At 35.4% G+C, this 130,511-nt stretch overlaps 9 protein-coding genes, 1 long non-coding RNA gene and 1 pseudogene across 12 annotated transcripts; 8 read left to right on the top strand and 3 right to left on the bottom strand.

Annotated features, from left to right (window-relative positions):
* The first annotated feature begins 2,012 nt into the window (after positions 1-2,012).
* Positions 2,013-16,384, top strand: LOC113494293. Of its 3 annotated transcripts, none has more exons than XM_026872572.1 (2): positions 2,013-3,725; positions 7,898-16,384. In XM_026872572.1, exon 2 carries the CDS (start codon positions 10,168-10,170, stop codon positions 12,001-12,003), a length of 1,836 nt encoding a protein of 611 aa, XP_026728373.1. In that variant the 5' UTR covers positions 2,013-3,725; positions 7,898-10,167; the 3' UTR covers positions 12,004-16,384. The 3 variants fall into 3 exon arrangements, 2 of the variants coding, with proteins under 2 accessions (XP_026728373.1, XP_026728374.1); XM_026872573.1 differs by lacking the exon at positions 2,013-3,725 and having other exon boundaries at positions 9,800-9,885; positions 10,142-16,384; XR_003400643.1 differs by lacking the exon at positions 2,013-3,725 and having other exon boundaries at positions 10,148-15,936; positions 16,235-16,384.
* Positions 16,385-27,965: 11,581 nt separating this feature from the next.
* Positions 27,966-29,312, top strand: LOC113493894 (the record flags this gene model as incomplete). Its single annotated transcript, XM_026871926.1, has 2 exons — positions 27,966-28,171; positions 29,140-29,312. Coding segments are annotated over exons 1-2 (360 nt in total), but the record flags the coding sequence as incomplete, so codon positions are not given.
* Positions 29,313-35,032: 5,720 nt separating this feature from the next.
* LOC113494300 lies at positions 35,033-39,112 on the top strand. The gene is made up of 2 exons (XR_003400644.1): positions 35,033-37,769; positions 37,873-39,112. It is a non-coding gene; the product is annotated as an uncharacterized LOC113494300 (long non-coding RNA).
* A 5,315-nt stretch (positions 39,113-44,427) lies between these two features.
* LOC113494299 lies at positions 44,428-54,870 on the top strand (annotated as a pseudogene).
* Positions 52,050-65,037, top strand: LOC113494297. Its single transcript, XM_026872581.1, has 2 exons — positions 52,050-53,756; positions 61,392-65,037. The coding sequence occupies exon 2, from the start codon at positions 63,511-63,513 to the stop codon at positions 64,879-64,881; it is 1,371 nt and encodes a 456-aa protein (XP_026728382.1). The 5' UTR covers positions 52,050-53,756; positions 61,392-63,510; the 3' UTR covers positions 64,882-65,037.
* On the bottom strand, positions 55,295-57,648 carry LOC113494298 (protein ANTAGONIST OF LIKE HETEROCHROMATIN PROTEIN 1-like). The gene is made up of 2 exons (XM_026872582.1): positions 57,246-57,648; positions 55,295-56,187 (listed from the first exon to the last, which is right to left on the bottom strand). The coding sequence occupies exons 1-2, from the start codon at positions 57,359-57,361 to the stop codon at positions 55,329-55,331; spliced, it is 975 nt and encodes a 324-aa protein (XP_026728383.1). The 5' UTR covers positions 57,362-57,648; the 3' UTR covers positions 55,295-55,328.
* A 789-nt stretch (positions 65,038-65,826) lies between the features above and the next one.
* LOC113494301 lies at positions 65,827-71,652 on the top strand. The gene is made up of 2 exons (XM_026872584.1): positions 65,827-68,214; positions 68,812-71,652. The coding sequence occupies exon 2, from the start codon at positions 68,813-68,815 to the stop codon at positions 71,393-71,395; it is 2,583 nt and encodes an 860-aa protein (XP_026728385.1). The 5' UTR covers positions 65,827-68,214; position 68,812; the 3' UTR covers positions 71,396-71,652.
* A 4,612-nt stretch (positions 71,653-76,264) lies between these two features.
* On the bottom strand, positions 76,265-77,441 carry LOC113494303. The gene is made up of 2 exons (XM_026872586.1): positions 77,378-77,441; positions 76,265-77,206 (listed from the first exon to the last, which is right to left on the bottom strand). The coding sequence occupies exons 1-2, from the start codon at positions 77,409-77,411 to the stop codon at positions 76,281-76,283; spliced, it is 960 nt and encodes a 319-aa protein (XP_026728387.1). The 5' UTR covers positions 77,412-77,441; the 3' UTR covers positions 76,265-76,280.
* A 6,969-nt stretch (positions 77,442-84,410) lies between these two features.
* Positions 84,411-87,181, top strand: LOC113493895. Its single transcript, XM_026871927.1, has 3 exons — positions 84,411-85,866; positions 86,466-86,583; positions 86,707-87,181. Exons 1-3 carry the CDS (start codon positions 85,801-85,803, stop codon positions 87,060-87,062), a joined length of 540 nt encoding a protein of 179 aa, XP_026727728.1. The 5' UTR covers positions 84,411-85,800; the 3' UTR covers positions 87,063-87,181.
* A 10,319-nt stretch (positions 87,182-97,500) lies between these two features.
* On the top strand, positions 97,501-99,444 carry LOC113494302 (putative nuclease HARBI1). The gene is made up of 3 exons (XM_026872585.1): positions 97,501-98,285; positions 98,386-98,663; positions 98,829-99,444. Exons 1-3 carry the CDS (start codon positions 98,077-98,079, stop codon positions 99,398-99,400), a joined length of 1,059 nt encoding a protein of 352 aa, XP_026728386.1. The 5' UTR covers positions 97,501-98,076; the 3' UTR covers positions 99,401-99,444.
* Positions 99,404-100,999, bottom strand: LOC113494304. The gene is made up of 3 exons (XM_026872587.1): positions 99,959-100,999; positions 99,748-99,873; positions 99,404-99,639 (listed from the first exon to the last, which is right to left on the bottom strand). Exons 1-3 carry the CDS (start codon positions 100,008-100,010, stop codon positions 99,437-99,439), a joined length of 381 nt encoding a protein of 126 aa, XP_026728388.1. The 5' UTR covers positions 100,011-100,999; the 3' UTR covers positions 99,404-99,436.
* Between the last annotated feature and the right edge of the window lie 29,512 nt (positions 101,000-130,511).

The raw sequence follows: 130,511 nt of genomic DNA on the forward strand, positions 1-130,511 counted from the left end.
GGTCATTTTGAATTCGATTTGACAAACCCGTAAATGAGATTGTGCTATTTTGTAAGTGATTTTCCAAAAACGTCATAAGCCGCGAGCAAGTTGACCATCTCTAAATAATTTCCTTGATTCGACGACGAAGCCGATTCATCATGTCCGCGAAACGCAAGTTCTTCTTGTTTACCTAAAAAGCAAACAATGTCTATAAGTCGCCGAAAAATATTTTCGATTCCGATCAACTTTTGCATTATGCCTATCGATATCGATTTTAATTTGTGAATCTAAACACGTCTCTATACGATTTTTACCAAAGCGTGATATTTCATACAAGATTCTAAATGGTTTTCCGAGAGCTCGTGTTTTTAGCCGCGCTGAGAAATTATGAATGTCCGAGTAACCGGTGTTATTCCAGACGGTTTTGTTATTTGAAAATAATAAACAAGGAAAACAGAACAATCGGTTACTATGAATACAACCGTTAGCCAAATAAATGAATTATATTGTTTTATATTAAATTACGATTAACTGTACCTTTCGTTTGTATCAAATTCAAAAAAGGCGTACTGCGGCCTTTCGCGATCACTTGTTTTTTGTCACCGAAAGATAGTTTTAAAAACGCACCAGTTTTTATTTTCTGTACACAACACCCACTAGAACACTTTCACAGTTAAAAACTTCCATTATTTATAATAATTATACAATTATCAACGATAAAATCTCAAAGAGATGCGTTTACGAAACGAATCAAACAAACAATAATAATGGCGTCCAGGGTTTACCCAATTTGAAAAAATACCCATATATTTTACTTAATATACCCATTTACCCCAAAAAGTTGAAAAAGAAAAACCCGAATAATCGCAAGGTTTACTTGTTCATTTGATAAAAGTAAAGTATTTAGAATAAAACAAAGAAACTTTATTATTTTGGTTAAAATCAATGAATAAAAAATCTGACGTCGTTGAAAAATGACAAAAGAATATTTTTTAAATGAATAACAATGAAACACATTGGAGTAAAACTATAGTCGTAATTTTTAAATGCTAAAAATATAATGTAAAAATTCCATACTCCTTCTTAATTACCCACCTTAGAGGGTAAATCTTTTCAGTTGGGTGGTAACACTGATTTACGACAAAATTTCGCGGTTGTAATAAAAAGTCACTGCCTACAGTTGTGTTAGTGTGCGTAGTGTTGACGTAGTGTGTACAAATGATTACATCAACACACACAACAGTGTTTTTGTATGACTACGAGACTTTCACACGCACACATAAACACTCCACTGAATCAGTTAGACATTTAGTTTAAGTGTCTATACGCTTGGTGGCGCTAGCGCAGCGTTGTTAAGAATGCAAAAATGTTCGTAGTAGTGTACTAGTATAAATGACAGATGGCGTTGTTTTAAGTTTTAAACACTTCACTTATTTAATTGTTCTATAATTAGATTAATATATGTTATGTAAAAATAATTATTAATATTTTAAATAAAATATTATTGTGAATGTCTGTCTTAGATTCTCAGGGTAGGCAGTGTCTTTTTGTCTTTATGGACTCGCCAGTGACCAGCGTTGCCAGAATGTTACTTTTGTAACATTTTACGTTACTTTTGGCCCTCCAATGTTACTTCCATGTTACACCACACTCAATGTTACTTTTATGTTACTTTTGAGAATTTATACATTCACAAATCTACTTATACATTCACTCGTGTGTATTTATTTCTCAATCTTTCATCCCGCGATCCCGCTTACGTGTGCGAGCGTCGGATGTTTGTTTGTGGATGTGAGAGAGACGACCGGACGGCCGCTCTGCGCTCTCGACGCTCGCTCGCTCGGTCGGTTCGGCGCTTGATTTTCTTCAAATTTCGAAGTTTGTTTATTTATTAAGTATTGTGTTGTTTTGTTTGTGACTTTTATTATAAGTAGTGATTCGGTAAATAGGTAATTATTATGTTTATTATTGTTGTTTTAATCATATATATTATTTCAGTAGTGAAGATCCCTTTTCCGCGCAAATATTGCATCAATCTTATTGTCAGATTTAATGTAAGTAAGATTTATTTATTTTTTTCTTCGCCGCTCCGCGTCACTCACTCACTGCTATTGCCATGCCATTTATGGGGTTGCCAGATACCAAAAAAAAACACAATTTGTACTAAATTGTAGAAATATGAATGTAAAACTTTTCTAAATTTTATTATAGCAATATGTCGTTAACTCGTAATTGTTATTAAAAACATAGTCGTTATAACTTAAAATAGGATTAGTTTTAATGGAACATGAAACTTTTAATTACGCTTAGGAGATATAAGTACTTACAATTTTTCAGGGATGCGTGTTTTTTTTTTACTTGTTTTTAATGCACTAACTTTGTCTATCTCTCTTTTTTACGTATGGTGTGATGATAAATGGAATGATGCATGTTGTGCTGTTGCTTTTACTGTGTTAACAAAATGAACATGTATCTAAAGAAGATGAAGAGGTTTTTAATTGCTAAACCCTCCACATCAAAAACAAGAGAAAACACAGAAAATGTAGAAGAGGTGACTCCTGATGAGGCTTCTCCTGATGAGGCACCGCCGCGAAAAAAAAAACAAGCAAATTTATAATTTTAACGAAAAATGGCTTGAAGACACGGCTTTCAAAAATTGGATCTCGAAACGGGAGCAACAAGCTGGCTCAGTTTCTGCATTTTGTAAAATTTGTAATTGTCACATACTCAACCATAGGCCTGCTCTCGTAAACATTTGAATACCATTAAACATAAACAACATGCTACCGCTATCAGCAAAACAACATCCATACAAGAAGTGCTTAGACCAAAAAAGGAAGAAGAGCTCCAGAAAAGAGCTGAACTCAAACTATGTGCTTTTCTCGCTGAGCATAATTTACCTTTAATGTTGTCCGATCATTTAATTCCGTTCCTAGCTACAACATTTCCTGATTCACCTATAATAAAATCTGTTAAGTTAGGAAGAACGAAAGCAGGAAATATCGTCAAAACAGTACTTGCCCCAATACTGACAGACGAACTTGTATCAAAACTCAAAAGAACAACATTCAGTATAATAATGGACGAAACCACAGACATAAGTGTCAAAAAACAATGCGCACTTGCGGTTATATTTTTTGATGGGGATGAATTAGTCGTTCACACTCAGTTTCTAGACATGTATGAAGTTACCTCGGGAAAAGGGAAAGATCTAACGGATGCTCTATTAAATTGGCTTGATAATAAAAAAATCCCAATAAAAAACTTCGTAGGCTTTGCGTCTGATACCACAAACAGTATGGTCGGAGAACACAATTCAGTGTTTAGTCATTTGAAGGAACGCGTACCACACATTGCATGTGTGAAGTGCAGCTGCCACATGATACATCTTGTGGCTTCCAAGGCATGTCTTAAGCTGCCAAGATTCGTTGAAGACTTTCTTAGAAATGTCGGTGCGCACTTTAACCGCAGCACACTCCGACACGAAAAACTAAAAGAGTTGCAGTTATTTTTCAATGTGGAAGTCCATAAAATATTGAGCCCATCGGTCACAAGATGGTTATCATTAGAGGCTTGTGTAAACAGGGTACTCGAACAGTACGATGTTCTGTCCGCATATTTTAGACTTGAATTGTTAGAAGACCCTAGCAAAATCACGGAAGATATAATTGGGGTACTCGACAATAAATTAACAAAAATTTACTTAGAGTTCATGTCGTTTACATTGGAACAATTTGTAGGAGGTTTTGGAAAAAAGCACTGATATTAGTACTTAAGTTACTGTATTGAAAAATAATAATTGTACAAGAAGTTAATTACAAAACATCTTAGTGGTTAGTCATTACACACGAGAAGCAGAAGTGGCGCCGTGAAGCGGCAAGAATTGGAACTACTCCGATTGCGTTCCAATTCTACCTATAATTCTTACATCCTCCCTGGAACGCAATCCCATATTAGTGACACAATACATATGCTTTTCTACAGTAGTTCCCTTGGTTAAGATATCTGATACATTTTCACAACCCTTAACATAACAAAACTTTAAGTTATTATTAATTACATGATCTTTAATAAAGTGGTAACGAATATCTATATGCTTTGAGCGAGGTAAGTAACAATCATTCGCCGATAACTTGATGGCGCTCTGGTTGTCGCAGTATATGAGCAGAGTATCGGAGCCGCGACCAACTTCAGCCTGCAGCTGCCGTAGCCAGAGAGCTTCCTGCGCCGCGCTCCCCATGGCCATGTATTCCGCTTCTGCTGTGGACAAGGCGATAGTCTGCTGTTTGCGGGAACACCACGATATAGCGCTTCCCTGAAACAGAAAAATATAACCGGTGCACGATTTCCGGTCTCGAGCATCACTTGCCCAGTCTGCGTCACAGTAGCCCGTGATTTTTCTGTTACCACTCTTGGTATATGTAAGTTTGTAGTCTTTAGTCCCTTGCAGGTACCTCATGACTCTTTTTATTGCACTCCAGTGCTCAGACCTCGGTTCTTTATTGAATCTGCTTAGAGCATTGACAACATATGATATGTCAGGTCTGGTTCCTTGAGCAACGTAAAGAAGACTTCCAATAGCCTGTTGGTACGGGCAGTCCATTTCAACTTCAGTATTTTCATTAAATTTTTGTCCAACTTCTACAGGTGTCTTGATAGATTTGCATTCAGACATATTAAATTTTATTAATATTTCTTTGATATATTTTTCTTGATCCAGCATTATGGAATCCTTTGATCGGGTAATATTGAGACCCAAACATTGGCTCACCTCTCCTAGATCCTTCATATTTAATTTCTGCTGTAGTTTTTCCTTTATATTATTAATCGTACTTCTTTGTGAACAGAATAATAATATATCATCAACCCAGATGGCAATGTAAACTCCAATGTTGATGTTAAAGTAAATACAAGGGTCAGTTTTAGATTGTTGAATGCCCATTTCCTTTAAGACTGTGCTTAACTTTGTATTCCACAATCTACTCGCCTGTTTCAAACCATATATTGATTTATTTAAATGACATACCTCATCACCCTTTTTATACATTTCGGGCTGTACCATGTAAATATCTGTGTCTATAGATCCTTGTAGGAATGCAGAAACTGCGTCCATCTGGTATATATACAGGTCTTGCTGTGCAGCTAGAGCAAACAAATATCTAATGGATGTCCATCTTACCACAGGAGAGTATACCTCTTGGAAGTCCACACCCTTCTTTTGTGCATAACCCTTTATGACTAATCTAGCTTTATACTGCATAACTTCACCTTGTTGGTTGGTTTTCCTTTTGAACACCCACTTGTTGGGTAAAGCAATTTTCCCAGGGGGCAGTTTCACCAGATTCCAGGTCTCATTTTCCATTAAAGAATTCATCTCAGCATCCATGGCTTGTTTCCATTCTTTAACTTCTGTGGAAGACAATGCCTCTTTTACTGTCTGAGGATCAGATAAACCAGTATATAAACAGAGCATGCCTTTCTTATCTTTGTTACGTGGTCTCAATGTGATGTTACGAGTTCCTTGTTCCTGAACTGTAATATGCTTCGGTGGGTAACATGTCTCATCAGCATTAGGATCATCAGCTGTGTCAGTCTCATATTCACTACTACTGTCGTTCTCAGCTTCTTCTAAGCTATGCTTATAGTCCACAGGTTGAGAGGAAGAAGCAGCTTCTAACTCCTTTGACTGGTCATCAGGCTTTGACCCCTCTGACGATCCCAACCTGTCTTCTTCAGTTGAACGAGCTGAAATCAGAAATTCATCACACAGACCAGGTTTTTCAAAAAATATAACATCTCTACTCTTCATTATCTGATGTGTTTTAGGATGCATGACACGGTATCCCTTTGTTCTCTCACAATAACCTACAAATATCATTTTTTCCGATTTCTTGTCCCACTTTTGTCTTCTCTCCTTAGGTACATGCACCATTGTTTCGGAACCAAATATTCTCATATGAGATAATTCTGGCTTGCGACCTGTCCACATTTGGTACGGAGTGGTATTGTCAAGTGCCTTGGTGGGGGACCGATTTATGATATATGCAGCTGTGGCAACGGCTTCAGCCCAAACAGGTTTCTCTAAATTTGCGTTAGATATCATACATCTAGCCTTTTCCACAAGTGTCCTGTTCATTCTTTCTGACAATCCATTCTGCTGCGGGGTATATGGTGCTGATGTCTGATGTGTAATTCCACAATCAGCTAAGTATCTCTCGAAATTGCCGTTGCAGTATTCTTTTCCATTGTCTGTCCTTAACATTTTAATTTTTGAATCAAGCTGGTTCTCTACATATCTTTTATAATCTTTAAATATTTCTAAAATACTTAGCTTATCCTTTGTGAAATATACATGCACCATCCTGGTATAATCATCTATGAAATTAATAAAGTATCGCATACCTCCATACGATGCATTCTCCATTGGTCCACACAGGTCCGAGTGTATTAATTCCAATGGTTTTGTTGCTCTGGTGCCAACTTGCTTAAAAGGCAACCTTGCCTGCTTTCCCTCACAGCAGCTTGAACATTGCAACCTTACTTGTTTATTTTGATCTAGCACCACCCCGTCAGCATAATTTGGTAACTTTTGTAGATCTGTAACATTTAAATGTGCCATCCGAAGATGCCACAGTCTTATATTATTAGAACTTACAAGACTGGAAGCCAAATGAACAGTTTCCTCCTTTGACTGCATATCCAAAACATAAAGTTTATTATTCAGTGTAGCTGAGCATATGAACTTTCCATTTGCATCATTGACATTGCAACCCTTTTCATTGAAGATCACTCTGTACCCACTCTTTGTAATAGTGCTCACTGACATCAAATTGGCTGCAAGTCCAGGTACATATAACACATTTTTCAGCTGTATTGTACCTCCTTGTAAAATGTTCAGATTTATTTCACCGGTACCTTCTACGGACAGCGGCTCACTGTTAGCAACTGTTATACTCTTGACAGATGGCGCTCTTAGATTGTACATCCATTCTTTATTGCCACACATATGCATGGATGCTCCGGAATCTACATACCATTGTTTCTTAATTTCGCCGGCAGTTGCTGAAAATGCCGCAGCAAAACTGGAATTCTCTTGCTTATGTGACTCTCTTTTTCCTTTTCCTGTACAGTATTTTGCTAAATGCCCATAGCCATTGCAGTTGTAACACCGGGGACCCTTGGTTGGCTTCGACTTATGTGCATTAAACTTTCCCTTCTTAGTATGTGAGTAAAGTGCATTATTTGTATCTGAAGAAACTATCTCTTGTAAAAGCTTGGTCTTAATAAGGTCTGCGCTGATTGTGACTCCTGAATTTTCGAGTCCCATGATCATAGGTTTGTACCGATCAGGTAGACCGGCCAACATTAAAGTACCCAGCCACTCGTCATTAACGTCAAAATCTATGTTGCGTAATTTATGTGCTGCGTTCATAATTTTACTCACATATTCCTCGATGCCACTGCTAGACTCTAGCGATGTGTTAATAAGTTCTTTGAGTAAACCCACTTTTCTGGTGAGTCCGTTATCATCGAATGCTTTGTGTAGATTGGTCCATACCTCTGTCGCGGTCTTACAATCCTGTATGTGTACGTAATTTTGAGAATTTACTAATAGGATCAGTTTGGACTTGGCCAAGATATCCTTTGCCGGCTCAACTACTTGTCCTTTCTTGGGTTCTACACAATTCCATAAGCCCTCGTGTTCGAGATACGTTCTTGCGGTGAACTTCCAGGTGGCAAAATTGTCGCGGCCGTTCAATTTTTCCAGATTGAACATGTGCGAATGTGAATTCATCATGACCACGTTTTTCTGTTCAACTTAACCTCACAATATTTAACACGTTTTCTACCGGAGAAACTTCGTACTTTCTGATATTACTTTATTTCCGAACCACGCTCTGCTACCATGTAGGAGGTTTTGGAAAAAAGCACTGATATTAGTACTTAAGTTACTGTATTGAAAAATAATAATTGTACAAGAAGTTAATTACAAAACATCTTAGTGGTTAGTCATTACACACGAGAAGCAGAAGTGGCGCCGTGAAGCGGCAAGAATTGGAACTACTCCGATTGCGTTCCAATTCTACCTATAATTCTTACACAATTTAATGACTTTAACAGATTGTTTCAAACAGAAAAACCGTTGCTCCACCGACTAAAACCAGAGACACATAAACTTATAAAAACCATAGCCAACAATTACATGAACTTCAGTTATTGCAAAACAACCGATGCATATAAAATAGAATACGCCAACCCAAGATTTTTTGTGCCCCTTGAAAAAATATATTTAGGTATAGCTGCACAGTCGTCCATTGATGAACTTTCAAAAGAAATACCAGAACCAAAAACGGTAATAACGGATTTCAAGAGAACTTGTCTCAATTTTTATATTGAAACCATAAAACAGATAGTAAGTACAACGTTTCGATTTTTCTGACCCGTTATACGGTATTTTAGATGTGGTTGAACCAAGCGTTGCTCAAAAATTTGAAGTAAAGGATTTGTCAAATGTTTTGAAGAGATTCCCAAGTGTTAAAGAGGATGTAAATGAAATGGAGCTTCTAAAAGAATGGAAAAAACATGCTTTCCTGGACCGCAACGATTTAGGTTTGAGTCAAAATCTGGAAGTGGAAGGAAGGAAGTGGAAGTGGAATATTGGAAACAAATTTTAAAGCTAAAGGATATAGCCGGTACTGAAATGTTCCCAAATTTAAAAAAGATTGTAGGGCTCTTGCTTGTTTTGCCTTTTTCCAATGTTTGCGTGGAAAGAATTTTCAGCCAGCTTAAATTAATAAAATGCGAAAACCGGAATAGACTGAGCACTGAAACTATTTCTTCTTTGATGGCAACAAAAGCCAACATACAAAACGCCTTAAAATTTGAGCCTTCTAAAAGAATGATGCATGCAAAAGTAGCATATAGCAAGACTGGTGAAGGTATTAACTGTTATTTAACTAATTTACACAAAATTTAATATCAAAAAGTTATAAGCAACATTTTTTTATTTCTGCAATACTAAAATAAACGCTTTTTTCAGGTTCCACCAGTTCCAATTAGCTTTCTTTGGAATATTTAGTCATTTTAAGCTAAAATGAATTATTATCTCTCTATTGTTGTGTATGTGAATCACAGGCACGACGAAGATTTAAATCAGGTTAGTATTGAAAGGCATTCTTAAAATGGTTGGTTGATATATTTAATTTAATTAATTAAATACACGTTTTTGATTTTATTTATTTTTCTAGCATCACCAGTCGATTATTAGATCAAAAAACAATTATTAGCCACGAGATTAGCTACACTTATGACTGAAAATACAAGTCATGTATTCATTGATGACAAAGCAGGTTGGTATTGAACGACATTCCTAAACTATGAATAACTAATATATTATGTAGATACAAATATCTGACTGTTACATTTTTATTTTCAGCATCGCCAGTCGATTGTTCGATCAACAATAATTACGAATTGTTAAGTTTAATAAAGGGGCGGAAACTTTTTATAGTTTTTTTATATTCATTGATGACAAAGCAGGTTGGTATTGAACGACATTCATAAATTGATCGGTACTTTACATAGATATAAATACCTAACTGACTGTTACCTTTTTTCTTTTCAGCGTCAACAGTCGATTATGCGATCAACAACACAATTATTACAAATTTTTACTTTTTAAGTAATTTTTACGCGATAATTCTCTCAGTGTACGTATTTTGCCAGTTTCCACAAAAAAAAAAGACAATGTTACTTTTTCTGACAAAATGTTACTTTTTGATCTGTCTCGTGTAACTTTTGACTATCGGCCACTGGCAACACTGCCAGTGACGTACACGGCCACGGCGGGAGCGGCCGCTTGCTTGTTTTGGCGCGAAATCACGTCGTCACCTAAATATCAATGTAAGTAATTCTAGTATATTTATGCATTTACATTTGAATGGTATTCAACGATAAAAGTAGTACTTGATTGTTATTCGTAAAATAGTAGAATATTATTAAATATTTTAAATAATTTTAGTAGGTATCACGTAATGAACGCAAATGTCTGTCCCTTAGCACCGGACACTAAGTAGTCCCTTAGCGCCGGACAGTAAACATATTAATATTTCTTGTCAGAATTTACGTCATTTATTCTAATTATTTAATTTTATTTTAGAGTATAGAAGAAAGAAGATTATAAAAATGGAAGAGAAGAAAAAGAAAGGATCTTGGGAGTCACAGAGCTTACAAACTGCTATTGATAAGGTTTTGTCAAAAAAACTGAGTGTGAGACAAGCTGCAATGCAATATAATATTCCTAAAAGCACTATACATGATAAAATAAAGGCCATAAATCGAGGAGAAGAAGTAACAATGAAACCAAAGTTAGGTAGGTTCACTAGCACCTTCTCAGCAGAGTATGAACAAGTCTTGGTGGACCATATTAAAGATTTATCGAATAGATGCATGCCTCTCATGAAAAAGGAGTTTCTAAAATTAGCGTACGACTTAGCTGAAACCATGAAGATTCCTCATCGATTTAATAAAGAAAAAGGCAGTGCTGGTAAACATTTTTACTACGACTTCATGAAAAAGCATTCTGACATTTCGTTGAGAGCACCGGAATCGACAAGCATGATGCGCGCCGTAGGATTTAACAAACCACAAGTGGATATTTTCTACGACAACCTTGAGAAGCTGATGCAACAGTACAAATTCACACCCTCAAGAATTTATAACTGTGATGAAACTGGTGTCAGTTGCGTGCACAAACATCAAAAAGTTCTCGCTCCGAAAGCAATCCGTCAAGTAGGTAAGCTCACGTCTGCTGAGAGAGGCAAAAACATCACAGTTTTGTTCTGTATGAGTGCTAACGGTCACTACATACCCCCATTTTTCGTATTTCCTAGGCAACGAATGAATGAAAGGCTAATGATGAATGCTCCAGGAGAGAGCATCGGTGTGGCCCAGCCAAAAGGGTGGATGAATAGTGACTTTTTTTTACAATACCTAAGAATATTCATGAAACACACGCAACCAACCAAAGAGAACCCTGTGCTGCTTCTACTGGATGGCCATTGTAGCCACAAGACATTGGCGGTAATCAATTTTTGCAGAGAGAATCATATTCACTTGATGAGTTCACCACCACACACTACGCACAAGCTCCAGCCTCTGGACAGGACATTTATGAAGCCTTTTAAAGATGCATACAGTCAACGATGCGACTTGTGGATGAGAACAAATGCTGGACGTCGGATAACGGATTACGACATTGCTGGTTTGGTCAAAGATGCATTTATAAAAGTAGCTCGACTGGATATTGCAGTATCTGGATTCAAATGCACTGGAATCCATCCATTTGACAGACATTTATTTTCTGACATAGACTATTTGGCTGCAGATATGACCAATATACCACTAGAACAAACAGAAACTTCATCGAACGCACTAAACAACGAACAAGCTGTCGTGATATCAAACTCAATCGTAGAAGAGCAAATGAAAGAATCTGAACAATCTATTAGTGAGCCTATAAACACAAGTCCCAAACCGTCGACAAGTTCTGCTCCCGATCTTGTTCAGATAATCCATAACTTATCACCATTGCCTGACGCAGCAAAAAAACGAACAGCAGCTCGAAAAAGAAAGAGTGAACGAAGTGAAATTTTAACTTCATCGCCATATAAAAAATTGGCAGAAGAAAAAGAAAATGAAAAGAACACGAAAGATAAAAAGAAGGAAATAAAATCTAAGATTGAAGTAGCATTGGGAGGTAAAGGAAAGCAAACCAAAGGAAAGAGCGTAGACAAAAGAAAAGAAGCGACAAAGGTGAAACCTAATGAAAAGAAAAGAAGGGAAGTAGAACCATTGACTGAAATATCTAACACAAACAAAACAATTTGCGTAGTTTGCTTAGAAACCTCTGAGGAAGACTGGATCCAGTGCTCATCCTGTCTTGGGTGGGTACATGAAGCATGTGCAGACATTCCAGAGTCTGGAGATGGCTACATATGTGATCGATGCAGGTTGTTTTGAAATGTCCGGTGCTACGGGTATGGCACAAATATACGTCCGGTACTAGGTGCCACTTTTAAAAATTATATTTTTTGTTACCAAAGTTTGATTGATGGTATTAATTATATTTAAGCAGAGGTTGCATTTTTGTTAATTTAATTTGATTTCTAACTTTGTTATCTAATATAAGTCGTATTTGAATAAACATTTTTTTAAATATTCTTTGTTTTATTTATAAATAACCTTAGGTGTCCGCCACTGGGGGACTTCCCCCTAAGCTTCGCTGGAGATCAACACCAGACAGATGTCGATTTCGATACTTTCCAAAAAACCTTTGGTAAACTCGCCGTACACGTTGACTTAGCCCTTGTTGCAGCAAAGCTACAACTTGGGCCGACTCAGCTTCAGTAGTGTCCATTATTTTTTGTCAAAGTAATCAAACTACAGCTAACTCAACGTTATTTAAAAGAAATCCCTACAAAAATCAGTTTCGAACTGAAATAACGGATTGAATTTGTTCTGACGTAAAACCACTAAATCAGCACTTAACAGTATTTCTTCTAAGAAATTGTTAAGTACCTTCAGGTGTAACAAGGTTTACGACAAACAAGATGTCAAACATCATTATCCGACCCTTAAAACAAAAAACAAACGCGTGAAACAGCTTATCAGTGAAACAATCGAAAAATATTAAACAAAAAGTGGATGGGTCGATTTTTTTGATGACCAGTGTATCTATAGTCGAGGGGGCATTACATACGTGCGATATTGTGTCTTAGGGTGAAGCGATGTAATTTTATGAGTTGTGAGTCGCGTATTTCCGGTCACTTATTTTACGTGCAACTGAATTTCTGTTGAGCTGCCAGACGAACGTAATTTATTCAGGTACTATCGAGCGTTGATACGGGGTGTTTGTGTCATCAAGTGCGATGGATCCACTGAAATTATTGTGCATTTATGAAGCATATTCAGAAGATACTATTCAAAAGATGATACCAGAAGAAGAAGCTGGGTAAACCCACTCAATAGTGAGAGGCTGATATGTGGACAGTTCCATACATTATATGAACGTGTATGTGCAAATCCAGATATGTTTAAAAACTACTACCATGTGCCATTACATATTTTTCAAGAATTATTAACCTTACATAAAACCTTTCATTACCAAATCGGACACAAATATGAGACTAGCCATCGCCCAGAGGAAAGATTAATAATAACACTCAATTTAATTTAATTATTGAAATAAATGGAGGCCAAATTGATAATTTACCTGTTGATTTGTTAAGTGATAACCAGAGTTCACAGAAATTAGCATGTAATCCTTTATTTAATAGACGAACAAAAGATATAGATGATCGGTATCATCGGAGACAATACAACCCTATGAAACCTAATAAATGGGGATTCAAGAACGTAGTACGCACTGGTGCGTCTGGAATTGTCTATGATATATTCGCACAAGTATGAAATTTGTTAATCCGTCGTCAACTTGAAATCTTTTGTGTAGGCCATTATTAACTCCTGTCATTACAGAGGAGTTGTCGGTACCTATACCGATTAAGTTTTGAATATTTAATTGATGGTCCTTTAATGTGAGAACAATTGCGTCAGCTAAACCTTTGGCATCGGCTTTTTCAATCGATGTCAGAGACAAAAATGTTGACACGATTTCTTTTTGTGTTCCGCTAAAGTATCGTATTGCTATTCCCAAATATTTTGAGAAGCTGACATCAGTAGACTCGTCTAGCAGAAGACTGAATTTTTGCTCATCAATGTCAGATTTCAAAACTTCCTTGAAATGTGGCCCCAGTACTTCACTTACATTTTGAACATTTTGTTCGGTGTATTTGCATGTCCTGGGTGGATTTCGAATCAGATTTTTGTTTTTACATGGTTTACTTAGATGGTCCACTGTTAGAACTGAACAATGTTCAACAATAGTGATGGGTAACTCATCATTTTTATAAGAGGTTCAGGGAGTACCTCATTTTACGGCGCGAGGTCTATAAATAAAGACACTAGTGTTGCTACACCTCTTTCACCTGCGACTCCATCTACGTCTCAAGCTCAAGGTGAGTCGTCTTCCGCCTGCACCGATGGTTCCACTCAATTTATACCAGCAATTCCTGTTCCGAATAGTCGTCCTTTAGATTTTAATAAAAATAAATCAATCAATATTTTGCAAAACCGCTGTCCTTGAAGAAATCTGAAACCCTTAATAAGTTGCTCCTACTAATGATTGTCAAAAATTATTTGCCTTTTACAATCTTCGAAAACGATTCATTTAGAGCATTTATAAAAGAGTTATGCCCTTCGTATGTTGTTCCATCTAGAAAAACGCTAGCAAAAGCGTTATTACAAAATTTTTATAAAATCGTAAAAGAAGATGTGACGAAATTACTAGGACAAGCGGAATATATTGCCCTAACCAGGATGCTTTCACTTCTGCTTCTCATAATCAGTATGTTGCCGTAACAGCACATTTTGTTGAAAACAACAATATTAAGGCGGTAATGTTAGAATGCATTCCAGACGCACAACGCCATACCGCACAGAACTTAGCTGATTTAATAAAAAAAATGCACTGAATGGAATGTTATGGAAAAAGTAGTGTCAGTTACTGCTGACAATGCTAATAACATACAAGCTGCCATTTCTCTATTAAAATTGAAGCAAGTACCGTGTTTTGCTCACACATTAAATTTAATCGTTCAAACAGGTTTATCGGAAATTAAGGTAACTCAAATGAAGGTTAAAACCATAATAGAACTTTTCCAAAGAAGTGTTTTGGCTAGTGAGCGCCTAACTGCCATGCAAAAGCAGCTGGGGGATAAACAGCTGACGGTAAAACAAGACGTCATAACACGGTGTAACTCGACCTTCTATAAGTTCGAGAGGATTTTAGATAAAAGAAGTGTGATTTCCACCATTGCCACCGATTATCCCAACACGCCAAATTTGACCCCCGACGACATAGAAATTTTGTCGAAATGTTGTGATTTTTTAAGACCCTTTAAATCCGTAACTGAAATTATGAGCGCAGAAAAGCATGTTACTGTATCACAAATTATAGTTTTAGCAAATTTGCTCAAAAAAAAGTGTGAGGCGTTTACTCAAGACTTAAATTCCCCCAAACAGTAATGCAAATGGCCATGCGATTCGCTACTGATATTTCGACACGCTTTAGAAATGTAGAAGATAATAAATTATTTGCCGTAAGTACATTTCTAGACCCACGATTTAAGGCATATGGTTTTCCTGATGAGAAAAAAAGTAGTGTCGATAATGCAAAAAAATATTTAACTAACATAGCATCGCTTTCTGAAAATATTTCAGAAAGCGATAACAATATACAAAAGCCTTCAATATGGGATGAATTTGATTTAAAAGTTGTAGATGCTATTAACCCTTTGACCGCCAAGGACGCTTTAAAGCGTCATTCAATAACTTGATCGAGACGCCAATGACGTCTTAAAGCGTCCATCGCATTTCAACTTTTAATGACGAATAATCCTTAGCTAATGTAATTTTTTTTAATCAGGAACATTTAAAACTCTTCTTATTGACTTCGACTACTATAATTATGCATTAAAACATTGAGCTATAGTATAATTGGACACATAATACTAAAAAATAAACTCATCAAAAAATTTACTTATAAAGTTACACCCACGGCGCCAACGACGCCTTAAAGCGTCGACTAGTGTTGTGACTACCTCCGAATGGAAAATAAAAAATATAATAGGTAGGTAGTTTCAAAAATGGTGCCAGTCAAGCTTTTTACGTTATATATATATATATATTTACACTAACCGTCGAAAGCGAGGCGTGTAAACGGCTCTGTGTATTTTTGGTTCCGCTGTACAGACGTAATAGTGACAACCATATTATTATTACTGTTTCCGCATAAATTTGAAGCTGCGCTTTGAACCGTAATGGAGAAGAAGACTGGTAAGTTTACGTTCTTTTTCTTTGATTTAAATTGATTTAATAAAAATATAATCAGCACAGTATGTACCGCCTTTGCTTGAAAAATTATTATTTTTCGAGTCAAAATATTTCATAATTTTGTAATAGGGTAGTGTCCCACCATTCGAATGTCAATACATCAAAAGAGAGATAATGTTATAAATAAAATTCCTAACCCTTAGACTACTTAAGTACAACCGACATGTGTAACGTATTAATTAAACATGATTTTACGTAAAAAAATATATTATTATTTATATCGCCTATTGATTTTACACAGATTTAAAGCGCCCAAGAGAGCACATGCCTGCATATTTACCGGATACGAAAAAAATATGTAGTAATTTGAAACGCAAAAGGCGAGATACGAGATTTTGGTGCGAAATTTGTAAAGTGCCTCTTTGTGTTACATGTTCCCGTGAGTACCATGTTACCAAGAAAAAAAAATACTGCACTAACGCATATAAATATCGACAACTATCAATAAATCTATCATCACCTCACTGTTTATTTTACGTTTTAATCACAAAATTACCCCTCTCCTTCGCCATTGACGCTTTAAAGCGTCCACTAGTTACGGGAAAATAAGGTAATGAGTTAACTTTTTCTTGTTGCTAATTCAATATTTATAGAGGCATATATACTTAATAATGATAAACCAAATGTTTATTAGTTCATCACAAGTAAAAATTCAGTTGAATAAGCATTATTTGTATTTGTAAGACCATGCATAAGCAAAATGTATCGATATTTTGTCGATTTACGTTTCCCATCACTATTTTTTTGTAGGTATAATACAACGAATTTATTGCTTGGCGTAGGGAGCACAGTTTTTTATTAAGAGCGTGGCGGTCAAAGGGTTAAAAAGCAAAACCCGACCTCAGCTGCTATCATAGAAGTTGATAAATATTTCGATGAGCCTCTTATTAACAGGAAGAATCACACTCTATAATGTGGTGGTACACGAAAAGGCACACATCCACGTCTTTATGATGTAGTGAATAAAACATTTATGTACTCCAGCTTCTTCAACTCCTTTCGAAAGAGTTTTTTCGAAAGCAGGACATGTCGTTACTGACAGGCGCAACCGATTACATGGGAAAAAAGTGCGCATCATTTTATTTTTGCACGCAAATATGTGATTGTTATATACCATACGATTTTTTTAAAACTTTTTATCCTTTGATCTCAATTAATACACTCATTTTTTTATTTGCTTTGTGTGTTTTATTTTACCCTGCAACGCATTTCATACAATTTTCTCTTCATGATCTAAATAATATCCTACCAAACATCAGTGTCACACACCAAAACATCATTATTAACGTTGTACATTAACAAAATCATAAATACGTAATCGAGAGTTCGAGACCTCACCTCACTCATTCTTTACATTCTGTACAAGTGAAATAAGTCGGTTCATTCGCTCACTCACTATGGTCACTCGATCACTCAATACCTAACTGCTCAATCAATAACTCTATACTCACTCGGGAGTACTCGCGTCAATAATGTGAGTGTCATATTTTTAGTAAGGACGCGTGAAAGAGTGAGGTGATGAGTCGATTCAATGTTGGGATTCGAGTAACTTTCAATTTGCGATCACGAGTACCTCAAACGAGGCACCTCGTGAGTGAGGGACACATCTCTATTCAACAATAAAAAGTGCAAGTGATGCTTCTGCTTTACTTGAATGTTTACTAATATATTTTTTTTGCACTGGCAAGAGCTGCTGCGTAAATTTTATTTTGATTTTTTCTTTATGTTTTTTTGTTTCAGAGTGTTTTTTTATGTCGCTTATTTTGGCATAAAATTCGGTGTGGCAGTAAAGACACATACCCTTTATTTCCTATCCATGTAGCCTAGCGCCTATCCATTTACGGCCGATTCCAATAACTTATCTATCACCAGTTTTGGCCTACTAAAGATAGAAAATTCTATCTATCATCAGTTTGATGTTCCAATATAATACTGATGGGTATGACAACTAACCGCCATACGCTATCTATCGTTGGGAGGGTCTATCTCTTAACGCAGATAGATATTTCTATGAAATTGCAACATTATGCGTCCCAATATCCTTTTGATAGCTATCTGTCAGTGATGTCAATACAAGAGATAACCAAATTTGTCAATCCGTCGAATTGCAGGGATATGCAAATATATCGTAAACTATCTTTCAAATACATTCGTAGAAGTGCAGTGTTTCTAGTATGTCCGAGTCTAGTGAAAGTGATTTATCCATGTTAATGGAATTATCTGATTGGGACAGTGATTTTGAAGAAGAATCCCATAAAAATAACAAGACCCGCGTAAACCATATGAACGAATTAAACAGTAGCGAATTCACGTATAGATTTCGCTTAAACAAAACTGCTGTTAGTAATTTATTTTTTCAGAAATATATCCTTTGTTAATATGGTGTTACATGAACCTAGTGACAATAATATTGATGAGCGACAAGACTTGATAAACAATTACTTTGGAGAGTAAGTTATTTGTGATCCCATGTCTTTCATTTCAATAACTGCATGCATGATGACACATACATGATTAATGTTAGGTATATTTTATTTGTTCCTGGTTCTTGTACCGGATCGTAACTATGAACGCTCCAATATCGGCACTTTATCGGGCTTTGTGTTTCCATGTAATTTTATGTTTGTTTTATACTCAACCCCTCTTGACCTCATGGTGAGGGAGTCTTAAATACGAAAGGACATAGTTGTGAATATGTCCTTGGTGGGCGGAATGTCCAAGTTGTATTAAGAAAAAGTTCACACAGCGCCTCAATAGATGGCGTTGTTCGTTTGCAGGTGAATCCTGAATCGCGCTATGGTTTGGTTACATGAGAAATTATAAATATCACCTAACTATATTTTTTATTGTACCCTTTGTTTTCTTGTACTGTGTTTAGTTAATAATAAACATTCAGTTGAGTGATTTGGTTGTTTCACTATTCACTTGAAGACCGGGTATCTGAACATTTCTGTTCAGTGCTATTGACCAGTCTTCAAATATTATGCTCTAAAAATATTTTGCAGTAGTACAATAAAGCTTGAGCTTCTGCCATAAACCTAAAGATTTTGTTTTGTTGATCAAAGTAAAACATTCTAACAATAACGAGATTCTTAAAAGTTTTACCTTAAAAATATTAACTAATGGAACAATAAACTTAACCCTTAACCAGGCTATGGATTGAGCATTTCCCACGTATTTTTAATATTTTTAACAGGTTTTGGTAAAAAATCTACCCACAATCTGTCAAAAACGCAAACAGAAATATTACCAATAATAACACAAAAAAAAAGTGGAACGAAACGCAAATGTCACTTTTGCAGCCATTTCATCTGTGGTCAGTCTCTGAACGAACATTTTTGTGACAAGTGCACCGTATTTTTAAACATTATGGCGAATCGGAGAAAGGTAAGTCGTACAATTTTTTGATATGTTGTAGAATTTGAGTTTTGCTAGTGATTTGTCCATAAATTATAGGTAAAAACTTCTAAAATATCATAATATAACGAAATAAAATATGTGGGGAACCATATGACCTAAGCCTGTGAATGCCTAATTTTTGTGGGAGTTATTATGTCCATTGCCCGGTGAATTGAAAACTTTATACTAGGTTTTTACCGCGGGTTTTATTTAGGATTTACTGACGGTCATTTATCAAAATATAAAATGTGGGTAGTGGTAAACTTTGTTCGTCATTATTTGTCAGTCTATTTTAGTTATTCTATTCTTATTTTTTGTTATTCAGATAATGAACGATCAACAGCTAGAAAGCATACTAAGCGAAATGTTTTCATCGGAGGAAGAAGAAGATGAAGACCCATATTTAGATTATGTCCCAAAACCATTCAACGAAAGACTGAACGAAATTCAGGGTATGTCAAACCGACAGTTATTACAAATGTTAGACGAAAATGCACATCAAGCACCATCCCGTGACTTGGCTGAAATGCTTACTCCTTCTGTTGACGAACTAAGGGTAGCTTGTGTTTCGTTTGCACCATTGCCTGACTTACCTGCTCACCCTGAAATGCTTACTCCTTCTGTTGGCGAAGAAAGAGCAGCTTGTGTTCCGTTTGCACCATTGCCTGAATTACCTGCTTACCCTGAAATGCTTACTCCTTCTATTGGCGAAGAAAGAGCAGCTTGTGTTCCGTTTGCACCATTGCCTGACTTAACTGCTCACCCTGAAATGCTTACTTCTTCTGTTGTCGAAGAAAGGGCAGCTTGTGTTTCGTTTGTACCATTGCCTGACTTACCTGATCACCCTGAAATGATTACTCCTTCTGTTGACGAACAAATGCCACCTTGTGTTCGATTGCCTGCACCATCCTCTAGCTCACCCGCTAACGTGCCAACTTATACTGATTTGCAAGTACGAAATAGAACATGGACTACACATGTTGAAAATTTTAACGAGTTCAAATTTGACAAATTACTAGAACCTACTAAACCATATAGCCTGCAGAGTCTCCCCATTGAATATTTCAGTAACTTATTTCCAGGTGAGATTATTCAAATGATCGTCGAATACACAAATAAATACGCGCGCATGAAACAAAGCAAATTCTGGCGTGACACCAATGTAAAGGAACTAAAAGCATTCCTAGCTATAATCATTCTAATGGGAATAAATCCTCAGTCTGATATAGAGCTTTATTGGAGCGCAGATCCTTTTTACAATAACATAGAGATTAGTGGTACAATGACATGCAAGAGATTTAAAAAATTTTTAGAAAATCTACATGTTTGCGACAATTCAACTCATTTGCCCCAGAATCACAAAGATCACGACAAATTGCAAAAAATAAGACCACTATTAGATTGTCTCAACAGGACTTTTCAAGAAAATGCTACCAATTCGGAATCCCAATCAGTGGATGAAAGTATGATCAAATTTAAAGGGCGCGACAGTAAGAAACAGTACATGCCGGCCAAGCCCATAAAGAGAGGGTTCAAGGCGTGGTGCCGTTGCGATTCCAAGACTGGATATTTATATCAGTTTGATATTTACACAGGCAAAGACCAAGAAGCCAATGAGGAGGGATTAGGTTACAGAGTTGTAATGAAACTTGGAGGGAATTTACCACGAAACACACATTTGGTTTTCGACAACTTTTTCTCCTCTTTGGCTCTCATGGAAGCTCTTTATCATAGAGGTATTTTGGCAACTGGAACAGTGCGAATGAATCGAAGAGGCCTACCTAAAGATCTGCGTCCATCACGACCTAAAACACCTGAAGAACGAAGACAGGTCAAAGAAAACAAATTGGATCCTGGGGAGTTTACATACCGCTTTTGCCACCCCTGTGCTGTAATCAAATGGCAAGACACTAAAGAAGTTTATGTCTTAACAACCGCAGTTAACCCAACTAAAGTGGAAGTGATCCAGAGAACACAAAAGAACGGGCAAAAGAAAGACATGTTTTGTCCTACTGCGATCGCGGAGTACACAAGGAGTATGGGTGGTGTGGATCACTTTGATCACTATCGAAGTTCCTACTCAATTGGCCGCAGATCAAAAAAATCCTGGTTCCGGATGTTTTGGTTCTTGTTTGAGAGTGCCATTATTAACGCGTATATTTTATATAAACACAATAATCCAAATCGGAAAAACATACATCGCGATTTCCGTTTACGGTTAGCTAGAAGTTTAAAATCGGACCACATCTCAAACAAAAAACAAGATCCGGTGGTATACAAAAACAAAAAAGGGGGTGTTTTTGGAGTCCCGGATGAAATAAGGTTGGGGCAAAGAGGAAGTCATTTTTTAGCATTGTCCACATACAAACGGTGCCGCTTTTGTAGCACAAGGAAACAAGAAAAGCGGTCAAAGTATGAATGTGAAATTTGTAAGGTAGCATTATGCATCACACCTTGCATGAAATTGTACCACCAAAATCAGAATCCAGAAATTCTCCATTAATTATTTTAGAATTTTTTGGTTTTTGGTTTTTGTGGTTTTCTTTCTTTCCTTTCTTTTTTCAATTTTTTTTTTAATAAAGAATACGTGCTTATTACATTTTTCATTTGAACTTGTAACAAAAATAAAAATTGCTATCAAAATGACAATCGTTTTTTATTTTATATATAGATATAAAAGCCGTTGTCTAGACAGGCAATGGGAATATGTTTTCCCACATGTTTTTTTTTAAGATATTCAGCAAATTTTCTAAATATAATTGATAAAATCTCATATCAAACGTTATAACTCAACTAAATCTACAAAAAAAACATTATTTCTGCACGATTTGTCCGAGGCCTGGTAAAGGGTTAAACTAACTGTCATAAATCTGTAGCTTTTGTTTTGTTGTATAGCAATAACCCATCTGCAACAGCGCAAGTAATAATTTCTAATTTCATGATGAATTAGACACAATATAAGCCGATAACTCGAGTTGGAGTACAATAATATCTTCGGATCTGTCGGCCGTAAAGATCTATTGTTTTCGGGCAGAATTTAGAACAAAGAAAAATACTTGTTTCTCACGCACTGGCTAATTAACTTCCCACAATGAATTATTGTTTTTATTTTACAGCCAGCAACTGTTGCCCATCAAGAAAATGATACACCTTCGACGTCTCGAGATGGCCACCATCGAGGTCATGAGCCGGAACCGTCCTTCCAATGGACCTCGGAACGACGTACACCCGAAGTAGCTGACTTCAATGATTTTCAATCTGGAATCCATTTAGAGCCGTCGGAAATTGCTTCTGAATGCGACATATTTCAATATTTTATGGACACAGATTTTGTGTCGATGATTGTCAATATGACCAATAAATTTCATCGATACTTTGTGCTGAATGTAGACTTGCGTATGCATTCTCGTTTACATGCTTGGTACGACGTAACAGTCCCAGAGATGTACATGTTTTTTGCAGTCAAAAAAATTATATCTCAAAAGCCCTTTATTATTTTACGCTGATATTTTTTACTCAAATGTATTATCATATTGCACAAATTTTCTATCAAAAAGAAAATGCGGTAATTAAGAAGGGGACCGATTAAAAATATTTTATATTTTTTGCTAAAAACTTGTTTTACGCCTTAATTATAAGTATATCATATATGTTTCTTGGCGTTATTATAGTTATTCATTTTCTTAATTAGACGATATTTAATTTATTCGTAACTGAGGTATCTGAAGGAAGTTATTCAATTTTTATGGTTTCTATGGGTTTTTCTCGATAACTGCAATATAACCAAAACTAATAAAAAAAAAATCATCGGTGTCTTTGTTAAGCCTCTAAAATAGTAAAAGCTATCGTATAAACACATAAACTATACTTGGCCACAACTAAGCCTATATTACATACTGTGCAACCCTATGAAAGTCAGCCATCTTTATTGCCCGATTTATTGTAGGTATGCACGTTAATTCCGTAGGTATGGCAAGTCCATATTGTGTTTCTAAGTCAATGGTTTTATGTAATAAAAGAAAAATAAAGACTTTTTAGATTGATTGATTGTACGTCTGTTAAGTGACAACGTCGAAGCCCGGGAAACTTTCAAACTTGGCGGAACTTACTAAAAAAATCATGTTTTATTATTTGAATCATTAGTAGTAGTAAGTTTGTACATATTTTTTTCTTCTTATTGTAAATATAGTTTTCTTCCATTGGTAAGTCTTTTTTAACAATTTTCTTTAGTTTAAAATGAACGACTCGCCTGAATAAAATTTCCATGGCTTTTTCCAACCATACAGACGCTAATGATTTTCTTACCAATAAGAGCGCCTCTAAGGCGCAGAATTTAAAACCCGAAAGTTATTCCGACATTTAATGTTACAAGAATGGTCTTAGTCCTTAGAGGGCCTTAGAGGGGTCCCTGCAGAATGTTCTCCAGAGGAAGTTAGTGATAATATTTCTGTACCTATAGGTTGTGGTCCTATAATTAAAGTTAGGCGTATAAATTTCAAAACATTCATAGATGCTATTACCTGAAAACCCACACAATCCGTAGTTGTCACATTTGATGGACAAATTCTCCCAAAATGCATTTTTATTTGTTACAATAGTTTACCTGTGGACTTATATATTTTTCCCACAATACAATGTTACAACTGTTGCCGGTACGGTCATACAAAACCGCGGTGCAGGTCAAAGCCCAGGTGCTTTAAACGTGGCCAGGGCCATACAGGGGAAGGCGTATCATGTTGTATGTGTTCAGAACATCATTTTGCATCCAATAAATCTTGCCCTGAATTTGATAGGCAAAAAAAAATAAAAACATACATGGCCCAAAATTCCGTTTCATATCCATAGCCATAAAAGTCCATCCACCAGTTGGTAGATCTTATGCAGAAACACTTTTATCCTCTCCATCGATTTCGCAAACAAGCCTGTAGTAATTAAGCTATAAAAAAGCATTTTTTATGAAATCCCGATCACCACCCAATACCACCCAAGGTTATGACATTGAGGAACACAAAAATATTATTAAAGATTTCCAAGAACCACAGCCATCAAATGGGTGTGCCTTAAGAATAAATGAAAATATGTTGATGTCACCATCACCCACCCATGACGAGAACCTCGTGAAAGCGGAAAAAGAAAAACAAAATTAAATATTTGGATTTAGCTCACGAGGTCGTCGACTTGTTTGCGACGTTGCGACGGTTTTTACTAGTTCGCGGGTTATGTGTGAGGGCTTTCTGCTGTTAGTTAACATTGGGAGGGACGCGTGCGTGCGATGTTTATGTTTGTTATTTATTGCTTATAGTTATTGAGTGTTTTTGTAGGTACATGTTCTTTTGTAATTCGTTGACTTTGTATATAAAAAATGTAAATACGACGAGTAGTGTGATTGTAAATAGCGTTTTTTATAAAATGTATGGCATCACTTTGAAAGGATGTTTCAAGTGGTAATACAATGTAATTTTTCCAAGGACAATCTTGCATATAAATCAATAAATAACTGCAAATTTAAAAAGAAAAAATGTTTCTGTTTTAATTTAGATAATTTAATATTTTTAAGTTAATTTAATAATTTTTAACTTATTTTTAAACATATTTAAGTACATAGTTATTAAGATTTCAGTTACTGTTTGGTTTAGTCCACGTTCGACCCCCACAATTTCAACCCCCGGCCATGTTCAACCCCTAAACGTTGTCCACGTTCAAGGGGGCCAGGGGTAGAACGTGGATTTCAATACATTGGTCATTTTTTCATTGTCCATATTCAACCCCAAGATATTAGGTATCTAATATTAAAAATAAAGTATTAGTGACAACAGAAGTATATTTATTTTTGTAACAATTTATATTTTAAAGCTATTCATAAGACACATGACTTTTTGGTAAACGACAAAGGCGATTCGTTGACATACCACTATGCGTGTGAAGAGTTTAAAAAATAAATGGACACAACTTCTCCAGACAAAGATCAACCATTATTTCACCACTTGTAAAACGATTTACAATGTTATTTATCCGCTTATCATATTCTATTTGTTCTGGTCTTCTTTGATTAGTTTTTGTGCTTAAAATTTTTTGATAAATAGAATCATCCTCCAAAGTTTTTAAAAATTGAACCAGGTTAGAGGATTTACCTAATGTCCTATTTAACATAGCGTGCCAACCTTCTAACTTGTTTGTTGTGCGATGTCTTTCACCATAACAACACCATTTGTCTTTCATTAGGTTGTTCTCGAACCACTGTTTTACGAAATAATCATTAAATTTAGTTACAGCTTCATCAGTAGGACTATCCTCCATAATATAAAGATATCCATCGGTTACAGCTTCCGGTGGTAAATGAGCCAATACTGTCAATAAAGCTACATGTTTTCGTGTGATTTTATTTTTGCTTAGATTAAGTTGTTCTGCTTTCTTCCATATAGCTCTATTGAAATGATAAAAGCATCCTTTTATTGAAGCTTCAGGAAATTTCTCTTCTAATGTTGACATAACAGCGGCTTCAAAATCAACTGTGAATTTCATTGGATCCCAGTTTGGGATACTTTTTTTTATTAAAGTAAAAAGCGTATCAGACGCGAAAGCTATTATTCTATTGTTTTTATACTTATAGTCAAAGAGGAGAAACTTTTGAAAAATGTCGGGTACTTCGACATCCGTCGCTATAGCATATCTGGTTTTTTTAACACCTACCGCCATATTTCTTTTCTTATATAGGTTAGATTTAACATTTTTATACGACGGAAATTCTTTTATAGTGTCGTCACTTGCGTCTTTTAAAGAAATCACAGCTTCACGATATACAGTTGGGATAGTCTTCTTAAAATCTTCGCTAACTTTTGTTTTGCAAATCGAAATTGCCTTCCTGACTTCATTTTTCGCAATACTTTTTTGGCATTTATGTACTGTTGACTTCATAATTTTATTTTCAGTTAGCATAATAGTAGTAGTTCCATGACATTTAGGCCAGTTAACACACCGCCAGTAAGAAGAACCATTCTTATATTCTTTTTTCTGGTAATATTGATGACCTTCTAAGAGTAACACGCGTCCGCCGCGCTTCGAAGTCACAAAATCAAAATGAATTAAACCACTACTCGTAGACGGAATATCGGCCATTGTGATAAGAAATGACAAACAAAAGTAATGCACTTGATAACGATCGAACAACTACTGACGGGATAGAATTTCACTAATTGATATTGCAAAGTAATAGTAGAAATTTGGTACAAATAGAGGGTACTTAAGGTAAAACTTAAGATAGCAGAAATAAAATGAGGGTAGATGAGAAAAAACCCCGGGGGGTTGAACGTGGACAACATTTAGGGGTCGAATATGGCTGGGGGTAGAGATTGTGGGGGTTGAACGTGGACTAAACCTACTGTTTGAACTTGAAATTATAGTATTAAAAAATGTCCCTAGAAATAAAACTAGACGGTGCGCGTACAAACAAGGAGCTATAAAACAAATTAATAACAATTTTATTGTAAAGACGCGGACGGACACGGAAGGCGGGAAGACAGATGTCAATGTCATGCGATACGGGGTTCGCATTGTGGTGTCACGCGTTTTGTTAACCCCTTGCATACGTAACATCAAACTTGCTATACTAAGAATGTAAACTTATTTTAAGCTTAGATGTCAAGGTAAATCAAATTATTATTGTAATTGTAAAGTAAAGAGTTTTCTAGGATTAATAGGATACTATAGGAAATTCATTAGACTTTTCGAAGATAACGCAACCTCTGATCTCTGACTAACACAACCATCTAAAAGAATTTGTCGACGCATTTGAAAAATGCAAGGAATTGCTTACAAGTTGTACCTTTATTACAGTACCCCGATTTCGAGAAACCTTTCTTATTAACGACAGACGCGTCAAACTTTGATTTTGGTGTATTGCTTTTTGGGAGATAAGACTGAAGAAACTTATATGATGATGTTCAAAGAACTTTTGGCTTATGCTGAAGAATAGGCAGTTTTTGAGTGTTTAATGAAATCCCACTCGGGACAATCATCCAAACTTGTTGGTTTGGATCGTTTCTATAGGAGCAGTCCTATCACAGGGACCTATAGGCAGCGATAGGCTAATATAGCATTTGCAAGTAGGACGTTAAACGACGCAAAGATACGATACCGGTATCGAAAAAGAATTTCTAGCGGTAGTCTGGGCGTGCAAGCACTTTAGACCATATTTATATGGAAAGAAATTTACAATCATTAGTGATCATAGACCATTAGTATGGTTAAACTCAATTAAAGAGCCAGGTAGTAGACTCATTAGGTGGAGACTCCGATTATATGAGTACGACTACGATATAAAATATAAACCTGGCAAACAAAACTGTAAGGCTCCGCGCAAACGGGCCACCGACACTGGTGTCCAGCGACAGCCACATAACATACTTTTTCATATATTTTGTATAGACGCGCCGCACACGTGTAGCCGGTGGCGGCCACTCGCTACAGCAGTGTCCGCGACGCGCCACAAGTGGTCGCTACGGGCCACACAAAACGCTCACAGCCGCCACTGTCGCACTGCTCCACCCCCCGCGCAGTTAACCGTTAGACGTTCTACGTATCGCACGCGTCACCATGGAGCACGACGCCTCAATGGATGTTGATACATTTATTTCGGTAATCCATGCACGTCCCGCTATTTGGGATCTACATTCTGATCTGTACAGTAATAGAAATGAGAAAATAAAAGCCTGGGAAGAGATTTGTTATTTATTTATTAACAATTTCAAGGACAAAAATAGAAAAGAAAAAAGCACCGCAGGTTAGTTAACATTTGAAATATTTTGTATCGTATTTATTCACATTCTGTTTTCTTGCCATGGTATTGATCCTTCATTCATAAAGTAATCTTTTAATATGTCTCGTGTAGTACATGATCGTAAAGTTGGTATACCTGTATCTTCTACATTTTCGAATCCGACTACATTCAGCGTGTGTTTGAAATTGTAACCATCTCTTTTACGAACAAAGTTGTGCAAAATGCAACACGTTTTTACGATATCTTCCGAGAATTTAATAGATGTATTTAATGGGCGATGAAGTATTCTCCATTTGTTGGAAAGTAAACCAAATGCACATTCTATGCAGCGCCTAGCACGACTCAGCCTATAATTAAATATTTTTTTATCTGAAGACAAATGTCTTCCCGCATAAGGTCTCAACATGTGATCGGATAAACCAAATGCTTCATCACCAACAAATGAATAATTTAGTGCTGGACAGTTACCAACTGGTCTTTCTGGGGGTATATTAATAGATTTGTCTTCAATTCTTTTAAACAATTCACTCTCTTTAAATATAGTTGAATCCGATGCTTTGCCGTAGCAACCAATATCTAAGAATGTGAAAAGGTAATTAGAGTCACAAACAGCCAAAAGTACCATCGAAAAATAATTCTTATAGTTGTAGTATAAGGATCCGCTGTCAAATGGATGAATAATTCTAATATGTTTTCCATCGATAGCACCTAAGCAATTGGGGAAATCAGTGTTTTGTAGAAACCCACTAGCTATTTCGTTCCACATATCTCTCGTTGGTTCTGGTATACATTATTGCTTTCAACCTATTCCAAATTAGTTGGCATGTTTCTTTGACTATCATTCTCGCTGTAGATGCACCACGATAGTACGTCGTTTCAAAATCTCCAAATGAACATCCGGTGGCAAGGTACCTGAAACAAATAGCAAGTTCTATGTTAAATACAGTATTGTTGAATAATAATACGATTTTTTATAGCTGCCACATTACAACGAAAGTGGAAGAGTCTCCGCGATAGTTTCAACAGAGAAATTGGGAAGCAAAACAAAAGCGGATCTGGAGCATCAGGCAGAAAAGAATATATATATTTTAAACAATTGTCTTTTTTGAAACGTCTTAAGGTCCAGTTTCACCATACTCTGTTAAATATTTAACGGTCTGTTAAGACAGATAACGGACTGTTAAAGTTATCGAGTGTCCCACCACGACTAAACGTCTGTTAACTTCGCTTAACAAGGCATTAAATCTAATCACCGGTCAAGACGTCTGTTAGACACTAACAGATTGTCAAAGTCACGTCAAAATGGACGCTGCATATAATTTTATTTTTGCAAATAACATTTTAGAAAATTTAGATTGCTTAGATGGAATTGTACGACGTCCCAGAATTTTTAAAGATCGTCATTGCTATTTCGAAGAATACGATGATGTCGATTTTTGTACCAGGTTTCGTTTATCAAAAGATATGACCCTTGATATTCTCCAGTTGATCGAAGATAAATTAGAATATCCATCAGATCGGTAAGTCGTCTATTAATTAATTAAGACCATCATGTACGTTATGAAATGCAAGAAATCATTGAGTAGTATTTTTATGCACTTATACAATCCATCTTATCATGTGTGATATTTTGATTATATCCACCTACAACCTTATAACTTTACGAACACAGATTTACATAATACAGGTAAGATTTATAAGGCTTATTCAATACATGAATGTTTTATAAAATTAATCATTTATTTTGTTTCAGAAACGAATCAGTTTCACCCATAAATCAGCTTCTTTTGACTTTGAGATACTATGCGACTGGCTCCCAACAAATATCAGTTGGTGATTATTGCGGTATAAGTAAATCGTCATCTCACAGAATCATACACAGAGTCACTGCTGCAATAGCCTCATTAAGCCGCAATTGTATCAAGTTCCCAGACACAGTGGAAGAGATAAGGAAAACTCAGTTGAATTTTTATAATATTGCAAAATTTCCAAAAGCTTTGGGTGCTCTAGATTGAACACATGTACGGATTCGTTCCCCTGGTGGGGTAAATGCAGAATATTTTAGAAACCGGAAAGGCTACATGTCCATAAATGTGCAAGCGATTTGCAGTGCAAATTTAGAAATTTTAGATTTGGTGGCAAGATGGCCTGGCAGTAGCCAAGACCAAACTATTTGGATCGCTTCCTACAGGAATGCTTTGTTCGAAAGCGGCAAGTATAGGGATGCTGTATTATTGGCTGATAGTGGGTACATGAATCGGCCTTATATCATGATGCCACTGGACAATCCACAAACCCCAGAGGATATACTATATAATGAGGCTCAAATCAGAAGCAGAAATCCTGTTGAACGCATGTTTGGGGTGTGGAAACGAAGATTCCCTGTACTTGCCTTGGGGATGCAGATACAAGTGAAAAAATGTTTTGCTGTTATTGTTGCAACGGGAATACTGCACAATATTGCAATAAAGGGAAAGGAAGAGTTACCACCAGATGATCCTGAACTTGAGTTAATTATGCCATGGGAAGATTTGTTCCGTCAGGGCCATATCAGGGAACAAAGAAATAATGGAGTTATGAGAGATATAAATCCTAAGCGAAGAGAGCTAATAAATAATTATTTTAAAAGTTTACATTTAAATGCATCTCATAATTGATTTATAATTATTAGTTGTTATGATGTCTTTATTTTAACTGCAATAAATTTTATAGACCGAAAACAGTTAGTACCTTAAGTACAAATGAAAAAATCTTAAGTACAAATAAAAACATGATTCATAAATGTAACTAAAGAATAAAAACATAATGTGGTGTATTAGTTTAATTAAATTCGTTTGTAAAATAAAATAAAAAGTCGAAAATCATATATTTTTTTTTAACATTTCAAGTTCCATTTCCAATTTCTCCGTTCTAATTTTTTCTTGTTTTAACTGTTCTCGTAAAATTTCTTCCTTTAGGGCAGCTTCTTTTTGGGTATTTTTCAACATGTTCTCAATAAGTAATAATTTGCTTTGCAGGACTTTGTCCTGCAAAGAAGTCTTTGGCCTTCTTCGGTGCAGCCATGTTGATGTCGAAAGTTCTTTATTGCCGGAAAGTGTAGTCGACACTTTAGTTTTCAAATCTCTTGGAGTCCAACTGCTCCACTTTTTATTTTCCACTTTCTAAAAAAAAATAGAAAAATTATTGTAATTAATTATTTCATAATTATAATGGCCATAAAAGCCACTTGTCTGCCAGTACCTACATAAATATTTTTACCCACCTCAGTTGGAATAATGCCTTTGTTTTTCTGAGACATACTGAAATCTTTAAATATTGGTGAAGAAGGCGCATTGGCATTGAGTACTGTCTCTGATCCCAGAACGACCCCAGACTCGATATCATCCTGGTAAATAAATAAAAAAATTACCTCGTATAATATTATGTTAATTAAAGTTACTACAAAAATATAACACATAAATATACTTTTTTATTAAGAACTTCAATTTCAGTATTTGAATTACGAAGTTCCTGATCTGAGAAATGTATATCAGAGTCATAAGGATTATCAAGTCCATCCAAAGTTGGGCCAAGTAACATTTCCACTTGTCCTTGAAGTGGTCCTGGTGGTGGAATGTCAGGCTTGCCTCCTCCTGCAAAGAAACACAATACTTAGCACGACTTCTCGGAATAAATCTATACACTTTTCTTTTTAAAAACGACTATTGCTCTAAGGAATTTAATCCCTGTGTCGTTGGGTTTCACAAAAATACAATTCACATGCAAAAAGACACCCAGACTCAGAACAAGCATTTGTGAATCACTCAAAATAATGCTTGTACTACGCGGGAATCGAACCCACGACACGCGGCGCACAGTGGGTTTGGCGTGATGACCTTAACCACTCGGCTATACCGTACAAGCATTGGATGTGCCTAGCTGTAGCATATTGTGTTCTTCTTGTTTTCAGGCCTAGCTAGTTCATGTGATGAACTTCTTGAATTTAAAAATTGATTAAAAGGCCGAATTGTTACAGTTAATTAAGAATTACAATATGTATAAGTTTTCCGAAATTACGAATCTTATTCATCATAATAAATATTAAAATATTAAATGTGTTTTACTTACTTACCTTAATGTGATTGCGAGTCTTTCTGCAGGGGCGATGCTTTCTCGCATACTGGTATTTTGCCGTATTAATCCATCTTGTAACACTAACAATAGTTCTTGAAATGTAGTCAAACTCATTCGATAATGTCTAAAAAACTTTTTTGGATATCTTTGTAGATTATCGAAGTGCAAGTTATGTTTTACTGTAGGACCAGTTAAAATTGGATGAACCCAATACAGGCGGCGACGGCGTTGTCTACGTCGTCTGCGTATTAACAATAATAGCGCGAGCAAAGTTTCCGTGTCGGAGTCCATCATTAGACTGCGCAGCGAAAGCGGGCGGGTTATAAAATGTGGCGACTTCCAAACACCGGTGGCGGTCGCTCGCCTCTGATACTGTTACAAATGAGGCGGTAGCGCGCGACAGCCACCGGTGGCTGTGGTCGGTGGCCCGTTTGCGCGGAGCCTAATGCAGACGCACTATCCAGAGTTGGAGTTAACGCGTTGGACGACATATCCATGATAGTTAATATCGATAGACAAGTTAGTCCAAAGCCGATTATCATCTCGTCAGACGAGGAAGACAGTAATTATTAGTAGGCCCAAGTCGCCATACTCTATTCCATCAATAGGAAGTGAAACGATCACAGCTTCCGAAGGAGCCGACTCTTCCTCTATAGTGACCGTACATTCAGAGATAAACACAGATACCTCAGGTATACCCATCCTTAATGAAGCTATAGATACAAAACCTAACCGAATACTTGTCTATACGTGGCACAAAAACGAGTATAGCGTCAAGAATTTGTCTAGGAATAAGCAAAAGATTACAGAATTACATATCCCAGTAAATAATCCGGAACTAATTTAAAGTTACTTAAAAGAGTATATTCGCCCCAAATTATATATTTTATTTACTTTGAAGATAACAGGCATAGCCAACAGTTTTCTAGTATTATTACAACATTATTTAAAAAGGACACTGTTAGATTTTACGAATGTACGCAAAGAGTAGTTTATGCCGACGACGAAAACGAACAAAGAGATATTGTCTTAAAATATCACACCGGAAAAACATGGGACCGTGGTATTCAAGAAACCGTGTCTCATATGAAACGTGCGTACTATTGAAACAATTTAGATCAAACCGTAGCTAGTATTATAAATTCATGTGAAGTTTGCAAATGAATGAAGTACGATAGAAGACCCTTGAAGCCAGAGTTACAATTAACGCAGACTCAGACCAAACCCTTTCAAGAGATATTCATAGATATATTCTCAATAGAAGGAACTTATTTCCTCACTATAATAGCCGCCTTCAGTAAGTTAGGACAAGCGCTAAAGATATAGTGCGTTTCATCAAATAGTTCCTATGCCGTAATGTTGGCACCCTTGTCCGTCAAGATACGATATAAAATATATACTAACGTAAACGTACTTGCATATTTTATCGTTTTTCTAAAGATTTTTGTTTAAGAATAATGCCCAAAACGTTGAGAAGTGGTGAAGAATGATGGTTTTAAAGGTTAAGGACTTTTGTGAACGTGAAAGATGTATTGAAGCGCCATTAATTCCTTTCAGATGTGTTCAAGCTCGAATTGCCGCCATTACAGGTAGTAAAATAGGGTGGCCAGTGGCGAGAAAATTTTTGATCCCTCTCCCTCATCGGCAAATGTTATATTCATAAAAAAAATAATTACTAAGACCAAAGCCAATATAATGCGCCACATTGTTTATTGTATGCAGGGCTCGGAAACCGGTTGAAACTCTTAACCGGTTTCGGTCATTGACCCCAAACCGAAATTGATTTAGGTTAAAGGTTGTACTTTACCGGTTTTACCGGTTTTTACGGAATACCGGTTTTTCATTAATTTTGGTTTTGGTTGTGAAAATTAACCGGTTAAAACCAAGTTCGATAAGAGCCCTCGGCCCCCGCTACCCTCGCTCGACAGGCCTGGACGATGCGAGGTCATTTAGTTACAAAACTATTAATCGCACTCAAGTTCGCAACGTCGCCGCCTGTCTTCTCTAAAATTCGTACTGCAGGACTACAAGGTTTGAAATTTGGCAACGAAGGATGAATAACAGAGGTGAGTCTTATTTGAATTAAATATGTTGACGCAATTTTAACTAGCTTTCGTCTTTACTTTATTTAGTTATTCCTTTCAGGATTAAAGCGAAGCAAATCTCCGTATCCTTTAGATTTAGAAGATTACGATTGGAAGCGCCCTGCATCTCCATGTTTGTTAATACCAAATATGTGTACTTCGGAGAAAAACAAAGTCAAAGTAGAAGTCGTGTCCAAACAAGAAAATAAAATATGTTTGCCTTGTTCAGAACATTCTAAAGTAGTAATAGACCAAAGGAATGAACATTTTACGGATCTCATTAAACAGCAATTAAAGCATGTCTTACCATGTATGCGTACAAGATGTTATGTAAAAATATTAAACTTTTGAACACCGTAAAAGGTTTTCATACTGACCAAATTGAAGTAAGTGATACTGAAATAAATTAATAAAACATGAAAAAATCCATACACTATGTATAGGTTTAATTAAATCCATTTGTATCAAAAGCAGAAGATTTGTGTAAAGTCATTAATGTTCTTTTTTTAAATAAAATACATAATTGATAAGATTGTTTTATTTCTAAACTGAATCAGTAAACAATGCAACTTACAATGAACATCAAAGGGTTTTTAACTTGAAAAATGTTTTTATGGAGATTTAAATAACATGTTACAAAAATAATGATTACACTTTACTCCAACGAAAATAAATGATTATTTCGGACCATCAAAACATCATCAATTATCAAGTCATTTAATAAAATACGTAGATTATAAAGGACAAATTTCAAGGACGAAAAGAGCCTTTCAACACTAACACTAGTCGGTGGTGTCGCCAAAACTATTTTTGCCAGGTTATATAAATATGGATCAGTCATCTTTCTCTGCTCCCAATACTCTAAAATACTGCGTTTAGATAGTAATACTGGTTCTTGAAAAAAAGCAACTACCTTAAAATTGATTTCTCTTTCTAATGATTGTAAATTCTGTTCATCTACATTTATATGTCTGTTAGTAACAAAATGTTGTCGAAGGTAGCTGTCAAAATTTGATGAATCAAGTTCTGCTGAAGTTCCTGGAACAACGCTATTGTTAACACCCGGATTGAAAGGTTCTGAAGTAGCTTCTGCAGTCGTTCTTCTTTTTTAAATTAGTCAACCTTTTATATGTTTCAACTAAGACAGCCCTTGCACTGTTTTGTTGTGCTGTCGTAAGTGTAGCATTTACTCTCGGGTCCAGATAAAGAGCTGCAAGAAAGTGTTCATTGCTAAAAAGTACGTCTTGACGACTTCTTAAACAGGACAGCAAACGCCGGGCAAAAGGGCTATGTAGTTGTTCGACTTCAAGGCGACACTTCATCCAAGCAATGTAAAAATCGCCAAAAGTCAGTTGTTCCATTTGTAAGAAAAGAGTATCCCCTTCTAGAATATTTTTGATTGGCTTTGTTATGTCCCTAGGTCCCTACGTTTTAGTTTCCGTCTATACCTATTAATAGATAAATATTATAAATGCGAAAGTAACTCTCTCTGTCGGTCTCATACTTCTTGCTATTTTTTTCCATTATTTCAAATATTAAAATAAATATTTTTTATGCGCATTATCTACATTGTATTTTTGTTTTCAGGGCAACCATGGCGCAAACTTGTTACGTCATTTTTATTCTCATCATAGAGCAAAATACGAAGAAATCCACCATACAAATTTGGCTGCTAAAGAAAATATACCGCCGCAAACGTCGAACGTCACCAAAAGTGTAATGCAAGGCTGCACGAAACTTGTAACAGATCATGGTCGTCCTTTTAGCCTAATTGAAGACAAAGCTTTCAGAGACCTTATAAAGCTAATACCAGGGGTTACACAAAACCAGCATCAAGCAATTAATATCAAAAATGTACGTTCCAGTATACAGGATATGGCTCATGAAATTCGCGGAAAGATTAGTAACGAGATAAAAAATAATCTACTTGCAATTAAAGTAGACGTTGCGTCCATTAATTTGCGAAGGTTTCTGGGCCTAAATATACAGTATGTCATGGGTAAGTACCTAAAGAGTAATTTTCAGACTAAAGTTAAGATATACTTTTTTTTAATGTTATTTATATTTCAATTTTAGATGGAAAGATTGTTCTTCGAAATTTAACTATTAAAGAATTGAACGATAAAAATACAGGACAGTATTTAAAGGACAATGTAGCCGATTGTCTGAGTAGGTACGGCGGGTAACCTAAACCAAATTCAAACAATCACTACTGACAATGGAGCCAATATGATAAGTATGACTAACCAAATAAACGAGGCAGCTAGGGAGTCAATGAACCAGTCGGTAAGCGAATCATTTAGTGAATCGGACATCGAAACGGACGGTGAATACAACGAGGAGGACTCTGCTTTTGTTCAACAGAGTGTAGACTTGGACATTGGCACAGGTAGCACATCTGGTACAGTTCGCACGGTTACAAGCATACGATGTGCTGCACACTGTCTACAGCTCGCCGTCAAAGATGCCTGTCAAGAAATAGAGGAATTTCTTGGGCATTGCCGAAGAATTGCTCGTAATTTACGTACGCCCAATATGGCAATGCGTTTAAAAATACTTAAACTGCAAAATGCAGTGATTGATACTCCCATTCGATGGGATTCTACCGTAGTTATGCTTGAAAGACTGCATAAACTTTTGCATCGTTAATCTATATTCTGAACCAGAAGTCATTTGGGATTCGATTGAAAATTATTTAAATATCCTACGGCAGTGCAGGGCTTTAACAAAAAAATGGTTTAGTCTAAGAATGACTGATTCGCGAAATGACTACATGGTCTATAATTGACCAATTCTTGAAATGTACAATTCTTTAAATGACTGATTCTACAAATGACAGATTCTATAAAAGACCGATTCTATAAATGACCGATTCTTCAAATAACTGATTTTTAAAGTCTATGAATGTGTGTGAATATCGTAAAATTAAATGTATTGATGCCGAAAAAACCAAGTCTCTTTTACTTTATACAAAAGTTGAAGCAAGAAGCCAAACACTGTGTGTGTGCCCCAGTTATTGGAAGAGGTCCCTCTCTCGTTGTTACGACGACCCGTGTTTTACCAACATGATGGAGCTCCCGCGCATTTCACGTGGAACGTTCGACGGCATCTTGATGCGGAGTATGGCTCTCATTGGATTGGACGTGGAGGACCTATTGAGTACGAGCGTAGTGTATGGAAGGGATATAGTAAACGATGGCAGCGCACGGTGTGGCAGAATTGTGTAACAAAAGGGGTTAGTGAAACTTGTCAAACACTGTTTTGAAAATGGGTCATTATTCTTGTTGTGTTATAAACTGCAAAAATACCAGTGGAAATAGTCAGTGTAAATTCTATATTTTTCCAAAAGCAGCCTGGAAAATAGATCAAAGAATTAAATGGATAGCTGCAGTTAAAAGGAAAAAGTAAGTGATGTTGGACATAACCTTAAATACAATTGCCTACAATATTAATTTAAATAATGTTATAGGATATTTACTAATTATGGTATTATTATTTGTTGTATAGTGATGATGGATCGCCATGGCATCCAAAACCCGACGACAAAATATGCAGTGATCATTTCATAGGAGGCAAAAAATCAGACGCGCAAGCAAGTCCAAGCTATGTGCCCATGATACTACCCAAAGTATATCGGAAGAGGAAGGTTAACGAGCCACATGTACAAGCTAGATATACACGCCTGATTAAACGAAGAACCACAAAAGCTGCAGCAGATATCTTGGAAGTCTCGGATACCACAACAAATGAAATAATAATGGAAATAGGAAATCAAACTCAACCTCGTCTGGTGAATCAAGGATGTCAAGTTAATATCTTTTCTGAAATCAATTTATGGGAAACAACCTTTATTTGCAATAGTTTTATTTACACTGATCACTGTGATGCTGAAATTCAAGTAGATATTGCAACAACTACAAAAATTGTAACAACAACTAATCCCAGAAAAAAAGATAAAAGCTGTTGCACCAACAAAAAATCATTTCAAGACCAGTCTTCTGAAACTACAAGCCGAGAATTTGCTGGTATCTCATCAATAAAAAATGACTATGAACTGCTAGATCTTGCTGGCGTGTCATTCAATAATTTCGATTTTTTACTAACCAAATTAACTGTGACTAAATGTACAGTTTCAATGAAAGACCGGCTTCTAATATTTTTAATGAAAATGAAAACTGGCTTAACATTTTCAGCTTTGAGTGTGTTATTTGGTAAACACAGAACAACTATCTCACGAATTTTTCATTCAATCTTAAAAATTTAGCTTCTGCATCTGCTAATTTGGTATTTTGGCCTACTAGGGCTGCAGTACAGGGAACAATGCCAGAATGTTTCAGTCCAGATTACACCAATACAAGAGTAATTATTGACTGCACCGAATTCAGAATAGAAGTACCATCAGCAGTGGATGATCGTGTTGCTTGTTACTCCCATTACAAAAAAAGTTTCACTGCAAAAGTTCTTATAGGAATTACTCCCGGAGGATTTATTTCATTCAAATCCAAAGTAGCGGGTGGGAGAAAAACAGACTCACAAATAACAGTAGAATCTGGTTTAATTGATCTTCTAGAAGCTGGAGATGTAGTTTTAGCAGATAAAGGTTTTCCTGCGATTAAACAAGTTCTAGATCAAAGTGGTCAAGAAATTAGAATTATTATGCCTCCATTTTTGTCAAAGAAAAAAGAATTCTCTCAAGAAGAAACTGAAAGGACTTATGATATTGCTCGAGTAAGAATCCATGTCGAAAGAATTATGCAAAGATTAAGAATATACCGGGTTCTTGATAAAATTCCACATAATTTATTTAATTGTATTGATGATATTTTACATGTATGTTGTGTTTTAGTTAATTTACAGCCTCCAATATTCTCTAAGAGTAATACTGTTGTAAAAGGTAAATAAAATCAAGATTACAATAACATGTTTTTTTATTTTATAAAGTATTGCACTTTACAGATTTAACTATTCCTTAAAGTTTAAATATATTATTATAGGTACTATATTATTATTTACTTAAAGCTAGATATAACCTTTAGTTATCACTTTGTTAACTTACTTTGGTACTGTTACAGTAATTTATTGATTTATCTTTGGGACACTTTGGGTGAGAAGAAGAGAGATAATGATATTATAAATCATAACTTAGAATAAATTTGAGATATTTTTTCCTGTAAAGGATCGTTTCTGGAGATCAATACAATAAGTTTGGTTATCTTCCAAAAATTCTGTAAATAATGCAAGCAAATAATGCTTAAAGTAAAAATGTTCACTTTTCAAAATAATTTCTTCAATGAATTGTTCATCACGGTTAACTTGTACAGCCACACTGGCATTTCTCAATGGTGAATAGACAAAAATATCACATATTGTCATTCCAGTCACATACATTTGTGACTGGACTTGAGTGTAGTATGGATGGCTTTGCCTTATTTCTAAAACATTGTTTATAAGAACTAAGTAATCCACATTGCATAAATTATTAGCAAAGTCAACTACAGGTTTTTTTTCACATGAAATTGGACATTTCACTTCGACAAGCTTTGTCACACATCCATCCTCAACCACTACTCCATCAATGCTAACGCACAGCCAAGGTTGCTCTTTACTAATAATTGCACCAACAGTTTTCACTTTACAGAAATTTATTTTTTCGTAAAGTAATATAGCATCTTTTTCATTACATAAGCCATACCGGGTTGCAACACAATCAATTTTCTTTGGTTTTAAAATACTTGACACTAAACTTTCTATGGATTTGGTTTTACGTGATTTTATACTATGTATATTTTTACTTGCAGTTATCCTCAAGTGTCTAATTGCATACCAGTTTGGACAGTCTGATTGCTTCATTGTATTACAACAAATGTTAATTATGTCTTCATTCGTTACAGCTACATATTTCTTATAATATTCTTCTAGATTTTCTGCTAGCGGGTAATCACGTTTGTATAATTGAAATTCACTCTTAACTGTAAAAAAAAAGTTTAATCAAGCTAAGCAGTCTTCTTTTTCCAAATCAACTTTGTCCGATGTATCAGACACAACTTCAGTTACTAGGTTTGAATCTAGAGTCTGCTCTGTTGCCTGTAATATTTGTTTCAACGATGACTCTTGCAATAATTCATCATGCCTTATTATTGATTGTGGTTTACAACATTCAGTCTTGGATACTGATGGAAACATATCTTGAAAGTACCTCCCTTTGGAGTATTTACATTGAACAAATTGACGAATGCTGGGTTTGCCCCATTGTTGTTCACAGCTTGTTTTTGAATGACTAACTTTGTCGTTAATGTAACATATTAGAGCAGCAACATGTTTGCATTTGCCGCTTTGGTTGTAAACGCAGCTGCACTTTACTCCGGTGACAACCCGAGAACTATTTATCTGTAATAAATAAATAAAATCGTTAATAGATATATACTTTAACTACCGTAGAATACTAAAATGTGTGAATGTTTTTAGGTTAGAAAAGTACTTACGTTTAAACTTGTGTTATAGGGTGTTACGGTCACCGATGTTTGACGAATGATGTTTGCTCGTATTAAATAACTATTGCCATTAGTTCTTAGTTCTTCGACATTCCTTACGTGTTCAGCTAAAACCATTTTTTTTCCCTTCAGCATAGTTTGGGGCTGGAAACTTATTTCATGTTTTACACTCTCAAAACCAGTTTTTATAATCACATCCATGTTCTCCTTAATTGTTTTTAACATATATCTATAAAAACACTATTTATTGTCTTTCTATATATTTACTTTATTTATTTTAGAACAATAAACATTATGCACTTGTCATTCACTGTTTGACATACTCCCCTTTTGTTGCGTTTACATGGTGGCGCTGGTGTCGTGCACGTTCCGTATACCGTGGCCTCCCAGATCTGCCGATCTAACACCGTTGGACTTTTTTTTGTGGGGTCGAATAAAATCGCTAGTGTATGTAAACGAAGCAACCAGTATAAATGACCTCAAACATAAAACTCGCGTTTGTTAAAGTGAAAAGTGAAACTGAAGTGCTTAACAAATTAAAAATTAACTTAAGAAAACGTGCAATAATGTGTACCGAGCAAGGTGGTGGACATTTTGAAAATCTTTTAAAAAGAGGACGAAGAAGAAGTATTTAGTGTAAATAGCTCAGGTATGTACCTTCGTAATACTTATTTACTACTGTAAATACATAAATGATTGAAATCTTTTAAACACTGAATATGTTTTATACCTACGTAATAATAAAACCGGCCAAGTGCGAGTTGGACTCGCGCACGAAGGATTCCGTACCATTATCGACAAAAAACCGCCAAAAATTCACGTTTGTTGTATGAATAACCCATTTAAATATTCATTTTATTCCGTTTTTAGTATTTCTTTTTATAGCGGCAACAGCGATGTCTTAACAACAGGGACAATTTTATCCTCTTGGTACGGAACCTTAAAAATGTAAACACACTCACGAGTAGGTGGTAATATCGCGAAATCGGTTAAAAGACGCGTGACATGTCTGACTTTAGGTATTTCCGTACTGATAAATCGCAGTGGGATGAAAGGTTGCTCAATTTAAAAGTACTTCTTAGCTATCCGTAGTTGAACTGAATTATTCGAAGTTCAAAGCCTGTAGTAGTAAGTGTGCGGACGGCGAGCAATGGGTAGTTCGCCGTTCAGTCGTCTGGTAAGATTCCGGACCAAGCCCAGTCGTCGACGGCACGCACTGTTCCCGCGCGCCTCAAGGAGTTGTCCGAAAAACGTAGGGACCCTGTAATAGGGTCGAAGCCAGCTGGGGCCCGGGTTCTTTTTCTGAAAAGAAGGCCTGGACCCAGTGCGAAAGGCAACGTTGGAACGGGGTGGGTCGTTTAGTCAGTAAGAGTCTGACATTGTCTCTCGCTCCGCCCAAGAGCGGGATTCGTCATTAGATGATTTTTCCTACCATAAAAAAAGCCTGTAAGTGTGATGTAAAGATGAAATCATTATTTTATTAGTTAGGCAACTAACAATATTTTTTTATTTTTTTTATTTAGCGTATACTGTCCCACAGCTGGGCAAAGGCTGGCAACAATAATTAATAGTATAATACCACAACTTACTAATATCAGCTAGGTACGTAATATTCGGCCATTAAACGTAAAGATACATACCTAAGCTTATATGCATTGCTTTCTACTCCTACCTACATGTTACGTAGGCACGCGCACGAGTATGCGCTATGAGTGTGTGCGTAGGGATACAGTAATATGCTCAAACATTATGCGTCCAGCTAGGACAACTATTTTATAAAAAAAAACATATCTTTCTTTAGGTAAATCGAATTACAGATGTTTCTTTAGTTCTATAATTTAATTTTCTAATTGGGGTGTCTGAGGTCTTGCGTTTATTCCGTTACACGTTGTATAAATTAGCTGACAAGGTTGGCATGTGCTACATGTGGCACGAAGGTATCGCTAAAAGAGGATCAAACGAGGTTTCTAGCTGTCTATATAATTTTATAAGAGAACATGCATCCAATGGAGTAAAAGATTTTAGGTTTTGGTCGGACAATTGTGGGGGTCAGAATCGTAACCGAATTGTTTTTGCATTTTATTTAGTGGCTGCAAAACAATTCAATGTAAACATAACTCACAGATTCATGGAAAAGGGTCATACGCAGAATGAGGGCGATAGTGTGCACTCAACTATAGAAAGGGCAAGTCAAAGAAAATTAATTTACGTTCCTGAGGAGTGGTATTGTCTAGTGCGTTGGGCCAAATCAGAAGGAAATCCGTATATTGTAAAGGAAATGACAACTGATGATATATTTGATTTTAAGGCAGTACTATCCGGCAAAAACTGGACCAAAGATGTGAGTAATGAAAAAGTGCGTTGGAATTAGGTAAGAGAGGTTAAAGTAAATCATAAACAGAGCGATAGAACTGAATATAAATATGATTTGTAAGAGAAAGAGAGAACTATTATTGTTTTGCGAAGTGGTAGGCGAAATGCTCAAAGATTACAAAGAGAATTTGATATAAAGAAACCCTACGATGGACCTCTTCTAATTCCTTTCGATAAATATAAGGATTTAAATGATATGTGCAATAGTGGTATCATTCCACAAAAATATCAAGCTTTCTACTCAAATTTACCGCACGTCCAAAGATCTCAAGCAAACCAAATTCAAGCCAATGAGACTGAGACGCAGACTGATAGTGAGTAAGTGGTAGTATGTATTAGTGTATAAGTAATTCCTTTATGTGAGCTTTAAAGTTCTTTATTTAAGTTTGATTGTTTATTAATATTGCAATGAGAGATCTTAAGACTTAAAAATAAGGTAAGAAAAGTTTAATTTACTTACCATTAGAGTTACCATTTAAAAAATGTTGATTTAAGAAAACGCATGTGATGAAACTTTACCTATTTATAATTAGGTTAGGTTAGGTTATAACTAATTGTTAAACTTATCTTTGCCAATGTTCCTATAGAATAAGTTTTTAATTACGCAATATGATGCATAGCTACCTACTAACTATACTACTTCAGGTACTTGCATTTATAAAATATAAGGAGAAGAGTAATTTTGAAGCAGTAAATCTGCATAATATGTTATTTTTTATTCATTTTACTCGAGGTGAGATAACAACCTACATAAGATGACTAAGTCAAGTCCAATGAAAAACGTAGTAAGTGCCAGATCCAACTGAAAAGCTAAAATTCTCCCCGATTAATATAGTCGGTAGTAGCACTTCCTACAATTTCTCTTTTATGTTTTCGATTAACAATGTTGCATGTGACTATTTTCCTACATTTTTTAATATTATTTGATTATTTCATTACTATTTGTTTCATATTTTATTAATATTCACTTTTGCCAAATTTAATTTGTCTGTGTCAAAAATAAACGATTTTATGATAAAAAATGTCTTTGATTGCTCGTCCTGTAAAATAACCATTTTGCACTTCCAACATTCTTAATAGCTACCGGCGATATGATGTTGTCGCCTGACGACCTCGATACCTGGAGGAATTGCGAAATAATCGTCTTGGAGATCAGCGCCCCGTAGTATATTTGGATGAAACATATATACATCCCACATATTGTGCTGGGAAATGTTGGCAGAGTCAATCCGAAGAAGGCGTGTTATCTTCGGACTCGCTGGTGGGGCTATGGGTTTCATATCAAACGCGCAGTTAGTTTTTAGATCGCAGTCACAAGCAGCTGACTATCATGATGACATGAACAAAACCAATTTTAATAAGTGGCTCCGCGAAAAGTTGATTCCGAATTTACCCCCCCCAGTCTATTGTGGTTATGGATAATGCTTCCTACCATACAGTGGAGGTTGACAAAGCTCCGACAATGGCAAGCACAAAAATCGAAATGCAAAATTGGATTATGAGGAAAGGATTGTCATATTTGCCGACAATGGTAAAGGCTCAGTTGTTCCTGTAAGGCTTCCACCTTACCACTGTGACTTAAACCCTATAGAGCTCATATGGATTCTTTTGAAAAGAAGAATTGCTGAAAAAAATGTGGGTCAAGCAGCCAATAAAATTGTGGAAATTACCGAGGAAGCTTTTGCTTCAATTAATATAGAAGAATGGATAAAGGAATGCGAACACGTGAAAAAGATTGAAGAAAAGTATTGGGCCGACGGCCCTGCTATTGACGCTGAAATCGATCGACTCATAATTGAAGTAGGAGATGAGAGCGATACTTCTGATGATGAAGACTATACAGATGATGAAGATGATATTTCGGGTGTACATCCATTAGAGGAGCATAATTACTCTAAAAACTAATGAATGTAACGTTTTTGTTACATTTCATTTAATAAAAACATTTTAATTATTTTCGCGACTTATTACCCTCCAGCCCATATTTAACGAAAACGTATGACGCTTATTTATTTGAAATGATAAAAAGAAAATCACACAATATTTCCCTTGCCGTTTAGCCTTAGCACATAAAATCTCCCCAATTCTAGGGAGCAAATTATTGAATGTAGTCAGCAACACTGAAAAACGTTGCTGCCAACATAACGCCATAGGAACTATTTAATGAAACGCACTATAACAAACACACCGGAAGTTGTTCGAGCCTTGTTAAAATACTTTTCCTTAAAGGGAATACCATCGCGCATTAGTGCAGATCCGGGCACCGAATTTAATAATAACTTGCTCAAGGAAATGTTAGATTTTTATAAAATCGATCTACATATTACTACGCCGCATAACCCTAATTCAATGGGTCTCGTAGAGAAATTTCATTCAACTATAATAGATATATACAGGTTAGCTAAATACGAAAGGAAGGTTACAGACGCTGTGTCCGTTATGACATATGCAATTATGTCTTATAACCAGTCGATACACTCTACCACTGGTTTAACACCTTTCGAAGTAGTCTTCGAACACGCCGCGATGCTTCGAATACTTTCGCAGTTAATTTCGATAAAAGTTATACCCAACAGTTAGCCATTCATGCCAAACGTACTAAATATCTTTATAACTACTTAGCGAATAAAATGTTAGAGTCTAAAGAAAAAAATAAACAAAAACAAGGCGGAGAGAAACAGTTTGATATAAAACCAGGAGATCAAGTTTTTATTAAGGGAGTTAACACTAGGTGTAGTAAGGATAAGGCTAGGTACCATAAGGCTATAGTAAAACAAAAGATAGATAAGAACACGGTAGCGATAGAGACTCACTTAAATAAGAACAATTTAGTATGTTCGCGATTTTGTATGTCGCGAAAATTTAACCAAAATCAACATCAGAATCAACCTCAGAATTCGGATGATGATTTTGTACCTATGGATGGAGAAGTTACGCATAGCGAACCCTTACCGCGAACCCTGTTGGTACACCAAGTAATTTCACACCACTGTTATCAAGGCATACCATTTGCATTGTACACCAATAGATACATTACTAATATACAATTAGTATAAAATTAATGACCACTGAAACAATTAGACTGATCACTTGCAGTGAATCAGGCCTACCGTGTGACCATACATGGACACACACCAATAAAGTTTTTAGCAATATAATAATAAATGTAACGTAGTTTAAGTTGCTCATTGTAATTGAAATCTTTGTACTTGTAAAACATGTATTATTTTAAATAAATATTTTTATATGTATAAGTATCGCTCCGTTCATATTTGACTAGTTACTAAACACGAAGAATTAATAAGATCTCGAAAACGTAATAGCACATACGGCGTGCTTCAGGGAACAGTTATGGGTCCCTTTTTGTTTATATTATATGTGAATGACATGCCCCTGTATCTTGAACAACCAATAACCATGTTTGCAATTGATAGCACAGTAACCATCCCTTGTAAAAATGCAAGTACATACGAAACTTACATAAACGATTCCTTTACCGCAGTAATTAAATGGTTAGATAATAATAATTTAAAAATAAATTTAAGTAAGACAAAGAGGATGCACTTTAGACAACGTACAACCGGAGGGACGAATCTACACATACAGCATGAAAATAATAATATAGAGGAAGTGGAAGATACAACATTTTTAGTACTACAAATAGATTATAGCTTAAATTGGAAATCACATATCGATATTTTATGTAAGAAACTAAGCTCTTCCGCATTTGTCCTGTATCCTCCATAGTAGATGATAAGGCGCTTCTTATGGCGTAATACGGAATAGTTGAGTCTCATATGCGACACGGCGTCATTTTCTGGGGGAACTCAACGGATCAAGAACATGGGCTCATTGTCCTTTCCTGAGTGTCTTGTGATGAGGATGCTACTATCAATGTGACTGGTAAACCAGAAATGATTATATATTATAGTCAAACAAAAGGCGGAGTAGACACACTCGACCAAAGGTGAACGGTCAAAGGGGAACGGCCAAAGGTGAACGGAGAATGGTAAACATTGCCTGCATAAACTCGTATATAATTTATAGCCACAATGTTCACAACAAAGGGGAAAAGCCTCTAAGCCGTAAAAAAATCATGAAGAATCTTAGCTTGGGTTTGTCTTCTCCATTTAAGCGAAAGCGGTTAGAAACTCCTACTTTGAAAAGATATTTGCGTGATAACATCTCTAATATGTTGCCAAATGAAGTAACTGGCACAACAGAAGACTATACAGAAGAGCCTGTAGTGAAAAAAGATATTTATTGTACTTTTTGCACTCCAAAAATAAGGCGAAGGGCAAATGCGTCTTGCAAAAAATGTAAATAAATAATTTGTCGTGAGCATAACATTGATATGTGCGAAAACTGTATGTAACTGAGTTTTATAGAATTCTATGTTATTTTTGAGAAAAAAAGTAAGTGTTAACAAATTTATTTGATTTATGAAAGAGGACTACAGTTTTTGTTTTTTCTTTTAGTAAAAAAATGTTTATAAATAAATATATCTGCAGCTTTAATTATTCTAATATTTATGGGAAACGGAACGTAAACGTGGAAGGAGCAAGAGTTATGGATGGGAGAGAGGAAAAAAGCAAGATGGCGCGTGTGGCACTAAGACGGTGCGTTGTGTGTGCGTGTCATAAGCTAAATAAAATGATTATTTAAAGGTCATGGCCCATAATCCGACCCGGTTCAAAATTTTTTGTACAAAAACGAAAATGGTGGTAAATGTAAAAATAAAAAAAATAATAATGGAGAGATCGTTCAGAAGACCCCTAAAAACCGAAAACCCAACCCGACGTTCAACGAAGATAGCGTACGTGTACGTAGAGCAGTTTATAAATATTATTAATGAGAATATAAATAGAGAGAATTAATTGGCACAATATGTACAAGAAAATAATATGAATAGGCAAAGAGTAGACTTCGTGCCTATTGATGGTAATGATCCATCTTTAGGTGATTTCTCTCGACTTACATATGAGGAATTGACTTTGTTTACATTGGGGAGTTATCATTTGAGATTAGCCAGATCTTACTGCCACGAGCACATGCGACCAAATGGTCTATACACATTACAAGTATACAGACACCGCATGTTGGTTGACAAAAAAATATTAAATAGAGGGAGAATTCAGTCTCGACATGCCAGGAGTAAACAATATTATACTTATGTTTTGGTGAATCCAACACGACATGGTCGAGGAAGTATCGAGGGATACTATTGTTCATGTATTCACGGCCGCCGCACTATAGAAAGTTGTGCTCATATTGCAAGCATAGTATACTTTTTATCTTGGGCCAGACATCAAGAAAATATTGATACACCTGCTGCTTTCTTAGACAATGTAATTTCAGATATTGATGAAGCTGAAAAAACATTAAAAAAAAATGTATTTTATTTTCTCTTCCCTAAAACCACAAGTTATAAGTTAAGTTTTCAATTACAGTAGATTACATTTTCTTATTATTATTATTTCATGATTCCCATCAGCCACAATAATGCGCCAGTTACCATTGAAAAGTACTGTACGCCGTAGGTATATTTTTCACACTAAATGGGCCATGACCTTTACCAAGTGATTTTTACTCAGAGCATCATCCCAACCCTACATATTTTGGGGACCCCTCCGGGATACGCTCTGAGACGAAGATACCGGCCGGAGCCCGGCGTGCCTAACCTGAAGACGCACGTGGTGTGCACGCGGACGCTCACAGCGCTACTACGTAGCTAAAAGACGATTTCACTTCACACGAACGACGCTTACGAATACTTAACGAGGTACCTAACGAACGCAGGTGAAGACGGCTACGATGGCTGGGGAGCAGATGGTTCTCAGGCTGGAACATCCACTCAACCGGCGACAACCCCGATAATGTGCAACTAGAGTCAGTAATATAACGTTTTAAAAGTGCCTGAGATACGGCCTATTTGAAATAAAAACTTTTTGATTTTGATTTTGATTTTGAATGTCGAATCCGATGTTTAACTATTTTGAAGGGAGTATCGCTCCATACAACGGCGAAGACAACGCTTATTCCTAGCTCGAAATGGGCCCAGGACTTGGAAAACAACGCTGAGGTGTTTAGTTGGACGCCGCAACAAAAATTAATCATGGCGCGAAGACCTCTGTGCGACACGGCAGCCCTTAGGTTAAAATAAGAGAAGGTACAAATCGATGTTATGTCATGAGGCAAATTTCCAGTTCTCTGGCTACCGTTTTTACTTTTCTTCCATCTTGTATGACAGCATTGGCAGCTTGGCGTAAAAACGTTTCGGATGTTTTCCCTCTCTTACTTTTCAATTTTTAGGTACGTACCATCCCAAAAGAAATATACCGTTCAAATTTAAGGATCGATTGGGGTAAGTTGTTTGGGGGAACAACGTTCGTTTGTTTTGGAGGGAACTTGTAGCCCCTTTTAAGTTTGTATAAAAACTGTCATGCTAGCAAATTAACAAATCTAATCGAAAAAACATTCAAGCTTGGAAATACCTCACTAATGCAACTCTAAAATTAAGTAGAAATATGCACATAAATCGTCAAAAATAAAGAAAAAAAAGACCAAAAAGTTTAAATGGGAAAAACTATATTCACGTGGTGTTGTCGCTCGTCCTCACTCGTCCGCCGCTGTCAAAGAAACTAAGATGGCCGCCAGCGTGGCGTGCCATTTGGGGGCTTAGACAAAGTAACAATTTAAAAACGATAACGAAGTTCGATAAGAATTAACAGTATGGGATTGACATAAGCCGCGTTAAGTCACGTGGTCAATCGTCATCGTTATCGTAAGTTGGTAAACAATGTTATAATTCATAACGAAACCATAACGAATGGAATCGACATTGCGTTTATCCCATACAAATGCGTAGACAAGCAGCACTTTCGGTGTTCGTTATTGGCTCGATCGTGATCGTCAAAAAAGATAGCGAAACGAACGTTCAAACGTTGTAGTTATCTTTACAATATGGCCGAATTTCATTAAGCAGCTGATGTTAGACGTCAAGTGTTCACTGAGTTCACTCTAAAGTTTCTTTTCTCGCGAAGTCAATATATTTTAAAATGCATTCTCTACGTTTATTGTGGGCTGCACACAATGAAAACACCTGGGAGAGGCGCCAAAAGCGTACATTACACCGAAGGCAATTGGAATCAATTCAAGAATTGCCAGAATTGTTGTTCATGCAACATTTCAGGCTTAACAAAATAACCCTTCGAAAACTATGCAGCGACTTAAAACTAGTTAAAACGTCATACCCTATTGAAAGGTTCATCTGAAATTTCCCTAGAAACAAAGGTAAGAAAGAAGAATGACCACTTCTCATACATTTCAAAACCTGACAATAAAAGTTGATATGTATTTAGTTACGAGGTATAATAGAAAGACAACCTGTAAGTTTATAAAAGAATGTAATATAGTCATTTTTACGATTTAAACGCTACGAAATCCAAAAAATAATAATAAATGTTAATTTTAGGTTAGGATTTGCCGTTAAGATAAAAAAACAAACAAATATGTTAGAACCATAGAAATCTAAATAACAAGGTAATAGAAGTGCCAACGCCGCGTGACCTTGTCGCCACACAGGTGTCTCGGACGACACCAGCGCGCGAACTTACGCTCAGTCGCTCGCGGAACGTCGTCACAGCAAGAACCACTAAAAATGGTGTTTTGCGGCGTTTCTCAGGCTGGAAATTCATCTCCATCGTGTAATAACATAAATAAACAGATAACATTTTATCGGTAAGTAAATTATTGCAGTAATATTGATGTTATTGCAAAATTAAATTTCAAAACATAACCTTCATTACAAACCATATTTATATCGCACCATCCTGCAACAATTGCATTCTTTACTAATCATTGCCTCTGCAGTAAGAGACTTACAGAAATGCACCGTTGTAAAAAGAGAAATGTATAACGAAAAATAATATTTATCAATGCGATCGTATTTGTAGTGGTACGGCCGCACAAAACTGTCGGAAATAGTGATGTGGTTAAGTGCGGACAAATTATCCAAAATTAACATTGTATACGAAAAGTAACAATTTTAATAGTCGTTTGTTTTTGTGAACATATTATTGAATATATTTTTATTTCAGAATCCCGCAGGATGCAAATAAATACAAAAGACAAGTGGATGACTACCACGGGTAAACGAAATTGGTACCCTACAACTTAGGCCGAATATACACTATGAAATTAGTTGCATGCTTGATAACTTGCCGCCCCCCGCTGCCCGCGCCCCTCTCCATTTTTACGGCTCGGACCGCGCTCGCAACTGAATGTTTCAAAAAGTACGCCTTGCGTTATAGCATAGCATTGAATAAAAATTGCAATTTAAAAATATCCAAATCTCATAAATACCTATTTTTTACATGAACGTTTACTAGTCATTCGATACATGAACTGGGCTGCTTTTGTAAGACGACTAAAAAGTCACCGTTTATACCAAACCTACCTACCAAGTATTTCCTAATAATATTTTTTTTTGTCAACCGACAATTAGCGAATTTTTTTTTTTTTGTAATTACATATTATAATGTAATCCATAGAAGAATACAACAAAAAACATTGTCACTCATAATTTCGTCTTTCATTATATTTCGGGTCCGTAGTCAATCCCTAGTGTAGTTTACGTAATCACTACAACTAATGCAAAAAAATGCAATGACTGTGTGAGTTAGTGAATCCATACAACGACAAAGTCAACCTTATTGCAATAGACGTACGGCCTAGTGTTGTTTGCTTGTTCTTCTCGATGTTAATGTTTGCGTGATTGCGTAGTTGTTTGCTGTGAATGTGTTGAAGCCCCGCCCACCGGCGACATGCGTTTCGATAGATCGCCGCGGTGTATGCCATTTCCATTACCTTGTTATTTAGATTTCTATGGTTAGAACTAATTTATTAAGTCTAGAAGTTTAATCTAGATCAGGGATAAATACATAGCCATGGTCTAAAATGTCTTTTTTATTTTGTGTATTCCTTGACCAACTCTCGTCTTTGCTTAGACTCTCGAAGATTGGCAGAATTATGAATTGCGTGCCGAGCATAACTGCTGCCCTCTCCAGCACAAATAAGTAGGTATCTGCTTACTATATTTTTTGTAAAAAAAAACGATACATAATTTCTGTACAAACAACTACATCTTCTAGAAATTCTGCTGAGGCGTTGCGGTTTGTACAAAATATACGTGGACATTTTGTTGACGGCGGCATTGTTATTTTTTTACTGCTAAAGCAGTATGGTAAGCATAGGTTGTCAGATGAGGAAGATATCGAGGTTCAGGGGCATACATAGGGTCATAAAAAGAAGTTTCACACACAAAATGGCACAGTGCACAACGAGACGCAAACACAACAACGGAGTCCGACAGCGAAAACTGACAAACTCAATTGTCAAAAAAAAACCCGTTTCAATCATCGGAACTTATTTATTCATAGTTTTTATTGATACTCACATTAATATCTAATATTTTTATAATAATAAGTTAAGTTTGTTCACCTAGATGTCTAAAATACGAATGCTGTGATATCCTATAATTGAGGGAGCACAACTCAAATGTACACTATTTTTTGATTGCAAATGTGTTTTTGTGTATTCTTTGTTGGAGATCCAATATTAAATGAATAAATTATATATACACTGTTTTCATTTAATTATTATACGTTTTTAATGAGCCCGTATTATACAAAAACTCATAAATAAATACATATTGATTATAAAAAACGCAAAATAATGTATAGGTAAACTCGATTAAGAGTTGAATTAAGTAAAGCGGCAGTGTGTAAAATGAAACGTCGGAGAGGGTATACGAGATGCGTTCAAAACTTCGTAAATGTGTACCTTATACGTAGAATAAGCTTACAGAAAAATGAAAATATTTTGTTTACCAAAATTAAATTAGCTGAATTTTAAGATTTATTACATTACTGATTGTCAGGTGAAAAATGGTCATTTTTCTTTTAAATTAATAAAACAATTGTATTATAGGTGATGCACTATACAACAATAATATTGTGGTACTACTCACGCAATACTTGATAAATATATGTAAATTGAAATAATGAAATCAACCTTCATGGCCTAACCTGCCTATGTATTATTATATTTTTCAGGTGCTATGTGCCCTTAGCTTTTTAGCTACAGGGTCGTATCAAAAAATTGTGGGTGTGGACCAGCATCAGGGAGGTGATAAACGCCCTTAACCACAATTGGATGGTCAGCAGGTGGATAGTATTTCCACAAACACCACAGGAGAGATCCATAGTTACTCACGATAGTTATTATAAAAATAGAGAAGTATGTATTTTTTAAATAGGTTGAATTTTTTAAAGGTCCCTACATAACTAAAGCTGTTTTTGATATTTGTTGTAAAATTATTAAATAATTTACAGGTTTCAAAGGACACATAACTTGCCTGGTGTGATAGGGTGCAGTGATTGTACCCACATTGCAATTGTAAGACCGGCAGAGGAAGAACATTTATTTTATAGTAGAAAAGGTTTTAATTCCTTAAATGTTCAAATGGTAAGGTGCTCAATCAATTCTAATCATAGTACAAAACTGCATGGCGAAGAAAATTAATTGAAACTATTAATGTATATACAGGGTCCGGCACTCGAAGTGTAACCAACTTCATACCGCTCGCGCAGCTGACGCATGCGCATTAGCTGTCTGTAAGTTACCTGAGTGACAGTTCAGAGTATTGTTTAAAAGCGCGCGAAAGCATTTTGCCGAGAGTGAACACGAAAAAGAAATCAGTAATGGATTTCAAACGTAATAGTGTGATTGCATTGTATTTAGCTGGAAAATCACAACCGGCGATTGTTCGAGAGCTTAAACACCTTAAAGTGAATAAAGTTTTCGTTTATCGCACCATAACTCGTTACAATGATACTGGTAGCATCGCAAAACGTCATGGAGGTGGTCATCAAAAGACTGCAACGGCACGTGAGATGGTTCAGAAAGTGAAGAAGCGACTTGAGCGAAATCCCCGACGAAGTGCCAATCAAATGGCGAAAGAACTGAAAATATCTGACCGTAGCATCCGCCGCATACTGAAAAATGATCTCAAGGTCAAGCCATATAAGATCCAAAAGGCGCGATCTCACACCGAAGCAGCACCAAGTCAGACTTGAGAGAGCGAAGGAGTTGCTTCGCTTGGCCGAACGTGGTCAATTTCCGAACATGGTGTTTTCTGACGAGAAAATTTTTACAGTTGATCAATTCGTAAACTTTCAAAACGATAGGATTTACTTTACCGACCGTTCATAAGAGAATTTGAGTCATCGATTGACCACCAGGAGGCAGCAACCGCCACAGGTAATGGTTTGGGCCGCTGTAACCGCAGATGGGCGCTCTCCAATCGTTTTCATCGATCCTGGCGTCAAGGTAAATGCGCAATATTATCGGGAAAATATTCTGGAGGTTGCTTTGAAGCCGTGGGCAGACAAACATGTCGGTTACAGACCATGGACGTTTCAACAGGACTCGGCACCGTCTCATAAAGCTCGAGTGAACCAAGAATGGCTGAAAAACAACGTTCCGAACTTCATAACGTCCACACAATGGCTCTCGAATTCACCAGACGCGAATCCGATGGATTATTCTCTTTGGGCCATTTTGGAGAGCAAGGTCCGAACTAAGGGCGCTTTCAATTTATGCGTTTCGTGTCGGACCGCTGCGGTGCCGAAGCAGTGCGTTTGTCGTATTGTGTACGTACGGTCGTTTGTTTTCATACAAATCGAGCGGCTCGGCAACAGTGCGGCGTCGGTACCGCGAACGCACGACAACAGGACGGCAACGTCGCAAACTACACGTTTTCATTTCGCTGTTGAATAGTGCGGTGCATAGACGTTAGAGCTAATTTAATCGAAGTGTCGTTTTTTTATTTGTTTGTTTAAAATGGACGATATAAACATGGAAGAGTTTATAAATGAAATTGAAATACGTCCTGCTATATGGAACTCTAAAAGCGACAAATATAGTAATCGCACGGAAACAAAAAATGCTTGGGAAGGTATCTGCCAAAAATTTATTGAGGATTTTCAAAATAAAACTACTAGTGAAAAAAACTCAGCAGGTAACTATTTATTTAAATCAGATTTTGTTATTTTGCCATGATAATTGTCCTTCGTTAACAAAATATTCTGCAAATTTATCGGGAACTGTTGTTGCTGGCAAATTTTGTTCATTTCGAACCACCTCATCGATCTGTCTGTCGTGAATAAATAGATCACAGTCACGTTGTAAGAAATTATGTAAAACACAGATAGCTTTAACAATGTCTGTCGCAAACGATATATCTACATTTATTGGTCGATGTAATATTCGCCATTTATTAGTCATAATTCCGAATGTACACTCTATGTATCTTCGAGCACGTGACAAGCGGTAGTTATAAATTTTTTGTTGTAAATTCAAATAATTGCCACTATAGGGGCGTTGTATGAAATTACTGATGCCGAATGCTTCATCACCGACAAAAACAAACGGTAGTGGTGAACCATTTTCTGTTATTGCCCTAGAACTTGGTATGTTTAGACTGTTGTCTTCAAGTTTCTTGAAAAAAACACTGTTTCTAAAAATTTGTGAATCTGATGCTTTGCCATATGATCCAACATCGATGAAAATGAATTTGTAATTAGAATCACAAATGGCCAATAATACAATAGAGAAAAACTTTTTATAGTTGTAATAAAGCGAACCGCTTTTAGGGGGCTTGATTATTCTTACATGTTTACCATCTACAGCTCCCAAACAATTAGGGAAGTTTGCTTTAGTTGCAAAACCTTCTGCGATTCTTAACCAATCTTCTTTCTTCAGTTCAGGCAAATAAATTTCTCGTAGAGTTTTGTAAATCTGTTTACACGTATCTTTCACAATTCCAGAAATAGTTGAGATTCCATGTTGATAAGAATGATGCAATTCAGTCATACTGCAACCAGCGGATAAGTACCTGTAATAAAAATATTTTTATTTTGATTTCAGCAATGGTACTTCAAAAGAAATGGAGACATATAAGAGATGCTTATGCAAGAGACTTGAAAAAGCAGCGAGAATCAAAAAGTGGATCCGAAGCGAAAAGACAACGAAAATATGTTTATTTTGATCGGCTGCAGTTTTTGTCGGAACTGTATGAAATAAAACCAGATGCAAAAGGAAAAAATAATCAGACTCGTGACGACGCTACTGCGTCAACATCGAAAAGTAAGACTAAAAATTCATCTGCCAATGATAACGATGAAAGTAACACACTTTTAAAAATACTCGCAGAAAGATTGCAAAACAAAAGAAATTCAAGTGAAGATGTGCCCGAAGATGGAGACAGATATTTTTTATTGTCTTTACTAAACGACTTTAAAAGGATCCCGGAAAGTCGTAAAATGGATGCCAAATACGATATTATTGGAATTATCCGCAAATACGCGGCACCACAATCATACACTCGGGATTATTATAACTTAGATTCGGAATTTTATGAACAACGAGGCTATTTTACTAATCAATCTCCAGGATCTGAAACACAGATTTCTAATAATCAGCTTCAGCCCACATCAGGCGAAATTGCAGCAATCTCATCCGTATCTAATTTGAGTGGAGATTCAAATGCTTCCATATATAATGAACTTTTTACAGACGATGTTCCTACATAATAAATTTTTAATTGTAATTTTCACAAAAATACAGAGTGCAAAAGTTAGTCTGACCCACACCAAAATGTTTAAGTAAGTAACAAAAATAATATTAAGAAAAATTAGGTTAATCAATATATTTTACTAATCTGTACAGTAAGTATAACCAATGAACAAAATCGAGATAATCTTTTGAAATAAACTGATCCACAGAAAACGGAAATTCATATTTTGTATCAGTAATTATACTAATTATATATTGATTAAACTAATTCTTGTTAATGTTATCTTTGTTACTAAAAGATAAAAACCAATGAAAATAATTATAATAAGTACCTAATAAACAATATTACAAATATAAAATATAAGTTGTTTTACTTACCTCAATGTTATCACAAGTCTTTCTTCAGCTGATATAGTATTTTTGAAAATAGTTTCTTGCCTCTGAATTTTACTTTTAACTAATTCAAATAATTCGTAGAAACATTCTCTAGACATTCTTAAATAATTAAAAAATTTGCTTGGATCTTGTTTTAACCGAGGCACAGTGGGACCGAAACGGGTTCACTGTCTCAAAAATGTGTATCTCTTTTGTCTTAAGTGATAACAACTTGAAAATTTCTACATATGTTATTGAATGTATGGGCTTTTTAATGAAACAAGTTTTAATTAATTGAACTTTAAACTTTATTATATAAAAATATTTAAAAATAGAAATGTCGAAAATATTATACAAAAAAAAAACAAAATTATGAAATAATTAGTGTTTATAAAGTCAACCATATAGTTTTTTATCAATCAAATCATAGTATATTATTTATTATATTATTCACTTTCAGGCAAATCCAAGAGCATTTTGGCTTCATCAAACAATTCCTTGTCTACAGTAAAGGTTGGTGTTCTCAGGCTTGAAATATATGGATCTGATGTAAATAATAATGAATGTAGAACATCTTCATTAGTTGCTGAACGAGAACACTTCCTGGAATGATGTAATCGGTATCGTCTGTAATCTTTGTTTCGCGCTTCTTGTGCATCTTCAGACAATTGGCCTATTGGTAAAATTGCAAAATGTCTTATAACACTTTCCCCATGAATAAGGATTTTATGGAGAGAGGATGGCATATAATACCAATTATATTTATTTACAAATATTTGAGCACTATCCATTGCGTACTGACCGAATTTGGTAGCATTTATTGCGATTCCAGATGACATTGTTTGTAGTATAATATATAGCCGTTTTATCAATTCTTCGTCAACACCAGTAATATTAGCTGAACAATGGTAGTTTGAAAAGAATCTCCGCGCAGTATTACCATCATTACTGTTACCAGTTCCTTGTCGGGGTTTGTCTATATGGAGGCCAAGTTCATTTCGGAACCTACTTTGCACACATTTTTTCTTCTCTTCTTTGCTTATTTTATTTTCTGGAGTTGTTGCTGACCATTTCTTAAACGAAAGATTATAAGAAATATGCAAAATGGTTTCCATAAATCTAATCCAGGCATGAAGAGTGGAAAGGCCATATTGGAAAGCTTCTTCGTTTTCGGGTTTAGAAGAAACTTTGTTTAGATCATTCATCTCTCTAGGTCTTGCTCCACATATAGTACACACAGAACTAGATGATGTATCTGTTAGTACTTGAGCAACTTTTCCATCAATCATGGTCAGCAATAGTTCATGTTTGACTTCAACTACGGTGTCATCTTTGCTTATCAGTGATGGAGTAAGTTCATCAATTTGTCTCTTGATATTATCAACAGTCTCTTTAGTCTGCTGTGGAGTTTCCTTGACAAATTTTATGGAAATGGGTCGGCAATAGCGAACAGAAGAGCACGTAGTATTTTGCCAGACTACAAGATTTGTTGATAAGTCAATTAGTTTTATAGGCACAAGAGAAGCAATGAATAAATTGGCATCTGATATTAGCTGGGTCTCACCTGGCAAAGCCTGTTTATATTCACTTTGACCAGATGATCCGTCACAGCCCCATTTAACGTATAACTTCAGATTTCTGTATCCTGGTTTGTATACCGAATTAATTTGAAGAATCCGAGCTGTAGTATGATCTAAAAGATCTTGGAGTTTGATAGAAGCTCCAATGTCATTAATTTCGATACTAGAACTTGGGGGATAGCACATTTTTTTAGCATCTAATATCATATTATATGACGGAAAGATAAATACATTTTTTTCAGATAAACGAGACCTTAATAATCCGTACTGAGATTTCGTTAAGTCCAAATCAATAAACATACACAGAGCTTCATCTTTTGAATAAGGAGTTATTAATTCCGTATCATCTGTCATCTTCTTAAGGACTTCCTTTTTGTCTTTCTTGGGTAAAGTTCGTACAATACTCAGAATAGAGGCTTCGTCTGATTCACCAATAGACCGTAAATGTTGGACATACGCATTATGTATAAATTCAAACCCATATTCTTGTACGAGTTCCATATTTTTTCGTTTTTTTGATTTCTCTGACGATTCTTCATATGGCTTAGGAGGTCGACCACGTTCACCTGAAGAAGTTGTAGGAGTATTATCTTCAAATGTTACCTTGAATTCACCATCCAACCAAGCACTGTTACTTTTTTCAAAGCGATCTTTTATTCTTCTCGCCTTTTCCCATCGATCGTTAAATTTAGATAGTAAATTTTTCCGAATACTTGCTCCAACTATATCAGCTCTCTCTGATGACAATGTAAAAGTGTCCATCAAATATTTTTTTAATTCAGTATAATTTGTGCCCGAGTTTATGAAAAAGTCACATAAAACCCTACGAGCACAAACAAAGTCACTCATTGTAATAAATAAATAGTTAGGAATTTACCAACTATACTAAACACTGAAAAGTCACTTTATGAATGTTAGGCTATGAATTGTAACTTGAATTTATATGATTCAGATCGCAGTGCAGTGTGCAATGTGTATACGTACTCGTGGTTTTGATATCTTTTGCGGTTATTGAAAAAAATATCTTTATCACTTACCCACAATTAGAGCTATCGAGCTATCACTACAAGTTCCTACCACTAAATTGATTGTTTTATCTTGGTTTTAGTTATCAGACCTCGTGAATAAATATTATTTTTATTGTGTCCATTTTGGGAATACTATCAGAAAATAATAAAATATTGCCAAAATTTAAAATTTTACTTTGAGAGATATTTTTGTGTCTGACAAGAAAAAGGCAAAAAAGGAGCAAAATTTTTTTGTTCCTTTGTAAATTAGAGTAATCAAATATTTTAATAAGATAAGTAACAAAGCAGCGGCAAACAGCGCTAAACTTCGAATGTCTATTTGAATACCAAGAAAATCACGTAAAAAAAGAGTCACATTAAAACGAAAATAACATCTTGCTTAAAATATAGATTATTATGTTTGTATTTTTTATAATTACTTCAAGCTTTGCGCTTTCCAAAAATGTATAACACATATATAGTTCAATATGAAAGATTTCTAGGAAATTCATTTGAAATGTCTGTATGAATAATTCAGTCGAATCAATATTCTGACTCTATGCACTTCAGCAACTCATTTTACTAATTCGGTTATAAATAAAAAAATAATTTATATCGAAATTAAATTACCTGTTCATTAAACTATTGATTTTCGTCAAAAGAATTCGGGAAAACCTATTTTCGCAAAAATCATTTTTGAGATGGCGTTATAAGGAGGGTTACCACCGTGCGAGGGTAAAGATTATGGAAATCACCAAAATTACATGTTAACGAAAACATCGGTGATGCTCTTTTGCGAGGGGGTCGTTTTTGTTTTTGTTTCTGTTTGATGTTTTTTAACAAGAGCAGCAACAGTAATGTTTCTTCGTCGGAGTCCATGGCTTAACTGCTGTCAGATATGTTTAAAACATCTCTAGCATACAAACGCACGGCAGTCAGAAACGCTTTCAATTTAGGCGTTTGGTGTCGGACTGCTAACGCACTGCAGCGGTCCGACAGCTGGTTATAACCAGCGGCACCGCAAACGTGCGGTAGCGGTCCGACACGAAACGCCTAAATAGAAAGCGCCCTAAAAGATACTGCAGTCTTGAGGCGTTGAAAAAAGTCATTGTCCGCGAATGGGCCAAAATACCTGCAAGTCACATTCGGGCAGCTTGCGATTCGTTTTTGGACCGTCTCAAGGCCATAGTCAAGGCAAAAGGTGGTCATATCGAGCAAAAGTATATTATATGTAAATATTATATGATGATGTAAATTGTTTTTGAATTTTGTATTATTTTTACACATTTTATACTTTGAATTAAGTGAAAGTTATTTTCCAAACAGAATTTATGACCTTTTTAATTGGTTACACTTCGAGTGCCCTGTATTTATGAATAAAATAATCACTATTTTTAAAGTGAATTCAATGGTAGTGTATGATGATGTAAATATTATGTTAGTATAAGCTATAAAACTTTAATGATTTAGTTTTAGTGCTTGATTAAATCCCTCCTCATATTGCAACTTGTGTCTTCGTGCAAATCAATCAATAAGTACCTAATATTTTATTTTCTTTGCAGATATGTGATTATGATTTAAGAATAACCAATGTAAATAGTAAATTTGGTGGAGCTGTTTATGACTAACACATATGGTCAGCGAGTCATGTGGGCACATACATGGAGGGGCTTCATGAAGGTGGTGAACATTCGGGTTTGGTTACTTGGTAAGATTAAATAGTGAGACATCTGCTATAGGTTTGCACTATATTTAAATTAGCATGAAATGAAAGAAATAGTGACAATTCTTCTTTATTGAAAATTGAGTGGAATAAAAAAATATATATATTTTTTTTTTTAGGAGATTCTGGCTATCCACAGCGCCCATGGTTGATGACGCCTACCTAAATTAAATTGTGAACCAGGGTCGCAAGAAGATGCATTCACGAGACGTCATGTCCAAACCAGGTCAAGCATTGAGCGCTGCTTCGGATTACTCAAGGCTCGATGGAGGTGTATGCTTCGACACAGAGTCCTTCATTATCACCCGGAGATGGTTAGTAAAATTACAAACGCATGTTGTGTTCTGCACAACATTGCATTAGATGCCAGTATACCACCTCCGACTGATATGCCAGCCGGGAGCTTAGAAGGTAGTGCAGATGATGCTGTACACCATAGCACCTCTTTCAATGATAACCAAAATGAGTTAATCCGAGGCAAGTCTTTGCGAAGCCGTTTAGTTAGTAGGACGCGACGTAATAAAGGTAATAAATAAAATTAAGTGAAAAATTTGTATATTTTTATTAATCATCATTGGCCTAGCCATTTCCCAACTATGTTGGGGTTGGCCTCCGGGTATTTAGTCTGAACGGCCCAAAGTGAATGGCACGCGGGCCATTCGAACGTAAACAAAAATCGTCTACGTTCCAAAGGACCGTCGATGAAAAAACTTAAACATTTATCTAAAGGGACAGTCGCATACAGCATTCATTAACATCAAGGAAATATTATAATTACATTTTAATATATCAAATTTAATTATTATTATTAAATTATTTTAAATGATCATCTGAACCGGTTACCGGAGGCCATGTAGGCCTCAGGTAGCTAGCGCAACAGTGACCCTTTCTTGTCAACCAATCACAAGCGGGATGCTTATCTGTGACGTCATGGGAATCGTAAATAGCTATGTGCATATGCGGTCTAATACTCACTATCTATTTTGCAATTATCCATAAATGTTGTACCATAATTATAACCAGTGAATTGAGTGTGTTGCAAAAGTGAGTTTTTAATAATCCAATGGTTGTTTTTTCAAAAATCTGGTGAAGTGTTGAATTCTGGTAAGTTTTTATTATACATACTCGTATCGTCCCCGTAGAGCGAAATTACAAAAGACTACTTTTGAGATATTGACGTCTAAAGTTATGAAAAAAATATAAATTCATAACTTTTTAAATTGATGTGATAAAAACCTTTTGAATTAATGTAAGTAACATTCATCTATAGTTTTCTCTTATTTGTCATAATTAGTAGTTAAAACATAATATGTTTTATATAACTTCGTTTTCTAATGAGGAATCAATTAAAATTCAAGTTACTTATTTTTCACTTTATTCCTTTCGGTGTTAGAGCTAACTTAAGATCCTTTAGGTAAATATTGCTTGAAAATCATATCACTAAACCGATTTAGTTAGTTGAATTTAAATTATTTTAAGTAAGTCAATGTAGAAACATTGACTTAATTTAGGTCGAAAATTCATGAAGTGACCTTGTTTAAGGTCACTTAATGACTTTTTGATCTAAATATTCTGACAATTTGCTTTTAATATGTGAGTAATAACTAATTATGTACGATTACGTTTTCTCCTCGGGAAGCATAATTCATATAAGAAATCACCAACATATTTTATTTAATATAATCTTAATACAAATTTTATATATTTTTTAGTTATTTAGTTATTTTTTATATTAGGAAACTTTCCGATAACGTCCATTAGAATTATGGCGGTTAGATAGAAAAAATAAGAAAAAAGTCGTGATAAGCATGGCATTAATAACTCATTTTACCTAAAAGTGTCACTTAGTTACTTTTCGCTCTACGAGGACGATATACATACATACATATCTATGTTTATACTCATCACACATTTTCAATGCTCATCGTTTATTATTTTTATTTTAGAATATTAAAAAAATGGATGGTGCACAGGCTTCCACGTCACAATGTGTGTCAACACGTGAAGGTACATCGAGAAAAGGTGGTCGCCTTTTATTTAGAGGAGGGTATGAATATAACTGGAAAAGGCAGAACAAAGACAGCACAGAACTTTGGCGTTGTGCAAAGAAAAATACTTGCAGTGCTTCTATAAAAACAAAAAGGGACCCTCTTATAGTTTTACATGAAACATCACATAACCATGAACCGAAAAACTTAGAAACAAGGGAAATAAAACAACAGATGGAAAAGTGTACAAATACAGTTCAACACGATGTAAGCATTCCAATTCCTCAAATATTTAGTGAGCACATGGAAATACTTAAACAAAAAGGAATACATAATTTGCCGAAGTTTGAAAATGTAAGTAAACATCTGTATCAGAAACGAAACAACTCCATTGGAGCCAGAAGACTTTGCTTTAGTAAAGCAGCAGAGCTTATTATACCAGAAAAATATTTATTTTTGCTGTTTGCTGATTATCAAGACAGAGATAAACGTATATTAATATTTGGACATAAGGATTTTATTGGCCATTTGAGGCAGTCAAGACGATTTTTCTTTGATGGAACGTTTAAGATCTGCCCGAAGGCATTTTATCAACTTTTTACCATTCATGCTGACATCGGAAGCACAGAAGAATTTGTCAATGTGATTCCTATTTTGTATGCGTTACTGCCTGATAAGAAGCTCGACACATATCAGATATTATTTGAAATAATAAAAAGTCAGTTACCTGAATGGGAACCAACTTATGCCACTATGGATTTTGAAGTAGCCATTATAGTAGCATTACAGAATATTTTTCCTGACGTTAAAATAACAGGGTGTAATTTTCACTTTAACCAGTGCTTGTGGCGTAGAGCAAAGACTTTAAATTTAGATAAGACACAAACAGGGAAGGCTCATATAAAGTTGTGTGCAGCATTATCACACATTCCTAAACATTTCGTCGAAGATGGATGGCTTTACATTATGGCAGAAAGTCCAAGCAGTGAAAATTTTACGAAATTCAATGATTATTTTGTTAATACGTGGCTAGAAGACAAGGTGCTTTCGAATATTTGGTGTACGTATAATGAATATCACAAAACGAACAACATTGTAGAGTCATGGAACCATAAAATTAAAAAAATCATAAAAGTCAAACCAAACATTGGACAACTTCTGCAAGGATTAAATAAGGATGTCCAATTTTATTCGGAACAGTTGAGACAACCCGGTGGAATCAAAATTTCAAAAAGGAAACCGGATACTTTAGTAAGAAATTGGAAAATACAAACTACAGTGCAGGAACTATTGAATGGGCAGATAAGTATAGGACATTGTTTAGAAAAACTAAAATTCTAAGGCATAAAAAACAATAACGTCCCTATACTAACAATATCTCTGGTTTAACTCATAGTTTTATGCTGATTTATTTGATTCAATAAGACTGATTTGTACGTATTATAAGATTTTTTATTGTTCAAAAGTTAATTATTTATATTTTCACTTTTTATTTGAAATAAGGCTATATTATCCAAATGTTTTTATTGTTTAATCGTTATGTTTTATGCTTAGTTAATTTGTTTTTTTAAATAAGACTGATTTTAAAATTAATAAATAAGTAAATAATGTTTTGTAAACATTTTATAAATAATTATATTCCTATACAATATCGCTAGCCATTGAACACAGAGTTTGGTATGTTAATTTATTTGATTAAAGCATATATTGTAAGATTTTTTATAGTTTAAAAGTTAATTGTTTCTATTTTTACTTTTTTTAAAAAATAAGGCTGATTTTTCGAATGTTGTTATTGTTTGATTATTATTATTTTTGTAAGACTGATTTTACCTGATCTTGATTGTTTTTTTTTAAGAAGTTAATATAAATCTAGAACAAATCTAAAATCTTTTATTTTAACGTTTTATCTTTTGATCCCGAATGTACATGACATATTTTATGACACTGATTTTTTTTATCACCGGTCCATTGCAACGTAGAGGTTTTTTGTTTACGGTCGAATGGCCCGCGGGCCATTCACTTTGGGCCGTTCAGACTAAATACCCGGCCTCCAGTCCAACCGGTTTCAGCTAAGTACCAGTGTTTTACAAGGAGCGACTGCCTATCTGACCTCCTCAACCCAGTTACCTGGGCAACACGATACCCCTTGGTTAGACTGGCTGTCAGACTTTTTCAAGCTTCTGACTACCTGTAACGACTGTCAAAGATGTAGGAATACCAGCCAGGACCCACAATTTTACGTGCCTTTCGAAACACGGAGGAACTCGTTATGACAAAGATGGTCACCCATCTACGGACCAACCGCGTCAAGCATAGCTTAACCTGTGATCGAATCACAGGTTAAGCTTTTAATAAAAATTTTCACGAAACTTAAAATTCGCCACTTCGGTAGTTTTGACCACAGGTAGTGCCGCTTAAAAAAGAGTGGAATTCGACTATGCCATCTCACAGAAGAGACGTTCCGTTTATTGCTTAACCTTGCATTTCCAAAGGAGTTGGAAGCGCTGAGTTTTAAGGACCTAGTTGACTTACTCGATAGGCATTTCGAACCAATAAAGTGCTCATCGTGGACAAGGCGTTTTTTTTTAGCACCAGCAGGAAAACAGGCGAAACCATAGGAGAATGAGCCTCGCGATTGAGAGGTTTGGCAACTTATTGCGACTTCGGTACCGCTTTACGAATCTACGAGATCGTTTTGTCCTTGGCCTGACTGCAGGTCCAGAACGCGACCAGTTGTTTGAGCCGACACTCACGTTATCGCGGGTTATTGAATTGGCGGAGCAAGAAGCATGTGCCAAAGAGGCGAATACCATGTTAGGCACTAGTTCGGAGGTCGTGACTATCAAGGAGGAACCAACATACCGCGCGGGATTCCAAGGTCAAGTGAGCCGAAGCTGCGGCACGGGGGACGCGTATGCGGCGTTTCGGCGTGACAGGGATCGCTGCTCTAGTTGCGGTGAAGTGTGTATTTTTAAATAGGTTGAATTATAATTTAAAACTTTCTTAGGTTTCTACATAACTAAAGTTGTTTTTTTTTATTTTTGTTTGTAAAATTCTTAAATAATTTACACGTTTCAAAGGAAACATAATTTTCCTGGTGTGATAGGGTGCATCGATTGTACCCATATGGCTGCTAGCTTATAAGACCGGTTACGGAAGCAACAGAGCGATATTCAAAGTACATCCCTACAGTCTCATCCACATAATGATAATGAAATTCCAAATACTTCATAACCAACAGAAATTATAACACTTCGTATAAAACAATAAAGAAGAAAAACTTTACGCGTTGATTTGATAAATAAAATAGCTGCACTGAAATCAAAAACAAGAAGACTGAGTGCTAGCTGACAGTTAACGTATTTTATAAATCAAGAAACTGCTGATTTATTATCCTCCTTAACTGGTCACAGCAATGATTTTTTGAAGCCAAGAAAAAACAAATTTTCTACGGAAGTACGTCCCAGTTCACGCGCTTAAAATTATGTTAGAAATCATTTTAATACGTGTCTCGCACACTCGCACTTTGGCGCGATGGTACCAATTAGTCAAGCCTACCATACATTTATACACCGTTGGATAGGTCTCGCCGAGCCGCATCCAACGACACCACTCACGGTCGGCTAGCTCACACGAAACTTCAGATATTTCGAGTTTTACTCATACAAACCGAGGTTACCTGGAGGGTGAGAGACCGCCATACAAACGAAAACACTTAGTGATAAAATCTTGTATTCCTTCGCGGTTTTCGACTCTTACATACGTACCTTGGCTCCGTCCAACCCCTAGACGTGTTTTATGCCGTCTAGGTGCGAAATAAATTATGCGAAATAGATTAACGTGGCGTTTCTTTAAGAGACAAAAGGGAATGGTGGAAGGGCTCGAGAGATATGAAAATAATATAAGTTTCACAATTATGTTAGTGGCGGAAAGAAAAATCGTGTGAGTGTATTTTTAGATAACAGGTTGAAAAAAAGCGTGTTGATGTTAAAAGAGTGATAGATTGATAAGTGTACATATATATGCGACACAGTCATGATGTGAGGACAGTGAAAAAGAAAAGTTATGGGAGGACTTTGACTGCTTGACTGTTTGATGATGAATTTGCAGGACAACGAGACAGAGGGACTCAAAAAAAGAGTTAGTTCTTCCGCATATGCTCTGTTCAAACTATCAGCTATCGTAGACACTGGTGCTCTAATTACAGCTTACCATGGCATAGTTCACTCCATCCTGAGATTTGGAATAATATTCTGGGGAAACTCGGCCAACAGAGAAACAGTTTTCAAATCTCAAAAAAGATGCATTAGGGCAATGTTTGGTCTTCAAAATACTGACAGTTGCAAACAGTTTTTCAATAAATTTAAAATATTAACTTTACCTTCCTTGTATATATCGCACGCTTAATCATAAAGAGTAATAACTCAAAAATCATGTTTTTTGAGATTTAATCATAAAACGTAATAACCCAATAGTATAAATACGTACGCTCCGACTGCCGCTCGATTACAATAAGTGTGAGTGAAATAAAGGTTCGTCCCTCTCTTTTTGATTTACTCGCGCGGACAAGTTGCAACCAATGAAATGCTACAATCAGTATTGCGTCAGCGCTTACGCTAGGAGGACGATCCGAACAACGCAATAAATTGAGTTAGATCTGTTTATTATTAACAGGTAAGTCCCTTTTTATGTTACTATTATATTATAAACTGATTTTTTTAGTTTTATTACGTTATATTACAAAAATATGTTCATGGATTGTTGACATATTTCGACTTAATGCAGTTTAGTTTTAATTTTTTGACCGCTGTTTGAGTATCAATTTGAGTTAATGCAGTTTACTCTTAAAACACATTTCAATTGTATGGAGTATTTTGAATTATTTCAGTTTATTATTAAATAATACTTTAACTTCATACATCAGTTAGATTTATTTCTATTTATGATTAAAATTATACTAAGTTTGATGGCACATGAGGGCTTAATTCTGTTTTCTTTAAATAACCTAACTCATCGAGCTTGATAGTTTTATAATAAACTGGAGTATTTTAGAAATAAGGCTAATTTTTCGGTTGTGGGTATCGCTAGTGCTAATTAAAATAATAGTTATTAAGTTCAGTTCGTTACTTAATTTTTTGACTGTTTTGCCTATTTTGAGCCAAACGCTTACACAGATTTAAAGTTAGCGAGAGGTGCCAAGGGTGGGAGTGCCGCTTGATATTTTACCTACCATAATTTTACGTAAAAAATAAATCTAATATTTTTTTTTAGTATGGCGTCTTCAAGAGCATGTCGAATTATGCAACTGCTATCGATCGAAAATAAAACAATAGAAGCCAGAAGTGAAGATGAAGACGAGACACTGAAAAGCAACATCGACAATGTTCCCTCCGAAAAAATAAGATCTCAGTACAGTGAAATGTTACAAGACAAAGAAAACTTAGAAGAATCTTTAGATAGCTGTGATGACATTCTATCGGATTACGATAGTAATATAAAATATGATCACCGATTGATCACTTCACGTAAAGTACAACCAAGCTGCAAAAATAAAGAACATGAATTGAAAATTTCCCAAGTTAGTCTTGTGCCGGCTTATGATAGTGATGATTCTTCTGAAGATAACAGTTACATAACTCGTGCTGCAACAGTCACTGAAATCAGACAAAGTTTGCCAAAACCAAATTCACCCTCTTCGAGCTCAAGTTCATCTTCGTCCAGTACTTCGTCGTCAGATTCCGACAGTTCCTTATCGTCTGAAGGACCAAAAAGATGTTCTCCGGAATTAACTACTAATACAAATGAGTATAGGATTATTGACTCGCAGGTAATTGAACAAAATCGTGGGACATCATCTATAGAAACGGCACAAAGCGATTCGAGCAAAATGATTTTAAGACAGCAAAACTTTAATAACACATCCAATAATATTTCACCCATGTTTACTGACGAAAGTGATATTGACTTAAGTGATGATGACCCAAGTTTTGATTACGAAAAATTGATTCATAATAAAAAGAAAAAGAACTACATTTTTGAGTCTCACACTACAGAGTCTGACAGTGATGGTAGTTCCCAGATCAATATTAATAAAAAAGGCCGTAAGCGCACAAGGAACCCTACAAAATGGAAACAAAACCAAATAAAAAAACTACGAAATACTGGAGAATCATATGTATCAACAGCGAAAACCCATAAAACTATTCCTAGCCGGTGTCTTAAAATCCCGTGCACAGAAAAGTGTAAATTGAAATGCACTGAAAACATATCTACTCCTGACAGATATGATTTATTCAAAGAATTCTGGGATCTAGGAGATCTTAATAAGCAGAGAGCTTACATATCCACTTGCATGGTTGATATAGTACCTAAATACAAGTATACAAATGCCGAAAAACCTCGGCGTCCTAATAAGGCTTATTATTTTACAGTCAATAATATAAAAATTAGAGTTTGTAAAACATTTTTTAAATCTACCCTGGATATTACCGACCGCACAATTTTTACTGTGCAAACCAGAGTAAGTGAACGTGGCTTTATGCTTGAAGACATGAGAGGCCGACACAATAAACACAGGACTCTTAGTTCGGAACTAACTAGTGACATAAGAAAACATATTCTAAGTATCCCAAAAATGGAATCCCACTACGTACGAGCTAGTACTTCCAGACAATTTATTGATGGTGGAAAAACAATCAAAGACTTATACAAGGACTTTGTAGAAGACCAAAAGAAAGATTCCAAAGAGTTTGGCAATTATATAGCATATTATACAATATTCACAAAGGAATTTAATTTAAGTTTTTTTCAACCAAAAAAAGATCAATGTGATCTATGTTTATCATACAAAAATTCTGTAGAAGAGAAAAAGAAAGAGCTAGAGGAAAAATTTAACACACATTTGGAAGAAAAAGCACTTAGTAGGCATGAGAAGCAGGAAGATCGAAGAGTGATAAATAAAAACAATAAGGTCGTTATATATGATTTACAGGCAGTATTACAGTGCCCAAGAGGCGATAGCTCATCGTTCTATTATAAGTCTAAACTAAATAGCTACAATTTAACTTTAACCGAATTGACAACAGCTACATCAAAAACGGCTTATGACAATGTACATTGTTATTTTTGGACAGAATCAGACGCGAAACGTGGTGCAGTTGAAATAGGAACTTGTGTTTTGAAATATCTTGAAAGACTTCGTGAGGAAGATACAGAAGAAAAAAATATCATATTTTATTCTGATAACTGTTGTGGTCAGAATAAAAATAAATATATCGCGACATTATATTTATTTGCCACACAAAATTTTAATATAAACACAATTACACACAAATTCTTAATTACTGGACATACACAGAACGAAGCAGACAGTGTGCATAGTTTAATTGAGAAAGAAATTAAAAAGAATCTTAAATCAGGGCCCATTTACAGCCCTGATCAGTACATAGCATTAATAAAAAATGCAAAGAAATCCAAACCAGCCATAAATGTCCATGAATTAACATTCGAGTCTTTTATGGATATGAAACTCTTGCAGGAAGAATGGGGTTATAACTATAACATAGATATTGAGGGGCAAACGGTAAACTGGAATAATATTAAAGTGTTGTTTATGAAAAAGGAATGCCCGTTTAGTATATTTTTTAAAACCTCTTACAAAGACAATAATTACCGAGAAATAAATGTCCGAAATAAAAGAAAGAAAATGAGTATATTAACACAAATAACGCTGCATAAAGCGTACACGCAAAGACAAGACATAAGTGTGAATAAAAAGAAAGATTTAAAAGATCTTATAAATAAAGGTTTGATCCCACCTTTTTATACTAATTTTTATAATTCTATTATTAATTGATTGCTTTCATTCAATTCAGATCTCATTTATGTGTGATTATTATGATTTAATTGTGATATTATTTGTTTAAAGTACTACTTACTTCAAATCGTTATTGTACTAAGTAGGTACTGTTTTATATTTGGTATAAAAGACTGATTACCTATTGCCAATTGTTTTAATTACTGATAGAAAGATAAAACTGTTCCTTTTGTTATTGATGTTAAGTTGCTTTTATTTTATTATTTTAATGAAAGACCTATTTGCTTCTTATAATTTATGATAGAAATAAAAATATTTTTGTTTTCATTGATTTTGAGTTGATTTTTTATACCTATTATTTTAATAAATATTTTTCTTTGATAATTCATGGTAAAAGTTATAAACATTTCGTTTTTATTGATTTAAGTTGATAAGGCATGTTAGTTTTAAGTTCACAATTTTGTACCTATTTTTAATTAAAGAAAATATTATGTTGTACAAACAATCGTTTCTTTTATTTTAAGTTCATTTATTTATGCCTATTTTTATGATTTAAGTCAGGAATATACCATTTGTAAGGGATGTAAATAAATACACAATTTCGTAAACTCTGATTATTGCGAAAGTAATCCATAAATTAATACAAAATCATGAATATAAATACGATGTTACGTTTTATTATTAAATGTTTTAAATATGTGAGACACGGTTCTATTCATAAAACGCATTATTGTAATTTATTGTTAGAAATATCTACGTTGATAAATCATAAACTGAACTAACAGTGTATACTAATACAATATGATATTTTATTTTATTCATAAACTGGAATATTTCCATATACGTTGGTTATAATTTGACTTCCAAATATAAAATTTAATAATAGACTGAAATAAGTCGAAACTTAATTTTCTCTAACGATTTTCTTGGTCAAATTTTTATGAAATTCATTTTTCCTGGTTTCATTAAATAGCTTGATTATCAAACTATAACCTAAAACTTATTTTTTTATTAAAATGTATTTATTTCCATAATTACATGTTAATTAAGTTGACGCGGCAGAAGTGAAAAACTTTAAACGCCAGTTCCCAAAAAGTTGAATTTTTGAGTTATTACGTTTTATGATTAAGTGTGCGATATATATATGAAGTTGCTACTTTTGTAAAAGGTAACCCAAAATTATTTAGTGGCCTTGCTGATGTAAGCAGTCGTAGTCGTAGGGATAATGACAGACTATGCATTGTGCCATGCAACACTGCGCTAATGCATAAAAGCGTATTTTGTCTAGCGCCTATCATTTAGAACAAAGTGCCAAAATTGATTAAGTCCCTACCCTTAAATAAGTTTAAATTAAAATTCAAAGAATATCTTGTTGCCAAGTGTTTTTATACTCTTAATGAATATTTAAATGATGCCTAACACTTTTACTACCTATATTGTGACGTTTCACTTTAAATATTTGTAAAAATTTTGTACGCCAATTTTGCTGGCAAACATGGGTCTGATTTTATTTTACCACCTTAGGTAACAAAAATACCTGTTTTTTTTCTAAACATATACACGTGTTTTCACAAAATAAATGATCTTTTATCTTTAACGAGGAAGTTTATACAGGAAGTGATTTTAATGGACGCGTAGGAAGAAATAATGGTGAATATGACAGTGTACGGTGGTTGCGGATTCGGAAACCGGATCGCGGACGGCGAGACACTGCTACAAGCTGCTTGTGCCTTCGACCTGTCTATAACAAACACGTGGTTCAAGAAAAAAGAGGAACATCTTATGACTTGCAAGAGTAGCCACGCAACACATTAAGTAGTCTACCCGTTGTGTATGTCTAGAGACAAATTCTGCATTGAGACTTTCAATGTAATAACACACATAATGCTCAAATGCAAAAGTTTATATTTCTTGCAGATCTTAATATTAATAAGTCATGTTTCGAATATGAAAAAGATATCCAAATGCTCTAACAAGTTTACCCAGAAGACTTTAATGAAAACTTCCTGAGTGAATTTAATCACTTTCATAAATATGTTCGAATTAAGCATGAATCTTCAGAAACAAAGGTCACCCATTCTGATCTTGGTATATGAAATGATGATTTAAGATAAAGTTCGTTATCCCAATCATAGAAGTGGTATTTAAAATCTTTCAAAGCTTAATGATAACTAACTGCTCTGCTAAACGATCCTTGTCGCAACTAAAAAGATTAAAAATCATGCCAAAAACAAACATCCGTCGAGACAAACTCAATTCTGTAGCATTAACGTGTATTGAGGCAGACATTATTCAGATAAATGTCGGCGATGTAATCTCGGAGTTTGCCCTGAACAAGGCAAAGAAAGAAAGTTCAAGTTTTAAATTATACCTACTACACTGTATCTTTTGATCACCTTTCGCGGTATCAGCGCGTTCAAACACGTACAGCGCGGGCGCATGTTTAGAGTGGCATCGTTTACATCGATCGCGGTAAAATGCAGTGCTTAAAGTGTAAAACAGATTTTTGGTGAGAAATATGAAGGAGTAATAAATATGCCGAATATCGAATACGACACGAATATTCGGCACTATTTATAATCTAGGTACAATTGAAAACTTGTAGGAAATATCTAGATAGGTACCACCGTGACTTCATGTTACCAATACTGTGCTCATTTATTTCAGATCCTGTCAGCATTCACATTTTTAGGATTATTTTACATCTACAAGTTGTAAAATATAAGTATTTAGTCAGTCACGGTACATACAGATACTGGATAAGTTTTTTTTTATTGCGAGAAGAGGTACCACTACTTTAAATATGCTAAATGATAATTTAAATGATTTTTTCATTCATAAGGTATTGCTACAGACTGATAAAAACATTTATGCCCGGTTCCTATAAGTCAAAAACGAATCGTTTCTGTTACGAATAGTTAAAATTTCAACCAGACATAACACGAAACCATTACTATAAAACACTACTCGTTACCCAAATAACCGACATCTGGTTACTAACGGATGAGAGGGCGTTAGTAAGCACAAAGTATGAAAATGTGTTGGAATGTGTTCCTATAAATATTTTCTACCGTCACTGAACTGTCAAGACAACGTCTCGTTACCGTTTTGTTTACTGGTCAAATTCGGTCAGTTAACAATCGTGAGCATTTTCTTTTGGTTGAAATTATGTTTATCATGATTTCTGTAATAATGTCGAGCTCTGAAAGTGATAGAAAAATCATGGCTTTGTTATCAGACGAAGATACGGATCAAGAAGTGGGATTAAGAATTTATAAACAAAGGGTTGATTATTTTTCCGTGCTTGATAACCAAGAATTTCAGCTGAGATTTCGGCTCGACAAACCCGCTGTGGAACAATTACTCAGTGAAATTTATCCTAATTTAAGAGTGAAAGGAAGACGGTTTGTACATAATAAAACATAATAATTATGTATTACTTAAATAACCTAAAAACTTTAAAACAGTTTGCGTGTTATTTAGCTACTCAATTTACAAATATTTTTTGTTTTAGAAACTATGAAATACCACTAATACATCAGTTGCTGCTTACTTTACGTTTTTATGCACTAGGAACAATGTTATTATCAGTAGCTGATTTTATAGGTGTGTCGAAAACATCAGCTTGTCGTATCGTATTTGATGTTAGCTGTGCTATAGCACGGCTATATAACACATATATTCGCATGCTCCCAAACACTGAGCAGGATTTTTATAATATATCACGCTTTCCACGTGTTCTTGGAGCTCTTGATGGTACACATATTAGAATTCAATCACCATGTAAGATCATACATACATAATAATTTTGTATCAAGTAAACTTAACAATTTCATACATTTTACTACTTCAGATTGATTTTAATTATAAGAGTTTACACTTTTTTTACAGGTTCTCAAATTGGAGAAGAATTCAGAAACAGAAAAGGCTACTTTAGCATTAGTGTGCAAGCTGTATGTGATGCTAATTTATTATTTATGAATGTTGTGGCACGTTGGCCTGGTTCCTGTCCCTAGAAATAAAACTAGACGGTGCGCGTACAAACAAGGAGCTATAAAACAAATTAATAACAATTTTATTTTAAAGACGCGGACGGACACGGAAGACGGGAAGACAGATGTCAATGTCATGCGGTTCGCATTGTATTGTCACGCGTTTTGTTTACCCCTTGCATACGTAACATCAAACTTGCTATACTAAGAATGTAAACTTATTTTAAGCTTAGATGTCAAGGTAAATCAAATTATTATTGTAATTGTACGGTAATTTGTTCTAATACTCATTTAAAATATGACAACGTATGATTTTTTTTGCATGACTGATGTACAATGTTTTCTTGTAACTAAACGTAAAGAGGAACGAGAGGGACATTGGCGAACGAGTCGTAGGCGGGTTAGCTACGGATGCTCGTTGCAGGTAGGGCGTTGTGGACCTCTAGTTTTGCATTGGTAATGGTAACTAGATTACGGATGGTTACATTGGCCCAATGACGTCTCGTAAGTTATAGGAACCGGGCATTAATCAAACAACCACACGTTAGCGCGAGACATTTACTTAAAACAACGTACATATCAATCTTAGATTAATAATTACTAAACAGAATATATATTTCAGTCACGCATAAATGTTCTCGGTAAAACAACTATGGCTAAAAATAAGTTACAAAAATATGAATGACGCCAACTTTTCCAGAGGAGAAATATAAATTTAACATCTCATCACACTTAAATAAAATACCAGAGTTCGCATCATTCTTTAACTCTAAAAAATACATGTATTAAAAACATGGTCATAGCATAACGAACTGATCCGCATAAAATAATCATATTAGCCTAAAAAATAAAATAGGGATCATCTAAGTATTTTATTATATTTTTTCTTACTTTCTTGAGAAACTTATTCAGTTTATAGCGAAATGTATGCGCTATTCTGTGTCAGCGTCGGTCATAGTGTTCATGATAAGGTCGTGGTAAGGCCGTACGTCAGTGAACACTAAAATGCCAACATTCTCACGTTTATAAGCGAAGCTACCGATTCCGAAAACTGTTTCATTTGATACTAAAACTGCACCCGATGTGAGTCCTCGTTTTTGATAAATATTCCTAATACAAATGAAATGGCCTAGCAATTTAGAAATGTAGCTATCACAATTTACAATGACATCATCACTACTATCATCATTATAATATTGAAGCTTCCTTCCTCCGTCTACATTTATTTGAGCAAAGCGCACGGGATATGTCAGCTTATCTCCAGGTTTAGCGATAAGCATAATAAATATTTGATTTTTAGTTCCAAAAGTCACCTGACTTTCCTTCAGTTTGGAAAATGGAAATGACTTATCAAAATCAGTCTTAACTCGCAGTATCATCAGGTCGTGGAGAGGAGAATGCCTATTAGGTCGTAGACCATGCCAACTGTAGGCTGGAATGTCTTCGTCTGGGGTGTATGTTACTTGACGACCCGACCAAAGCTCATGTATCTGATGAGTGTGAAAACAACCTGGTTTCAACTCAAGTGTAATGAGTACATAAATATGTATTTCATTGACGATTGAACTATCCCTCGTAAATTTTTTGAAGGGATTATATGAAGTTAGTATTCTATTTTTATCTAAAATAACTCCCATTGACAGAGGCAAACACCCGTATTTTTCGTCTTTGCTGTTTAAAAAGACTAGTACGACTCTATTAAAAAACAAAGTGTCTCGTTCTTGACAACTATAAGACACAGGTACGTAAGTTGTCCACGGTAGCTGTTTTCCATTGATTGTCTTCACTACTACTTCATCTGCATGTGAAACAGCATTATAAAGCGCTAGCATTAGCACAAATACCAAAGCAGCTTCCTCTGAAAAATAAAAGCTCTAATAAATCATAGAAACATAAATAAAACATTGCAGTTTATTAATAATTCACACGCGAGCCTTCGGCACGTAAATTTCAACAAATGTTTACTTAGCATGTTTAGCTAGTCCACCCCTGCATATTCACGTGTGGGATTGCATGCATTACATAGTACCTGGTTTCCTTGCGCTCGACCGCGACCGCTGCATTTTTCGAGTCAAAAGAAAATTCTGAAGTCGCTGTCGTTTTTTCCGTCCAGTCCTGTTCAAAGCATAATTACATCACAGAAAGATGGTTTATAACACAAGCAATTGTACTGAGATAATTTTAGTTTGATAATTGAGCCTGTTAAGGCGTGTTTTTAAATTACACCGCTTCCAGTAGAAAAATTAGTAGCCACACACTGCCAACGCTCTGTGAGAGTTAAATGATATAATGAAGCATGAGCTTTATTTAGTTTAATTGAAAGCACTTATAGACTGACTTTACATGTGTAAAGGTCGCTGAAAATAATTGATGATTTAAATTCAAATAATATTGATTTATTTGATTTACACGGTAAGGGAAACCAATTACATAAATCAAAAAATAATTTGAAACGAAAACGATATACCTAGTTGCAGTTTTTGTGTTCCAACTGTAACGATCTAACTGACAGTTTAAAGTGACACTGGATATGAGTGCTAACGATGTCTTATATATAGTTCTAATGTGCCCTGTTGACACACCTAGACTTAGTTTGCGGTTGTTGACAACAAACAGGAAAGACTTAAATAGAAAGAATTCTATATGTTTTTTGTTTGTTTCTAGATACACATAACTAGTCTATAAATAAATGTTGTTTTTTTCAGCAATTCGCAGGTAAAACGTATTGTTAAACAATGTCAATAATAAATGTCAATAAGACATAAACATGATAGAATTCTTAACAAACAGCTACTTGCATGCGCTGTTTGCAAGTCCAAACAAAAATTATTATTTTTGAACGACGACTCAAATTTCAACTATATCTTAACGACCATTTGGATCCCACCAGAAGTACAATCAATAATCATAAGATCAACGCTCACAATAATATTGACATAACAAACCATAACTCTGCGTGCCAAGCGATGCGTATATACCATGCGACTATACTTTAAGTTTACAGACATGTATGTTACAAATTATTCAATATTTTGATATACATATAATTCAATTTTGCAGAATCCGCCGTTCTATCCTATCGGGCTTAGGACAAATTAGTTTGAACTAGGTTATACTAGTTAATCCTATCGCGTTTAGGAAGAACTAGTTTAGTCTAGGCAAAACTAGTTAATCCTGAAATCGGGTTTGGCCGGTAACATATCGAAACTCGAAATAAGTTAAAATGTCATCTAGAGCGCAAATTATTCTATATCTATGTCTCATAACAAAAGACGAAAAATATTATACTATACCAAAAAAAGGAACCGTTGAAAATTCAAATTATGAAAACAATACAACGGTTAAAACAACGCCTGTCATTGAATAATTTTCAGGTATGAGTCAGCGGAATCAAGGTCGCTTTAATTTTAATGACCTTCAATTATAAAATAAAGGTCATTGAGATAGGTATTTGAGCATTTATGGTTATATTTCCTGCTTTTTTTTTCTTTTTTCAATAAGCATAGTCCTATTAGGAGACAACAAAAATGAAGCTTGGGGCAATACAGTGGCAGTAACAACGCAAGTTTCACAAGAAGAAAAGGAAGTCGGAGAAAACAAGGAATATAATTCCAATGCGTTTGAAGCCTCTGGTACAAGAATATTTCCACTGTTCCATACACCCCTTGCCCCATTTGCTGAAAGGCGTACGTAATAACTTTTCACAAAAAAATAAAATAAAATAAGACTGGTGCCTTTAATCGAAGACCAAGAGCCAGTCGCCACCGGTGCACTTCAGAGAGAGACGACCGTTTCATTGTTACAACGGCGTTCCGGAATCTGAACCTGACGGGTGTTGATGTGTTCGCGGGGTGGCTGTCATCGAGTGGACAGTAAGAAGACGCTTGAAGAAAGCCAATCTCACTCCAAAACGGCCTGCCACGGGCCCGAAATTAACGACAAGCCACCGACAAGCGCGCCTTCAATTTGCTGAGCAACTCAATTGGAGCGTCGAGCAATTACAGTCGGTTTTATTCACTGACGAGTGCAGAATGTTTCTGCATGGTAGTGACAGGAGAGGCCGGGTCTACAGGCGTCCGGGCGAGCGATTTGCGCAGTGCTGTTTTCCTGAAACGGTTGCATACGGCGGCGGCTCCTGCATGATGTGGGCTGGTATCTCGTTAGACGCAAAAACGCGCTCGTTTTCGTGCCCGCGGGAGGCCGAGGAGGAGGGCTGGCAGCTGATCGGTACATTACCGACATTCTTCAGGACCACGTTGTTCCCTATGCAGGATTTGTGGGCGAAAACTTCCTATTAATGCATGACAATGCCAGGTGCCACACATCGCGTATCACTCGACAGTTCCTGAACGAAGTGAATATACCGACGATGGACTGGCCTGCCAGTCCAGATATGAATCCCATCGAGCACTTATGGGACGAACTCAAGAGAAGGGTCCTGGCCAGAAATCCGTCCCAGTCCCTTTGACCGTAGAAGTATTGAAGGCGGCGGTATTAGAGGAGTGGGACGGAATTCCTCAAGACACCGTGAAAAAAATTATCAGATCGATGAAAAACCGACTGCAAGTTGTGATTAGAGCTAGGGGAGGCAATACCAAGTATTGATTCAATAAATTATTTTATGTTTATTAAACAGTTTTTGTTTTATTTAATAACTAACCATTGCACGTTTTTCTAAGTTCCCATTTTCCCTCTACTTTCATTCAGATAGCATTAATTTAAAAAGTACTGAATAAATGTTGACAATGTGGTACCAACATAAAGCTAAGCTTAAGCTTTCAAACGCTATATATATTTTTTAAATAAATAATGTATTTTTTCGAAAAATACGTACTTTTATGTGCGCGTATGGTTTGAGTCGATTTGGTTGCTCGCGAGTGTAGTTGCAAAATGGGATCACATAAGATTGCTTTTAACTGAAGCTAAAGGGGATGATAAAATAAGAATATAATAAATTAACTGAATATCAAGTTGATTTTAATAAAAATCCTAAAACGAAAGTTAAGTGTGCAGCTCAAGTATTTAGCCAACGAGAATCTGCAGTCATGAAATTCCTCGCACGTAGGCACAGTAAGAGTTATTCTGCTTAGTAGAAACTTCCTGTTCTGGGCAGCTGTATTACATTCAATTGAATTTAAATAACACGACATTTTAATGAAGACACCCTTGAGAATTTATTTTGCTGTTTCAGAAACAATGGAATAAGAAATATTAATCCAACTTGCATGAAATTTATAAAAGCAATGTTGATTAATAATCTTAATTCAGTCCATTTGATTAATGCGAATTGTGTGAAAGGTGATTATATACCATTGAAATAAATTCAATTATTATTATGGAAAAATCTGATTCAGATTCTCCTGATTTTGCATATGAAGTTGATTCCTTGATTTCAACAATAAGTCAAATTATATCTAGTGATCTCATTTTGCATGCGGAAGCGAAGAAAAATATAGCTCGATACAGAGTAAAAAATCTAAATTATTTAAAAATTGTTCTAGGTGCACGACTGATTTGCTTCAACAAGAAATTGATCCTAATGCATTTAATTACATGATTGTTGATACAACAAAATCATTGTTCAATGCATTGTGATTCATTTACTAAATTACAATCTGAAATATATTTTTATGATTGTGACTTTTTTAAGGGAATCTCCCGAAATAATAAACTTATGAAAAATAAATGTAAGTATTTTTTATAAATTGCAGATGTGATTTTTCAAATATTCAATGTGAAAAACATAAACTGAAATAAACTTTGATGGGTGTATGGGCGTATAGGGGAAATACGGACAAAATGACATATACGGACAAAACGACATAGCGGGCTTATTTCGAATTTGGCGGGCTGTAGCGAGGTCATGAACCTAGTAATACGCGGCGGCGCCCATGTTGGCAATCCTGCGAGGTGCCCAGCGCCATTCGGTTAGTCTGTTTGAAGTTACGAGTCGGAACGTGTTTCGTCGCGCCAAAAAAATATATTTATATATGAAATACACCGGGTTTTTGATGACTTTTATGTTATTATTTGTTATTTTGTTTACTAAATTTGAATACTTATGTTATAGGCTTGTGATTAGTGTGTTCATTTTCTCCAAGTGCTCAACTGATACAGCATCAAGAACCGCATAACTGCACCAACGCCACAGCAAGTTACGAAAACAACATCATTCAACAAAAATAATAGCTGGATAGTAGTAATTAAACAAGAAGAAGTTATAAAAACAATCTGTAATAAGGATGTACAATATCAACGCAATAAAGGTGTCTTCCTAATAACAACAGACAGTAGCTGCAGAATCCAGATTCAAGATAGAATCCTATCAACACATCAAAGGTAAATCAATCTGAGGGAAACTATACCATTACCTCGTGCTTATCAAACACCATATGTAGCACCGATTAAATTAAAGCTAGACAACCTAAAGGATGCTATAAAACGGTCGGAAGAAATTACGATGCCTGAAGAAAACACAATAACTATACCGTCAACACCTAGCTGGCCATCTATAACAATGTACATTTTGATATTCATCACGGGAGTCGGAGTAGCAGCCTACAAGTTCTGGTGAAAACCTAGGTCGGCGCAAATCACAGCGCTACACCAACCTGAACCTGAAGAGGTACAGCTTCGGTCGCAGCCGTCATTACGCCTTCATCTTAAGGGGGGAGGAGTTATGTCATCGTAACGAAGCCGCTCCACAAGGACCAGCTTTGTTACATAGAATAATTAGACATTAAGATAACTTACATATGACTTCCTGATACTTGACATAGAATATTATTATTAACAATACCAAAGTGGAAACCAAATAATAAAACACAAAAAAAGAGAACTGTTGCCAAAGCTTAGTGTTTAACACCAGTTGCCACAACATAATCTGCAACCGTATCCGTAAGACATGTCAAAAAAGAAGATATACGGCGGTAGTTTAGCAGATTAATAAATCAAAATGACAATGACAAATAAACAAAAATGTCAAACAATCTTCTCAATCATCAAAGGGATCAAAATATTCCATCTCGAACGATGATTGGATTTGTAGTACGTGCAATGGGCTATACTCACAAGATGTAAAGTTACAAAATGGAGCTGACTGGATAACATTCTCGTTCTGTACTAATCCTTATCATACCCATTGCCAAAGTCAAATTATAAATGACAACCAAGAATTTTTTATGTGTGTTGGTTGTAGTATCACTGACGAGTACAGTGGTGAAGAGTAAAAAACAATTTTAAAGTCCAATATTAATTTTTATTTTTCCCTACTTTTGATAGTTTCTCGTTGATTAATAAATACATAATTACTTTCAATATGTATATATTTTTTATTAATTTTATTGTTTGTTACTTTTGTGTTGAAAAATAATAAATACTCGCTTAATTCGGTTCTATCAGAATTAGAGAAGTACTATCACCGCATTAGTGTTCGTCGCAGAATTAGACAAGTCATCGCGATTTCATTAAGCTCATTTTACGCTGAGTTAATTCATATATGTTAAGATTACACTTGTTCATATGATAAACAGAAGACTGATTAATGTTCCTATTAAAAATAAAAATAAAATTTGTAAAAGCTGTTTTTTTTTCCACATTCTGTTTTTTGTTAGATGAGTTGACCAAACTTGTATTATCTCAGAAAAACGGGCCGCGAACTTAAAACTACTGCAGTTGATATAGCTAAAGTGCTTTCGATTCACATTATCATTGGATGTATTCCTTATCTTCGTATCCCAATGTCCTGGGGAGCAGGATTGAGATTGGAGGTTATCAGCAAGCAAAAAGCTCGTGACCAATTTTTTATATGATGACTACGGCTCGCAGAGCGCTCTGGATCGATGGACCTCGCGTGCAGGTTCGCGGCGGTCCGTACAGGAGCTGTACGCGTATCCAATGTACGCGTGGACAGTGTTTCCCAACTACGCGTAACACAGGAACTCGCTATCCGTACGCAGCTTAAGAATAACTGTTACAAGATTATAGAAGAGCACAATTTGTAGTGCTTCGATTTATAGGAATTAAGAAATGCCTTAAAGAAAGGTTGTAAGAATACTTTAGATATTACTTGAGTTGTAAAAGTAACAATTTGTGATTATTTTGATACTTGAAATTTATGTGTGATTTGTGTAATAAGGATAATACTTTTTTTATTATTCATTTTTTTTATTATTTTGGCGCGATGGTACAAATCAATAGGTTGTGAGCCAGGGTTTACCGAAGAGTCCTTTGAAGCTCTTTCCCTTTTGGTAAAAAACAGCCCAACCCAAAATTACAAATGTTGTTTGTGTTTTAATGAAAAGGCCATTCGTAAGTGTGTACAGTGGGATGGTCACAATTATATAGGTTTTGTAAACATAGGCCAGTATCTAGGCGTAGATACCCAACCTGTAGCAAGGGAAGTATTAGTTTTCATGCTCACATGTGTTAATGCTAGCTGGAAACTTCCTGTAGGGTATTTTTAATAGGTAAGGTAAGCGCGAAACAAAAGGCTTCCTTATTAAGACATTGTTTAAATATGTCGATGAGTGTGGATTGGAAGTTATTAACTTAACTTTTGATGGTTGTCCAGCAAATTTTGCTATGGCAAAAATATTGGGATGCCAAATTAATGGGGATTACGTTGGGTGACATATCAAATATAACAAATTGTGAAGGTAAATACATATCTTGGGGGCACATCCAAAGCTTGGTGAACTTACAAGAGAGCGAAGGATTGCACATGGCAAATAAGATAAGACTGTCCCAGGGGTAAGTGACCGCCCGGCGTTTTTTTAATATTTGTACAATATTATTGATAATTACATTTATATTTGTGACTTAGCGGCTTTAGTTATTTTTTTTTTTTTTTTGTAAAGGCACCTGATGTGCTGCAGTCTTTTTACGATATTTCCTAAGTTTGTTCATCTTTTTTCATTATTTTTTTTCTACTGACTAGCCGACATCATGGATTATCAATTAAAATCATTAAACATAACTTTAATGTAGTAAAACATTAATTAAATAACAAACAAAATTAAAATTTGAAAAAAGTAACTCTTTTTTTCCACTTTTTTCAACATAAATCTAAAAAATGCCTCTTAATGTCACATTTTTTTAATTTATGATATTTCCTACAATCGCTCAGAACAATGTTAGCTACTAACTACAATTATAATATTGTACAAATATTGACACATTGTATATATCAAAAACCAAGTAATGAAGGTAAAATTGGCAGCACAAGTATGAAGTGCTTCAGTTGCTGACGCTATGCAATTTTGCTCTAAAACTTTAAAAATTGAGGAATTTAATAATTCAGAAGCAACTGTTAGATTTATTAGACTTTTCAATAATTTGTTTGACTTTATGAACTCGCGAAATTTAAATTCCTATGGATTCAAAAAACCAATTAACTCACAAAACTATGCTAGTTTAAAAATATATTTAGAAGAAACATTTGAATATATAGTCTTAAAAACTCGTTGACATAAGAATAATGCATTCAAATAGAAAACCCGGATTTACAGGGTTTTTAGTTTGTATAAAGACTCTTCTTTTCTTATATGAGGAGCACATATTAGGTGGTAGTCTTGATTTCCTTAGTACTTATAAGTTCAGTCAAGACCACTTCGATTTTTTTTTAGCTCCGTCGTGGCAATACCAAGCAGAAGGTTCTTTGAGGACCCTAAATTAGCTGCAGAAACAACAGGCATCAGTTTTGAGCTAATTTACAGACTGAAAGTCATATTGGAAGCAATTTCAAGCGGATTTAAGATTGTGCGAGGAAATTTTCAAGGGAAAGTAAAAAAAGCAGTGTTGCCATATATACAGAATTATCTGTATCTATCTATACAGATTCATATTCAGATTTATATATTATTAAGAATCAAAAGGTAGTGTATTTATACAATTGGGTCATAAAAAATGGTAAGCTAAATTGATAGTTCTTTAACAAATTTGAATCAAATTGAAATAAACTTCCATGGGGTATGTATCTAATTTATGATATTTATGTAGGTCTAAAATTAAGTGTATACCAGATAGAATGGGAGACAGTCGTTTCATTATAAAATTATTTAAATTACTATAGGCATGGAGACTTGTCTAAACCCAGCGGGGGCCCTCGTGGGAGACACTACGTACAGCTAAAATGGAAGGAGCTGTCGGATATGCTCAATAGTGATGGGCACAGGCGACTCTAGAACAGAGGAAAAGTGGCGAAAGGTATGTCTCAAATCTTTATCCATGGTTATAGTTTCATCTCACAAGTAGAAATTCATTGCATGCATTTTATGTTGGCGTTGGGCATCCTTCTCTATTATTGGTGTGGTGTTTTTTATTCATATTAAGGTTTGGAGTGATTTCAAAAACAACGTGAAACGAAAGTGGGCCAAAATAAATAGGTCAGCTCATGGTACAGGTGGTGGGCCTGCGCTTCAATTAACATTAACCGACTTAGAAACCAGGGTTATGAATATAATTGGGGTGCAGGCTGCTACTGGAATGCCCATACAAGAAGCTGGCTTCATACAGGTGTGATTAAGAATTCTTCTTTGTAACATTTAAAATGAGTTTAGTTTCAATTTTTGATGCACATAATTACACAGTCACAAGCAAAGATAATTATGTTAATTAAAATTATAGTTTTTACCTCAGACTGATATAAGTCAAGTGTTCAACTTTTGGATTGTGTACTCATCATATTGCTCATAACTGTACATATAGTATATTTTCATAGAAATACAATAAGCTTAGTAACCATTGAAGAATTGTGTGAATATGATATTCCTAAACGGGACTGAATGTGGTCAAAAGTTTTCTCTATGAGAAGGACCTACCTCTTTATAAATCCCCAGAATAACAAAAAAGGGTCACCACTTAAGCTCTTTTTTGTTAGTATAGTTACACTTAAAATCCTTTTGCAGTGGTGCATGACTTAATCTCATGCTTTTGATTTTGCCACATTATTTATTTGAATTATGATGCTTGTTAGTCTCTTGAAGTTTGATGTTATCTGCATTATTGATTATCCTCAAGAGCAGACATTTGATAAAAAAATAAACATAAGTAGTAGTTAGCACTGCTTTGAAACATATGATGTGTGTTCCCTAATGTAATTTTTTTATGAAAATTAGGTTGATGTTGAGGAGGAAGATAGCTTGTCAGGTACTCATCTACAAGAAACAAACACAAAAACAATAAATGAAGTTATTGTTGATGACATACCTATAAAACTAACACCCGTTGCTGACGGTTGGTATATTTTTAATTTAAATACTTTAGATTACCTTTTGAGTTTGAAATAACTAGTACTAAATGAATTATAATTCAATCATTAAAACTAAAAACTAACACATTAAGTCGAGATAACTACCTAAATGCCCATCATTTTGCCAGATACTTGGAATACTCCGGGAACAAGTAGCCAACGCTCAATCGCTCCACCTCCACTTCCCGCGCATCCACTACCACCTTCAATAGCTTCAATGGACACACAGTGGAAGCCGCCGAAGAAAAAGAAGAAAGCCGACGATGAAATTTTAAAAGTATTTAAGGAGTGTGAGGGGTCTGCAAGGCAGTATGAAAGAGAGCGTGATCGAGTTGCGGAAGAATTAGAAAGAGAGAGGATTAGACAGCGTGATGTAGAGCTGCAGTTGCAAGCTAAATGGCTGGATTTTTTAAAAGAAGCTTTGAAGGTATTGGATGCATATTTGGCGAATAAAAGTGAATAAAATCGGACATTATTTGTTTCGCCAAATACGCAACTATTTATTAGCGTATCTCGATCAATTAGCTATATCGATTAGCTTAATAAATAACTTTGACAATTTATTATTTTAAGATCTTTTGATTATATTTCATACAGAAATACTTTTTATTAAATAGTGGAATATTATCTGGAAATTTTAATTTATCACAAAAGAAAAACCATTTCTACATTCAAAAACTATTTACTAAAACTTAGCTGCAAAACAACTCTTTATGACCGTCAAAAATTCAAATTAAAATAACAGCACATGTACAGGCTCTTAGCGACAACACCGTTCTATAAAATACATAGAGCTTAAAAGTAATAACACGAAAATACAAATATAAAGCAATTAGCTAAGACCTAACTCTGTGCAATGAGTTTAAAATTACAAATAAAGAAAAAAAATACAGACAGAGTTCTCATACAATTATTCTCTTATGACTCATAACACAAAACCTAGAAAAAAAATGGAAAATTAAATTTGTTCCTAACACATAGAAAGCATTTAATTTTATAAACAAAGACTGCTAAGAAATTAAATGTTTGATTATAAATAATTCATAATTAAAATAAATAAAGATAATTCTTAAAAATAACCATGTTATTTTTTTTATCTCTTCCCTGTACATGAAGTATCTTCCCCTGTACACCTTGTCTCTCCCCTGTATTGTATATTTCCCCTGGTCACTTATAAAACGAGATAAAACCAACAACCCTTTGTAAACGTTTTCAACGTAGCAGTTAACATTAAAAAATGTATTCTTAAGTAAAAATATATAAAAAAAACCCGTGCCACCATTTCATACAACGAATAACCTCTTAACTGGATGACCCATCCAACACATGCAAATACATATGTACATACATAGCCAGGTGTTAAAATACATAAGTCACAACCCTTAATTATCTTATTCGTTACAGGGTAATCATGGAACAAATTTGCTTCATCATCTTTCTTCGAAACACGTTGAAGAATATAATATGGTTATGAAATACAATAACCTAGCCAACGATGCTGAAGATAAGGAAAACTGTGGTGAAGGAACATCAAATGCAGGTATGAAGTCAACGAAAATGTGTGCAATTTAAGAGTATCTTAACCTCGTGACAGTGCATGGTCGTCCATTTGAATTATTAGACGACACAGCATTTCGTAACATCATAAAACTAATTCCTATGAATGCAAGGGAGTATCAATCTTTTAATTCTCACAACATTAAATCATTGTTGCAAGATAAAGTCGATGCTATCCGTTCTTCCATACGAGGAAGGTGCGACACGTCTTGACAGGTCCTTTTTTGGAATCAATATAGAATATGTTAGACAAGCCAAATTATTATTAGAAACCTAGGAGTTGTAGAAATGCGCACTCGGAGCACCGCTGAAATTTTGAAAGAAATTTTTTTATGGTTGCTTCGCTACTACTACATATATTGGAACAACACAAGTGTATAGTATCACAACTGACAATGGATCGAGCATGATAAAATTAATAAAGCTTATAAACAATGATTTATTACAACCTAGAAGGGCTGTTGTACCGTGTGAATCCAATACACTGTACCTGCAGTTACAGTGTTTTGGATTAACAACGTCCATTCGATTTCTTTTTGCCTGTTACATGATCCTACATTCATAGATTTTGGTCTTTATTCACAAAAATCTGAGATATCGTCATGCAAAAAACACTGTATTTAAATTAGACTAAAAGCCTAAAATTGCAAAACACGGTAACCAAAGATGCAGTGTGTTGGCTAAATAATTCTCGCGCGTTTTAAGATACAGTGTTTTGTCAAAAATGTCGTGCGACGCGAGCGCGCCAATCAGAGCGCGGCTGACCGACAATCTCGATCATTATTGGTCGATTTAAGTTGTCAGTTCAAAGCAGGCACGTGCCATTGTTTACGCGCGCGGTGTCCAGTTGTTGTTTAGTTATGACAAGTGTTTCTTTGTTTCCGGAGTAATTGGTGAATAAAGTGGGTTTTAAAAAGTTTTAAAATGAGTGGTTATCGTAATAAATTGTTGATAAAGTTATCACAACGCAATGTGCAACATTATAATAACTCTATAGTGCTACAATGGTGTCTGAGTTAAATACTAATTTCCAAAAGGAAAATGATACTTATATCACTGATCCTTCTAGTCTCTGTGTACCTGATGATCCCATGGACTTAAGTATAGACTTTCGCGATATCAGCCCGACTTTATTACCATTGAGTGAATCGGAGTGCCCAAGCCTTTGTGAAGAAATAGGTAAAGGGGACTATACTGAGTTACTAACAGTAATTACATCTTCTATTACTCAGGATTGTGTACAAACTTCTGAATCGGTTGATAATAACTTACATAAGTGCATTGAATCGCCAGGAAGTCATGATTGTGTCCAACTAAGTACAAAGGCTTTTATAGAGCACCAACCTAGTCCTCGTCAAAAAAAGGACAGTATGCTTGTCCCTACCAGGAAACCGCGTGCAGCTAGTGACATCGATTTCAACGAAATTTTGCCAATGACTGAATATGATAGTGAGCCTTCAAGGAAACACAGTGTTACGTGTGACGACAGGTCCAACAATATAGAAAACCAAGATCAAGTTGAAATTTTACAACCGAAAAGAGCGAAGAGAGAGAGAGACCCAAAAATTATTCTAGAAAATCAAAAAAAGAAGCACCCCATGAAACCCCCTTGCAGTAACTGTAAAAAGTCATGTACTGAACTTATTAGTGAGATAAATAGAGTAAAAATACATGAACAATTCTGGAATATGGACAGACAAAGACGGCGAGATTTCCTATCTAGACAAGTGGAAAAGTTGCCAACTGCAACAAAAACTGCTGGATGTAACTCTAGAAGACTTAACACATTAGTATGGGCACTCGATGAGAGAAAGGTCTGTAAAAAGTTTTTTCTTAGCACATTGGGTTACACAAATGACGAAGCAGTTCAAGCGGTTTTAAGAGCTAACTTGATATCTGGAAACGAAAATCCAAAAATAGGCGCTGCGCAAGACCCTCGAGGACGTCACCCTAGTTCGACTGCATTTCCTGCGTCTTATCAAAAAGAAATTCGAAATTTTATATTAAAATATAATCCCGTTCATTCTCACTACAACATTCAACATGCGCCTAATCGTCGTTACCTTCCAATAGGGTTTACTTTTTCCTATATTTATAAAGAGTTTATAAGGTATTGTGACGAGAAATCTATAAATAAGTGTAGTTGGACCCATTTTCATAAGATCATTACAGAGATGAATATTTCTACTGCAGAGCCAGTACATGACATATGCACAAAATGTAAAAATCACGAAATTACTCACAAAACAATCCCACTTCCTTGCAACTGTTTGGACTGTATTGACCTAGCTCAGCATTTAGAGAACAAAAGAAACTCGAGAAAAGATTTCAAATTAGTGGAAGAAAAGTGTGAAAGAAGTGGAGGAAAAGAGTCTGTTTACACAGTAGACATGCAGAAAGCGATACAAATGCCGTTACTGACAACAAAAGAATATTATTTCTCCCGTAAACTCACACTCTTTAATGAATCTTTTGTCCCACCAGGCAAAAACAAGACCGCAGTATGTATTCTTTGGCATGAAGGAGCGAGCGGTAGGAAAGCCTATAATGTAGCTACAACTTACGCTGATAACTTACTGTCGTGATCAAAAACATGTTTACTTTTTCCTTGATAATTGCAACGCACAGAATAAGAACAAAACTCTTATGTCAACATTTGTACGATTAATCAATGATAAAATGACAGATATCGAAACATTGTAGTATTTTGAGAGCGGGCACACGTTTATGGCTGCCGACACCGTGCACGCAGCAATTACCAAAAAGCTCAAAATGAGTAAAGAAATCTATGACTTTGATGACTTTGTGCATAACATAAAAACATCGCGTAAAAACGTAGAGGTGGTTGTTCTAACTCACAAAGATATGATTGTATTTCCAAATGAATCAAAGCCTGTATACCCGAAAGGGTTTAATATCCATAACCTCAAATGTATAGAGTTTAGAAGGGGATATCTTACCATGTTTGCTAAGAATGACTATAAAGGTGAATTTAAGGAAATACATTTCTTGAATCCCTTAGCAACCTTAATTATGATGAAATTGAACACATGGTGAAAAATAATTTTGTTAACATCCACAAACACTTAAATACGGATATACAAAGTAACAAAGGCGTACGATATTCAGATGTGAAACAATTCGCTTTATCGTTATATTATTATTCGTCTAACTAAAGCATATTTGTTTTTGAGGAACCATGTAGCTTTGCCATATCCTGCAACACATAATTGTAATGTAGGGTTTATGACCGAAGTATTTACATATTTAAATTTATCGCTCTAAATGATTTACAGAATGTTGCCTTAATATTGTGACTCAATGTCAATTAGATCGGAAGAAGTTTACGATAAAAATAGAGGTAAAGTATGGGGATATGTAGATTTTGCTGGGATTGTTCCATATGATTCGGAACGTTTGGCAAATGAGGTGCTAGTGTTTCAAATTGTGTCATATAAACGCAAATTTAAATGTCCTATTGCTTATTTTCTGATAGAGAAAATTTCAACTGCTACACAATCACAACTGATTATAACAGCAATACGCATGCTATCGGATATTAACATCACTGTTAGAAATTTGACATGCGATGGAACTGCTGTTAACGTTTCCACTTATGAAAATTTGGGATGCAAATTTCATTTACCAGATATGGTTACGAATTTCAGGCACCCTAATAAAGATACCAAAGTACACTGCATTTTTGACCCAGCACACATGTTAAAATTATGCAGAAACGTTTTTGCCGAAATGTGTTTGAGTAGTAGAAGTGGGAATATAGAATTTGTTTATATAAAACAATTACATTCATTGCAAGAGGAAGAGGGGTTAAGGCAGGCAAATAAATTAAATGCCTCTCACGTAATTTTTTTGGAAAAATAATGAATGTTAAGTTAGCTGCCCAGACAATGAGCTCTTCAGTGGCTGATGCCATTGATTTTCTAAGTGATAGTGGTAATGAAAAATTCAAAAAATCCAGGCAACTACAGAATATATTAGAATGGTAAATAGAGTTTTAAATGTGTTAAATGCCAAATCTCCTTTAGGTGTAGGTTTTAAGTCTCCACTGCGCCCTAAAAATAAAGATATTTGGATGGGAATATTCAAAGAAACCCGAGAGTATTCGGCAACACTGAAAGTTAATGGCCAAAATATTTTCTCACATAGAAGAAAAATGCCAGCTTTAGGTTTAATTGTTGATACATATAGTACTGCAAATTTAGCAGTGGAATTACTCGAGTCAGTTGATAATAATTTGAATTATTTCTTGCCGTACTTTAATAATTAAATAAACTTTAATTAATTTTAAAATAAACTTTAATTAAGTGTTAAGCCAAGTATTAACGCAAACTGTACGGATGATGATTTTGAACTTTCCCCAGTTTTAGAATTCCTTAGTCTTGAGCGGGCAACTCTTGAAACACAGGTTCCGCATCCTAATGAAGAGCTGCAACTAGATGTCTTATTAAATTACATTGATCAAATCAACATGTCAGACTGCAAACTGAATATCTTAAATTATCTCACCGGACATTTTGCTAATAAGTTGTTAAATAAAATTTCATGCTAGCACGACGCACAGTGGGCTGAAAATAACGTTTCATGGACATTCAAATTTTTTTTCCAATTTGACGTGTTTCTTTATTGGAATCTGTTAAAACATGCTTCTTATTGATATGTTTTAAATATAAAGCCATAGATCATAGCGAAAGGCACACTTTTGATTTTTTTTCAAAAACTTTGTATGGGGAAAACCATAAAATAAGCTATATCTCAGCTGTCGCGTGAGTGCGCGTTATTTTCTTTCACATGATTATTGCTCTAATTTTTTGCAAAATTTTGACGTATTGCACCACGCTCGCGAAAGTGCTATTACTGAGAAAAAAAATATTGAAAAATATATATATTTTCCTTTGAAAAATTCGTAAATTTATTAAAAAATATACCTATATATCTCCAAAAATTATAACATTAGCGGCCATAAACAACTTCAGTGCTGTTTAGCTCTTCTCAATTTTATAATAATGAACAATATGCGGCTAAATATGTATCAGAGAAATATGTTTTTTACCTAATTTGTTTATGACACACGGTCTTGCATACCAGACCCTTTTAAAACAATGGATTAATATCAGTAAGTACCTATTGTTGCCATATGATTTCGTTGCCATCGGTCAGCTTTAATGGAACTAATGAGGTCATGAACACACTGGAATCATCATTTCCATCTTCCATTTTCTGTTTATACCTGCTTTGGTTCGATGAACCATCAAAACCCCACGAAGCGAGCGAGCGAATATGAAGACTTGCTTCAGTGTGATATTGATTGGCCAAGTTGCATTGCAGAACCAAAGGCATCAGATGTTGTGGCGTCTGAATCTCATATCAGTCTCGAATTTCCAGTCCCTTCTACATCTTCGTCAACTGAAGCACAGACAAGTATGAAGCGTTTGCTTCGAAAACCATTTCAAGATTTAGGAATAAAACAAAAGAAAAGAAGGACTGAAAATCAAAGAGACTGTGAGTCCAGTGAGCTTGCATATGCTGCTGTGCGAATGATGAGACAAGAAGGTTTGAACAATATGGCTTCTGTCATTGAGTTTATGATGAAACACCCAGAAGCTGCTGAAAAGTTAAACTCGTTTACCAAAAAAGCATATCCCAAGCATGTTTTTACACCAGAGAAAGCACTTGGTATGTTTTTATCCTTAAAATTGTCCACGTGGCAATATATAACACTAAGGGAAATTCGAGAAGGTGTGTCAGACTTGTATCCTACTTTAAGCTACAGCAAGCTAAATCTCATTGAAAGAAAAAGAAAGAAAGAAAATAACTTTTATTACGTGCTTGTGACCCAGAAATACATAAGGACGAATTGTACAAAATTGAGACATTAAGGTAAGAATATGCGTATTATCCTGACAAAAAATAACAATTACAGTGACGGATACAGCAGCCAAAATTTCCCTTCAAGCTCTTCTAGATTTAACAGTAACAAGAATTTTGAAAAGTTTACCCGAGTGTGTCGAAAAAAATTACCTTATTTTAGTGTCCAAGTGAGGTTTTGATGGTTCATCGAACCAAAGCAGGTATAAACAGAAAATGGAAGATGGAAATGATGATTCCAGTGTGTTCATGACCTCATTAGTTCCATTAAAGCTGACCGATGGCAACGAAATCATATGGCAACAATAGGTACTTACTGATATTAATCCATTGTTTTAAAAGGGTCTGGTATCCAAGACCGTGTGTCATAAACAAATTAGGTAAAAAACATATTTCTCTGATACATATTTAGCCGCATATTGTTCATTATTATAAAATTGAGAAGAGCTAAACAGCACTGAAGTTGTTTATGGCCGCTAATGTTATAATTTTTGGAGATATATAGGTATATTTTTTAATAAATTTACGAATTTTTCAAAGGAAAATATATATATTTTTCAATATTTTTTTTCTCCGTAATCGCACTCTCGCGAGCGTGGTGCAATACGTCAAAATTTTGCAAAAAATTAGAGCAATAATCATGTGAAAGAAAATAACGCGCACTCACGCGACAGCTGAGATATAGCTTATTTTATGGTTTTCCCCATACAAAGTTTTTGAAAAAAAATCAAAAGTGTGCCTTTCGCTATGATCTATGGCTTTATATTTAAAACATATCAATAAGAAGCATGTTTTAACAGATTCCAATAAAGAAACACGTCAAATTGGAAAAAAAATTTGAATGTCCATGAAACGTTATTTTCAGCCCACTGTGCGACGCGCTAATTAGTCCTAAACAGCATTTCGATCAGTTGTTTCGTCGAAATAACCCAGTTTTCGGCGTTTACCGCCTTCATTGATAGGGGCAGTTTAAAATATGCATCCAGATTTGCGTTTGAAATAATAAAATGCACAGATATTTTTTTTTCGGATTTAAGTAATTATTCATTTCGCAACTTTAATAAACACAACATTTTGATGCGATTAAAGCAAATGTTTTACTCCAGAATAAATAATTTCTTTAATCCGCCGCATCCTATCCAATGCATAACTGACGAAGAACCTCATGAATTGCAATTAGTGAAAGCATTGGCTAATTCATATATAAATTTAAGGATGTTCCATCCGGCAAAATGTAATTCATTAAAAAACTTAGGCAGTAAGATTGGCCTACGACAGAAACTTAATAAAACCATTTTATTTAGCCATATTTGATTATAAAATTTTAAACATATACATAGTTTTATTTACCCAAATATCTTCCTCTAACATCCGAATTGTGTAATACATTCAGAAAGACAATCCGTTTCATTTTTATTATTATTTAAGTTGCAATGTATGATTGTAGGTATGTATGTGTGTAATCATGTTTGTTCGAGTGGAATCTTGCAAATTGCAATTCAATTTTGAAGCTGATATATTCAACCAATTGAGCTGAAATATTACACACATTTATATCGCACATGGACATAAATATATCATATACATATAGACACAGACATACAGGGTGGAAGGGACATCGTGACGGTCATGGGGACCTGGAGTTCTAGACATGATTCCAGATCCCCTTGCGTTGGAATTTTTCATCGGTCTTTTCAAGAAAATTGCATTTTTTTTCGCGTTTTTTAAATTTGATGTGTCATAAAATCATCAACTATTGCGCGCATTCGCACTCATTATTCGTAATCCTGCCTAATATTCCTTTAAAAAAAGCCGCGCGCTTTGTAGGCACCGCTAGCCGCCTTTGTCGACACCACAAGCGCGCCGACGAACACCTACTGCGGAATCGGCGGAAAAAGCGGAAGAATTAAGAAAACATATGAAAGAAGACTTGTTAAGGCAAAGACTGTCAAAGATTTCGAATGTTTGACATTCGACTTGGAAAAGACACTTCCTCTTCCCCGAATTCCAACTAGCATTGTCTTTTATAAAAGACAGTTGTGGTTATACAACTGTGGAATTCATGCTGGTTCTAATGAGACTGGTTATTGTTACGTGTGGATTGAAGGAGAAGCTGGGCGAGGTGCCCAAGTAGTTGGATCTTGTCTGATCAATTTTATAAAAAATAAACTTGATCATAAAGTGACGGACTTAGTATTATGGAGTGATTGTTGTGGCGGGCAAAACCGCAATATAAAATTAGTACTCTTGCTCAAATCAATATTACACTCTCACCATACTTTGAAAACAATTACTTTCAAGTACCTTGAGTCATGACATACATTTCTACCTAACGATACGGATTTTTCCAAGATAGAGTGTCAATAAGAATTTTACGAACGCATATACACGGCAGATGAGTATTTGCAAGTTGCAAAAAAAGAATCCTCTCAAGGTTACAAAAATGCTTAAAGAAAACTTTTGTAAATAAAGATAAAACAAATTGGCTACAAACTAAATTCATTTTGTTAAAAAAGGAACAAAACTATATTGTTTATATGAAAAAGGATATACATGACGACATATATCAAGAACTGAACATAGAAAAGAAAATAAAAGGAAAATCCCTTGATATAACAGACAATGACATGACCGGTTTGTGGCCTAGTGGCAAACAAAATAGCACAACCTAAACTGGATGACTTAAAATCTATGTTTCATCTAATTCCAAAAGACTGCTTAAATTTCTATAAGGCTTTACAGGGAGACGAAAATATCATAGATGGTTTGGAGGGGTTTGGAGGACTGCCTGATTTTGCTATTGAACACGAATTGGAAACCGATAGTTAGATCCAAGTGGACCCAATCGCACATTTTCTATAATATTTTCAGTATTATTCAAGTAAGCCAATTCCATAATTTAAATATTATTTATAAATAAATATTAATTTAATTAAATATTAAAGTACCAGAAAATATCCTTCGTCTGCACTTAAATCGGTACATGAACTTTACCGCATTCATGATGAAATACGATGTAAACTTTAAAGTCAAATATCTCAAAACTAGTTTGGTGTGGACTGGATCCTTTCTGCTTAACTACGTCCAATTAACAATTAACCTCAGAGAACCATTTTTCAAATTCAAATTCAAATTTATTTATTTGTTAAACATAGGTGGTACACTTGGTGGAAAATTACATTTTAGTTGCACTATGTTTCACCTTAGAAGGTATACAAATATGGTTTGACTGTAATAATCAAATTAATACATGCAGCCCTATAACATATGTATTATCATTAATTTATACTATATTAATACATGCGGCCTTATAATATATGTATTATCATTATTTTATACTATATTACAGTATATTATAGTATAATAATCATCATATTATTATTTTGAAATTTTTATCAAAATCTTATCAAAATTATTATATATTAAAGAAAGTTATTTAAATAAATCGGATATTATTCTATACATTTTAAAAGGATGATATTTTTTCAAAATTTGTCGTTTAAATATTCATTGACCGAGTAGTAAGCCTTCTCAATTAAAAATTCTAAGAGTAGTTTCTTAAAGTTGTTAAAATTTTCAGTCTTTTTGATGAGAAAAGGTAGATTATTAAAAATTCTTGGAGCCATACCTAATATACTCTTTGAGAATAGAGCTGTTTTATGTGGTTTTATGCGAAGTGTGTATTTGTGGCGTTTGGAATTAATGGTTTCAAATAGGTTAAAATTTCTCCTTACAAACACAGCTACTTCATGTATGTATATAGATGGAAGAGTTAGGGCCTGTTTCACAATCGCGAAGTAAAGTTCTAAGTAAGCTACTTCGAACATAACTGCTCAGTAAACTACTTAATTGCGTTTCACAATCCAACAGTAAGGTTAATCACCACTTTATCTGATCAGTAAATTAATCATCGGATGGACTGCCAAGTAGCCGTTTACTGGATAAGTAAATTTGACAAATGTTATAACCTCAAATAAATGCGGTTCGAAATCCGCATTTAATTAAAGTGCCTATCAATTTGTTTTCGTTTTAAAATGGATATTTTTGATATTATTGAAGAGGAATTCGATGAATTTTTTGATCGAGTGACGGGACCGCGTAGGGAACCAATATTTCGAAATCGTTCGAATAATATGGAAAAATATGACGATACTGACTTCAAGATGAGATTTCGACTCTCTAAAGTAGCTGTGACTTATGTTTTTTCTCTAATACAGGACACAATAACTGCTCCTACGTCGAGGTAAGTTTTTATCTATCATACATCTAGGTATCTATGTAACTTCAGTGCTTTGCCTGTGTTATGCACCTACCTCGTCTAATGTATTGTGTCCTTGTTCCAGGAATTATGCAGTTACGCCTATGGATCGTCTTTTATTAACATTGAGATATTATGCAACAGGAAGTTTCCTTACCGTAGTAGGTGACTTCACTGGTGTAAGCAAGGCTTCTGCTAGTCGCATTGTTAAGTTAGTTTCACATGCGATTGCGCAATTACGATTACAATTTATAAAATTTCCTACAAATACGAATCACCTGCAGGAAGAGTTTTATGATATCGCAAGATTTCCCAAAGTAATAGCCGCTATTGATTGTACACACATACCTATCAAATCTCCAGGTAAGAATCAATTTTTGTATTTCGTAATAGTTCAAATTACTGTGTACCTACCTACCAAATTAAAATCTGTTCTGTATTGGTCATACCTATCAGACTCCAAAAGTTCATATTAAATAAGTACAGATTCAAATTAATGTAATTTAATATATATATTTTTATTTTTAGGTGGAGAAAATGCAGAAAATTTTAGAAACAGACAGTCATTTTTTTCTTTTAATGTTCAAGCTCTGGTAACTGCAAAATTGAAAATAATTGACATTGTGGCTAGATGGCCCGGAGCAACCCATGATCAAACTATATTCAATAATTCATTTATAAAGCAACAATTGATGAACAGAGAATTTGGTCCTTGTGTAGTTCTCGGTGATAATGGATACGAAAACAATTCATATCTTCTAACGCCCCTCTCAAATCCAAGAACACCTGCAGAGCAACTGTACAATGAATCCCAGATAAGAACCAGGAATGTGGTAGAAAGAACATTTGGTGTTTGGAAAAATCGGTTCCCTGTTCTAACCAAAAAAATAATATTGCATGTATCACGAGTTCAGGCTGTGATTGTGGCATGTGCAGTATTACACAACATTGCTATTGATATGGGAGATCAACAATTTGAAGAAAACTGGCCAGAAGAGTCTGACAACGGGGAGGAATATCACAGCAGCACACAGAATACAGAGGATAGTAGTGTACGCAGCAACTTAATAAATGACTATTTTGCTTCACTAATACGATGAATAGCTATGTACAAAAATTTATTGGAAATAAAATGTTTACACAATTTTATCTATTTTATTTTGTAACAATTGCCTCTCTAAGGCCCACATTGTTTGTTTGTGCTGTCGTTCTTCTTCTTCAAATAACCACTGTTTCCGTTTATTCTCTAATTCTTCTTCAAGAATTTGTTTTTGGATGCCTGCAATTTCCAGTTTGCTTTCTGCCACCCTTTCAAAAGGTCTCTTGGGTTTCTGTTTACCTGGAACAAGTAGTAAATAAATATATTTAGAGCATGCTGTCGACCACTCACATATAGAAACAACCTATATTTGGCTACAATATATAAAAAAAAATACAAAAAACTCACACAAAGCAGGATGTTTCTTTGCACGTAAAGATGATGGTTTCCATTGTGACCATTTTGTGGCAGATTCAACATCGGCATCATCAGAGTTGTTTTTGCTCAACTTTCTTATTTTTTGCTCATTCTCACCTGAATCCAAAAAAATATTTTTAAATTTATGTAATAATGAAACAAGGAATAATAATGGTAGGTAATAGAAATAGAAAACACTCACATGAAGCATTTGATATTGGTTCTTCATGTATCAGAAGCGTTTCATCAGGCATTTCAATAGTTTCAACAACTACAGGTTCAGATTGGTGAAACTGCTAGTTCATCAGTGAAATTTCTAGAATTTTCATCAATTATATTTGGGTTGGTCATCAGTTGAGGAGATTCTGTAAATAAAAATAGTAATTTCCAATTTTAAGATCAGTAGGTTAGGTAAACAGTCAAGCTATGTTGAATGTAGCCTGAGAGGGTATTTTCTAACCCTACTATCTATCACAATCACTTTCAATTTGACTACCACTGCTCATTTGCTAAAGCAATTTTGTAAGCATGCTGTAGACAACAAGCAATGCCAGTCAAATTGAAAGCAATCGAGATAGATGTTGGGGTTAGAAAATCACCCCCCTGGTTATATATAGGTATGAGTTTACTTGTGTTTGATATGGGTAAAAAGTATTTTTACCTGTTTCTGTTATTTTGTCAGAGTCAAATACACTGTCCATTCCAACCACTGAAAGTAAAATCATCTCCTTTACTTTTTCTTCGCTCGGTGTCAACATTGGAGCGGTACTTGGACCGCCTCCCGTACGATACGTTTCTGCCCGGATCGCCGCGGATTTCTTTCTCGTATCCCTCTTTATTCCGTCGTATTTGATTTTTAGTGCTTTTGCACTACGAAATCGAACACTACTTATACTGTTAAAACTTGTTTCTATTTTCTGCCAACATTGTTCTTTTTCCGCCCATGTAGCGGCATCGCTTTTTTTGTTTTCCAGCACGTTTTTATATTTAAGTACAAGTTGAATTAACGTGTCACTTTCTACGCGCGTAAAATTACTACCTCTTTCCCGTTTTAAAGCCATTTTAACAAATTTTCGGTACGATTCCAAACAAAATCACCATGAAACGCCAGCTAGCCTTGACCATTAAAACTGACACTGACAATTCGTTGCGTTCCGTTCTTACAGAAACATTGATTTTAAAAACATCGTCAAAAATGTGAAATGAGTCACATTACATTACAATGTACTATTTTTTTACATCAATACACCTTAATATACTTGATAATTAAACTAAAAATATTTCTAATGATTATTCTGTGTTTATTACACTTTAAAAAAATCACTTAAATTATGCGCGCCTTGAAACGAAACGTTAAACTCTAAGGTTGCCAGCACACACTTGAGTAAGTATTAATTAGTTACTCTTTACTTTAATTTACCGATTGGATGATTGTGAAACGCAAAAAAAGTTAACGAAAGGATTTAACCTCGAAGTAGTTAACTCGTTAAGTAACTACTCAAAGCTTTACATATTGATTGTGAAACAAACCCTTAATAATTTAAGGTTTATGAAGTACGGCCGACAACTATCAGTAACCTGCAGCTTGCACACTACTTGCAAACATTTTTTTTGGGCTTTAAAAACTAGCTCTCGATCTGAAGAGTTTCCCCAAAAAAATATGCCATAGCGTAACGACGAAGACACATATGCATGGTAAGCAGTTAGAACTGTTTCGCGGTTTGCAATTTTGCTTAGATTATGTAATGCATAGTGATATTGGTTAATTCTTTTTATAATTTGTTCAGTATGTTTACGCCATGTCATTCCTTCATCCAGCCATAGGCCCAAAAATTTTGATTGCACAATTTCTTTAATTCTTTTATTTTCGTAACGTACGTCAAGGTCCGGGTACTTTATTCTCTGTTTAAAAGAAATAATGTTAGTTTTTTCTAAATTAATTTGAAGATTATTATCTCTTAGCCAGTTAATTATATTGGTTAAACTCTGTTCAATTTCAATTTTTAAACCTACTTGACTTTGCTTGTTGAACAAAACAGTGCTATCATCGGCAAACAAAGTCATTGGATGTGGGGTAACATGGGGCATGTCATTAATATATATTAGGAATAATAAAGGCCCGAGTACACTGCCTAGTGGTACTCCATATTTTATAAGTTTTGGCGAAGATAAGTATGTTACCTCGATTTTAGTAGTAGGGCAGCTCTTTTTTATTTTAGTAATTTGTTTCCTGTTATTTAAGTAAGATTTTATTAAGTTTAAGACATTTTACCCCTTATTCCAAGGTTTTCCAATTTAAATTCTAATATTTTTAAATCTACGTAATCAAATGCTTTAGTTAGATCCATAAACAAGGCGCTCGTGGGTGTAGAATTATCTATACCTGTGATTACTTTTTCTAGAAATCTGTATATGGCCATATTTATGTTTTTATTTTTTCTAAACCCATACCATGGGTCTACGATGCACCGTTTTCGAGATATGGGCCTTCGATTTTTATTTATGTTTTCATAAAATGGGCTATCCGTTTTCGAGATATGGGCCTTCGATTTTGATTTATGTTTTCATAAAATGGGCTATAACTCGAAAAAGGTAGCTCGGATGAAAAACTTTTCGGGAAAGAAACTGTTAGGATCCTGTGCTAGGATCGTCAAGCATGCGTTGATACCAAAAAACTAGCAAATAAACAGGAAAATAAAACACCTAAAAAAAATCTGAGGTCGCAATCGAATCATTTCAATCTTCGTTTGCGTATCGTTGGGGACGCTGGACAGAAAAGATTCGAATAAAAAAATAAATACGGAAATCCCTCGATTTCTTTGCAGCATACGATTTATCATGTCCATACAAACCAATTAACCTCAGAGAACCATTATTTCTAGTTTATGAGTTTTTTATATTATTTCTTTTAGGTTTAGTAGTAGTTTATAGTAATTTATTAGTTTTAGAAGTTATTTTTGGAAAATGACTCCGTTAAGTATTATTTTAGCCAGAAATTTGAATTTGTGGAATTATGCCTCTTCGATTTCCACCGAGGACAGGGCAATTGAAGCGGCTAGATATTGGCTGCTTATCCCATCTCAGCCACCCAGCTGCCCGTCATGCAGGCGTCCCATGAATGCCGAACGCAATAACAATTATAAGTTGGGATTCAGGTGGCGGTGCAGGAGAACAGGCTGCAATATTATTAGGTCTCCCTTAAAGGGGACTTTCTTTGAACGAAGCAATATAACAATTTTGAATAGCCTAAGATTATTATTACATTTTTTTCGAAAAGATAGGGCAATCCAAGTGTATGATTACTTGCGGGAAGTGTGCGAGGTAGCCGAAGCCTATGACCGCGAAATGATCGGCGGTGATAACGATAGTGTGGAGGTTGACGAAACCCACTCTAAACAAATAAATATCACAGGGGTCGGCTATTGCAACGTAAAACGTGGTCCTTTGGCTGCATTAGCCGACTCACAAAAAGGATACACGTAGCACTGATCCCCAATAAAAATTGGGGAACTTTAGACCCAATCATTGCAAATATCAGACAGGACAGTTATATAATGTCGGATCAGCACCGGGCATACATGGGCGTTAATTTGAGGTTGGGTATGCGTGGACATTCAAGTGTTAATCATAGCCGTCAATTTACGGCGGGGACAATAAATATTCCTATGGATCCTAGCCTTGGTATCCCAGTACCAGGCACTAATAATGTCCGGTGCAAAGTGCACACAAACACCATAGAGCGGCAAAGGCTGGAATTAAAACACCATTGCCACACACAGCGATGCCAGACGTACGATAATTATCGTACATGTACGATAATTTCGACACCGGTACGATGTACGATACAATATGTATTATCGTACGCCAAAGTACGATAATTTCCTTCCAACCTTCCTCCGAAGTGGAGTAAAAAGACTAGTCTCCAATGTCTTAAAATACTCTAAAAATACAAAATAATGTCTATGGTCGGGGATTTCCTCTCAAATCTATCAAACCAACGAACGAACGAATGACCATGATAGTTCATTCATTTATTCTTATTTCATAAATTCAAAGCTAAGTTCGCTAGCCGAGTGAAAGTGTAAACTAAGTTTAAAATTGTTAAAAGGTTCAAAATTATTACTTGGATTATTGTATTTTCAACTTTGGTTGGTAAGTGACTAACTTGTTTTTAATTTTTTAGTTGCTTGTCGAGATGGTTTTGTAACAATGTGCACATCGTCCAATTTTAGTTAGCAATGTTTTTTTTCCTGGTTATATAGTTAAGTATTTATTTAGTATTATTTGGGATTTCAGGTAAATAAATAAGATTTTACTATGTGAAGTGATACCGATGACAACAGTGAGGTTTTGGGATATCAAACTCCAAAAAAAAAGAAGATAGATAATTCAAAGCATCGTCTTCAAAAATATAGAACAGATTGGGAGAAAAACACTAAGGATTTTGGACCTGACGTATCACTGTGGTTAAAACCTCATCCTAACGATAAAGGAAAAGCTAAATGTTCTTGTTGCGATTTAACCTTATCAGCAAATAGTACAACGATTAAACTGCATTATGCATCCAAGCGGCACCAAAAAGTTATGAAGAGTCGAGACGCTACTACCTCAAGCATGATGGCCAAATTTGTTGAAAAGGGTTCATCTGGATCTGGAGTGTCACTACTGAAAAAACAAATTACTGAAGCGGAGCTGAAGATGAGTGCCTTTTTTGCTACGCACAACTTAGCATTTAAAGTAATGGATCATCTTGTTCCAACGTTAAAATCCTGTTTTCCTGATTCTACAATATGCCAAGGAATGCAAATGAAAAGAACTAAATGCACACAAATTGTGACTAACGTGATAGGTGCTGCACACGAAGAAGAAATATGTGAGAAATTGAAGAAGGTAAAATTCTCTATTCTGACAGATGAGTCTACTGACATGTCTTGCAAGACATCATGCATTATGGTCCGATTTTACGACTCGACAGCGGGCCGTATTGTAAGTAGGTTGTATGACTTGCATGATGTGTTCCCAAAAGGAGATGTGGCTGCTGCCGAGGAAGGTGCCACTGGTGCGCGGCTTTACGAGCTGATGATAAGCTCTTTAAAAGCAAATGATATACCTTTGGAAAACTTATTGGGCTTTGGTTGTGATTCTGCAAGCAACAACGTTGGTGACTACAACTCCATTATAAGTCGTCTGCGACAAGAATGTCCAGGTGTTATCTTAATGAAATGTGTATGTCATTCTTTGCACCGGGCGTCCAGTGATGCATGCAAGACCCTGCCACGATTATGTGAAGATTTGGCCCGAAACATTTTTTCTTATTTCAGGCAAAGTGCCAAGAGAAAGGCTCAGTTGCAGCAATTTCAAGAGTTTACATCCGTAAAGGATCACCAGATGCTTGGCTTGGCTATCACACGCTGGCTCTCCTTTCTACCTGCGATAGAACGAATTTTGGAACAGTGGCAAGCTCTTCGGCTTTACTTTACTGATGTCTGGCTTGCAGAGCGTACGCTTGCAGCTGAACAAATTTTCAATGCCCTTCAAGACCCATTTATGAAATTGTACTACAGCTTCTTAGCTTGGGTGCTTCCGAAAGTCACTTATATGAATGCATTTTTTCAGTCAACAACAGTTGTAGTCACGACACTGCATGACAAAATGGCAACTGCATACCGTGAACTTCTTTGCACGTACATGTATCAGGACTATGTTGCAAGGACAAATCTCACAGAAATTCAACCTGACGATACTAGCAGATTCATACGGCTAGAGTGCATATATTTGGGAGTCGCTGTCATGGAAGGTCTTAATAATCCTGATGTGATGGCAAGACCTGACCTTATTACAAGCTTCAGATCAAAATGCCGAGACTATCTGATTCATTTATGCAAAGGAATTAAAGATCGTTTCCCATTTGACGACAAATTACTGATGGCGCTGCCGGTTCTACAACCAGAAAAAGCTTTGTCGGCAAGACAACGAGATAGAACTCCGTCACTCTTATTTTTGAGTGAACTATGTCCCAGAGCGAAACCAAGTTACCATAATGAATTGCAGCAACTAGACGACGAGTGGCGACGTCTATCGTTAGATCAAGTTAGTCCAGATGTAGCCCAGGAAAAAGAAGTTGACGTATTTTGGCATAAAATTTCCCAAATAGCTATTGATGGAGAGAAGACATACACAGTTTTACCTCAATTTGCTCTGGCCGTTTTGACACTTCCACATTCAAATGCAGACACCGAAAGACTATTCAGCAAAAATAATTTGACGAAAACCAGAATAAGAAACAAACTTGCAACAAAAACTGTCAAAGGGGCTTTACTTTCAGCGCAATGCGTAAAAACCAATCAAAAGAATGCTGTTATGGTTTTAAACCAACTGAAAAAATGATATCTCGAATGACTTCAGCAGTCCTTTATTCAAAAACGGCTGGCGCTGCTGCAGAGGTAGAAGTAAATAGTGATTCCGATGATCCCACTCTTTTATAAAATAAATAAGTTTTTTAAATTTCTGTCTAATTTCACAACTTCCTAAAATTCCGTTCCGTTGTACGATAATTTTTCATATGGTACGATAATTTTCGAATATTGATACGATAATTCACTCGCACTCGTCTGGCAACCCTGGCCACACATGTAGGAGTCAGCGCCGTTTAACCCATATATGCCCAAGAGCACTAAGAGCGCTTGTAGACGTCCGTTTTTTCACCGGATAACGGACCGTGTTTTTTGCCGGATTCGCGGTGGTGTATGAATTATAATGAATGTGTGTACATGCACCGGACATCGGTCCGGCGAACAATTTACGCCGGATGCACCACCCCTTCCCCTCGGCGCACGGTGGGCTGAAATCAGCAAGTTGGGACTTAAGGATTCAAATGAGCATTTTTGAGTTTTGTGTACTAATACAAATATTTTTTGTTCTTTGTAATTTTTTTTTATACCTAATACTTTTCGAGTTATGGACTCCTAAACTTTGTATGAAATATTTATCGGTTTTTGGTTTAATCTGACACGTCTTATTGTTGTATAACAGAAATATGTACTTATAGCAAAAAAATAAATTATTGGTAAGCATTCTACACCACCCTTATGACGTCATTTGTTTTAAACAATAACGCGGTGTAGGTACCCTCTTAGCGCGTCGTCCAATGAGCGCAGCGATAAACAATGACACGGTTACATTTGAAAAACAATTACCCTCAGTACGTTGTTACACATCGTAATAAACGCACTATCCTACCTCATATTTTTGAAATACTATTACTATTTATTACGTAAAAATGTTCGATTTGGTGTCAAATATTGATATTGTTGTGCTATTAAAGGAAAGTGGAAGTTTTAAAAATAATAATGTTTTATATAGTGCTATTAAATCTAGATTAGTTCCCAATGTGTTAAGTGATGAAAACGATAAAGCTTTAAAAGCGTTTTGTGCAAAATATTGCTATAATCTGCAAAGGAGATGGCAAAGTGCTCATAGCAAAGAGGTATTGTTTCGTAAAAATAATAACGAATGGTTATCGTCGGAAATAATTTGGCCTGATTTAATTGCAAGTGCATTTGAAAGATACCAAGACTCTGTTCCTAGTACATCACGTGTACATGAATCTCCAGCAAAAGTGTCTACTGCCACGTCAACGAATGTAAGTCCAAGAAAACCATTTTGTGAATTAGGACCTAAGCAAAAAAAGAGACGTACGGAACATATTCATACAACTATGACTACAAAGGAAATATCTCATGCATGTATTATAAAATTACGAGAGGATGGTAATCAAGGAATAGCTGAAATCCTCGAACACCTACTTAAAAATCCACAGGATGTACATAAAGTAAAAGATAGACTTTTAGAAAAAAATGAAAAACCTAAATTTACTCCAGATGAAGCTTTGGGACTTGTTTTGTCCCTTAAATTAACAAAGTGGCAATATAATACTTTAAGAATAAGTATCAAAGAGAAAAATGTCGACATGTTCCCTTCCTACTACAAGGTGCAAAATGCAAAACAAGACTGTTACCCGCCTAAAGATGATATCACCTTAACAGATACAACTGCTAGAATAAAATTGCAGCCTCTATTAGATGTAACCGCCAAAAGGATATTCAAAGCAACCAATATTGATAGCACAAACTGTAAGAAGTTGACAATGATAAGCAAATGGGGAATGGATGGTGCTTCGAATCAAGCAAACTACAAGCAAAAAATGACAAAGAGGACAGTGCTTGGACAGATAATTCAAGTATTTTTATGGGTAGTTTAGTACCAATAAAAATTGTTTCCGAGGAACAAATTATCTGGGAAAACGACTCCCCAAATTCAGCGTATTGGTGTCGACCAATATTTTTCAAGTTTGAAAAAGAGAACAAAGCAACGATTTTAAGAGAGAAAACCGAAATTGAAACGGAGATAAGTGAATTGAAGGAAACAGAAATTGGCGAAATAACAGTCTCACATTCACTATTGCTTACCATGATAGATGGTAAAGCATCATCAATCCTCTGTGAAACTTCAGCTCAACGATGTGACATATGTAAAGCTGTTCCTACAGAAATGAATAACTTGTCTTTGTTATTGACTAAAAACATTGATACCGACTTGTACAAATATGGTTTATCATCCCTACATATATGGATACGTTTTATGGAATGCATTCTTCACATAGCCTATAGACTAGATTTTAAAACATGGGTTGCAAAAGGTGAAAACAAAGTTTTGATGGAAAATAGAAAAAAAAAATTCAGGACGCATTTAAACATCAAACAGGGCTTTTAATCGATGTTGTAAAGCAAGGGCATGGAACTACTAATGACGGGAATACCGCTCGAAGATTTTTCTCAAATACAGAGATTGCTGCTGTAATTACTGGTGTCGATGAAAACTTAATAAAACGGTTTTCAATCATTTTAGAAACAATATCTTCAGGCCATAAAATTGACACAGTGAAATTTAAGGAATATGCGGAAGCCACCTTAACATTATACGTAGATTTATATGACTGGTTTCACATGCCGTCTAGTGTGCATAAAGTTCTGGTTCATGGAGCAGCTATCATTGAAAACTTTGGATTAATTCCGATTGGAAAGTTATCGGAAGAAGCGGCTGAATCCAGAAATAAAGACTTTAGGCGATATCGCCAACACCATTCAAGAAAATTCTGCAGAAGAGCTAATAATGAGGATATTTTGAATAATTTAATTATTAGTTCAGATCCTTATATTTCATCAAAACGTCATAAAATGATACGGAAACACAAACCCTTTTCAGAAGAAGCGAAAACCATGCTTCTGTTGCTTCCAACATTTGAGGATGATGAGCGGGAAAATATAGAATTTGTAAATTATATAATATAAATAACATTTTTATCAGATTCGTTGTCATGTTCCACACATGACAACGAATCTGATAAAAATGTGTAAGTGATAGTTTTGTGAGTGCGTGTGTGAGTGCGTGTGTGAGTGCGTGTGTGAGTGCGTGTGTGAGAGTGTGCGTTTGAGTGGACTAGGCCTCCTGGGGACACCACTGATAAAAAAAAACGCGCTTAGTTCTCTACCTCAAGGGTAGTGCGGAAAAGAGAATGAAAATCAATTTACTCCAAAATCGAAGAAAATCGAAGCAAGTGATATATTGGAAAATTTGCCTAAAAAATAGCACAGTCGAATACCAAAAGCCGTTTCTTGAGAACTTTTGAGAATCAAAAGTTATTCACATAAAATACAATTTCTTCATACAAAAATAAATTCAAATCGTTATAACTTTAAAAATATTAGGTATAAACAAAAATCGAAAAGAGGAAAAATGTCTTGTATTTAGTGGTAGATTGCAAATCCGTTATTATTTTCTGATAAATTGCTCATCAATTTTCGTGAGTCCCTAAGTCTATGGAAGCTTGATTTCAGCCCATCGTGCGGCGCGACGGACACCGGTCCGGTGTAAGAAATGGCGGTCATCCACGCCAGTGTATTGGTGCGTGTTGACGCTGCCGGACGTATTGCCTGTTTTCTGTTAATTGAGTGCCGTCTTCCTGCGTTCTTTTAAAATTGGGTAATATTGACATGGAATTGTTAATAAGTTTGGTTGAAAATAGGCCTGTACTGTGGGACAAAACCCAAGAGTGCTATAAAAATAGACAGTCGTCTTTTGCCGCTTGGAGAGAAATTTGTCTTGCGTTAAATGAAGGTTTTGAAACGATGTCCGAGAAAGAAAAAAATGATTTTGGTAAGTAACATTTTATTTTCATTATTTTTATGCATGTTGATTTTGCCATGGTACACGCCCTACTGGTGACATGAAATACTCTGCATATTTGTTACGAATCATATTTGCTGTTACATTACCTCGTGTTGAATGGGAACGAGGCAAATGGCATAGAGTAGACACCATGTGTGAACTAGCAGTGTCAGTAGCATTATTAGCAATACCCTCTACTTTATGAATTATGTTTTGTAATAAGCAGCATGTTTTTACAATGTTAACAGCAGTATCTGTTGAAACATTTAATGGTCTATGCAAAATCCTCCATTTATTGGATAAAATACCAAATGCGCATTCGACGTAGCGTCGCGCTCTTGTGAGACGATAATTGAATTTTTTTTTTATTGAGTCAAGTTGATGCCCACCGTAAGGACGAAGTACGTGTTGATGTAAAGCGAAAGCTTCATCAGCAACAAATACATAAGGTAACTCACTGCCTGCACCTGGCAACTGCTTAGGTCGAGGAATATTTAATTTATCGCCTACTATTCTTTTCCAAAATTCTGTTTCTTTAAATACTGCTGAATCGCATTCTTTGCCGTAGGCTCCAACATCAATAAAAACAAAATTATAGTTTGTGTCTACCACGGCCATTAATACTATTGAGAAATAGTGCTTGTAGTTGAAAAACATTGATCCACTTTCTTCTGGCTTGATGATTCTAATATGTTTTGCCGTCAATGGCTCCCAAGCAATGAGGAAAATTTGCATTGGTCTCGAAATTTTTTGCTATTGTTAACCATTCGTCTTCCGATGGTAGTTTCATATAAATTGGAGAAAGGGTTTCCCACAATGCTTCAAATACTTCTTGTACAATACAGCTGATAGTTTTTATACCCATTCTGAAACTGTAATGTAGATCACTAAATGTGTTCCCTGCAGCTAAATATCTGTAACAATTTTTTCTTTTTTAGGCAAAGATATAATAAAAAAATGGAACAATGCAAGAGATAACTGGATGAAATATCACAAAAAAGTTAAGGAATGTAAATCCGGCTCTGGTGCAAAAAGTCTACGAAAATATAAATTCTACGATCAAATGCTCTTTTTGTGTAAAATTGTGACTCGCCGAACAACGGAAGCAAGTATTACATCAGAAAAAAACATCACACAATCTCACAACAAAGAAACTGACTCACAAACCAATAATGACCCTACCGCACCAGCCAATACTACCGATTTAACAAAAACAAGCAAGAAGAGAAAGACAGACTGTAGCGAAGTTGATCGACAAATGCTTACTTTAATTAAATCAGTTGAAGATGAAGACAAGAGTAAGAGTATGTGTTTTTTCAAAGGTATTGCTCCGATTGTAGACAAGTATAGTGATGACGATTATGTTGAATTCCAATATGAAGTCATTAAAGTTATGAGAAATTTAACTCGGAGAAATCAAGCGTCCATGCAGCAGCAAAATTACAATTACAATATTAATCGAGGCTACACTACGGCTACACCCGACTACAGGATACATGAATATCAACCAACACAACCCATTCCATCGACATCCAGGATGCCCTATGAATATCAGCCAACACAACTCATTCCATCCACATCCAGGATGCCTCAAGAACTCATGCAGCAAGATGATTCCCAATCTTCAATTATTACTGAATTAAGTTCAATCACATCGCCTGATTACGATTTCGATTTTTCTAAAACTCCTTAATTTAATTTTTGAGTATAATAAAACAATAACTACCTACTAAATTTTGTTTTAATTAATACAGGTAATCAATCCCCTTTTCTATAATTTGAAATTGAACATCTCTTTAACATACCTTATCGTAACGGCTAATCTCTCTGCCGGGGAAATAGATTTACGCATGTCAGTATCCTCGTGTCTTATTTTATCATATATGGCTGTTAATAATAGTTGAAAGGTTTCTTTCTTCATCCGAAAATAATTGTAAAATTTAGTTTCATCTTCTTCCAACTGCGTAAAAAGAGTTTGAAATGCACCATATTTTTCCCTTTCCAATAATATAGGATGCACCCACGATGACCTTTTACGTTTTTCTATTTCTTTTTGTTTCTTCTTGTACAAATAGTAGGCCAATACGAGCTTTTTTTTCTTATTATTCGACATTTCACACGTGTGTAATCTCTGACTACCAGTTCAAAACTAACGCATATAGACGGCAGTCCATCCATCCGGTAAAAAAAATATGTATACAAGGATAGCCGTTTATTCACGGTCCGTTATCCGGTGAAAAAAACGGACGTCTACAAGCGCTCTAAAACGACCCAAGGGTACACGTTGGGTACTAAAGCGCCCTAAATAAAAACTGTCAATAATTATTGGAGTTTAACGCCATCTATGAGTTATTTGAAGACTTACGTAAGTTGTAAACAGGGTACTTATACCATACTAAAACAATCACAGTTGAAAAGTTAGCATGCAAGTTGCGACACGTTTTTTTCGACCAAAATAGTGAACCTTTTGTGTGACAAAAATGTAAGTATTTATTTATTTGCTTGAACTGTTGCGTGTATTGTTGATAAATTAGTAAAATGAATATATTTAGCATATGAGTAACTAATAAAATCTATTCAGGACTATTCATTTTTGTTGATATTGAAACAAAAATTCGTTAGGGTTGAAATTGACCCTCTGGGCAAATATGATTCAGAGTGTATGTCTTTTTCTCAGGTCACGACTCGTACTCTCAACTAACGAAATTGCTGATATCTTGGAGAATTTGGCCGATGATGATGATTTTTCTGGCGTTGACATATACTTGGACCCGCCTTGTGGAGGTGCTATATCTGACGGTGACTCAGGGGACGAAGATTGCAATGATATTGCAAGTTTTAACCGCTATCAGCTTCTTGCCCCGGCTGAGATGATTATACAACACACGCAAGGCAATGAAGAATCCATAATCAACGTTACAGAAAACATAGACGTTGAGCAGCCTGCGATTGAGGTACCTTTGGATGTCAATCCAGTCGCTCCCTCCACTAGTCGCAGTTACTCATCGAGGCGACAACGTGCTGCTCAACCTCATCCAAGAAAATGGATCAAACAAGACCTACGTCAGTCAGAAGTTGAGTGGTCAGCACCGCCACTACGATCAGTAACAACTCTATCGGCTGAAAGTGAACCTATAGAGTTTTTTGAGCTTTTTTTCGACCTGGAGGTGATTAGACACATTGTGCGGCATTCAGTAATGTATGCCTTCAGTAAAGGGGTTGTCCATTAATCACGTGAGGCTTGAAAGTGGGGGGAGGGGTTTGATAAAAATCACGAAAATAACACAAGGGGGAGGGGGGGGGTGTAGTAAGATATCTCGTGTATTTATTTTTTCGTCTAACGCGCGATTTTTAAACAAATATTATGCGGCACGGCGCGGCGTGTAGTGACCTTGACGCGCCGCACAGTGGTTCGTCCCCATACAAGAGGTTGGACATAGGATTCTTAAAACAAAAACTGTCGAATTTAAAAATATAAAGTATGCCATCGTATTCCTTTAATCAATTACAACAAATACTACTGATTCAATTTTTTTGATTGGGCTTATAGTTTAGGAGTAAATCGAAAAAAAGTGTTTATTCACTATGGAGAACAACACAAAAATGTCTGTATCTCGCGATTCCCGTCTTGTTTCGTTGAGCCGTTACCATTACTTGCTTCCGCTGATTAAATGCTACATTTTCTTCAAAGACACATGGTGCCCGAATCGTGCACTTTTTGAGATATGACCAAAATAAATATAAAAATAAAAATTGAGCCCTAATACGAGTGTTTGACGTAATATGACCTGATACAAGTTGATATACGTAGATTATGGAAATAAGAAGAGAGGATAAGGTACGAAAGTAGCTGTTCATGTAAAATGCGCGCATTAATAATCGCTGACAGTAATAATTTTGACAATAACAACCAAGGTATCGATTTGGACGAAAACATCAATAATAATAGAAAGTAGCAATAAAAACGGGTTATTGTCGGTAAGCACACAGGTAATTAGCAAACAATAGCATCAATTAGTTCATTGCTAATAAACCGGCCTGTGATTTGCACCTGTGAGATCACTAACACGTTGCACTTAATGAGTGCAGGTCTTCTAAATTAATATAATTTAAGAGATTTCAGTTTGAAAGAAGGGCTTACGAAATACCCAAGTTATTATATGTTGTTGAAGGAGAAGAAAAAATGCTACCCAAATAAAGAAGATATAACTGTAACCGAAAATTCTGCGAAAATACGACTGCAGGCACTCCTTGATATTACAGTTCAAAGACTGATGGAATCGCTTAATTGTAGTTTTAATAGTGGTGAGCAACTCATGTTGCATAGCAAATGGGGTTTTGACGGAGCTTCTAGCCAGAGCATATACCAACAAAGAACCACAACAAGTGAGCAAGATTTGTCAACCATATTTATGGCAAGCCTTGTGCCTTTAAAACTGACAAATATTTCAAGTGGAGATGTCGTATGGCAGAACGATCGGCCGTCGTCCACCGAATACTGCCGTCCAATTTCTTTTAAATTCATGAAAGAGACAGAAGCGAACGTGAAAAATGAAATGGCTGCGTTTCAATCCGAAATTTCAAACCTAAACCCAACAGACTGCGGTAATTCCATTGTCACGCATAGTTCGATGTTGACGATAATTGATGGTAAAGTGCACTCTTACATATCAGAAACATCGGCTGCCGTGTGTGATTTGTGCAAAGCTCGGTCGGCTTGTCAAAAGCCGACCGAGATGAATAATCTTAAAGAAGTAAGAGGTAAAGTAGTGAACGAGGACCTATACAAATATGGTTTAAGTTCGTTTCATGCTTGGATTTGGTCCATGGAATGCTTATTGCACATTGCCTATAGACTGGACATAAAGTCATGGCAAGCAAAAGGTGACGACATGAAGCAAAAAGTGAAGGAAAGGAAAAAACTGATTTAGGAAATTTTTCGGAGAGAAACAGAGTTGTTATTGGATGTAGTCAAACAGGGTAGTGGTAACACAAATACTGGCAATACTGCTAGACGGTTTTTTACCAATCCCGAAACGACTGCACGTATTACAGGATTAGACGTCAGTTTAATTCGAAGAATTGCTGTGATACTGCAGTTCATTTCATCAGGAGAGAAGATAGATCTAGCAAAATTCAAGTTGTACTGTGACGAGACAGCAAATATGTATGTGGATCTCTATGCGTGGTACTATATGCCTTCCAGCCTTCATAAATTACTTGTACATGGGCCTCAGATAGTAGACCACCTATCTGTTCTGCCTATAGGCTTCATGTCTGAAGAAGCATCGGAAGCGAGAAATAAAGACTTTCGCAAATATTGAGAAAACCATAAGCGGAAACATAGTAGCATCGCGACTTATGAAGATATCCTCAACAACTTGCTATTATTAAAATACAAAAAGAAAGTCTTCATTTAAGGAACTCAGCGATTTACTCATAAATGATAACACGCCTGATTTTGAGTTCATTGATACCGATGTTGCAGAAGCAGATTCTGACTTTAGCAGCGATGATGACGATGACGATCGTAGTGATCACGATGTTGATGAAGAAGAGGATGTTCATTAGTTAATGTTTTTGAAAGCATCTCATCATATTATTGATGTATATGTCTAATGCGGTATGTAGGCTTGTCATTAAGTGCAACGTGTTAGTGATCTCACAGGTGCAAATCACAGGCCGGTTTATTAGCAATGAACTAATTGATGCTATTGTTTGCTAATTACCTGTGTGCTTACCGACAATAACCCGTTTTTATTGCTACTTTCTATTATTATTGATGTTTTCGTCCAAATCGATACCTTGGTTGTTATTGTCAAAATTATTACTGTCAGCGATTATTAATGCGCGCATTTTACATGAACAGCTACTTTCGTACCTTATCCTCTCTTCTTATTTCCATAATCTACGTATATCAACTTGTATCAGGTCATATTACGTCAAACACTCGTATTAGGGCTCAATTTTTATTTTTATATTTATTTTGGTCATATCTCAAAAAGTGCACGATTCGGGCACCATGTGTCTTTGAAGAAAATGTAGCATTTAATCAGCGGAAGCAAGTAATGGTAACGGCTCAACGAAACAAGACGGGAATCGCGAGATACAGACATTTTTGTGTTGTTCTCCATAGTGAATAAACACTTTTTTTCGATTTACTCCTAAACTATAAGCCCAATCAAAAAAATTGAATCAGTAGTATTTGTTGTAATTGATTAAAGGAATACGATGGCATACTTTATATTTTTAAATTCGACAGTTTTTGTTTTAAGAATCCTATGTCCAACCTCTTGTATGGGGAGGAACCACTGTGCGCCGCCGGCCGCCCGGCTCGGCATGCAGTCGACAGTTATTCTGTTGTTTTGGCGCCGAATGCACGCGTAAACCGTTACCTCGTACGTTTTTCATTAAAACAATGTTTAAAGTAGGTGACCCGTATAAAGACCTTTTCGCCGAGTATAAGAAAGGAAAAAAACCTAGTATTGCTCAGAAAGAATTTAATGAGTTGTGGGCTAATGCAAAACAAAAATATTCTACAAAAGAAGAATTTGTGAAGTGGGCGAATGATCTTCTAGCAGATTACCGCCGAAAGCATCAAGCAAAGAAGTCTTCCAATATACTCTATTATTCTGCGTCGGTCTCTTGGAATCACCCCAACGCATGAGGGCTTTAACAAATTGCCGTATGACCTGTATTGCCCTAGTCTGCAAAAGGATCGTCGGCAACTTTTGGAAAGGACGTGCCAGTGGTGTGGATTGTACTTCTGTACAAAGAAGAAAGTTAAGGAACATGTAAATTCATGTCACAAGCAACCTAATCCGAGCACTAATAGTGTAGAGATGCACAATGTTCGTCCTTCACGCATCCTCACGCGACGATCAATCGGCAGATCTAAAGAAATTCTCTGCGTTGTGCGCGAAAATGATGACACCGAGTGGCTTGATGAAACCGATGTTGATTTTCAACAAAGCACAGTGCCAACAACTGACCTGCAAGATGCGTATCCAGTTGTTAGTGTTGAAGAATGTCTTGCTAATCCGTGGTCCGAGGACAATATACATTAAATATATTCATGTACTAGTACAATACATGTTTTTCCTATGATTACACTCTTCGTTTATTATTATTGTTATGGCAATAAAAAAAAACTTGCAACCTGGTGTAGACATTTTTATTATTGTCCTTAATTTCAGAATAAAATAAGATTATAGTTTATACCTGTATTTAAATTAAGATAATATTCAGAAAATTTTAAGATTCGTTGTAGGTACTAAAAATACACGTGATGTTGAGAAGGGGGAGGGGGGGTAGTCTTAAACCTCACTACGTATCACCAATGGGGGAGGGGGGGTAAAAAATGCTAAAAAACGTTCTTGTCAGTAAATCCATGCGGCGTAATCGTTTTGAGGAGATTTTTCGGTATCTTCATGTAGCCGATAACAACAATCTACCCCCAGGTGATAAAATGGCAAAAGTACGCCCTTTATTTAACATGATGAACGAAAAGTTTTTGATATATGCTCCGATTGAAAAAAACATTGGTATCGATGAGTCTACGATTATGTATTTTGGTCGTCACGGATGCAAGCAGCATATACACGGCAAACCAATACGATTTGGTTTCAAGGCATGGGTGGCAGCTACACGTCTGGGTTACTGCATACAAGCAGACCTCTATGAAGGGCGATCTGAAGTACGCGAAACTGGACTTGGCGAGCACGTAGTCACAAAACTAACACAGGCTGTGCAGAATGTATACCCTGACTGTGCGTTTTCGGTATTTTGCGATAACTTTTTCACGTCGCCCTCGCTGCTGAGTAGCCTACAAACTAAGAATGTGAAAATCACTGGAACCGTTCGGCAGAATAGAGTGGACAAATGTCCACTTCTGGATGTCAAATCATTAAAAAAAAAGCCAGAGGGTTTTACGATTATCGATTTGATCAGAATGACAGCATTTGTGCCGTGCGCTGGAACGATAATAATGTGGTGACGCTGTTATCAAATGAGTTTGACGTCCAGCCTATCCAAAAAGCGAAGAGATATTCAGCAGCTGTAAAAAGAAGAATAGAAATTGATCAGCCAAAGAGGGGTCTAAAAGCAAACCCGCCACTGTCCATTTTGAACGAAAATTAAAGTATGAATGCCATCTAGTAGAGCCCGTTAAAACTAATTTAATACATTTAACGATTTAGACGCAAAGTTCCTACTGTCCCATAGTAAATGGTGTTTAAAAGTTCAGGTGAGAAGCAAAAACGCCACTGTCCCAAACCAATCACGTGCAAACACGCCATTGTCCATTTTAGCCAATCACAGGCTGCTATTTTTAGATGTTCAAGATGGCCGCAGATGGTCTCGTGGCTGTGATTTCCTTGTGAAACTGTGGTTGACTATTTTGCGTTTTAAAATTACATTTCGGTATTAAACCAGTAAAAAATGGAAGAAAATGTAGTCGAAGCGACTCCAGAACGCGCTCGCAAAAAGAAAAGAGCACCAGCCACGTGGAAACGAGCATTAGCAAAGGTTGAAAGGTAACAATTTTTTCCTTAAAATGGCGTTTGTTTGTACAATCAACACGTAAAGTTATTAAATCTTAGTTTGGAATGGCACGTGTTTTTTTTTTATAGCAATGTTCTTTTTATTGCTCTGCCCGTGACTTTTAGAGTGTAAAACGGATAAAAATGTATCCTTTCTTGTTATTTTTGAACTAAATAGATACCTACCTAATTTATTGTTTCTAAGAATCCGGTAGATAGGTACTTAACGGCCGAAACGGAACATTTATAATTTTTGCTCAGCCCGTTTGTCTGTCCGTGGATTTGTAAACCCATCGTATGGGTATTTATTGAATAGGTCTCATAAAATGGTTATTTTAGACTACTTATTTTTACAGGTACTCTGCTAAAAGGCCACCAGGTTTGCCACGCTGTAATCATGATGCGGAAAATAAACAGTTTAAATGTTGCAAATTAACGATACTAGATATACAAAATTTCCATGGAGAATTTTATAAAACAAGAAATAAAAAGGTCCAAGATGCATTTTTATTGAAGCACTGCAGAGTGTCAAGGGTGAAAAGACGCCGGCCAAGAGTTGGTCAGCGCCAGCCAACACAAAATACAACAAAATTATTTGTTCGAATGAGAAATTCAGTGAAATTAATACGAGTTTGCCAAAAAACTTTCATAAATATTTTGGGGATTACTGAGCACAGAATAAGAAAAGTATCTCGAACATTTGCCAGCACAGGATCCATAGTTCAAGAAAAAAGAGGTGGAGACCATACATCAGCCAAAAATATCTATAAATTGAGAGAAGTCAAAAGATTTATAGTCATTTCAGTGCTTAGAGTCACATTATTGCAGATCGACCGTTATGAGAAAATATTTGCCATCTACTCTAAATATTCGGAAAATGTGGAGAATGTTTAATCAAAGCAATGAAATCCAAGTACGTGAATGTTACTTTAGATCAGTTTTTAACACATGCTACAATCTAGGATTTGGAAGTCCTCGTACAGATACTTGTTCTAAGTGCAATGAACTAATTGAACGGATAAAAAAATCAACAGATCCAACTGAAAAAGTCAATTTAATGACGGAGAAAAGGGTACACATGTTGAAGGCAAGAGCATTTTATCGCCTGCTTAAGGAAAAAAGGGACGATTTAGTTGTGTTTTCTTTCGATTGCCAAAAGAATCAGGTATTGCCTAAAATATCTGATCAGGCGGCATATTACAGTCGCCAGTTATATATACAGGGTTACAGGAAAAGTCGTGCTAGATCCGTTAAGGGCGTGGAGTACCCATTAGGGCTTCCATCCCGGGAGTCTCGGTCTCGAAAATTCCGAGAGTCTCGACAATTTTGTCGTGTTTTCGAGACTCGAGACCTCAACTCTAGTTTTCGAGACTTACGAGACTTAGTTAAATAAAATAATATGCAAAAAATACCAATCCACTAAAAAAATCTACTAAACTACCATTATTTTTTGATGCTATTACATTGGCAATACAGTAAAGTGAAAGTTAGGATAATCTGTGGTGATGGCAATTTGCAGTTCCTAACCTCAAACACAATACGCTCACAAGCACAACTTCACTTATTGTTTCTTTATAAAAAATTTAAATCATATGGCTACGATGTGTTCCTTAGCAGATAAATTGAAAGGTATGTGTCTTATTCATCTTGAAAGCAGAAGTCACAAACAAAATTATATTTAGCTAAACGATTTGCGTTATATTTTGTGAATGTTTGGTTTGTTGTGGCGGTTTGATGGCGCGAAATATGCATATTGCTTAAAATAATCTATAATTACGAATACTAATTCTTTATACTTACCATACCATGATGTGCTGTTGATTTAACATGCTGTTAGATTCTTGTTATTACCTTGTTCAACCCTTTATTTTCTGACAGCGCAGTCGTATTTTGAATATTAATCAATTAGTGAAGCCCAAATTCGTTACTAATTTCATTTTATTTTATTAACAGCGATTTTATTAATTATAGTGATTCTTGTTTAGGTAACTGGTAGGTAGTTACCTATTTACATAATTTGTTTATTAAATATAGTAGGGACCATTATCATTATCATTATGCCTACATTCAGAGAGACGATTTTTAATACCTTTAACTGAGCTTACCCTGTGACAGTTGTTTTTTGAATGTCTTACCTAAAATATATACGTAAAGTATTTTTCTTGTTATCAAAATGGGCAGGCTTAAGAGGCACTTAACTCACACAGCGTGCAATGAGCAAAAGCTATTGCGCGTGACGTAATTGTGGTTCTACATATCCGTATTTTAGTACTAAATGGGTGATAAAACTATAATGTATATTAAATTATGAATATTAAATTTTGGTTGGTGATTAAAAAATCTTCATGGATAAATAAATAATGATAAATATTAACATGGCTTGTCTTAACGTGTTTCTGTGTGGTGATGGTTATTTTTCATTGTTTTAGATAACAGCATGCTTTATTGTGATGTACTTGCCAAAATGCATGATAAGTCTTCCGTTTGGTGATATTTTTTGCGAGCTAAAGATAATGCTTCTGCTAAATGCAAAACCTGCCACAAAATATTTAAGACTTTAGGAGGAAACACCAGCGGTCTTCATAAACATCTTAAAAGTATTCATAATTTGATATTATCAAAGGACGAAGTACTACCTGCGGCTTCCACATCTGACGTCAAATACAAAAGTGAAGGTGAAGTTTATAAACCAACCGAAAAAAAAATTGAAATGACAGATTTTTTTCAAAGAGTTGACGGAATTGAAGTTAAAGTTTCAAGAATGGCTGCACTAGACGGAATACCATTTCGAACTTTCGTAGAATCGAAAGATTTAAGAGAGTTGTTCAAAAAGTCGCAATATACATTACCGTCTTCTGTGACTTCGATATCTAATATGGTTAATAAACAAGCCGACTACATTAAGTCCCAAACATTAAATGAAATAATGAAATTGAAGGCATCCGGTGTTAAATTTAGCTGTACCTTAGACGAGTGGACGTCGACACAAAACAAAAGGTACATGAATGTAAATATCCATTCAACATTTTTTGATGGGGCTAAATACAAGAACTTAGGACTTGTTAAGATACCTGGTAGTATGCCTGCTGCTATTTGTGTAGATTTATTAAAGGAACGATTGTCGGAATTTGATATTAATTTAGACTCCGACGTTATAAGTCTTACTACCGATGGTTGTAGTGTAATGAAAAAAATGGGAAAGTCAGTTAATGCTTATCATCAAAAATGTCTAGCCCATGGTATCCAATTAGCGATACTGGATGTATTATACAAAAAAACAAAATCTGTCACAGTACAAAATGACATATCGCAAAGTATTGAAGATGTTAGCGATGATGATGAAAATGATGACGAAACAGACGAAAATGGCAGTTTTGAAATAATTGAGAGCAGCAAGCCGCGAAAACACGAAGAAAACGTTTATGAACATGTGATCAATAAAGTACGGAAAGTAGTAAAGTTATTCAGGAAATCGCCAACAAAACAAGCTGTACTGAAGAAATACGTCGAGGAACACTTCCACGGAGAGCTAAAACTAATAATCGATTGCAAGACAAGATGGTCCAGTTTAGCTGAAATGCTAGAACGTTTCCTTAAATTAAAAATATGCGTTCGGAAGGCTTTGATAGATGTAGGGTCTGGAATTGAGTTCACCGAATCAGAATATAGTACACTTGAGGCGATTTCAGATTCATTAAATATCTTAAAAGTCACATTAGAAGCTTTGTGTAGGCGAGATGCAACTCTGTTGACAGCGGATACTGCTTTAAATTTCTGCGTACAAAAATTAACTTCACAACAAAGTTCTTTGAGCATAAGCCTCGCCAATTCACTGTGTAATCGTATTAGGGAGAACAGGCTAATAGAGGCGAGTATTTTGCAATACTTACACAATCCTTCTCAGTTTTTCGAAAAAAAGTTGAATCCAAAGGCGTTTAATTCTTTAAATAACGACGAAATTACTCTATCATTAAAAGAGTTGTACGAAAGATTGAACAAATCTACAACTTTAAAATCAACTGACAGTTATTCAGCGAATTCCAGTGCCAATGATTTTAATGATAACACGATTGCGCCGCTCACCAGTTTAACTGCTAAAGAACAGCTAGCGTGTGAGCTTGAAAACATGCTAAATCCTCAAAAAATAGAAAAACAAAGTGGCATCCATGATTTACAAACAACTTTGCATGTAGAAAAAGCTCTCTTTGAGAATGGTGGCGACAGAGGTAAGCATTTAAATCAGTGCTATAATTATTTACTATCAATCCCCCCTACAAGCGTCGAAGCAGAGAGAGCTTTTTCTAATGCAGGGTACTTTTGCAACAAGATCAGATCCTCTTTATCTGAAAAGTCTTTGAATGCCCTTTGCTTTCTGCGTGCCCATTATAAAAATGAAAAATGTTAATGCATGTTAATTTTACTTAAATTTGTAGTTGATTTATTAAAGTAAATACTAAATTGAACCATATTGTATTATTTGCCTTATTGTATGAACGCTAGAACCTTGAGTATGTTATTTATTTTTCGAAGTCTCGAAAGTCTCGTTTTTCCCGGGAATCCCGGGACTGGAAAAAGTCTCGATTTTTTTTCCCGGGACTCGAAAATGTATCGAGACTGGAAGCCTTAGTACCCATCATTTCTGACATATTTCACTATGAAACACCCTACCCTAAACTTAACCCTTTTCGAGATATTCGACTTTTAATTTTTTTATTGAAAATTGCCGATTTTTAGGCTTCTAAATTAAATTTTGCTTATTTTGTGTGACTTATTATTATTATTATTGCATTTTTACATGTGTAATAAGATGCTTTAGGACGTCAATCATTAAAACAGTGTATAAGTTAATAGAATACGCCGTAGTAGACAAATGAAAGTTAAGAAATTAAAAAAAAAATATAAAGTTTATTTTTCTGTAAGGGATATCTAAAAAAAATATTATGGCAGTTGTTCGGCAGATGTGTTTTAAAATATCTACGTTTCATCAGCTATCTAACAAGGTATAACAATCTAGGATTTGTATTGCATTTCGTGGAAAAAAAGTAGTTGGGACGCTCCAGGTAGCAGTTCTAACGGTCCCGCGCCTATTGTCCCTCAAGTTAAGACGCACCGTTCGAGCGAGACAAGCGACGGTTTATGTAGGTGCGAATGAAAGAAAAAATATAGTAGAGACCCGTTGGGGCTGGGAATACAACACGAGAAATTGTTTTGGTTGTCAGTCTGCTTTTGTCCTTCGTACATAGTAGATGTGATACCGTTTTGCTCTTTTTCTCGACTTGGCTGTGATTCTTGACTATTTCTTCTGATTTCTGCAGATTTATGCTAAATGCTGACGTAGAAGACCCAGATTTTCTAAGAAATATCTTATGGACAGATGAATCCAAATTTGATAAAGATGGCATAACAAACTATCACAACGCCCATTACTGGGCCCCAAAAGAACTAAGGAATCCCAATAAGAAAAGAGTAAAGGGTTCCCAACGAAGATTCAGCGTGAATGTGTGGATGGGTATTATCTCCAATCATTTGATTGGACCTTACTTTCTCCCGGATAATCTAAATGGGGAAAGTTACGAAAACTTTTTGAGAGGAGACTTGACTGATTTGCTACTATGATCTGCCACTCAACTTGATCAGGGACATGTGGTTCCAACATGATGGCTGTCCTGCCCATTTCAGGAGAAGTGTCAGAGACTGGCTGGACACAAATTATCCAAACAAATGGATAGGACGAGGTGGGCCGTTGCCATGGCCAGCAAGAAGTCCGGACCTAACCCCCATGGATTTTCATGTGTGGGGGCGCATGAAAAGTCTTGTCTACAGCGAGCCAAATCCAGTTTCGTCTGTGGAAGAATTAAGAGAAAGGATTGTGGATGCAGCAAATCAAATGAGGACAACATTAACCACTGGAGTAGTGAAGACTGGTCTCCGTAGAAGGATGCGACAATGTATTAGAAACAGAGGCGGCCATGTTGAACATGAACTGTAAAATAACAAAAAGTTGTGTGAAAACTTGATTTAATAAATGACATTGCATGCTTACCTTTTGTTTTATTTTACGTTTTAGGACTAAGTATTAATTTTCTTCTCCACTGTCGCCTATGAAACTAAGTTTTTTTCAATTCATTTAAATAAAACCCTAGATTGTTATACCTTGTTAGATAGCTGATAAAACGTAGATATTTTAAAACACATCTGCTGAACAACTGCCATAATTTTTTTTTTAGATATCCCTTACAGAAAAATAAACTTTATATTTTTTTTTTAATTTCTTAACTTTCATTTGTCTACTACGGCGTATTCTATTAACTTATGCACTGTTTTAATGATTGACGTCCTAAAGCATCTTATTACACATGTAAAAATGCAATAATAATAATAATAATGCACACAAAATAAACAAAATTTAATTTAGTTGCCTAAAAATCGGCAATTTTCAATAAAAAAATTAAAAGTCCAATATCTCGAAAAGGGTTAAGTTTAGGGTAGTGTGTTTCATAGTGAAATATGTCAGAAATGATGGGTACTCCACGCCCTTAACGGATCTAGCACGACTTTTCCTGTAACCCTGTATATAATTTTGGAGTCGTAAAGTCGGTGCCAGAAAATACCTTGAACAGGGACAACGTAACGCTGTATACCTGGACTGAAGATGAATACCGTAAAGGGGCAAATGAAATAGCGTCGGCCGTCTATAACACGCTTCAAAATACAGTGCACAATGAAAATGTCAAAACTGTTTGACTGGTGGCGGATGGATGCGGCGCACAGAATAAAAACAGCATTATGATTGGTATGTGCGCTAAATGGTTGACTCAGGCACCGCGGCATATTAAAACAGTTGAGCTAGTATTCCCCATTCCTGGTCACTCGTTTATTCCACCAGATCGGGTTTTCGGTCTTGTTGAGAAGGAAATAAAACGTATGGAGACCATTTTAAAACCTGTGGAATACATAGAAGTCTTTAAAAAATATGTGACTGTTGTGGCATTGAACAATGTTAAAGATTGGAAAACTTCTCTCGGAAATATAATGCGCCCACCGGGAAACTGGCATTTCCAATTTAACCAGTGTAAACGATTTTTCTTAAAACGAAACAGAAGCAATGATGTTTTCATAAGAGGAGAGCCTAACTACAATGCTGATCTCGGAAGTTACAAGTCAGTTTTAAAGAGAGGTAAAACATTTATTGACCTAAACCCGGATTTGATTGAAAAATATAAAGTTGTAGTAAAGAAAGATAAAATAAAAGATGTTGAAGCTCTACTAAAAAAACACTTTGGCGAGAATTGGAGGTCTAGGGATGATTTAGACTTCTACAAACAGGTACTGCTACGAGCAGAAAACGGAATAGACGAAACTGAAGAGTGTGAAGATGAAGAAATATGTGAAGTTGCAATGCCTGATTCGGACTTAAGAATTTTATTATATAATTAATTATGCTTTACCGGCCTTACGAATTTAATTGCTTACTAAAATTTAATTGTTAGCTCGGTTTTATAAAATAAAGAGATTTATAAAAAAAAATACAACCATTTGTTTCACTGACTGTACTTTTGTATAAATAAATACGCCAAAAAGCAAATGCGCTACTGTCCTTTCCCTAAGGCGCAGATTCACCACTGTCCAATGTCGGTTAGACGCAGATTCACCACTATCCAATGTGAGATGCAAAGTCACCACTCTCATTTCTATGTTATTGGGTTTTATAAAATGTATATTAGTTTTCAATGGAACACATATTGATTTCAATTTAAAATAGCTTCCCAGGCATTAAAAACAAGCAATGCTATAGAAAATCGAATATAATATCGCTTTTCTAAAGTTTCGTTGAATGACCTCCATACAATTTATGGACAGTGGCGGATTTGCTTTTATACCCCTCAAATGTGGTCGCCCAATATAACAGATTTATGGGCGGAGTGGATAGGTTAGACGCCAACATTGGTGTGTATCGCATTGCCATAAGAGGGAAAAAATGGTATACGTCTCTACTGACGTGGCTAATTGACGTAACAGTCAATAACTCTGTTCTGTCAATGCTCTGTGGCAGAGCGCGCAACAAGTCCACCAGGAAGCTTTGTTATATATGTAACAAGTGGATTTGTCCCACCACCATCAGGTTCTTCTTTGTCCCGACTGTGCCAAAAACGAAGAAATGGAGGTGGAAGACATGACTGATCAAGAATATGAGACTTAAAATGTTAAGAGCAAAAATTTTGCGTTTTTTTTTGTTATTTTCAAAAAGGCTGTTTTCAAGAAAGTTGAATATTTTGTAGGAAAAATTATCGCGAAAGTGGAAAACAAATATAAGGTGTCTTTTTATAGAAGACAAGGAAGAAACGACAACACAAAATTTACGAAACCTGTTAAAGAAGACATTGATATAATTGATGAGCAAATGATTGTTAAAGAAGTTCAACTGGGAGTTTAAATGAACAAGACACAGAATTTGTTTTTTTTTAAGACAATGACTTAGTGTATTTTGATTATTAATTTTTAGTTGCTCCATTTCGTCGAACTTAAATATAATAGGCCTGTTGACAAAATTTGGAAATATGTTTAAAACTATAGTTTAGTATCTATTTTACCCCAAAAATATAATATTTTTATAAAAATATGCGTTTTACGTATTTATTTTGCGTTTATAAAAATTAATTTCAAATTGACATTTGAAAAGGCCAAGACTGTCATGGCCTCTTGAATGACGTCACACCTCGCGAAACATTGGAGTTTGTATATGTTAGTCAAGGAGATTTTTTAACAAATAATGCATTCCTCTTATTATAAATACTGTGTAGTGCCCCAGTGTAAAAGTACAACTATAAAAACGCCAAACAAATTATTCATATACGTTCCAAACAATAAACAAATACGAAGAAAGTGGTTAGAAATGGCAAGGAGGCAAGATGCTCATAGTTTATCAACTAATTCAACAATTTATTTCTGTGAAGATCATTTTGATGTAAGTATAAAACAACTCGATGTGTCTAACCGTAAATATAAAATAAATGTTATGAATTTTGCAAAATATACCATGAAGGTAAACATAACCAATAAAACGTTATGACATGAGTGAGTAATTTTGTTTTTTTTAGGAGTAAAAACATTATTTTTGTTTTATGCCTATATGATGTAATATTATAATATTATATATATATAATATTATATATATAATATTATATTATGATGTAATATTATAACATAATAAATTGCTAAGAAAACAAACGAAAAGCACATAAAATAAACTGATCACTTCGGACGAAAATGACAATTGATTGACACTCTATTGAAAGTGACAGCTACAACATTGTTTTGCGAGGCGTGACGTCACTCATCTCTGATTGGTGTTTGAAGTCACGTGGTTGAATGCCTAATTTTACTGATTTTATTTTCCAAAAATATTATTAATCGTATATTATTTTAATAAAAATAATATTTTTTCATTTACTGCATATCATGATTAATCATTAGGAAGTCTAAGCCACCCGATTTATTCTTAGTGGAAACAGGCCTATTAAGTGATACCTATAACATGATTAGTTTTTTTAGATTAAGTCGTTTTTTTCTTTGATTTTTTTATTTTTTTATAGTGTTGTTTTTGTTACGTTTTTTTTTTAAGTTTGTTATTGAGCTTAGAAAGAGTTTTATTGTGAAACAACAAGTTTGTAGGTAAACTTGATTATGATTGATTTAATTTACAATGACTTCAGCCAAAGCCATGTGCCAAAGCTTTAGAGGCCAACTAATAAAATTTATACCTAGTAAATAAATAAAAAAAAACCTCGGTGAAAATGTTGTTTTTTTTTTTGTAAAATTTGTGCCAGCCCTGACAAAATATGTCCATTTGTATGAAATTTCAAAAAAATGATGGGCATCTTTACCTAACATCTAATATCTGTAGGATTTGTCCCGTAAATGCCCACGTTGTTTACTTTACCCAAAAACCTTACGTATGTAGAATAATTAACTTTACATCTGCTGGCTGTAGGGTTCAATATTCTATAGTAAAATTGCTTAGGTAAAGTTGCCAAATCTGTGTCAACTTTACATGTGTCATATTTTTGGACACTGTAACATATTTATTTAACTTTTTGTAGATATAAACCATTGAGCATATAGACACATGTCTTTGCTACAGACTAGATATATAATATGTATATTTTAAAGGACCATAGTTAGTGAAAAAACTGATACAACGTCAAAAAATACGGTATTGTTGCCACAGTTGACGGTAACAACAACATTCATCAGCAACATTAAAAATATAAAAGTGCTATAAGTACGCACGGACAGCGACAACAAGAACAACAACAAACAACGCCATTTTTTTTATCAAATTCAATGCAGAACTTCAAGAAGTCAATGTAACTAAGACAAATTTTCAATATTATTTTAGTTTTACCCCAATCCACTTTTGAACTCGATAACGACAATCAGTAAACAACGAAGTTAACCAAAACCAACCATCATAAAATATCAGCCAGAGCAAACGAGCAAACAATATCACCAACAAATTTAATTACCATGGTGTGTGCACCAAACACTATACGCCGAGAGACTCAAACACAACTAATCCGATTCCGAAATATTAGAATAATAACGAGTCAAGGCGAAGAATACTGTGTAATTTACCAAATGTCCAACACGGAAAAAAGTTAGCAGGTAAATGTGCATTTAACAGCTTTTTGAAAACACTAACAAGGAAGCAATAACGGTTACTATATCACATAACGTTGTTATTTAACCAACAGCAAATACGCCAAGTATAATTGAAGCTTCTTCTTGTAATTTTTGTAAGTCTTCACTTGAAATCACCGTTCGGCGTTCACCATGTTAGAGCAGAGCAGTCAGAGCACAAGTTTGCACAAGTCCAGGTCCTCCACAAGTAGACCATAGTCAGCAGATTGACATACTAAGTCCATGGACGCCAGCGACACTTTAATAATAATAATAATAATAATAATCTTTATTTCAGAACAATGTCCATACATAATTACAAAATAATAAGATTTATAGTAAAATTTGTGCGCGTATAAATGCTTTCAGGATGTCTGAGTCCTGCTTTTCCGCAATAACCTGCAGGATGCTGTTGGTGCTGCTCCTGACCCTGCTCAGTAGTGATACGAGCCGCTTGCGTATTACCGCGTGGAAGCCGTCTACCCTGGCTTCCGCAAACATACCGGAGGCACTGCAAAAACGGGGCAACCCCAACAACATCCTAAACCCGTTGTTATATTGGACACGTAAGGCATTGAGCGTCCTCTGCGTATATCTGAACCACAGGCTGCACGTGTAGAAAGTCTGACAGTAGGCTTTAAATAGATGACTTTAACTGTTTACTACAACGCACAAACCTGCGGGCCAGCATATTACTTCTAACCGCCAATGCCCTACGTTCCCGTTCTATGTCAACCTGGTCCTCAAGGTCCTCTGTAACGTAATGTCCAAGATATTTAAACTTTTCTACCCGCTTTAGTTCAATGCCATTTAGCTTTATTGCGGGCACATTCAATGTACATTTACCGGGGGCCTTGAAAACCATGTACTCGCTCTTCTTAGCATTGTACATCAATCCATGCTGAATGCTATATGTTTCACATATTGCAAGCAACTGCCTCATTGCACTTACAGTTGGGGTCAGCAGCACCATGTCGTCTGCGTAACTAAAGTTTTCATACAAATGTTGTCAATCCAGCATCCCACTCGTGTGCTGCTGAGCCCAACTATAAGCTCATTCACGTACAAGTTGAAGAGCCTAGGAGAACTCAAACCACCTTGTCTCACCCCGCACTCCAACCTGTACGTGTCCGAGAAGGCATTTGCCCACCTTACATAATTATTCTGGTTTTGGTACCAGAAATGAAAAATCCGTTGTACCTGTGTAGGCACGCGGGTTTTCTTGAGTTTCTCCATAACAAGTCATACGACACAAGGTCAAATGCCTTGGAGAGGTCAAGAAGCATGCATACACAGTGTACTTCTTTC

The sequence above is a fragment of the Trichoplusia ni genome, chromosome 5 (genome assembly GCF_003590095.1).
Source record: "Trichoplusia ni isolate ovarian cell line Hi5 chromosome 5, tn1, whole genome shotgun sequence".
NCBI lineage: Eukaryota > Metazoa > Arthropoda > Insecta > Lepidoptera > Noctuidae > Trichoplusia > Trichoplusia ni.

Bases quoted from the DNA above. Each gene is read 5' to 3' on its own strand.
- LOC113494293 (XM_026872572.1), top strand. From the start codon at position 10,168: ATGGAAGAGAAGAAAAAGAAAGGATCTTGGGAGTCACAGAGCTTACAA.
- LOC113494298 (XM_026872582.1), bottom strand. From the start codon at position 57,361: ATGTCTAGAGAATGTTTCTACGAATTATTTGAATTAGTTAAAAGTAAA. The intron at 56,188-57,245 runs GTAAGTAAAACA...TTTTTATTACAG, and splicing joins AGACTTGTGATAACATTGAG to GTACTTATCCGCTGGTTGCA.
- LOC113494297 (XM_026872581.1), top strand. From the start codon at position 63,511: ATGGATGGTGCACAGGCTTCCACGTCACAATGTGTGTCAACACGTGAA.
- LOC113494301 (XM_026872584.1), top strand. From the start codon at position 68,813: ATGGCGTCTTCAAGAGCATGTCGAATTATGCAACTGCTATCGATCGAA.
- LOC113494303 (XM_026872586.1), bottom strand. From the start codon at position 77,411: ATGCAGCGGTCGCGGTCGAGCGCAAGGAAACCAG. The intron at 77,207-77,377 runs GTACTATGTAAT...TTTATTTTTCAG, and splicing joins GTCGAGCGCAAGGAAACCAG to AGGAAGCTGCTTTGGTATTT.
- LOC113493895 (XM_026871927.1), top strand. From the start codon at position 85,801: ATGAATATAATTGGGGTGCAGGCTGCTACTGGAATGCCCATACAAGAA. The intron at 85,867-86,465 runs TGATTAAGAATT...TATGAAAATTAG, and splicing joins AAGCTGGCTTCATACAGGTG to GTTGATGTTGAGGAGGAAGA. The intron at 86,584-86,706 runs GTTGGTATATTT...AGATAACTACCT, and splicing joins ACTAACACCCGTTGCTGACG to AAATGCCCATCATTTTGCCA.
- LOC113494302 (XM_026872585.1), top strand. From the start codon at position 98,077: ATGGATATTTTTGATATTATTGAAGAGGAATTCGATGAATTTTTTGAT. The intron at 98,286-98,385 runs GTAAGTTTTTAT...TCCTTGTTCCAG, and splicing joins ATAACTGCTCCTACGTCGAG to GAATTATGCAGTTACGCCTA. The intron at 98,664-98,828 runs GTAAGAATCAAT...TTTTATTTTTAG, and splicing joins CATACCTATCAAATCTCCAG to GTGGAGAAAATGCAGAAAAT.
- LOC113494304 (XM_026872587.1), bottom strand. From the start codon at position 100,010: ATGCCTGATGAAACGCTTCTGATACATGAAGAACCAATATCAAATGCT. The intron at 99,874-99,958 runs GTGAGTGTTTTC...TTTTGGATTCAG, and splicing joins ACCAATATCAAATGCTTCAT to GTGAGAATGAGCAAAAAATA. The intron at 99,640-99,747 runs GTGAGTTTTTTG...TACTTGTTCCAG, and splicing joins AAAGAAACATCCTGCTTTGT to GTAAACAGAAACCCAAGAGA.